General features: G+C 37.8%; 2 protein-coding genes across 4 annotated transcripts; one reads left to right on the top strand and one right to left on the bottom strand.

The window, feature by feature from the left end:
• Positions 1-9,648: 9,648 nt before the first annotated feature.
• Positions 9,649-10,455, top strand: GJB7 (gap junction protein beta 7). The gene has a single exon (XM_004422099.3). The coding sequence runs from the start codon at positions 9,649-9,651 to the stop codon at positions 10,453-10,455; it is 807 nt and encodes a 268-aa protein (XP_004422156.1).
• A 19,036-nt stretch (positions 10,456-29,491) lies between these two features.
• Positions 29,492-124,881, bottom strand: ZNF292 (zinc finger protein 292). Of its 3 annotated transcripts, XM_004422098.3 has the most exons (9): positions 124,493-124,881; positions 124,095-124,291; positions 75,403-75,557; positions 75,131-75,209; positions 72,738-72,873; positions 55,506-55,708; positions 49,221-49,357; positions 46,242-46,383; positions 29,492-38,503 (listed from the first exon to the last, which is right to left on the bottom strand). In XM_004422098.3, the coding sequence occupies exons 2-9, from the start codon at positions 124,260-124,262 to the stop codon at positions 31,349-31,351; spliced, it is 8,175 nt and encodes a 2,724-aa protein (XP_004422155.1). In that variant the 5' UTR covers positions 124,263-124,291; positions 124,493-124,881; the 3' UTR covers positions 29,492-31,348. The 3 variants fall into 3 exon arrangements, with proteins under 3 accessions (XP_004422155.1, XP_087299979.1, XP_087299980.1); XM_087443853.1 differs by lacking the exon at positions 124,493-124,881 and having other exon boundaries at positions 124,095-124,292; XM_087443854.1 differs by lacking the exons at positions 72,738-72,873; positions 75,403-75,557; positions 124,095-124,291; positions 124,493-124,881.
• Between the last annotated feature and the right edge of the window lie 19,298 nt (positions 124,882-144,179).

Genomic DNA, 144,179 nt, shown 5'->3' with positions numbered 1-144,179 from the left:
AAGGAGCTGGGTATGGAGACTGACGGCTTTTTCAAGCCTTGTCACTGGTGGTCTGCAAGCAATTGGAAATCCAGTGCTCCTCAAACACAAGTTTCAAAACAGCACTCTTTGGTAATTACAGAGCAGGCCTCTGGCTCCTGGCAGTGCTGGGGCTTCTTGCACAGTGTTTGTGCCCATTCAGAGCACGGAGCAGCACTTGCCGATGCTGAACCCCACAAGAAGTGGAGCCTCCTGTGTGAGGAGAAGTTGCTGGCATGGTAAAGGCTCATCCTGGAATAAGAGAAGGAAGGGTGGGTGGGGGTTCAGTCCCGAAGGTTCAGAAGCTCAGGTGTATAGCTCAGCCCGAGTTGAGTTGGCTCTAAAGGACTCATCCACATTAACCTAGCCCAGAGGAGCCTGATTCATAAAGCGCCTCTCCTGGGGCTGGAACTCTTGTATCGAATCTCAGGAGAACTTCCTTGCACAGCTAAAGGAATCTCGGCAAGAAAATTATTACTCAGAAGGTTGCCTGGTAAATTGGAGCAATGAGAATCGAATGATTGTAACAGACATTTAATCTAGGATGTAGAGAAGCCAGATGCATTAACTATCTTGCCCCCACTCCATGGTTAGTGTGACTCATTTTCTGAACCTAAAGACTTGCACACGTTCTCACTAGCTCTGACACAGCTTAGCATCTTTGCAGTAGGGGCTGTCCCAGAAAATCCAAGCTCCTTGGTTGCAGAAGGAGTGATGGAATGTTTTATATCTGCACATTACAGTGTTTTCCCTATGTCTAGAACTACGGAGGCCCTGAGAAGGTCTGTGTAGTTTCTGGTCACTTATCTTTCATGAGGAGCTCTACTCTTTTGTTGACCTTGCTGCCATGTCGTTATGCCAGTAACAGGACCACACGGTTGATTAGCTTCTACCTGTTTCTTCACTTGCTATCCACTTTGCTCAGGTACCCTCTGGTTGCTGTGATTGGAAAATAAGTTTCCAGTTCTCACCTTGATGTTCAAGGTCTTGCATAGTCTTACACCCTTATATCCACCAACATTCTAGTAATTTCTGGGTTATCCCAGGAATACAGGACAGATGATCTCTTTGGGATAGGTTTCTTCTACAAATGGCTAATCCTTCCCCTTGTTAGTTTTTACTCATTTCATACTCAATTGAGGCATTTGTCTCCAAATTCTGAGTTACTTAATTTAGCCTGACTGTACTCTCACTCCAGGATGTCATATTTTTATGGAGGCCTGTGATCGTATTCTTAATTTCTCTTGATCAGTTAGTAGAACCTTAGAATAGCCAGCTGGTGGAGGATTATTGGCTGAGTTTTGGGGGTCCTTCAAATTTTACTGGTTTGATGATAATGATGATATTTAAATTGGTATTTATTATGCACCAGGTGCTACCCTAAGAGCTTCAAATGAACTTCCTCATTTATATCTATTTACTCATGGCTTTACCAAGGTAAGTTCCTTCTAAGAGAGTAGAGTTTGACATGTACAGATCTATTTCTTCTAGGTATTCATTTGGCTGTGACTCCTGGATATGCAGGACACGGGGAATAGTTATTTTAAATCTTACATTTAGGGCCAGCCCAGTGGCGTAGCAGTTAAGTTCACGCGTTCCACTTTGGCGGCACAGGGTTGACTGGTTCAGATCTTGGGTGTGGACCTACTCACTGCTCATCAAGCCATGCTGAGGAGGCGTCCCACATAGAAGAGCTACAACTCTACAACTATGACACACAACTATGTACTGGGGCTTTGGGGAGAAAAAAGAAAAAGAGAAAGATTGGCAACAGACATTAGCACAGGGCCAATCTTCCTCAAAAAAAAAAAATCTTACATTTACACAATTCTCTGAAGTCCCCATTTTGAGGATTAGATAGGTATCTGCTGTGAAGAGGAGGATTAAAACAATTAGCCAGTCATTACTACTAGAGGATCCTAACTCCTCATCCCCATCATGCACGTGCACACATGCACCCACACACTGTCTGTCTCCATTTCCCAGAGACATTCCATCTGGTATTTTTAATAAAATTATGAAATATTTGAATCAACATTGATGCCAGTAATGAAAACTACCCTTGCTATAAGTTCAATATTTGAATTATTTGAGTAAATATAGAAAACATGGTCTTCAACTCCAAACAACATATAAGGTTCTTTGGGGAGAAACAATCTATAGGAGACTAGCTAAGGTGTTGTATCATCAAGTGCTAAAATATGTGCTAAGTCTTAGGGGTTACAGAATCTGAAGAGAGAAAAGTCAGAACTTGGAAGGCTATGAGGAGGAAGTAGGGCAGAGAGAAGGGTGGAGCGGCGTGAGCAAATGGGTGCAGATCGAAGGATGTGTGGGTTAAATGGGGAGACACAGGTAGGCAGGGTGGGGAGGATGAACCATCTGACCAAGGTGAGTGTTGGTGAATGTTGGTAGTAGACACAAGAGTGCAAGATTATGCAGGATCTTAAATGTGAAGGTAAGAATTGGGAACTTATTCCAAAAGTGTTCTGGAAGCAATAGTGCATTCCCGAGCAGACGAATAACATGATGAAAACAGCATTTTAATCGAGCGGCTGAATGCAGAATGGATTGCAGGAGGGATTCTGGGGACATCTCCCACTTGCTTTTCTTGCAGACATGAGGCAGGATTTTCTGGATTTCAGGTCCAGCCAGGAGTTAGAGCAAGTGGGGACCTCAGAAGAGGGATGCTGAGTTTAATGGAGAGTGGAGTGACACTTAATTCAGGTGGAGATAGAGAGACTAGGTATTAAGGGGAAGAATGGTTGAGATTTCCAAGAGTTTCTGGGGGAAGTTTCTAAGATCTAGAGAGGCAGTGGTCCATTTGTTACTGAATTTTGCACTCTTATTCAGGCACTGAGTGTGCAACAGTGGACAATCAACATACTTGCTCAGGTTGGCAGATAAAATATAGATCGCCCAGTTAAATTTGAATTTCAGATAAACATTGAATACTTTTTTAGTATAAGTAATCCCAAATATTCAATGGCACACTTGTACTCGAAAATTATTCATTCTTTATCTGAAATTCAAATTTAACTGGGTGTTCTACATTTTTATTTGCTCACTCTGGCAACCCTAGTCCCTTCTCTTATGGAATACATGGTCTATACAGATATTAATCATACAAGTAAGTATGTGATTATAAGTGGTATGAAGGAAAAGAGGCCAATATTATGACTAAGAATACCCAGGAAGACCTAGTTTAGATTGGTGGGTCGGGGAAATCCTTTCTGGTCCAGTGAAGACAAGAGCATCGCAGTAGGAGGAACAAAACATATGTGGGGCCTGAGGGAGGAGGTGGAAGAAGAAGAGGCAGCCTGGAAATGCAGTGCACCCGGAGATGCGTAAGATGAGGTTGGACAGACAGGCCAGCGCACCACTAAGCAAGGCTTTGCTGTCCAGGAAAGTATTTGGCCTTCATTTCTACCCTAACTGCAACGGGAAGCCACTTTAGGGTTTTAAGCAGAGAAATAAGACCACACAATCTTCATTTTAAACGTTATTCTGGTTAGGGAATGGAGAATGGATTGGACGAGGCAAACAATGAGACAAGGGAGACAGAGAAGAAGCTGTTAGGTGTACCAGGCAGACGCGAGTGGCTTGGGTTAGGACGGCGGCAGTGCAAATGAAAAGAGTGAAAAATTCGGGGATGTATTTCAAAGGTAGAAACTTTGGACTTGAATATAGATTGGATGTGGGGTTTGGGGCAGAGAGAAGGTGAAGAACAACTTCCAAGTTCCTGCTTCAACACTGAGGTAGCTAGTAGAGAACCCCGGGGGAGGAGCAGTGCTTTGAGGGGGGTGGAGAGTGGAGGGAGCAATGGCAAGAGTCCACTTGCGGATGTTTCAGTTTATGAGGCGATGTCCTAGCGGAGATGACAAGGAGGCAGCCAGAGCTCAGAGACGAGCGGTCTGGACTGGAGATACGTAATTTGGGGAGTCATTGTCCCCTTCACCTGAACCAGAGAGGCTTTCCCTGACCCCATCGACCTAAATTAGGTCTTACGTAGAGGCGAGAAAGATTGAGAAGGATTCACCACATGCTTTTCCTACATGGTAACCTTTCAGGTGTGTATTGATAGGCTTGATTTGTAAACATTAGTTCTATAAATAGCCTTCTTCAACTGTTACAACAACATACACACACGAAACAGTGATAGCTCCCTGATTTCTTAGTGTTTCTTTTTTATCAGGTTTATCTTTTTCAGATTTAATTTTGTACACTCTTGTTGTAAAAAATATGGGCAATACAGGAAATCATGAAAAAATAAAATCAATATAAGAACTTTTTCATTGATAAAAATTATAAATATTTTGTTATTCTTTCTTTTGTCCCTATTTCTGCTCCTCATGTAAACAGTTCTCCTTAAATGTTCAGGTTATTTGGACCTCTATTGTTCTCTTATATTCTAAATAGGCTTTCTTCCACCCACCTTTTTGGGTAACTGTTTTCATTGTGGTAAAATATATGTAACATGAAATTTGCCATTTTAATCTTTTTTTTCTGGTGAGGAGGACCAGCCCTGAGCTAACATCTGATGCCAATCCTCCCCTTTTTTCTTGAGGAAGATTGGCCCTGACCTAACATCCGTGCCCATCTTCCTCTACTTTATATGGGATGCCACCGCAGCATGGCTTAACAAGCGGTGCATTGGTGCACGCCCGGGATCCGAACCTGCAAACCCCGGGCCACCACAGCGGAGTGCACGCACTTAACCGCTTGTGCCACCAGGCCAGCCCCGCCATTTTAATCATTTTTAAGTGTACAATTCAGTGGCATTAATTATGTTATCAGTATTGAGCAACCAGCACCACTATCTGTTTCCAGAACTTTTTCAACCCCCAACAGAAGCTCTGTAACCATTAAGCAGTAACTCCCCATTCTCTCTTCCTTCCAGTCCCTAGTAACTTCTAATCTACTTTCTGTCTCTAGGAATTTGCCTGTTCTAGGCACGTCATATAAGTGGAATCACACAGTATTTGTCCTTTTGTGTGTTACTTATTTTACTTATCATAATGTCTTCGAGGTTCATCCTTGCTGTAGCGTATATCAGAACTTCATTTCTTTTTATGACTGACTAATATTCCATTGTAGGTATATACCACATTTTGCTTATGCATTCATCTGTTGATATAACTTGGGTTGTTTCCACCTGTTGGCTATTGAGAATAGCTGCAATGAGCACTGACATAACAAGTATCTCTTTGAGTCCCTGTTTTCAATTTTTTGGGGTATATACTTAGAGGTGATAATTCTATGTTTAGTTTTTTGAGGACCCACCAAATGTTATCCACAGCAGCGGCACCATCTTACATTCCTACCAGCTTTGTACCAGAGTTCCAATTCTCCACTTCCTTGCCAACACTTGTTAAATTTTTAAAATTATACTCATCCTAGTAAGAATGAAGTGGTATCTCCTTGTGATTTTGATTTGCATTTCCCTCTAATGACTAATGATGTTGAGCATCTTTTCATGTGTGGATTGGCCATCATCTTCTTTGGGGAAATGTCTATTCAAGTCTTTTGCCCATTTTTTAATTGTCTTTTGTTGTTAAATTTTAGGAACTCTTTATATATTCTGGATATTAAACCCTTACTAGATATGTGACTTACAAATTTTTTTTCTCATTTTTGTAGGTTGTCTTTTCACTTTCCTAATAATGTCCTTTGATGAAAAAAAGGTTTTAATTTTGACGAAGTCCAATTTATCTATTTTTTCTTTTGTTGCTTATGCTTTTGGTGTCATATCTAAGAATCCATTACCAAATCCAAGATCATGAAGATTTACCCTTACGTGTTCTTTCAAGAGTTTTATGGTTTTAGCTCTTATATTTATGTCATTGATCCATTTTGAGTTAATTTTTTAAAATGGTATGAAGCAGGGAGCCAACTTCATTCTTTTGCTTGTGGAAATTTGGTTTTCCCAGCACCTTCTTCTCACTTTTAATTTAGATCAAATGTTTGGGGGAAATTTGCAACTTTCCAAAATTATTCATGATATTGGAAATATTGAATATTTTACTTTATGAAAATATTTGATTAATTGGATTTTTCAAACTAAATCCCTACGTAGTTAACTTCTACTTCTTAAGAGAAAGGAGAAAGTCATAGCAGAAGTACATAGAAAATCTTTAAAAACTGGGAGTAATTCTTGGTGACTTAAGAAAAGGGATAAATTAAAGATCCTTATTAAAAATAAGGAAACAATCCAAATTATTGTTAAGAGATAAAAATGTTGAGCTAATGACTTCACTGCTTTCAAATGCTTAAAGGGCTTTTATATGGAGATTCCTAACTATTACCCGCCCTCACAGGAACACAGCTAGAAAAATATATATATTTAGCTTGCAATTGAAGAGCTTTCACTTTGACACCAAGAAAAGGTTTTTAATGGAAAAATAAGAAAATAATAATGATAATGCTTATTGAGCATCTACCACGTGTCAGCCTCTGATTTGAGCCCCACGAGGTAGGTACTGTTGTCATCATAGATGATCTTGAACCCAAGGAGTCCAACACTGTGCTGAGGCTTGTATCCACTGTGCTAAACCACCTTTGTTAAGAGTGAGCTAACATTTGAACACCCCTCCCTCCTATGCCTTTCCATCAGTACAGAGATTTATTAGTCCAATGAAATTCATAATCGTGACACATTTGGTGGCATCAGTCTTCTGATTCTATTCAAACATCAATCGCTTTCTTATTGCTTTTCTTTCAGCAAAACAGTCTGGATACACTCTTACCTACCTCTCTTCTCTAAAATGCCCAACAGGGTACTTTCAAACGTTTTGTAACATTATATAAAAATCCTCTTGAGTAATATAGACAAATGCCCAATGACACACATCATAGAGAAACATAATACCTTTTTTCTCCTTTTTAATCTTTGGGGCTTTGTTTTAATAATTCATGGAGTCACTAACCTTTCAGGTGGATTTGAGAATCCTTTTTATTTAATACAATTTTGTTGGTGTTCTGAAAACCAAGGACATTGAAGTATTTATTCCCTGCTGAATAGGGCATTGTGTACATGTATCTTTGTTTTCTCTGAAAACACCTCTTAACCTTCAGACATCTCCTCGGGGCTCTAGCACGTGGGCTTGCGACATATTGTTCCCTCTGTAAGAGAGAATGTGATGTGTTACAGCAGGTGTGCTGTTATAATAATATCCCAATTTTCTTAACCCACTGGTTCCCATCACACTGTCATTTCCATGACACTCTTTTGGCTGAGTCTATGGAGAAAGGAAGACATAATTATTTTTCTTTTGTAATAGGAAACAAGACCTGAAATGGCAAGGTCTTCACTCAAGAAATTGCAAAATATCTGAGTGGCAGACATGGAGCTCCAGCACACATCTTCTGATTATAGTAGAAAGTTAAGAGCGGTGGTTTTCAACTAGAGATTTTGCCTCATCTCCCCAGGGTACATTTGGAAATGTCTGGAGACATTTTTGGTTGTCACAAATCGGGGTGGGAGGTGATGTTACTGGCATCTAGCTGGTAGAGGCCAGGGATGCTGCTAAACATCCTACAATGCACAGGACAGCTGCTGCAACAAAGCATTATCCAGCCCACAACGTCCATGGTGCCACTGTTGAGAAACTCTGTCTTAGAGTAATGGAAATCAGACTTGAACCTGGCTCTGCATCTTACTTTAAGAGTTTAGGAAAGTGGCTTCATTTTTCAGAGATTGCTTTCTCATCTGAAAGAACAAAACAACCACCACCATAAACAAACAAACAAAAACCCACTTTCCAGGGTGACTGTAAGAGACCAACTCAAAAGCACTGAATGGAGGGTGCTGAGCATATGATGAGCCCAACAAACAAAAATGAGGGCCCAGCCCATGGAGTTCAATTATAACACAAGATGGAAGCAGAGAGTGCCAGAAAGACAATGTTATTGAAGTGAAAAAGAAGGTCCCCTAGCTTCTTATCAGCTTTTATGGGCAAAAGAGCAAAAGAGATAGAGAGAGGTGCAAGAGAATTAAGCAGCATTGAGGATATACTAGGAGGGAAGGGGCAGAGATAACGAAACTGTGAATAGAAAGCAGTGGGAGAACTGTAATATATGAGGGATATTTCAGCAGTGACTTGGAGATGAATTTGAGAGATATTTAGGAGGAATTAGAAGAACTTGGTGAGCAATTAAAAAAAAGGTCATGGGAGAGGAGTCCAGGATGAATATGAGGTTTCTGACTTGGGTGGTTGGGTGTTGGTGATGCCATTCAACAAGATAAGGAAATCAAAGGGCAGGGCAGATAATAAATTCAAGTGTAGACATATCAAGCTGGAGACGCCTGTGAGATATTTAGATGATAATCAGGAGGCAGTGAGATATGGAAGTCTGGGGAAGAGCCAAAGATTTGAGAGTCAAGAACCTGAAAGCAGTACCTGACTCCGTGGGAATGAATGACATTTTTCAGGGAGAGCATGTGGAGGGAGAAAAGAGCAGAGGACAGAGCTTTTAAGATCTGGACAAAGAAAACTAAGACGGCACAATGAAGAGGTCAGAACCACAGAAAGAGAAGGTAGAGTAGTGTGGATATCAAGGCTGAAAGGGTTTCAAGAACGCAAGTGCAGGCAACTGTATCAAATGTCACAGAAAAATTAAATGAGATTGAAGTGTCCAGATTTGGTAGTTGAGTGGTCTTGCTAACTTTAGCATGAAAAATTAAGTGCAATGGTGAGCAGAAAAACCAGACTCAGAAAGTTGAAGAGTAAATAATAGCTGAGGAAGCAGAAATAAGAGATTAAGGAAGATAGAGAGGTTGTCAGAAAGATAAGCTATGAAGATTTCCCCCACTAGAAATGAACAACACTTAAGCACATTTATATGCTAAGAAGAAAGGGACAGTGGAGGTTGAAGATACAGAGTATAGAACGGAAAATGGATAGATCAAGAATGGGATGTAGAGCTGGAATGATCACTTTGAAGCAAGAGGAGACCGATCTCTCCCTCCAAACTGGGTAAAGAAAGTAATTTGGGCATGGATGAGGGATGGGTGTCTGGAGGGATGAGAGATCATGAGTTTGAGGAAGTTCAAGTTCTCTCATATTGGAGAGCCTCTCTTTTCACTTCCAACTGTAGGCAAGCTCTGCTGCTGGTATGGGATATGGGACATATCAGGAGGTAGGGGCAGGGAATAACCTTTAAGGATTGGGGAGGGGCATTGACAAACTAGAGAAAATGAGTAGAGACTACAATTTAAGAAGCTGGCATGTGAAGGATATCTCATTGTACCAAGGTCACCTTGGGATTCATGTTTAATTCATTCTAGATCAGCAACAGAAGCAATTCATCCTTAGAGAGAAGCAGTAACTAGAAGGATTTGTTTGAAAATGGGGTAGTGTGTGTGGGATGACCAACTAAATTCCAAATTAAAGTGGGCATGGGATCAATTAGGTCTCTGGACCAGTTGTGTCATTTCCTTGTATGAAAGTGAGTGTATCCTATGGGATTCTTAGCCCTCCACATCCAGAGTTGTAATAATGCAAAAATTTGAGTTTATCTTCCATAATTCCATAATCAAGTAAGACAGTAGAAATGGTCAATGGACTAGAAATAAATGAATCATGAGGAAATTGTTTTCTTTTGCAGAATCTTGCCTTCTTTTGAGCCTAAGTCATGAGTTGGATGTTCCTCAGAGCCCTCTTAAGTGGAGTAAATAAATACTCCACTGGGATTGGGCGGATTTGGCTGGCTGTTGTGTTCATCTTCCGGTTGCTGGTCTACATGGTGGCAGCAGAGCATGTGTGGAAAGATGAGCAGAAAGAGTTTGAGTGCAACATTAGACAGCCTGGTTGTGAAAATGTGTGTTTTGACTACTTCTTCCCCATCTCCCAGATCAGACTTTTGGCCTTACAACTGATCATGGTCTCTACGCCTTCACTTCTGGTGGTTCTACATGTAGCCTATCGCGAGGGTAGAGAGAAAAGGCACAGAAAGAAACTCTATGTCAGCCCAGGTACAATGGATGGGGGCCTGTGGTACACTTACCTTATCAGCCTCATTGTTAAAACTGGTTTTGAAATTGGCTTCCTGGTTTTATTTTACAAGCTGTATGACGGCTTTAGTGTTCCCTATCTTATGAAGTGTGATTTGAAGCCTTGTCCCAACACTGTGGATTGCTTCATCTCCAAACCCACAGAGAAAACTATCTTCATCCTCTCCTTGGTCACGACCTCGTGCCTGTGCATTGTATTGAACGTCATTGAACTGAGCTTTTTGGTTCTCAAGTGTTTTATTAAGTGCTGTCTCCAAAAATACCCTAAAAGACTCAAGTGCTCGGTGTGTGAGTGCCACAACCTCAGATACATTGAATGTGGTGAGACAGGGGCCCCTCCCCTAGCCCAGAATCACCATTCAGACTCGGCCCTAAGCACATCCCAGCGAGGTGAAACAGAGCTACTTTGCAACACACAAGAGAGTTAAACAAAGAAAACCTACATCCCTCCTAAGCAAGACCTAGGCTGGGTTTAAACAAAGGGTGTCAGCCTTAATGTCACCTCGGAGGAATTTTTAAATTTTTCAATATGCGCTCGTTTGTGTCCACTAGACAGAGGTCTCATTGTTCTGTTGTAGGGTTTGTGTGGGTACATGGGTTGTGTTTAAATAGTTAATTGCAAATTAGTCTGAAGAAATCCAACTAACAGCATGAGACCTGTCAACTGGAAAATATAAAAAGTGACACTTCTGACAAAGGTAATGGCCTCTAAGCTGCCACTGGGGCACTGGCAATCTCTCCAAAGTGGCAGCCAAGGCTCCACTCACTCAGCCCTACTCTGGTGGTGGGGCGGGGGGGTGGGGGGGTGGGGAGCAGCTAATATTTGGTGAGGAGGCCCAGCCTGGGGAGAGGTGTCCCTGGGTGTCAGGAGACTAGGGGGAAGGGAAGAAAGCCCTCATTTAGTGGTCCCCAAGTTAAACACAAATATCACTGGGAGACATCCCACTTAAGCCTGAACTGGCAGACATCTGAAAAGGCTACTCTCAAGTCATGAGGGAAGGCAGGTCCCACAGAAAGCAGCACATTGATAGGGAGCTGGGGAGGACCCAGACAAAGAAAATGCCACTTGATAATTACTTAACATTTCTCTTTTACCATAGAACACTGAAATACTTTGTAAATTTCCACATTATTGGACCTTTTTATAATCAAGAATTCACAATCTATTATATAATGTGTCACAGTTTGCCTACAATTTACTGCTCTATCTCCCTCTAGGATAGATAATAAAATGTGTACTATGTTGTTACGTTGGTGCAAAGAATGTAAAAAAATAATAAAGATATGTTATTATCACCTGATTTGAAGACTATAGCTTTCTTTTACTTTCCTATTTAAAAAAATCACAGATATATTCTTTTTGGATTTAATACTCTAACACATTTGCGTTTCTCCAGAATAAAAACGAAATAGTTTTCTGGTGTTATTTGGCTGTCATTGATATCATTACTTGGCTGCACTGGGTAGATTATTCAGTGAAATAAAACTTGTCTGACAATTTTAGGACAGGATTTGCAACCCTGCTTGGTAAACATAGCTCAGAAATCATTCTTCTCTGCTGGGAATTTGTTAACAGAAAGTCAGTGCATAAAAATGTAGTTTTAACTAAAACCAATTATGCCACGTCTTCCATGGCCTGCCCTCTTGAGCATATAATGTCCCATTACAACTCATGCATAATGAAGATTATTTGCGTCATTATGCAGTCGACAGACCACGTCGCCCACAGTGGTCATAATCTGTCTTAAAGCAGAGAGGAAGGGGAGCTTTGTGGTTTTCCCCTTCCTTCAGTTTGTACCACAGACCACCACCGGACTCAGGAGCTTACATCCAGGTTCTTTACATCACACGACATCTAGCCTCACAAATGCAGCTGACTACTGAAGGACTTAAAGGAATAATTTTTTTTTTGGATAGTGATAGGTGGTTAAAGAAGTTTAAGGTTTTTGAGGCCTTGATCCTGGCATAGAATCTAGAAAACAGGGTTTAGTGCGTGGAACTGGAACGGAGACGAGGGAATTTTTCAGTCTGGGGACGTTTGCTGCCAAAAATGTTTTGTCAGCCTCTTCACCTCAGTTATGACAACAAGCTCTGCTCAAACGAAAAGGATCGCTTGGATATGTACATTCTTTGCTTTTCTCCTTCGTGTAGAGGGGATATTGGAAAGCAATGGGAGCAAGTGCTGTGAAAATCAAGTTGTTTAAATAGGAAGGTGAATGGTTTTTTTCCTCTTCTAATCTTAATTTACAAAATGAGTTTCCTATAAGAACACCCTGGAGGCTGTCTTGGTGTCAGTGAAGACCTAAAGCATTTGTCTGAGAGAAATTGGAAGTTAAATTTTGCCATCTTTATTCTGTTTCTCTTATCAGTAAACCAATATTTATTGACCAATGATCAACAGAAGCAAGACACTGTGCTATGCACCTGTGGAGATACAATTCCTGCCTCCAGAGAATGGCCACTTTCATTAAGGAGCATGGAGGTGAAGATGGGGCAGAGTATCTTACACCTGTCTCCTCCATTTACGTGGTCCCTTGCCTTGACCTCCCTACATACAACCTATTGGTGCTCAGAAAGCAGACAGTAACCTTAGAGATGAAGAAAGTGAGATCCAAAAAGGCAGTCACTTTTTTCAGAGACACACATCGAGTAAAAGTCGAGGTTACAATCAACCACAGGTCTTCCTTAAACCATTTGCTCATCACATCAGGCTTTTCAGAGCACTAGCCAGATGTCTTCCTAGTTTCATTCAAGCCATTCCTGACTTGCAGTTATCTGAAATTTCCCAAGCGCTTGTAGGAAAGAACGCCTAGGGTTGCGAGTGGCTACGGTTCCAGTCTTCCCAAGGAAACTACGCCAATTTCCTTTAGACAGACTGCAAAGATGAGAGGGGAGGGGAAAAAGGCAAAGATCTGAGGATGTCTGAATTCTTCAATCCTGCTGTCCCCGACACTGGCTCCACCCCTACCCTTTCTGCTGTTTAGTTACATGAAGGATAAATTCCCCATTTTTGCTTAAGCTGGTTTAAACAGGGTTTCTGTGTCTTGCAATAGAAAGAGTCCTAATAAAATCATGTTTTGCATAAATTTTTTTCCTGTGTAATAGAAAAAAGAGGTAGGACATTTCTCTTCCACTTAGCCTTTCCTTTCTAGGAATGGAGCATCTTAACTTTTACGTGTGTGCATACAGAATGTTTGTGTAAATCGAGGGAAAAATGTGGAAGGAAGTCAACATGGGTTACAATGAGAGGAAGAGGTGAACTTTTTCTTTATAAATTTTCTGTTTCATGTTACATTTGTTCTTAAAATTTTAATAAAGAAAATAAAGCAATTACAAAGCCCAAAGTGGCCCATCTCTCCTTTTTCTAGCTCACATCCCAACACATGCATGTAACGCTTTCCTTAAATATTGACGCCGATTTACTCCTAGTTTACATTTTGTTTCTATATTTAATACTGCACAGAGCACAAAAGAGGGGATTTCACAGCTTTGTAAAAAAATTGATGAGGAAAGAAAGCAGCAGTGGAGCAGCACCTGGAGGCAAAAAATGTTAGCATTCAACTGAACTTTTATGACAAAAGCCCAAGGGAGGTGTCCTGGGAGAGGCCTACCAGCAGCTGTTTCTTTAATAAAAATTGGGGAGTTCTGAGAATTTTCCACAGACCTATATTGTTTCCACTGTGTCACAGAGTTTAATAAACAATTCCCCTATTCTGAGAAGATGATTCTCTCTCAAAACACTAAAATGTACTCATATATTCTGTTTGAAAGCAAAGTGAAATGAGTTCCGGATGTTACCCACACAGGTCAACGTTCCCATCTATTTAAAGGTGAAGTATCAGATCCTTCCCCAACTATGAAGATGTACTTTTCTACTAAAAGGGAAAAGAAAAAATGTTGTTCAGAAAAAAGTAATATATGTAATTTGTTAATTTTTTATCTTAAATTTTTTTCAGACATTAATGCCTTCTGTCAGAGTAGAGACGGACAGACTGGCGGTGATATAGAATTGGGGATGAATCTACTTGTCTGTACAGAATAGGAAGTTGAAAAAATGGACTCAGATTCTGATCCTTTAGGAAAAGGTCACTGGTTAACTGTGTGCACTAGATTGAGGCCAGAGGAGACAAATATTGAGCAATACAATTTTCACATTCTTGCTATAAAAATGTCATTGGCTAAAATGATGATCATCAATCCCATTACTAAAAAGTATTAATCACTAGGTTAGCCAAGTGCTTTCATTTATAAAGCATTTATCTCAAAGGAGAGTAAGTGCAGTAACTTGAGATTTGACTTTCTGTGGAAGATTAGCAAATCTGATAAACCCATCTTCTCAGAGAAGATTGCTCCTAATTACATTGATGATGACATAAAAAACCACTGATTGTGGCTGAGGTCAAGGATCTTGTCTTATTCATCTCTTCATATCCTTGTATCCCCACAGCGTAGCTCCCCAGTACTTAGGAGCGCAATATTTCTTGGAAAAAAATCTTTGTGTTGTTCTTGCCTCTTCCATCTTTCATCTAGCAATATTTATTCCTGTTCACCTAAAAGAATTCTGATTTTGTTGGGTGTGGCAATGTGCCCAGCTACAAGAAGCAAATTTCCAAGTCTCCTTTGCATGTCGAGTTAACAGTGTGACTATCTTCCTGTCATATTTTTTGACGAGTGCTTTGGGGCGAATTAAAAAATGGGGCTGGCCTAGTTTGCATGCATCTTTTTGCTCTCCCCTCTTCTTGCCTGAGACATAATACCCAGAGCTGCAGTGAACATCTTTCTACCATGAAGTGATTTTGAGGATGGAAGCAAGATGTTATGGAAGAAAGAGCAGCAAGATAGCTCCCGGGACACTGATGCCATCATGGAATTGCCATATCAGCCTTGACCCGCCTATCTCCAAGCTTTTGTTTCTGTTGTTATGTGACACAACTTAACTCCTACCTGATTTAAGTCACTGCCTTGTTAAGCCTCTTTTACTAAGAGCGAAAAACAGTTCCTGGCTACATTCATGTTAGTGATTAGGATGAAGACACAGAAGGCATGCTCACATCTACTGAAGACAAAAGAAATGACCAGTATGTTGAATGTCAGAAATGAAACATGATTAAAAATCTCAGTCAAACTTCGTTCAGAACAAGTCAGGCGAAATGGAACAAGTAATCATTCTGCATTAAGATTTAAAATTTTAATATGATCTCAGGATTGATACCAGTTCACAATATAAAGTCCTTGGAGTTTTACCTGTCCATCACCTTACCATGAGCAAAGCATAGTGTGAGACTATCAGAAAAAAAGTTAATTTAATCCTGTGTGAGCAGAAGTTTGTGTCCAGACTATAGGGAATGATTTTCCCGAAGCTTGAAAGGCAAATAGCTTATTTCGTGTTCCAAGGTTTTAGAACCAGGACCAATGGGTGAAAATCAAAGAGATAAAGATTTTTACCTATTACAGAAATGCTCTATTAATTTGAATTGCCTCACAATGAAATGACTGCCTGACAAGGTAGCGAGATCCCTAACACTGAAAGAAATGATCAAGAATATTCCTGGATTGTATGGGAGGTACAGCTAGATGACCTCCAAATTTCCTTTTGACTCACCAAGAGCCTATGGTTCTCATACTTAGAATATATATATATGGTATTGGCAAAATGACACTTTGTATTGGCTCTATCACTTTATAAACGTGATACCATAGAAAGACCTGATAGAGAACCATCTTTAAAAAACAAATTTCATGTACAATATCAAGACACCTCATTACAATAAACAATTTAGGCAGTTTCACAGAACTGCTTATAGAAAGATTTATCTTCTTTAAAATCACGCCATTATAGTGACATGTAAGGTACTTAATACTTTGTATGATTCCATTCTTCTTTTCTCCATCTTGAAAAATTCTGATTTCATTTCAAGGCTTGGATCAAATATTTCTACCAGAGAGCACATTTTTGATGTAAAATGGGGATAAATAATACCCATCTCATAGAGTTGTTGAACAGATTAAATGAGATGATCCATGCAAAGCACTGGCACACAGAGGTTATTTTTTACAAGTTAGCTATTGTAATTGACAATAGATGGCTTTGTTATATCATTTATTCATATATTATTTGCATGTACATTTGTATTCCCCTCTAAATTACGAGCATCTTGAATGCAGGCAAGAGGCATGTTTTTCCTCATTGTACCTTCAGGGCTTAACCCACAGTAGTGGCTTGGCAACAATGAAAATATTTATGAAATATGTTCATAAGTGTTACATTTATGAATATGTTCATAAATAGGTTACAGCATATCTATGTTGTATAAACTTAAAAAATGATAGTATTCTGGAATCGGAAGAAATTTTAAAAATACTTACAAATGAGACTACAATTCAGAATGATAAAGTGACTTGACTAACGAGCAAAAATTCAGTTTTCTAAAACTCCAAATCTAGTCTTCCAGAAATTTCCTGTACAAAATTGTTTCAAAGATTTTTGGAATATCGGTAATCCATGTAAAGACCAACTATATTACACCATCATTATTATTTTTTTACCTTATTACACAACTAAATTCTGATTTTGTTGGAGGTGGCAATATGCCCAGCTAAAAAAAGCACATTTCCAAGTAGAGGTAGCAGTGAGACTTCCTTCTTGTCAAAACAAGATTTTTGACTAGTGCTTTGGGGAAAGCTAAAAATACGTATAATCCAGGCAAAGCGGCTCTAGCCTGTTTCCATTATAAACAGTGAGTGGTCTATTCATACTAAAATGGACCAACAGCTAATACATCATAGTCATCTCCCAATCTTTAAAACTGCACTTCATAACTATTCAACTTATTGTAAGTTTTCAAAAATACAAATAACTACCACATATTAGCCTATGTCCATGATATAATATAAAAAATAATGGAAAGGTAATTTCTCGTTCAATTTCCATACACACATTTCCAGTGTTAGCTTGCCATCTTGTGGCCTCTTGCTCCTGTCCAACTCAGTATCTGACCGCCACATATGGTAAGGCCTATGAAACTGATAAGCTTTATACACACACACACCCATCCACTTTTCAACTTATTTTATATGCAGCATGTAATTAATCAAACCTCCAATTTCACTCCCAGACCAACTTCATTTCAGCAAAGGCTGACCAACCTTAAGTCAGAGATACAGATGCTGGCAGCTACAAGTGAAGCAAACCACCTAATTAAGAAAATATGCTCTGAGAGACAAGTACTCAAAAAACTTCTGAATATTTGACTAGAACATGCATACATGTTCACTGAAAAGGAGCGTATGTAACTTTTTTGGTGAAGCCAATATGAACCCGGCCTCTGATAAAGACGGGGAAGCAAGTTAATAACAAGATTTAAATGTAGATTTTACCAAATCCAAATGATGAGTCTTTCCTGCCACTCTGACAGGATTATAAAATCCACAATGTCTGCTCTCTCTGCTGAAGGTATACATAATGTGTGTGTGTGTGTACACGCTCATATATACTATTGTGACTACAATAGAAATTTTCCTTCAAGCAGTATTCTAGGATTGTTAACCTGACTCAATAAGAAAACATGAGTCTCTTGGAATAGAGGTGGTGACACGAATAAAAATTCTGTGACAATTACCTCCGATGCCAGCTACTTCCTTCCTATGGTTGATTGAGTTGACATGTAAGGAGCACAGAGCAGTGTCCGACATACAACTGTTTATTAAATATTATCTATTGTTCTACAAGTTACAGCCAGACTTCAGTCTTGGGCTTCCGCAGAATCCCTTCCAGGACCCTTGAGCCCAGCACTTCGTAACCGCTGCTCCACTGAGTGCCCAGTTCAGCGTATCCAAGAACTGAAGGCTCTGCTGGAGCATGACTGCCCATCCCTTCAATGTTGTGCTTCTGAGGAAAGCTGCATACACAGATGTTATAACTTGGTGGGTGAAAAGGAAAAGAAAAAAAATGTAGCCAGGCCATATGAATGCTATCAGCTTATAGTCTTAAAATCAAAATTCAGATTTTCTCTCATTGTCAGGGATATCAACTTAGAGAAACCAATAATACACAGCTAAATGCTCCAAGACTGCACACAACCAACCACTACTTGGTGTTGGAAAGGCCCACATCTATATTATGTGAAACATTCTGGATGTTTCTGGTCTTTTCACTTCTGGCAGAGCAGCTGTTGCCTTTCATATTTCTGGCTCCTCTACTTTGGGGAGGTGGTGTGGGATCAAGATTTAGTTAGAAAAAATTAGAATTGCTTCAGTTTCTCATTTTATACTGGTAACATGTAGACTACATTTTTTAAAAAAAACTATTTTTAAAGTGTAAGACATCAATGTATGCCATGACATGTGACAGAACTTAAAATTTTGCCTTATTGACTGAAATAAGTATATTGCACTGCTTCCCATATTTGCATGAAAACTTCCCCTGTATAATCCTGACACTCCACCTTCATCCTTCTTGAAGCGGCACACCTTCAGCCAGCAGGACAGCAGACAAAGCATTCCGAACCGGGGTCAGACCTGTTTTGTAGTTTTTCTGTTACAAGTTATTAAATCTTCCCCATATGTCACTGCCTTCATCGATAAAACAGGGTTGCTAATTTTCCTATTCTTCTTATGGGGTAGGGGTTGTTGGAGAGTGACATTTTAAACTGCATAAATAGGGCTGGCCCTGTGGCTCAGCGGTTAAGTGCGCGCACTCCGCTGCTGGCGGCCCGGGTTCGGATCCTGGGCGTGCACCGACGCACCACTTCTCCGGCCATGCTGAGGCTGTGTCCCACATACAGCAACTAGAAGGATGTGCAGCTATGACATACAACTATCTACTGGGGCTTTGGGGGGGGGTGGAATAAATAAATAAACTTTTTAAACTGCATAAATAAGGTCTGAAGCACATCCAACTGCCTTCACGGGATTAGAAAATTTCCTTTGAGGGCATACATACTTGAGGGAAAATTTTGTAATGCTCCAGTTTTAAGTAGGCTTAGTAAATACATTAAAGATGGTTTTGAAATTTTCAAATAGGTAAATGTAATGAGTTTACCAGCTAATTGTTTTTAGGGTTGGAGGTAGCAAACAAGGATTACCAAAATGACTTTAGTTGTTTGAACACGTGGATTGTACTGACTGCAAAAGCGTATTGGAAATACATGAGATTGATTCTCTGTGTAACCCATCCCCCCAGAGCTTGACACATGGTACCATGGTTATGATCCTGATGCCCCTTTCCTCTTCTCTAACCTACCCTGGGGGACAGCGGTATTTAAAGGCTCTAAGGGTGGTAGCACTAAGCCCTGTGTAGGTGCAGCTTCATAGTGAACATTCTTTTGCCATGCCCATAGGTATTTTGGGGAACACAAGAACCAGGTAGTTAAGATGGCAGCAACCAAAACCTCTGACTACAAGTTTCAATTACAGGGCTCCCAATACACATTGCCTAGAGGGAGTGGAGAGCTGGTCAGAATCCATTCAACCTCTCCACAGTTGTTTCTCATTTCCTTCTCTCTCTCGGCTTCTTCAGTTTAAGAGTACAACCAACTGCAGTGAAGATCTCTAGTCGTGAACCCTTTCTTCTTCTGTGGTTCCTACCTTCAACACAGCCACATCCTGCAAGGCTCCAGAAGTTCAATTTTTTTTCCCTTTGGAATCAATATTAATTAAACCGTCAACAAAAAATACGAAATAAATGTAGGCCTTAAAAAAAACAGCATCTAAATGATCATCTCCTAATACTGTTTCCTAATCACCTGGGGAGAATTCTCTTCAGCTACTAGGACAACTTTTACAGCATCATTCCAGCTGAGGACACTGAGCAAGTGTCAGCTCATTTGGCTGCCTATGTTCTCCAAATCACGGCTGTGCAAGCTCTGGAGTCAGTTTGCCTGGTTTCAACTCTCAGCGCTGCCACATATTAGCTGTGTAACCCTTAGGTAAGACACCTAGTTTTTCCTCATCTTACTTAATTTCTTCATCTTAAAATGAGGATAAGAGCACCTAACTCTTAGAGTTGGTGTAAGAATAATTGGAAATATACAGAAAGTTCTTAGCAGTGCCTAGCACACAGTATCAGCCAATAAATATGAACTGTTACTATCATTAGCAGACTTACTACATGGAACCTAGGCCTGGGAAAACTAGATACAGCAGATTCCAGTTAGACTGGAGCCTTGGTCTTGAAGAAAGTACTCAGAGCTTATCTTTCGTCCTGCACACTAAAGATGCCCATCTACTACCTACACTTTTATTCTTACTATTCTAAGTCCTCTACCCAACTGACTCTACTTAAGCCTTCCAATCCAATCCTGTTCATTTGGCTCCTTAAAAAGGGTTCCCTCTAGAACTGTTGTTCTTTACTTCTTCACAAAGTTACATTCTGCGACTTTATCTTAACTGACCTGAATCTAAGACTTCTGGGCCAAGAGGATACTCTGAAGAAGCTACTTTCCCAAACTCCTTACATGTACCACATAGCCTAGAAGCACTCTCCCTGCCAAACCTCTTAATTTAGGACTTCAGCATTCGACTCATTCTTAAACCAGGTCCTACTAGGGGCATCTTCTGTGTATAGTCCATCCAATAAATTAGACTAAAATTTCTTTAAATTTCTCAACTTCAACAACCTTCATCTACCTTCTAACTCAGTAACCTACTTCTATGGCCATTTCCAGACACCATAAGCTGTAGTACTCCTAAAATCTTCAAGTTCAATGCCGTAGTCTTTCAGACCTAAATCTCGGCTGTATTTCCACTATAACCTCTCTTTGACGCCATGTAGACCTCCAGTCCTTTGACCACTCCCTTTTCTTCTTGGCTTTGTTTTCTGCCCTAACCAGGCTCAATTCGCTGATGCATTACTCCTGCCAGGACTATGCAACCTCTTCCCTCTTCCTCCTCCATTCAAGCTGAGGAATACTACTGGAAATATTACATAATTATGCATACAGTGCCACTAGATTATGCTCTCCTAACTCAGCTGGGCCTTGAATGCTCACCAGTAACCCTTTTATACTTCCTACTTAGCTCCTTCTCCCATTCTTCATCTCAAGCCTTCACCATTTATACCTTGATCTACTTTTCCAAGCCTTGCTCCTGGGCAGGAATGTTCCGTTTCCTTTCTTCATGGCAAGGAACATTCAATATTACTACTCAACAGACTTAGTCTAAGAGATGTCCTTTCTATTTTGTAATGCTATTACTTCCACCTGTGTTCTTGGGACCAGGTTCCATCTATTACTCTACTTCAATCGTTAATGGGTACCTCCCCAGAATCCACAAATATCCAAAATTCATCTTAAAAGCCTTCAAATAAGGTCAGGTATTGACCAATTTCCTTTTCTTTAGAGCAAGATACTTAATTCATTGCCATCACTTCCTTAGTTAGCTCATTCGCCATTCAATTGAAAATAAACATTATTTAGTATCCACTACAACGTCTCTAAAGATCAATGACCACCAACGGTTAATTCTAGTAGCCTCTTTATTCTTACTCTTAATTGATCTCCCACTGGCATTTGGCATGACCATCTACCCCGTAACATTGTCTTTCCTCTGGCTTCCATAACACTCCATACCTTTACCTCCTTTCCTGGTTCTTACAACCCTTCCTTCCCAAGTCATCTTTGCTGGTTTCTTCTCTTCTGCTCACTAAGTGTTGCCGTTCCTCAAAGTTCTCTCCTTGGTGATCTACCTTTCCCTACATGCTTACTTCTTCTTTCAATTCCAGCAAATTGTATTAAGTGCTTACTATATCTCAGATTCTGGGTTGAATGCTCAGGAGACAGAAAACGACAGGATACTTGTCCTCAAGGGACTGTTCAGAACTACAGTTTCAGAGCCCTATAAAGAATTGATCACTATACCTCTCTGCCTTGATGACCTACAAGAACCTCAAGCTCAACATTAAACTCTTCTCCAACCCTTTTCCTTCTATATTATCTTGGTAAACAGCATCACCATTCACAATTACCCAAGCCAGAAACTAAAGAATTTTACAATACATGCTATTTCTCACATCTTAACCCCTCTCTACCAAATCCTTCTCATTGGCACTTGAATATGTTCTATTTGGCTATAATTTTAAAATCTAGACTCCATGACATCCTCCAGCTACCATTCTATCTTCTCTCCATTACAACCAAACTTTCCCCAAATAGGTGTTTAACCTTGCTCTCTACACTCCTCACAGGCTTCCATTCAAACTAATTAATTGCAAAGGTCATAGGTTACTTTCTTAACACTAAATCCAAAGGATACCTTACAATCTTCATCTCAGCACAATATGACAGAATGGTACACACCTCCCTGAAACACTTCCATCCTATTAGTCTCATCATTTTTCCTATTTCTCTTTTAATCTACTTTTAAATACTGAGTTCCTTAGAGTTAAGCCCTGGACTTTTCTATATACTCTTTCCCTAGACAACATCCATTCACAAAACTGCTCCAGTCTCACCTATATGAATAAATAGTTGAAGAATAAATAGCATTTCTTCAACCATTTATTCAAACCAAAAGCCTGGAAATTTTCTCAACCTCTACCCTATTCCTCCTTTCCTATAATCCATAATGATCAAGTCCTATCAAATATTCTAGCTCTCTCTAGTCTGTCCACTTTTCTCCCTTAGCCATCACCACTTTACCAACAGTATCCTATCTAACAGTCTCCTTAACTGGTCATCTTGAATTCCCCCACTGGAATGCTCTCATCAGAGTGAAATTTTGGGGGGGGGGGAAGATCAGCCCTTAGCTAACATCCATGCCAATCCTCCTCTTTTTGCTGAGCAAGACCCGCCCTGAGCTAACATCTATTGCCAGTCCTCCTCCTTTTTCTCCCCAAAGCCCCAGTAGGTAGGTGTATGTCATAGTTGCACACCCTTCTAGCTGCCGTATGTGGGACGCCGCCTCAGTATGGCTGGAGGAGCGGTGCGTCAGTGCGGGCCCGGGGTCCGAACCCAGGCCGCCAGTAGTGGAGCGCGTGCACTTAACCACTAAGCCATGGGGCTGGCCCCAGAGTGAACTTTTAAAACTACAAATCTAAGAATCTCATTCTTTTGCTTAAAACTCAAATATGAACCCATTTTTTACGATAAAGTCTAATACAATTAGGTCTAAGACACTGTGTCATCTGGCCCTCCTTGCTTACCTTTCCTTGTTCACTTGAAACTCTCTCTTTACTGGTTTTTTTACCATTCCCTCACAAAGCTATTCCTATCAGAGCTTTTTACACGTTTTCTCCTTAGCCTGGAGTTTTTTCTACCTTCCCTCCCCTACTATCTCCTTCTTTAGGGAAGTCTTGATTAACTGCTTTCCCTCATCATAGACTATATAGTATCATATTCTCAGACTATATAGTATCATATTCTCACCCTATTATATATTCTTATAATACCCTTAGCACTAGTAATTATACTAATTGTGTAGACTCCGAGCTCCATGAGACTCAAAATCATGTTCTCTTCATCTCCCATTTAAACATGCAATAAATTTTTACTACTGCTAAGTATCTACTATATTCAAGGTACTGGACTAGGCACTTGGCACAGAGTGGTAGGTGATCTAACCAGAAAGGATTCTGGCCTTATGCAGCCTATAGTTCAGGAGTGTGGGTGGTGGGGTTTAAAGCAGAAAAAAAAAAAAAAAAAAAGCAATTATAATTTGTGATGAATACTATCAAAGAAAATGAGTGCTATGACGGAGTAATCAGTCAGGGGCTAGTAGCCTGAGACCTGAAGAATGTGTAAGTCGGAACACAGTAAAAAACAGATTATAAGCAGCAACAGCTAGTGCAAGGACCTTGAGATGTGAACGAGTTCAGTTCGGCTGATTTGAGGAACTCAAGAAAACCGATGTGGCTAGAACACAATGGACAAAGAATAACAAGATGTGCTTAGAAAAATAGGCAGGAATCACGAAAACAAACCAACACCCATATTTTATTCAAAAGGCAGAGTGAAGATAACGAGTATTGAGTCCCCGTGCTCCTCCCTGCCCAGCCCCAAAAAAGAGTTAAAAAATCAACGTAGCTGCTTGGTGGGGAATATTCTGGAAGCAAGCTGGTAAGGAGATGTTACAGTGGTCTAGGTGAGAAATTATAGTTATTTAGATGAGACATGAGAAGTGGAAGAGTTCCTTTCTACTTAGGAGGTAGAAATGACTATTATTGTGACCAAATATGGGAAAGGGCATGAATTGGTTACTATGATGAGTTAAAGAACCTAGCTTGAGGGGCCAGCCCTGTGGCCTATTGGTTAAGTTTGGTGTACTTTGCTTCAGCAGCCCGGGTTCCGTTCCTGGGCGTGGACCCACATCACTCGTCAGCCATGCTGTGGCGGTGACCCACATACAAAATAGAAGACTGGCACAGATGTTAGCTCAGGGCGAATCTTCCTCAAGCAAAAAGAGGAAGATTGGCAACAGATGTTAGCTCATGGCAAATCTTCCTCAGCAAAAAAAAAAAAAAAAGAACCTAGCTTCAGAAACCTAGGTAGTGATTTCCCTTATCCAGATAAGGACTACTGAGAGGAAATACGTTGAAGGTAGGGCAGGGAAGGAAATAATGATTTGGACATGATACACTTAACTATGAGGTAGGCAGTTTAATATACAAGCCTGGCATTATGAAAAGTTTGGTCTTAGAGGTATAAACTTGGGTGTGACAGGTACACCGATAATCCTAAACTCCATAGAATGAACTAAATAATCCAGAGAGAGTGTAGAGATATGCCCACTGAGCCAAAGGTCATGTACTAGGAGAAGAACTACAGTTGGAATCAGTGATGGAGCAGCCAAAAAGGGTAAGGAGAACACCAAGAGAAAATGTTGTCAAGAAAACTAAGAGAGAGTATTTCAAAGAGGAAGTCATCAACCCTATTGAATGCTCCTGAGGCAGTGAATGAGGACAGAAAAAGAACCAACAAACATGGCAGCATGGAAGAGACTGCTGAGACAAGAGTAATTTCAGGAGAGTTGTAGGGACTTTAGAAAAGTGGTAGCAAATGAGAAATGAAGAGATAGAGTGTTTATGAGTAGGCAACTCAGATCTTAGTTGTGACAGGGACCAAATAAAAAAGGTTATAGTTGGATGGAATCAAGTGAGCACCCTCTCTCTCTTTCAAGAATAGTAGCTACTGTTGGGAAGGATACGGTAAAAGAAAAGTTGATGAAACAAGAGACTAGTTAATTAGAAGTTTTTGAGAAGGTGAAGGGGGACACAATCAAGTGTTCGAGAAGGGATTAGTTTTTGATAAGTAGAAGAGTGCAGCTATAGACGGGTTTGTATATTTGGTGGTGACAAGTTGAGAGAGTTCCCGTCATATTTTTGTATTTTCTCAGCAAAATGTGATTAAATGATAATCAGATGAGGGGAGTAAGAAAACTGAGAAAAAAGTACATAAATCATTTAAGTTTGTGGAAGCAAGATGTTATAAAACTGCGGGAAAATTGCCAGTTTTGAGATTATAAACCTGTCTGTTGTAACAATTTTCTCCCATTCAACTGCTCAAGAGCAGACAGAAAATTTTGAGATTTTTCCAGATCATGACACACACAGCTGGTCTGAGGATATCTGCAAAGGAGTATGTCTAACAGTGGGATCTAGTCTCTAAGCCAGATCTAGTCTCTAAGTCCTCTAAGTTGAGGACAGGAGTGAGCTGATGAATAGCGAGCAAGTGGTTGGATTAACTAATTAGTTGTGATAAGGTAGAAGTATTTTTTAATGGAGATCTTGGTCAGGTGAGCTGGAAGAAGTTTTCTGTTGGGAAAAGGAAATCTGAATTCAACCCTTAGAAGTAACGGAGATTTTGATTATAGCAAGGTATACAGCTCCCATTTATGGGGAGCAGATCACTGAAACGAGAGGCACTTCTAATAAACAAGGTCATTGGGAAATAAAATAGATAGCATTTTGTTCATTGAGTGGTAGTGTTGGGAGGCACACAAAAAAAGTAACAAACATAAAAATTAAAAACATTGTTACAGAAAATAGATGTGTGAAACTTTATTATAGAGTGATCAGGGTGTCTCTCTAATGAGGTGACATTCAAGCTGAGAACTGATGGATAAAGAGTCAGCCACACGAATAGAGGAATAAGCATTCCACACAGAGAAGACAATATTTGTAAAGGTCTTGAGGTGGGGGAAAAGCTTAGTATATGTTCAAGGAGATGGAAACATCAGGAAAATGCAAGTAGGATAAGAGTATCTGGAGAGGTTGACCGGGGCCTTAAGTAAGGAGACTGAATTTTAATCCAAGTGCACTTAGTTGGCATTCAGATAAATATTATTTGAATGCAGGATGATATTCAAAACATTAACAAACAGCATGGTACTGGTACAAAAACAGACACACAGATCAATGGAACAGAATTGAAAGCCCAGAAATAAAACCACACATATACACAAAGCTAATTTTCGACAAAGGTGCTAAGAACATACAATGGAGAAAGGAAAGTCTCTTCAATAAACGGTGCTGGGAAAACTGGACATGCAAAAGACATGCAAAAAACTGGTCCACATGCAAAAGAATGAAAGTGGACCATCTGCTATCGCCATTCACAAAAGTTAACTCTAAATGGATCAAAGACCTGAAGGTGAGACCTGAAACTATAAAACTCATGGAACAAAATATAGGCAACACACTATTTGACATTGGTTATAAAGGAATCTTTTCGGATGACATGCCTACCCAGACTAAGGAAACTAAAAGAAAAATAAACAAGTGGGATTTTATCAGATTAAAGAGCTTCTGTAAGACAAACAAAACCAGAATCAAGATGAACAGACAACGTCCACCACCTGGGAAAGAATACTTGCAAAACATACATCTGACAAGGGGTTGATCTCCATAATATATAAAGAACTCACAAAACTGAACAACAAAAAAACCACCCAATCAAAAAATGGGCAGAGGAAATGAACAGACACTTCTCCAAAGAAGATATACAGATGGCCAATAGGCACATGAAAAGATGTTCAACATCACTAATCATCAGGGAAATGCAAATCAAAACAAGATACCACCTCACGCCCGTTAGAATGGCTATAATCACCAAGACAAAAAACAAGTGTTGGAGAGGATGTGGAGAAACAGGAACCCTCATACACAGCTGGTGGGAATGTAAACTGGTGCAGCCTCTATGGAAAATGGTATGGAGATTCCTCAAAGACTTAAAAATAGAGATGCCCTATGACCCAGCCATCCCATTACTGGGAATCTATCCAACGAACCTGAAATCAACAATCCAAAGAGGCTTATGCACCCCTATGTTCATTGCAGCATTATTCACCATAGCCAAGAAGTGGAAGCAACCTAAGTGTCCCTCGACTGACGACTGGATTAAGAAAATGTGGTATATATATACAATGGAATACTACTCAGCCATAAAAAAAAGACAAAATCGTCCCATTTGCAACAACATGGATGGGCGTGGAATGTATTATGTTAAGTGAAATAAGCCAGAAAGAGAAAGACAAACACTGTATGATCTCACTCATATGTGGAATATAAACCAACACATGGACAGAGAAAACTGGACTGTGGTTACCAGGGGCAGTGGGGGTGCAGGGTGGGCACAAGGGGTGAAGGGAGTCACATATATGGTGATGGACAAACAAAAAATGCACAACCCAAAATTTCACAATGTTAAAAACCATTAAAACATCAAAAAAAAAAAATTAACAAACAATACAGTTAATCAGTTGGAATGGATAAATTGACCAATCAGAGTAATAACCATTTGTAAACAGCTGAAGCAGTCACACTGGTGCACACCCGATTATTAGCCCTGGCTGAAAAAATGCCATTTTAGATCAGTGTTTCCCAAAGTGTGTTCCTTAGAACAGTAATTCAGTGGGATATACCTAAGTATTAACATTAAAAAGGAAAAATGTTTTCATGGTCATTTAAGTCTGGGAATTTTACTTTAACAGTTAACATGTTTTCTGTACAGTAGAACGTATCAGTCTTTAATATGCTAATATGCACTGGATTCCTTAAGAGGGAACTATAACATTCAGCTTAGAAAACTTCTCTGATTACAGACCTCACCTTCCAACCCACTAGTATCTCACAATAAACATTTTGAACAAGGCTGCCTTACTGCTCTACTTTTTAACACTTCTCATATCCATTAGTCTCTTTCTCAACTCCATTAACATTGTCTTTCTTCTGGCTCCCATCATTTTTTGCCTGGACTATTTCAAGTTTCTCTGCTTTCAATTTCGAACTTATCCAATCTATCCTCTATATAGTATCAATTATCTTTCTAAAACTGGTACCTGATCAAATTGTTAAACTTAAATGCATTCAGTAACCATTTAAAAAAAAAACAACACGAAACCAAAAACCAAGATAAAGACTAAATATGGCATACAAGAACCTTCATGAGCTGGCCGATTTGCTTCTTCAGCTTCTCCAACTCTAATCTTTCCAACGGACCATATGAATACTGCAAATGCACTATGCCGCTTCATACCTCCATGCCTAGAATTCCCTTTTCCCCTCTGACCATCCGACGACTACTCATTCATCTTTCAAGACTCATCTCTTCTACAAAGACTTTCATAACCACCTAGCTCCTTTTCCCTGAAAAAGAGCATTTCCTCTTTGATGTCTCTAGCTGTAGTATTTATATACTTTTATCTTAACAGCTATAGCAACTGTGTTTGCTTAACTGATGACCAAAATTTGCCTGGTTAAAATTTTATCTCTGTCTCACCTTTTAAAATAATAATTGAACTATGCTGAATTTAACATTGCTGCAAATATGCCAAACTGTTAACTTTCACTTAACACAATGATGTATTTTGAATAACATGTTCTGATCGGTAAGATTCAAATTCTTTGGGTTTAGAATAGGAAAAAAAATCCCATTTTTAAGGATGAAACCTGCAGCAAATTTAGGCTATAGGAAGAAAATATCTCAAGACAATAGATGGAGCAAAAGTATAGTATACCATGAAAAATACTTTATGATTCTTTTTTAATACTTAGGCATTACATTCTATATCAAATTTTACCAACATGCTGTTCTCTAAATTCATATTTATTTTATACCATAATTTGATTTTTCTGTTCCATGCTAAAAAGCCCACTCTTCCATAATTACTTTTAGCATACAGTACCTGGAATATAAAAAATTTAACTCAATGTTGGCAAACTCTTTCCTTTGACATGTAGGAGATCAATTACAGAAATATCTGGTGGTCACTCTTGTCAAGCCAATGAGCAAGAGAAAAGCCCCAATACATCAGCATTTTCACTTATCACTGGCTCATCACTACATTCATCAGAATTAAACCTACTTGCTACTGCACTATATATATAGGGCAGTTTTGCCAAATGCCTACCTTTAAGAGATAGGTCAACTTCTAAGAACACTGTACGGAAACATTCAGTTGTTAACAAAATTTAATATTAAAATTATTCAAAGTTACGTTATTGTTAATTTAGGGGAAAAAAACATGTATTAATCACCCATAAGAACAACTTTTATTTTAATAAATAACAGTGGGCTTACCAAAGGGTAGGGATTTTAATGTGTCAAGTTTTATGTATAATGGTAATAAACCTTAAGGAGGTGAAACCAACTATTCAATAACCCATTAGGTCCTAAAAATAAAACTATAATACTTTAATAATAAAATTAAAAAAAATATTTGCCAAAAGAAAATAATTCACTCCTTGACCATGCTTATTTATTCAGAGTACCAGCAATTTCAGTTAATGTTAAGTGCTTCACTTCTCCTGCAAATCTGATGTTGCACAGGGAATATACATATTTTCATATCATCACAATATCATCAATATCTCAAACTAGTAATATTGTGAATGCAACTGGTTTATAACAAACACAAAGTCATAAATCAATGCTACTATTTATGGCAAACAGAAACAAAAGTAAATTTGAAAGGACGTTTTCTTTTGTCTCCAGTACTAATTTTACTTGGACTTCAAATGAAGGTCACAAACTCTGCTGAAATAAATTCTCTCTCTGGCCTTCAATCCACAGTATAAATATGGTGAATAGAGCTAAACTATAAGAGCTAACTATATACCAAATAACCAAAATAATCAATTATAACAACTAATACTGCTCTGCAAGACCAATCTAATGAAAAAAGTATCATTAGATGTGGTGGGAAAATACAGACAAATCTGTACAATCTAACATCCATAAACGGTAAAATCAAAACATCCAACTTCCTTATAGAAAGTGTTTCATCTATGTAATTATAAATGTTAAGGACTCTTGCATTTTATAAACACAAGATGGGTTCACTTTGATGATACCAATTTTAAGATTTATAAAAATGTTTAAAAAAATCTTTCCACAAAAGTTTATACAGTTTAAAGCTATACACCAATCTACAAATCTCAGAAAATGGAAAAAAAAAAAACCTTTATAAGATCACATGTATAAAACAAGAAATGAAATGTGATTTTATTTAAGGCAATACTGGGCTACTTCACAAATCACCACCTCAAATATTTACACTGCTCCACACTACTAGTTTCTATCACATTCACAAAGGATTTTTTTTTAAATACCAAATATTTAAAATCTTTGATGTAGTAAATTCTTAATTCACATTTCCATTATATTTCATGGAATCATATTAACTATATCTAATTAGAAGCACTGAAAAAAAAAAAAAAACTATAGGAATACCATCCAAAAATTCTGGATGGTAAATTTACAAAGCAGAGCAAAGTGTTGATATAATGTGCCTACTTTGTGAAAAGTAATTTTGAGATATCCTGTAAATAAATGTTTTATGTAAAAATCAATGAACTATGGTAGAGTTTCTAGTTTTAGTTCAAAAATTCTTAATTTAAAACAATAAAGCAACAATTTTAAAAACTTCATCAGTTAAAAATTAAAATTCCAAATATAAATGTGTCATTTAATAGTTTAGACTTACATACTGCTGGTGGCAGCAAATGATTTACAATAATAAATATATACAAAAAAGGTATCTACAAACAAAGAGTACTGTTATACATGAGCAGTGACCTGGTGAAACATACCAATTACACAGATAATTCAGTTTAGTTCATGGGAAGGGCAACTGGTTGATAGAAATTTGAGGTTTAGCTCAACTATTTACAATAACTGAAGTACTGATTCTGTTCCTCAAGTCCCATAGGGATAAAAAAAAGTTTTACATGACACATGTCATGTTTTTTTTTTTTCCTTTTTTTTTTTTTGGCCAGGTTAATTCATGTCAACAACAACAAAAAATGAAAAAGTTTCACAATTCTAGCATGCTTGATGGCTTCCCATGTAAAATAAAACTGTAAATAATGTATTTATAGTACATTAGTTATCAGTACTGCCCTCTCCCTGTGGCTTTACCCATACTGATTTCTTTCATAATAGACACATCTGAATCATCTGAATGTACTTCAAGTTTTTTCAGACTGACGGTAGGTTTCATTTCCTGAAGCTGCTTTAAGACAAGCTCGGTGCAATCTTTAAGAGTCTTGTCTAAAACAATTTTTACATTATCACTGCACTGAAGCTGTGATGGATTGGCAAACTGTACAAAAGTTTCACTTTCTTTACAAGAACATACATGATTTCCACTAGTCACAGCAGTCTTGTCAATATTTTTTCTTGAATTTGAATGGGATCCTTTTTTATTTCCACTGTTTGGATGGTCTTTGTCAGTATTTTTCTTCTGCTTCACTGCAGACTCCTCAAGAAACTTCAGAAATGATACTTCAAATCCCATTGGTTTAAATGAGCTCCAGTCAAAAGATGCAGGATGCTCCTCAGTGGTTTGAATTGCAACAGCAGTTTCTTCCTCTTTATGCACACTACTTAACTCAACCGCCGATGCTGGTTCAGCTTTTTCAACTTTCCTCTTTTTATTTTGAGAGACATTTTTTTCTTTATTAACTCTCTTCAAGTTACTTGCTTTTTGTTTTTCTGACTGGCAGGGGTTATTTTCCTTAAAATCATTACTTACATTTGAAGACATGTGAGCTTGAGCATCCGCACTTGTGTTGTTGTCTTCATTTATTAGTTTTGTAATAAACAATTCTGTCAGCTCATCCATTTCGTCTTTTTCATTTTTTTCAACCTCTTTCTGTGGAACTGTAGTTGTTCTTGAGTTATCATTGCTCTCTGATACACATGTGTCAGAGTCTTTCACATCATTCTTATCAACTTCTTGCTCAGAAGTTTCCTTTACCTGCGAGTTGCAACACCTTTTGAAGACAATAAGAAGATTGCGGTGTTGTGATGTAAATGCCTTAGATAATTTATGGCATTTATAATGTCTAATTATATTGCTTTCACTTGTAACAACTGATGTACATCCCTTTATCATACATGGATACTGGGTCACAAATCTGCTTGTACACTCAGACAAAGCATCATTTCTAGCCTTTATAGAATATACGTGCTTTCCACGTTTCAGAGAATAAGGCTTATTTTCTTCTATCTGCACAATCTTTGCATTCTTGTTTTCTAAATTATTTTTTTTCTTTCGTTTGGTCTTAGGCATTTTGACTCCTTCCTTTCCAGATCTGTGTTTTGTCCCCCGATGTTTAGACTTTGTCTTTTCTTGGTTTGCCTTGCTTGATATATTTTCCTGGCCAGGTGTTAATCTTCTTGGCCGAATCAAATGAGCTTTATGTTTGTCATTATGCTTATTAAAAATGTGTCGGAGGAGATTAGACCGAGTTGCATATATACGGTCACAGCCTTCACAGTCACACTTGTATATGCCATCTTCTTCAGTTTTACTTCCCCTTATCCCAATTCCATGGTCTGCCTCAAGATGAACAACATAGTTCAAATATGTGGTAAATGAAGATTTACATTCTAACTGGTCACATGGAAATTTCCCAACATCCACAGAAGCAGTCATACTTTCAATTTCCTCAGGAGTCATTTCATGAAGTTTCATGTAGTGTTGTATTAGGCCAGTAATTGCTTGGAAAATTCGAGAACAGTCACTCACTTGACATCGAAATTCTTTCACAGTTTGTTTAGTTTCAATTTCTTCACTTTCTTTACCAGCTTCGCTTTCCTCTTCAACCTCTGCAGAAAATGCAGGTAGATCTGATTTGTGTACAGCCTGGTAATGCAGAATTAAGTTCTGTTGTATTGTAAAGGCAGCAAAACAACCCTGGTGAACACATCGATAAGGTCTGTAGGGACTATATCTTGTTGGAAACTCAAGGGATTGAGAAACTGGCTTCTTGCGTTTTTTCTCCTCCTTTTCTCTTTTATGTCTCCTAACTTTCCGTCCTTTGGTTTGCATGTTTGTGAGAGAAAATGTATTACATTGTTCAGAAGTAATTGTAATCACTTGCGAAGAATTTTCGTTTTTTTCAGGACTTTTTTTTTCTATAAGTTGCTTTTCTGGGATCACTGCTACATTACTGAGGGCATTTTCCTTCACTGCTCCCAATTCTAAAGCAGGCTGGAATTCTCTTTTATTTTCCTCTGTCGTAGCTAGCTGTCTTTTTACTTGTGTAATTCGTGGGGCTGACAAATGTTCACTCTGAGATTTTCTTCCATAAGGCCTTTTTATTTTTAACTTTACCATTTCTTCTGTTGTAAAATGATGTACCAACTGACAGTGTGCCCGGAGATTAGAATTTCTTGTAAATGTTTTTGTACATGTAGGTACTACACATTTAAATGGAGCAAATTTCAATTGATTTTTCTTAATTTCAAGAATCATCTCTGGAGTGTATTGATGTATTTTACCATAGTGCTTAAACAGTGCATCCTTTGTCATAGCACTGTAATTACAGCCTTGGTTTTGACACACAAAAGGTTTATTAACTTTGTCACTAAACTGAATGTTGTTTATAATTTCAGAAACTGGCTGAACAACTGTGACATTTGGAATTGATTTAATAGCAGTGGGAGTCAGTGTCACTGATGTATTTATTAGTACACACTGGGATGCTGGAGTAGACAGGTCATTTTCTAATTTTAATTTCTGTAAGCCTTCTAAAATTTCCTGTATTTGATCCTCCTTATGCAATACTTCAGACTGAGGAAGGTTACTTTTCGTCGGCATGACACCAATGAAGGAGGAAAACTGAGAAGACTCAGGTAATTTGTTATTTTCTACAGTGTTTACTGCAGGAAGCTGAATGTTATAACTTATTTGAGCATTCTGTGATGTTTCACCAACACCCTGAGATGCACTTTTTACCTCAAGTATCTGAGAATTCATAGCAGTTTTAATAATTTCAAGAGTCTTTTCAAAGTTTTGTATAACATTGTCTTCAGAAATCTGCAAATCAGAATTTACTGAGGTTGTGCATGAATTCAAAGCCATCATTTGAGAATCACCATTTTCAGTTTTTAATGTTAAAGGAGCTAACACTGTATGGGACTCAAGATTGGTTTTGAAGTTTTCTTTCACATCAGTCATAAGTAACTGATTGTCAACATTATTTAATTTTTGTGTTAGATTTTCCACCAAACCCTGAGGTTCACAATTTGAAATTACGTTTGAATGAAGGTTAGTAGTTGGTATCTCAATACTCTTTGCTATAAGTCCCACTGCTGTTAAGTCACTTGTTCCCAAGTTTTGGGAAGCATTAGGTGCAATCAGTGGAGGAGCAACTTTCTTTCTTCTCTTAGAAGCACTGTTTCCCTTTTTATTTAAATGACTGGGCCTTGTGTTCTGAGGACCACTTATAACTGAAACACGTGAACTAGTACTGGTAAAATTTTGTGATGGTCCACCAGAATCAGAGAATGAACTAGAACACAAACCATTTTCAACAGTCTTCAGTAGTAGGTCATTTGTTGGAAAAACAGGCAAACTGCTGCATTCCTCAATGGAGGAAGTTTTGGGGTTTGGTGTCCGATTCTGGCTTGTCAGCAGGGGGTTTGGGTGGCATACAGCCTGCAACAGGGTTGGCACAGTTGGATTTGGCATCACTGTTGCATTTACTTGTGCTGTTTCTGAGACACAACCTGTTGGAACATGAGAAAGCATTTCAGCACCCTCAAATGTACTGGGAATACCAGCAGTTTCCAAAGCCTGTTTAATAATTTCACTTCCTTCTTGACTAGCACTCGTATTAAAGTTAGTCACACCAGTCCGAGGAAACGTATTTGGTAAAAATGTTGAAGAGCGATTTTCAGCAGCAAGAAGTTGCAGGAATGATGGATCTTTAAAACACGCTTCTGGATTGAAGGTAGACTGCTGAGGTTGCTGCAAATTTACCGCATTTGTGGAGAGAATCATGCTGGCAAGAAGAGAAGGCTGTCCATTATTCTGCAGAAGTTCTTGAGCAATTTCTGCTCCATCCAGTGGTTTACAATAAGATCGCTTAGACAAGTGTCCACCCAGAGATCTGGGATTAGTAAAAGCCCTGTAACACCTGCTGCAGATAAATTTCCCATCTCTGATAATTGCAGGCCATTTGGCCCTTTTGTTGTGCTTGGGTTTTCTTTCCTTCCCATTTGGGCCCCGCCCACGGTCTTTTTTAACTTTTTCAGATGCAGACTGTTGGGCACTGGTGCTACTGAAGTCATTTGCAACATTCAGTTGTGAAGGAAAAACTGCACTTTCACCATTACTTCCCTTTAGAAAAGAATTAGTGTTTCCTTCAATCTGTGAGGAAAAATGATTTGTATTATTTTCCATTGGAGAAAAAACAGAATTAGTCCCACTATCTGCTGGTGAAGGGAAGAGAGACATTGAACTACTTTCTGCAGGTAAAGGAAGGAAAGGATCTGAGCCACCGTCAATATTCAAAGGCAAAACTGTTTTGGTTAGATCTTCCATTTGTGCTGGCAAGGCAGTATTAGATAAATTTTCCATTTGGGAACACAACATACCACTACCTTGTTCATTTTTATCCTGAGAAGGTATATTTGGATTTATGACACTTTGCACAGAGGGCAACAGTGGAGTGGACACACTTGCGAAATGAGCTGGAAAAAGGGAAGGTGAGACATGCTGCAACTGATTTGAACAAGTGGGATTCCCATTGGCTTTGGTCTGTGGTGTAAAAAATGCACTATTAGAGCTGCCCACCTGTGATGGCAAAAAATAAACAAACTTTCCATTATTTGGTGTATTTAAGTTGTTAGATTTCTGACCTTTTTTATTTTTGCGCTGCATTTTAAACGCAGCATACTGGTCAGGGTGTGCTGTCTTCATGTGTTTCCCAATACTCTGTGAAGAATTATAGGTTCGAGTACATCCCTCAACCTGGCAACTGAATTTCTGAACTGGTGCTTTTGGAGGCACTGATGGAGTTCCTAAAGAACTAGTTAGGCTGGGCTGTGGGGGAACAAATGTGATACTTTCTAATGTCTTAAGAGGAAAGCTATAAAGATTGGACGATGTTTTAACATTACCTCCACATTCGAACTTGGAAGTTGATAAACTGTTTTGAAATCCTGCCTGATTTTGCACAGAAAAGGTCATCAGATTGTTCACTTGTCTTTCTAAGTTTTGTGGGGTAAGGTCACCTATTTTGAGGGTTTCAGAATTTACTAAAGAATTCTGAGTAATCTGCACTTCATTAAAGCAATCCTGTTCTTTTCTCTCTTGGAAACCTGGATGACACAAATCATTACAAGTAACCTCAACTGGTGTATGTAAGTTTGTGGCCAGTGATTCACCATTGCCTTCTACAGTTGAGCTTTCTTGCTTTCCAAAGTTACTCTCAATCCCCTGATTGAGGGACACCTTAATGGACACAGCTACTTCACTGGCCTGGAGCAGAGGAGTAGTAGCAGGATTTTCCAAACCATTTGACAGTGGTCCATCAGCTTGCCTGAGCTCGGACGCAGAAACTGGGTCTTGTTTGGTCACAGCTGGTTCTGCCTTGCTTTTATCCCAAGCATCATTTGCATCTGCTGGTAAGGTGTTTTCAATGTTATTTTCTGAAGGAAGCACAGATCTCTCTTTCTCAGTATTCTCTTCTGCATTCTGATTCTCTGCGCAAGGCTGAACAGAAGCTCCAGATGAATTAAGTTGGTCTTCGGGAAGCAGCACTTTTTCAGGAGTACTGTGATCATCTAGATGCTTTTCTAGCTCACTCTGAGAACGATAAACTTTACCACAACCTGTGAACTTACAAGTATAGGTATTATAATGCTGTGCTTCATGATCATATAGTAAATAAGCTTCTGAAAAAATTCTGCCACATTTAGGAAACATACACTTTGCTCTAAAGACTTGATGCTCCTTTCGGTGGGTTAAGAGCTCTGCGTAACTATTAAAACCAGCCTTACATTTCATCTGTATACAGATATATGGTTTACTGCCACAGTGCATTTGTAAGTGATCATTGAGATGAGTCACACTTACAAAATGCCGTCTACAGTACTGGCAAATAACTTTTTTGCTTTGCATTTCAAGAAAGCGCTTGGCATCTTCATTATCCTTATGCCCCTTTACATGAGCAATTAAATTTTTAAAGTACTTAAAGCCCTTTTTACAAAAAGTTACAGGGCAATTAAATTCATTAACAGGTACTGGTTTCTGGACTGGGATCACTTCTGGTTCATAAGATTTATCTTTGTCATCATTCTCATCATCTGAACCATCATTGTCATTAAATACTATGAAGTCTGTTGAATAGAGACTATTCTTTTTTATAGGCCGCTGTTCCTGCTTGGCCACAGCATTAATCTTCTGATTCTCATTGGTAGTTGTGACCTTAGGAGGCCTTCCCAATCTTCTTAATGGTTTCATAGCTGCTAGTCTCTCTTTACTAGATTGTTTAACATGCAATGTGACATGAGGGACAAAAGTTTCTTTAGAATTAAAGTTCTTTGCACAAATGGGGCAACTGTAAATCCCATCTTTGTAATGTTTCTGAGCATGTCGTACTATTCTATGACCAAGGAATTCTTTGTCACACAGCACACAATATTGCATGTAGGCTTGCCAATTTCTAAACCTAGCAGATATAAATCCCCTCTCTCTCAATTGTTTTATCTCTCTCTTCTTCTGCTTTTCATCACCAATGTCTTTAAGAAGGCCAGAATTAGCACCAACTCCACCAGAAAGTCCATTCATAGAAGTTTCTTTAATCTCTTCCTGGTAGTCTACTACTTTTTCGTAAACTTCACTGTCATTTAGTTCATCTATTGAAGACACTATGGATGCTTCTTCCCCCATTAATGCAAGACATTGTCGTTTTAAGGTTTTCCAATCCCAGAATTCTGGATCAAAGGGCCACTGAGTTTTCAATACAAGCAAGAGCTCACAACGTAGAGAATTTGGTATTGGAAGATTCTCTTCATCGTATTTCTGGTCTGGCTGGTTATACAACATTTCCACAGCATAATATGCATCTACTGTAGGCTCAATAAGAAATTCACTCAGTTGACAAGCACGTTTAACTTCCAGATCATCAGGCAACAAGCACGAAATGGTCTTGCAAATAGATACTTTCACTTCAGTATTTTCTGTAGATTCCAAGCGAAGAGCTTTTACACACAGTTCTATACAGGTGGCAAGACCAGCCCCTTCAGTCTGTGAAAAAGCAAATAGGAAATGTTAACTCACACTAATCAACACAGATTTGTGAATTTAGAAATTTTAAATTTGAGGTTTGCTTCTCTCAAATTTTGCAACAGCCAACATACAAAAAGATGCACCTTCGAAAGCACTGCAGCTTAGCCTGGTGTGTGTGTGTGTAAAATGAACTGTATAGAACAGCAGAAAAAACATAAGCATGGGGAGCTAAGACAAGACCTGGGTAGAAAATCATCTAATAGCTAGGCAAACTTGGAAGTTATTTAACTTCTCTGGCTTTTCCTATCCCATTTATAAAACAGAGATCAAAACAGCATTTAAACTTCATAAAATTGCTGTGAGTATTAATGGATATTATATACCTAAAGTACCTGGCATAATTTAGTATAATGCTTGGCACACAGCAAGTGATCAATAAATGTCATTAACTTTATCATAAATCTCACTTCCTTTCTCAAAAATCTCACTTTCTAAGTTTATATTTGCAATCCTTCAGAAACAAATCCTCTTAACCCAATTACAAAACTGAGAATGTCTCCATATTTCCTAACTTATTAGTAATGAAAGGAGATTTTCACTTCTAACAGAATAAAGTTATTTGATCCTTAATAGTGGGGATTCTAGTTCTATCATAAAATTGAATGCCAAATCACGTACCTCATGGCTGAACCAGCTTAAGAATTAGGAGTAGAAGGAGACACAATAAACTTATTTTCCTTTCAAATAAGCATCTTAAACTATTATTATAAGATGGCAGTAATGTAAGTTAAGAGTCATTTGAAAGATACATGTAGTGAAGAGGTAAAAATCAGTTTTAAAAGGCTAAAAGGGAACATAAATATTTGAGAAACAAGCCAGCCACAAGATGTGGCTACATTCATGGGTATGGAATACGTGTGATATAAGATCAAACGGCAACAAAGAAAAGAAGTCAAAAAAGCCGATAGAGTTTATATTTTCAGAGGTTAAGAAGGAAATAAAATATTTTAATAAAATATTTTACACTAAAACAGAAGCTTAGATTTGTGGGCCAAAAGGAGAGTGAGGGAAGGAGGCTGGGATACTGAACTGGTCCTGATTTTAGGAAAAGCAAGGGCACAAAGACCAAGAAGAACAGATATGAGACCTATTCTTAAAAAGCGATAGTGACAGGGCCGGCCCCGTGGCTTAGCGGTTAAGTGCGCGCGCTCCGCTACTGGCGGCCCGGGTTCGGATCCCGGGCGCACACCCATGCACCGCTTCTCCAGCCACGCTGAGGCCGCGTCCCACATACAGCAACTAGAAGGATGTGCAACTACGACATACAACTATCTACTGGGGCTTTGGCGGAAAAAAAAAGGAGGAGGATTGGCAATAGATGTTAGCTCAGAGCCAGTCTCCCTCAGCAAAAAGAGGAGGATTAGCATGGATGTTAGCTCAGGGCTGATGTTCCTCACACACACACAAAAAAAAGCGACAGTGAAGAAAGGTCAACTGGGAAAGAGCAGGGACTACATGGTTATCTCCAGCTCTCACATAAACTTATATAGTTATTTTATACAATTTTGAGATAGATCTGAACCAGAAAACTTCTACAATAAAACATTTACATCTCTGTTACATGACTTAGGAGCTACCAATAATAGGGGACAATTAGGCCACTCTGTTATAACATGAAAGAAAAAGACATGTGGTCAGTGAAGCTGCATATCAGAGAGAGGAGGGTTTGAAGAAAGAAGTCTTGGAGGAATCAAAGGTCAAGTCTACCATAAAGACGATCTGAAGTGATAATACAGTCATATGTCAGAAGGACTGGTAAATATGTAGAGGGAAAGAATTCTGGAAGAGGCTGTACTTATTTAGAAAATTCAGGAAATGAGGGAGAAAGAATGTCTTTAAGAAAGGACTCAGAGAACATAGGATTTGCGGATGAAGCTTATCTGCCTTGAGGAAGGTAACTGTAACTATTTTCTGTCATATGAACATTGAGCCCTTTCTCCAGAAACGACAAAAGCTGATTAAAAAATTCTACTTATTGCTTAGAAAATGCAACTAAAACTATTTCAGAGAGGAACTCAACTGACATCCCTATTCTAATACAGTCTGCTATTGGATTCAAGGGTTCGTTTCAACTCATTAAGGGCAAATAGCTTTGAACAGATTTGCTTTAAAAACATCTTAATGTTGTAAATAAATTTAAAAGCTCAACAAATAACACCAATAAAACAACAAACTATATCAAAACTTTTTTCTTCTGAATTTTCATCTTTGTCTCTGTGTATGTGATTGAAAATTAAGTTTACAGGCAATATTCAAAGCATGAACTGGTTATATAACAAGTGTGTTTTTATTTTTTTTTATCTATTTTTTTTAAAGCGTTTTTTTTTTTTTTAATTTTATTTTATTTACTTTTTCCCCAATAAGCCCCAGTAGATAGTTGTATGTCATAGCTGCACATCCTTCTAGTTGCTGTATGTGGGACGCGGCCTCAGCATGGCCGGAGAAGCGGTGCGTCGGTGCGTGCCCGGGATCCGAACCCAGGCCGCCAGCAGCGGAGCACGCGCACTTAACCTCCAAGCCACGGGGCCGGCCCCAACAAGTGTGTTTTTAAAGCTGAGCTTGAATTCACCATTTCCCATAAAAACAATGTGATTAAATGAGTGATAAGCCTGTCTAAATCTACCTAATTAATAACATAAGTTAATAAAAAGTACTGATAGTACCAGTTTGAATTTATGAGTCACAGGAGCAGAAAGCTAAGTGATATCAATTCAGAGGTGGATTAGACTCAGCCCGGTTTCTAGCACTGGTGCAGCACCAGGCAAGCTTCTGAAAAATGCAAAGTTTTATCTTTGGTACTCGCTTTTCTGTTCCTTTCCTCTGGCTGCCCAGTATCCTTGACCCAAAACTAACCAAGGCTTATACACTGATACTAGTTTCCCATGTACAGCCCATTCAGTCCTTCCCCCTTCACCCATAGCATCATGTCTTACCCTGCTTTAAAATTCTTAAATGGTTACCTATGTATTTCAGAATTAAATATAAACTTCTTATCGTGCAGTACAAAAGGGCCTTCACAATCTGACCTATGTTTCATCTGGTCTAGCCTCATTTTTTCTTTCCACCTACCCAAATAGCCTATATTCCAGGCAAACTGAGCTAACCGTATTTTCTCAAATATGCCATTTCTCTCATTTGTCTTGATACCACTTGTGATATTGTAATATAATAAGAAATACATATTTTGGTCTTCGACCACTCAAATATGCCATTTCCCTCATTTGTCTTGATACCACTTGTGATATTGTAATATAATAAGAAATACATATTTTGGTCTTCAACCACGGTTCCTAGCAGATAGCTCCTAAAACCTTTGTAATTTTCTAAGTGATAAGAGCTACAGGGGCATCTTTTGTTCCCAGCTCCTAAAATAGCTCCAGCCTTAAAGGTGAAATAGATGTTTTTTGTTATTCATAATAAGGCCCTTTCAACCACACCGGAAGTTTATGTTAATGAGGTGATTTTTGGAAAGTCCCTAGATAACCAAAGCAAAAGGGCTGTTGCCAGGGGAACCAACCTGTGATTAGAGGTTGAAACTTTCAGCCCTCCACCCCCACCTCCAAGGAGGAGAGGTTGGAGGTTGCTGGTGGTTGAATCAATCATCAACTGCCAATGATTTAATCAATCATGCCTACATAATGAAGCCTCCATAAAAACTCCAAAAGAACTGGGTTTAGGGAGCTTCTGAGTTGGTAAATACATGGAGATTGGGAGCTTGCCCCTTCCCCCTACCTTGCCCTATGCATCTCTTCCACCTGGCTCTTCCTGAGTTTATCTTTTTATTATAAACTGGTAATCTGGTAGGTAAACTGTCTTCCTGAGTTCTGTGAGCCACTCTAACAAGTTAATTGAATCTGAAAAGGGGGTCATGGGAACCTCTGATTTATAGCCAATTGGTCAGAAGCACAGGTGACAACCTGGACTTGCAACTTGTATCTGAAATGGGGGGACAGGGCAGTCTTGTGGGACTGAGCCCTTAACCTGTGAGATCTGATGTTATCTCCAGGTATAGAAGTATCAGAATTGAGTTAAATTGTAGGACACCCAGCCGGTGTCTGGAGAATCAGAGAACTGCTTGGTGTTGAAAAAAAGCTCCACACTCTTGGTGACCACAAGTATTCAGTGAGTAGTGAATAGAGGAGAAAACAGATTTTTCTTTATACCACTTGACATGCTTTTTCTGTTACTAGAACACTTGCCCCTCCTGCTTTGTCTAGCCATCACTATTTGAAAGTCGAACAGACAAGTGGGTTAGTTGGCCCATTTCTTTTATTCATTCAGCACCTACTTTATACCACGCACTGTGCTATGCAACGTGTGAGTCTTATTCTACTATAATAGAAAGACCCATATTACACTGCAACTGTCTGTGTGTCTCCATCAACAGACTATGAAATCCTTAAAGGCAGGGCTATATTTTTCAACTCTTTTAACATCAGGGGTCTAGGAAAAAGCATGAATAAAAAGATGGACCAAGGGGCCAGCCTGGTGGCATAGTGGTTAAGTTTGCAGGCTCTGCTTCAGTAGCGGCCCGGGGTTTGCAGGTTTGGATCCCAGGCGCAGAGCTACGCACTGCTTATCAAGCCATGCTGTGGCAGGCATCCCACATATAAAGTAGAGGAAGATGGGCGTGGATGTTAGCCCAGGGCCAACCTTCCTCAGCAAAAAGAGGAGGATTGGCTACTGATGTTAGCTCAGGGCTAGTCTTCCTCACACACACACACACACAAAAAAAGAAGGATCAAGCTTCTGCTCCATTTCCTTTGCAGATCTCAATTAGAGTTTAAGAAGGACACTATTTTAAGTTAATATGTGAGAAGCTGGCCAATCGTCTTCAACAACTCCTGGAGTTTAGAAAAAAAGAGGGCCACTAGTTAACCCAAATCACTTAACCTTGAGGCTAAATTTCATCATGTGAAAAATGAGGAGTTACACTACAACCTAGTCACTACAGTATAACTTTAAGGTCTCTTTCAGTCCTAAAACAACAATAATCTATGATTCTAGTATTAAGGTAAAACCTCTGCTTGATTAGATTTCAGAAAGAAAAAAACAAAGGGAAAATATTTTATGCAATGAGAAACAAGATTTCGGGGGCAGAGCAATTACGATGCTGCACATTATCCTTGTCAATAAGTCTGCTCCCCTGGCCAACTTCCCCAAGCTTTTAACTGCTTTTTTATGTGCTTTACTTCTGAACTCAAAGTCTCTCTAGAAAGCCACTACTCAACAGAACTGTCTTCGACAATGGAAATGTTCTTTATCTGTGCTGTTCAATATGGTAGTCACTAGCTAGACGGGGCTACTGAGCACCTAAAATGTGGCTATTGTGACGGAAGAATGGAATTTTACATTTTACTTAATTTAAATTAAACAGCCATAAGTGGCTAATGGCTACCATAACAGACAGTGTAGCTCTTGCCCAAGTGTTTCCCCCTCTCTAACAACGGTCTCCTTATGCATGGGGGTGAGGTTGAGGGAGGAGAGTCACTTTTTCAAACCTTCTCGATTCATCTGATTAAGAAATGAAATCCAAAGTAATTAAGCTTACCAGGTGGTCAACAGCAAGTCAAGATTTATACCTAGTTTGTCAGGCTTCTAGTTCCAAGTCCCTTCTACTTTGTCATGCTGCTCTTTAACTCAAATATAAATCAGTGGCACAACCTCTGTTTTAAAAATGCATAGTAATTTTCCAAGAAACTTATCACTGTTCTAAGTTTTTTTTTTTAAATTGCAGCACAACAATATATAAAATGAAAAATCAGAATGAGTTAACAGGGTTGACAGAGAAAAACTAGCAAGTGGCAGGATTCATTCCTGTTCTTTACTCTTGAAAATGAAATTATTTCAGGAGAGAAAAATGAAGATGCATACAAGATTTATTGACTACAGATTTTAAAAGGTACCTTTTTTTCCCAGTAACTTTATTGAGATCATAATGATTTATAACATTGTGTAATTCTGGGTATACATTATTATTATCAATTTCTGAATAGACTTCATCGTGCTCACCCCCAGTAGTCTAATTATTGTCCGTCACCATACATGTGTGTCCAAAAGGTACTTTTAAAGGGGGATAGGACAGTGTCTTTTGGTCTCTGCTTTCAAACAAGTAACACATTATTTTAAAAATACTTCTTGTCATGCTGCATCCCAGTTTTCAAGGATTCCTAAAAACTGTTTGGCATCCCATTCTATGCAATGGTAGCACCTTTGGAAAGTGTCTTCCGTGTACATTGAAAATGGAAATCAACTGCATTCCTACAAGGAATGTAGAAAATAAACTACTGTAAGAAAATAAATTAATATTGTAAAACCTGGATTCTGATTTAGTTACTAAATAAATGGAAACACATATGCAACTTCTGCTCGTTACTTCTCTTCTCTCTTTAGTTGTGTTTAATCCATTTGTAAAGTATTTTTATTTCAATGACTATTTTTTTTTATTACTCAAAGTTCTTTTGACTTTTTCAAATCTGCTTGGTCATTTTGATAGTATCTTTCTCACGCTTTAATTCCTTATTCTGTCTTTAAATATATGTAATTTACAGTTTTTATCCTTGCATGTTTAATCCTATTGTTATTTCTCTCTGCTAAAATTCTCTCATGGCAGACTGTTTCATGTTTTATAAATCTTGATCAAGAACTCATCTAAGTAGGGCTTTGTCTGAGAATCCTGTATTGAGAGTACATCCCTCCAAAGCAGTTCTGCATTTGCTTCTGCCAGGTATCCCAGGTATTACAAGCCCAGGAGTCCATCCTTACCTTCTTAAACATTACTTACTTGGCATGGGGATTCCTGGACTGTACAGGTATAGTAAATTTGGACCCCGAATCTGTGTGAGGGCAGACCTATGGTTACAACTTAGAGGAAACATTTTCTCCTCTGACCCACAGCCCAGTTGGACATGCACAAGGTTCCCTATCATCCATTTGTGTTAGAGAGTAATATTTTCCTAGTCTAATTTTCAATAACATTATAGAACTTCAAAGATTGGAGGAGGGGGGAAGGGGACACAGAGCTCAGTTCTAACTCCCCAATTTGAGAGTGCCCGAGATCTTATCTCCTATTCCCATATAGCTATCTACTGTCCCTGTGTGCATATTAAAACTTAAACCCCTTAGTTACTGTAACTAGTAACATATCCCAATCCGCACCAGGCTAGGAGAGGCCCAGCATCAGCTCAAGCTTTCTGCTCCCGTTTGTAGATTCGTCTTCATTTTGAGCCTAGAGACTTCCCTAATATTCTTGCAATCTCAGCTGCTATACATTAAAAAAGATGTCAGTTTTATTTTATCAAGTATTTCTGGGTGTTTTGTAGAAGCAGCCTTTTTAGATAATGTAATCTGCCAGACTGATAGCAAAGGAAGCTATCTCTATATTTCTCTTTACACTCTCTAAATTTCTATAGAGCCAAATTATCAAAATAGTATAACACCTAGGAGTAAAAATTGTAGAATAATAAAAGTATTATACATTAGTTTTTTTTCAGGCTAAGAGCAAGCCCCTGGATCTCATTTGCATTTTTAGGTTTTTCTATATCAAATGTCCCAAACTATTAAGAAAATCAATTTTCAAAATACGAAATGAAATAAAAATCACTTGTAAAAGGTGCCAAAATAATACAGTTAAAGTCTTTTATTAAAGACAATTTATATATTTTAAATTACTAAAAGATATCTTGATTATTCTTACCTCTGAATTAATAACTTTAATCAGGAAGAAAATGTGATATACCGTCTTGGTTAACAAAGAAAGTTGACGACATCTTTCTAGGTACACTTGTATAGATGGTTCTACTCTTTGCTGTAATTTACTCCAAAAGAGAGTGAGTTCCCTAAAAGAAAAAAAGTATAAAAAATAAGTTGGAGCAGTAATGTAATAATCACGGACTATGTCAGTTCATTACATTTGAAATTAAAACTGCTTTTAGATTCCAATTCCACATGTGGAATTAAGTTTAAAAGCAAGAAGATAGATCTCAGTTTTCTAGAGACTAAATAAAATCAGAATATAATTTATCGATTAATATTTTTCAATCTCAGACAGGGAAGCTTCATCTTTTACTAAGAAAGCACCTGACATTTAAACAAGTTGTACAAATGGTAACTTTGAGCCACATCTAAACTTTAATAAGAAAGTGCAAAATGTGTGTGTATATATAAAATGCACAGTGGCATAATGGTTTTTAAAAAGCATTTAATTTTTATCTTCTAACTTAAATTTAAAATTAACCAATTTAATTGGTCAATTAAAATTAAAGTTTATTATTATTAGATAAATATTAAGAATCATGATGACAGAACTGAGAAGTAACTAATCTTAATCTGTGCCACAGCAGCGAAACAATAAAAGAAAATTTTGAAAAATGAACTTTGACATTTATTTCAAACGTAATTACAATGTATTTTTCATAGAAAACAATCCTACTGAAGTGATGAATTTTCCTCCCTTTTACCTATTGTCCTATTTCTCATCTGTCCTCTATGGTTAACTTCCACATCATCTTCTTGCTTCAACTTTCACCAAGTATTCTCCTCAATACAGGCCTTTCTTATTAGTATTTCCTCAGTTTCCACTCTTAGGAACTCTGCCCTTTTCACCACCCGCCTGAATAACTTGCTTATTTACTGGATTTTAACCTATATATTGAAGACTTCAAAATCTGTCTCCCCAGTCTTGACCACTTTCACCTCTGTAGTTTGTGTGTGTGTGTGCGTGTGTGTGTGTCTGTGTGTGTGTCTGTGTGTGTGTGTGAAGAGGACTAGCCCTGAGCTAACGTCCGATGCCAATCCTCCCCCTCCCCCCTTTTTTTTTCCTTGAGGAAGATTGGCCCTGAGCTAACATCCGTGCCCATCTTCCTCTACTTTATATGGGACGCTGCCATAGCACAGCTTAACAAGCGGTGCGTTGGTGCTCGCCCAGGAGCCGAACCTGCAAACCCCAGGGTGTCGAAGCAGAGAGCACGCACTTAACCACTTGCGCCACTGGGGCAGCCCCTCTAGTTCTTTATAAGACTTCTCCACCTTGATTTCTGAAACCTGAACCTTAACATATGAAAAAAGATGATTAACATTCTTTCCTGTTCACCATCTTTCTAATTTAATGCATCATTATCACCATCCCTATCAGCCTCTGCTTTTTACTATCCTACTGTTATCGTCAACATTTTTTTCACCACATCCGACATCCATAAGGAAGCCTTCCTAACTTCCCAGCTGGATGGACTAATCACTGGCTTTCTAATTGAGTTTCCTGTCTCAACTCAACTTCCTGTACTGCTACTTCCTCCCCACAACTCTGCCCTCACCCTTCAGCCTCAATCCATTCTCAACTGCTTTTCTTAAACAGTGTTTCTTAAACATAAACTTCTATTTTGCCCTAATTCTACTTAGGGGCTTATAATAGACCCCTTTTCCTTTCCATATAAAGTTCAGACCTGAACATCTTTTTAAAACAAATGTAACATTAATTTCTTAGTCATCACTGATAGTTACGTTACACAGAAAATCTGGGCTGGCCCTGTGCCCTAGTAGTTAAGTTCAGCATGCTCTGCTTTGGCAGCCCGGGGTCAGCTCCCAGGTTGTGGACATACAGCACTCGGCGCCACCCTGCTGTGGTGGCAACCCACATACAAAATAGGGAAGACTGGCACAGATGTTAGCTTAGAGCCAAATCTTCCTCAGCAAAAAAAAAACAAGGAAGAAAGAAAGAAAGAAAATATACTTGTCCTCAGTAAATACATGTTATTTATTCTCCCTTCAGAATCTTTCTACCTGCCTTTTGTGTCAATCCTCTCTGTACTACATGTACAATTTTTCCTTCATAACAAAGCTGGACTGCTCAGAAAACCTTTATAATTATGAATTTTACTCTTCTTTGATTACACAAGCATTTACTTAGCTTGCCTGTTCTATATTCATTTGTATGCCATGTGTCACTTGGTAAATATTCTTAAATGTCGGCATGTTGTAACCTAAATTTTCTTCTGTGTTTCCATAATACCAATACAACACTGAAGACTAATAATGCTGCTGACTGACCAGATAAATTGCCAGTTTTAGCTAACACTAATTTAAGACAGCTGCTCTTAAGTCTTTTCAGTTAACTAATGTCAACATCTCTATTAGTTGTATCTTCCCGAAGGATTATATATAACAGGCTTTGCCCACTTGGAAATGTACCACATAAAGAAATGTGCATTGAAGAAGTTAGTAAAGTAGAATATTTCATAGATGGAAAATGAACTATATTGCCATACGTAAATGACTAGCAGCTAGTTATATGGGTAAAAGTGTATGATATGCAGAGGAAAAAAATACATTCAATCATAGGTTGCTTACATATCTGAAAAAATTTTTATTGTAGCATTAGACAAAATAAACCTTTCTTTCATCTTTCAGAGTTTAAAAATTTCCTGATCATTACTGATCATTATACGATCATTACTGGTATACTAAGGAGTTGTGTGGTCCTTAATACAAAAAGTTTTTAAAGTTATAATATACAACTTGATAATCAGTTTGACAGCATGTAATATCTGAAAATAAGCTTTTTGTCTTGATAAGACTTAAATAGATTTAAAAAAATATGTCCTTAAGCTATCTGAATTCTCACAACCTATCTTGCATTCTTATTTAAAAAACTTTTCTTCACAAAAGAAAATCAACTCACCAAGCACAGTACATATCTCCTTGCTGGAGCTGACGTGATAAAAATGCTGTACATAAGACAAGAGCATTCTTTTCATCACCCTCAGATTCTAAGTTACAGATCATTTCTAGTGCATCTTTGCAATCAACTTCTGAAATCTACAGAAAAAGGATATAAAAAAATGCCATAAAATTGTTTTATATTAGGATATAGTTATATATTTTAAAATTTTCATTACACACACATCACTTTCATCAGTAAAACCCCATTAACTCATACACTGTCAATTAATAATTTGTCATTACTGGGCTGCATTTTAAAGAAATAACCTTTCTTCAAGCCAGAGAACCAACTATATTCAAGAACTTTACAAGCATTCATTTATAAGTAAATAACTAATGCTAATTATAAGCACCCTCCACCCGTTAAATCAGGTCTATAATACTGGAAAAGAAAAGCTGCAGTACTCATATTTTTCCCCCTTTTATCCAGTAATTTAAAAAGCATTAGAGGGCCGGCCCTGTGGCTTGGTGGTTAAGTGCGCATGCTGCGATGCTGGCGGCCCGGGTTCGGATCCTGGGTGCGCATTGAGGCACCACTTCTCTGTCCATCCTGGGGCCGAGTCCCACATACAGCAACTAGAAGGGTGTGCAGCTATGACATACAACTATGTACTGGGGCTTTGGGGGCAAAAAATAAAATAAATAAAATCTTTAAAAAGCATTAGAATCAGCAGAAAGATGCAGAGAAGTCTCTGGACATACACTAATAAAATGTCTATTAATCCGAGGGAAAAAAGTGTAATATGAAACATTTTATGTAGCTATACCACTTTTAAATTAAGCTCACCTCAGTTTTCTATAGATCTCCATTATTTTTCTTTTCATGTAAATTCAATCCATCTCAAAGCTTATCAACAGTCATGCATGCCTGAAGTATAACCTAGATGAAGGCTACTTGCTTCATTTAATTATGCACTTACATCTACAGCTTATTTTTTTTAAAAATTAAAATTTACCACCTCATTACAATGATTTACTACATAAGCAAATAGAATTTACCTATGAGCTCTACAAGCATTTCCTGTAAGACAAGGACGTGACAAATCACATACAATCACAAATCACTGGTGTTCCACAGAATAGAAAGATTAATTCCAACATGGTACAACTGACAAATGGCAAAAAGACGACTTGAAGACCAATACAAACCATTAACACCCATGTACCACAGAGGAAACCATGCCCTCCTTGTTTATCTTCTCTCTCTCCTTACCAATTTTTGAGTTTAGGAAAAGCGTGCGTGTGTGTGTAAAATGTAATGTGTTTAGGATTGAACAAGTGGAGAGGAGGGTAATCTTGAGGTCGATCTTTGATAATGAGGATAAAGGTTGCATGGGGATAGATTCAGAGGTTCCATTTTATACATTAAATTGGGCTAGAAAACACTAAGACCCAATTCTGAATCTGTGTTTAATAACAATGATTTCTTAAAGGAAGCAGGAAGTTAGTGGCAGAGTTATGACTGAAACCTGAGTCTTGGAACTCCCTGGTGCAGTGTTCTTTCCACTACTCCTCTGTCTACTTCTTTCTTACAGATCTGTATCTATAAGTAACCCCATTTAAACAAATAAACAAAAAAAAGGGCTGAACAATTTATTTTATACAATAAATATTTTCAAATATCTATGTTAAATGCATTGTCATACATTATATATATTATTATTTCATCGTAACTATTCTACTAGGTAGGTGTTAGCATTAACATTTTCCACATAATGAATATGGGGTTCAAAGAAATTATGTAATTTGCCCAAGTTACAACAGTTAGTTAAGTGGTAGAGCTACAAATAAATATTATGTCTGACTGTCACCAAAGACCTATATTCTTTCCATTTCATCACATAATCTTTTATGAAAAGTTGTATTAACTTTAAACAATTATCCTGACACACTCATGCAGACAAATGTTAGGAAGTCAATCCATGAGTTTTGTTTACTTTTTCATAAGATGTTAATAATAACAATAATAGCAGCTACTATTTATTTATTAGTGCCAGCTTCTTCAGAAATAGCACTGCTAATCAGCACAATAGCTTGCTGGTAGATACTATTGCTTCTTTTTAGAGATGAGGCTCAAAGAGGTTAAGTAACTTGCTCAAAGTCACATGCTTAATTAGTGGCAGAGTCAAGATTCCAACCCAGGTCTAGCTTCAAAGTCTGTGCTCTTTCCAGAATTCCACATGCACAAGCATATTGTGGCCCTCTATTTCTAAATACTGATTTTTACATGTTCATGTTTAACAAAAACTCTTATATCTTAAAAGTCTGATTTATTTTGAATCTGATCTTTTTGTTGTCGTTGTTCTTCTAAAACCTAAGCCACTCTTGTTGAATGCTCAAATGATGCAAAATGTGTACATTATGTATAAGGAAAGAAATTTACTTTCCCAACGATATTACCTACATTAGCTTATACTTAATAATTAAAAAAAATATTTGTGTGTATGTAAAATAGCCCCTATATATTTATTCACATATATAAATATACCAACTGAAACATTTGCCATATTCAATAATACAGAACACTTCATATTTTATAGGTATACTACTAAGGAAACAATTTTTACTGTGCACTTGATAGCCTTCATTTCCCTGATTTGCCACTAGATGGCCCTCTCGAAAAAATATGACACTAAAGAGAATGGCAGGGAAAATGAAACTAAACTAATGAATGGCTGAACTGAAACTGTGAAAGTGAAATACAGGTCAAATATAGCCATTAATGAACAAGGACAATTTTTAAAATCCAAGGCAGCATAAGAGGTAGGATTACCAATATGTTACCTATATAGGGACTATATATATTATAGGTATCTATTCTCTATTGCTTTGAAAAATGAGCAAAAATTTAAAAACCAGAAAATTCAAAAATCTGAATAAAATATTTAAAGCCAATTAGAATTATCTGTTTGTTAAAGTCATACTATGCTAAATCCCTTTGTAAAGCAGAGAAATCATTTCAAAAATGTGCATAATGATTTTTATGTTTTAATATGGCTCTTCATGCCAGGTATTCAAAAAATATAAAATACTTCATCAATATTTTATGTACATTTACCAAGTGTACTTTTAAAATGTATTGACTCTAGGGGCTGGCCCGGAGGCGCAAGCGGTTAAGTGTGCGCACTCTGCTCCGGAGGCCCGGGGTTCGTTGGTTTGGATCCCGGGCGCGCACCGACGCACTGCTTGGCAAACCACGCTGTGGTGGCGTCCCATATAAAGCGGAGGAAGACGGGCATGGATGTTGGCCCAGGGCCAGTCTTCCTCGGCAAAAAAAGAGGATTGGCAGATGTTAGCACAGCGCCGATCTCCTCACAAAAAAAAAAAAAAAAAGTATGGACTCTAGTCACATTTCAAGAACAGTCTTGCTTATCAAAATAAAATTGCTTTCCAACAAGAAGAGAACTTAAATAGTAAAACTGTCATACTAAGAAAACGTAAAAACAAATAATGAGCTACTATTTTTAACTCCCAGGCTAACAAAGATTTAAAAGATGAATAATCTCTAGTGTTAGGAAAGAAGAAATTTCATATGCTGCTTACAGGAGTACAGATTAGCAGAATCTTTTTTGGATGGTAGTATTGTCCTATCTATTAATTTAAAATGTGTAGATTGCTTGATCCGGAAATTCCACTTCTAAAAATTTATCCTACCATTACACCCCCAACAAGAATGAAAGGATGTATGTACAAGGCAACAATTTAAATGTCTCCAGTCTGGCTAAAGATATTATAAATCCATACTAACGAATTATGCAACCATGAGAAAGAATGAGGTTGATCTATATGGAATGATATGCAAAGATATCTAAAAGAAGAGGGGGAAAAGTGACTAGCAGCCAGGGTGTGTGTATGTATGTTTTAAGTATATAAAAGTAACTATATACGCATAGAAAAATGTCAGAAAGGTTATACATCAAATTTCAAACTGAATCATTACTTAGGGGAGTATTAAATGGGGAAATGACGGTTAGAGAGAGACAAGATAGAAGATTTTACTTTTTAAACTTCTATGTTTATTTTAATGACAATACCAACAGAAATACTGGATATAAAATAAATATTGCTAACTTCATTTTTATACATATACCAAGAATCCAGGCCAAAGCTCATTCCTTCCAGACAGGCCAGATAAACACTCATCTCTCTCAGCCCCATTCCTCTGCCATCTACCAGGGCTAGCTGCTATTTCTATCAAATTGAAAGGGTCCTGGGAAATAGTCAATCCTTTGCCTACTGGCTCACTTGGACAAGGATTTCCTCAAAAGGACCATAGATTCAGACCACAGTTGACTCTTTCCAATATCTATTCTCACCATACTCTAAGGAATGGGTAAAAAACTCAAATGGTTATAAGAGATAGACAGGTAAAGTAAATGAATGAAGTGGGTCATGTGAGAGAGAGAAAGCATATCTCTTCTGAAGGGGGCAACGTCTTGGGCAATTGTTCTAAAGCGACTACCTCCTCTTGGGTCAGAAATAATACGAAAACTTACTTCACATGGAACAATGAAGAACAAGTTTCTAGATGTTTGTAATAGAAACATAAAAGAGTACTCAAACAATCTCTAAGCAAAAAGAGACTTTTAACAAGGAATGTGTAGACTTATATGTATCCTGTCCTGTTCTGCACTGTGATCCAGTTTTGTTTCTGGGGCAGGGTACAGAGATTCTAGTGAAATTTGCTTAAGAATATAGAACCCTTAATCCTACTGCTTAACATGAGAAGGAAAAAAAATCATTTCACTGGACATCAGAGATACCCATGGTCCTCACAGAGAATTTTCCTGAGGATCTCCCAGAACAGGCTGGGCTGCTGCTACTCAACTCTGGATAATTAAACCAAAAGGGAATTTAGATTCAGTATTGTATAGATTCAGTATTGTAAGATCTTTTCCTTATTCAAGAGAGCTAGAAATACAGATTTTCCTGGAGATTACAAATTCATAGACTTCAACTTCGAATAGGACTTCAAAGCTAACCCAACAACCCTATGTTTAATTTCCTACTAGAAGCTACGCTTCTTTAGGGCAGGGCCTATGTATGCCTTCCTCACCTTGAACTCCCCTACTTCCCAGAAGTGCTTAGACTGCACATAGCATTCACTTAATAAACACTTGCTGAAGGAAGGAAGATCAACTTAAGGGCAGGGACTGAACTGATAATGAATGCCCTAGTGGAGTTAAAAAATATCTAAGATGTAGCAGCACAACAGCTAATTTACTTAAGGATTTAAAAAAAACATGTTATACACATTTCAAAGGCTATCTCAAGAAACTTTATACATCTGCAAATTGTCTATATAGTTAATCTAAACTAATAAGAAAATTTCAATCTTCTACTTTGTTCTGATGTACAGTGTTTAAAAAGCCAATTACCTGAGATAAAAGAGAAATAGTAAAGAGAAAAAATCCACAGATCAGCCAAGGTCCAAACTAACGATATAAAATTTCCTAGTCTAGAGTCCTTGGCTCTACTCTATCCAGCCTAGAGACTGCAGGACATCACTGTTCCCAGTATCTTCATTATCCTCACCACACACAACAGGCTTATTTCTAATCTTGGTCCAAGCCTACCATCTTCCTCTTCACTTCCTATTCTCAAGAAAAATCACACAATCACTATTATAATTACAACTTCTAACCTCATGTGGGCATTCAGCTTTCTGTCTGAGGCTATCCTTCTTCTGAACTCTCAAAGAAAACGAAGTTTTAAATTAAATATGCAAATAAAAAATTTATCTTACTATACATAGAGAGATAAAGATCTAGATATCTAGATCTATCTATGACTTCCCCCTAGGAATATTTTCTGTGTTATATATATAAAAAGAGAAAGTACTCCTAGAGAGAAATCATATAAATTCTATAAAGTTACTTAAATTAGCCAGTTAAAACGATCTGCAAGTATCCTGAAGTCAGGTAAAGCTGAAGTGAAGACCCAAATGCCAACAAATATGAACATCCTACTAAACTATGAAGCCACGGCCATCTTTCCCATAATTTAGCCAAAGCAGTTAAAAGATCCAAATTATTTAAAATAGAAGCTAGGTGAAATCAGTTCACATATAATTCTGAAAGCTGCTTAGAATCACTACTCAAGAGCATACCAAAAATTTAAGATTGACAGCAGTGGTCCCTCACTATCTAAGAGAAAGGGAAGTGAAAGACATTCTAATTTAATTAAAAATTAATTTCTTCACTTTAAAATATAATTACTAACAACAAAAAAAAACCATACTCACCTCTTCGATTAACTTTTCATTCGGTGATGATGTACAAAGACAGACAAGGTATGTTTGCTTAAAACTACCTTTTGTACCAATCTCTGGATGGTCAGAACACAGCTTTGCTAGAGCAGTTGCTTGACTTAACTGATTTGTTTTGATTAGATGTTTAATTCTCATATCCAACAAGATGGGACCCTCAAAAGCTAAAAATTCATTCACTTTAAAAAACAAGACATAAAAGATTATTAACATTTGGTAACAATTCATTTGCAATACAAATACTTATAAAGAATATTTTCTTAAAAGCACAGGAACTTTTTTATTTTTGCAATTTTCTATTACTGTCAGGCTATCACAAAATACTTGACCTTATAAGCAGAAGATTATATTACTGTTTAAAGATGCAATAAATATTTTTGCCCCTGAGAGTACCATTTAGAATGAGGTTAATTAACTTCTTGATGATAAAAATAACTTTGCATTAATTCTCATAGTAAGTGTTATTAAAATTACAATAAATTCTTTTTCCCACAGCATTTATTCTTGAATACCAGGGGTTAGCATCCCTAGAAATTTGTAATGTTAGGGCATTACACACTCATATGGGCAACGATGAAAGGATGTTTGGATATTCTAGAAGATGAGATGCAACTAATATTGTGTTCGATACTGATGATGTATTTTTCATTCCACAAAGGTGAAGTCTATCTTGCTAAACAGGTGTTTTAGAACCAGTTAAAATACCACAGAAAAATAAATAAGGGGATGGGGGGAGTCTGCTGAAACTTCTGTGGGTTTGTGTTATTTTTAAAACATCAATTGATAAACCTCAACATTTGCTTAAGACTTACTTATGCATAATAAATTTCTATTCTGTTCAAACCTTTGAATTTCCTAGTGTTTGGTCTGATCAACTACAAATAAGAATTTAATTTCTATTTTTTTTATTTGTGGAGAAGAATTTAAATTTCAACAAGTACAAATTTAAACATTTCCCTAAGTTTTCTTTACCAGGATGAAAATCATGTTTAAAAACTTACTTGGGGATGGCTAGCCTGAAACCTTTGGAAAGCTTTTGGTAATAAAATTTTTAATGACCTACAAATAAAACACACAATTTCTCTACTTGTGAACAGACTGGAAGACATGTCTAGTAAGTAATTTGTGGGTTAGAAGATGGAGAATGAGAGATGCTCTTCCCTTCTTTAAATATCCTTTGCTATCTGCTAGTACCTTTATTTTTTAGCTCTAACTGTACTCTACTCCACTATGAAAAGATTATTTTATAAGACAGTATGATCATGGCTCCTCAGTATTAAAACCATGAGCATATAAGAAATTTTACATAGAATCTTAAATTTCATCTTTTCCTTAAAGTCTAGACCTGCCACTCTTATTCTTTACATGAAACTGAACCAAAAAGTATAAAGACTGAACACAGATAAATAAAACTAAACATATAACTTTCTGGTGCCTCTGATCATATGTCTTACATATACAGGGCATTACTTTTCTTTTTTTAATATCACATGATCCCATTAGGATAATTATATTACAAATATCTTTTCACTGTTCAGTTCACTGCCAAAACAAAATCTGTGGAGATTTTAAATGAAAACTTTAAGAAAAATCAAGTTAAGATAAAGTTATTCAGGCTATAAATAAGTCATGAACTTTAAAAAACAGCTTTAGTTTCCTAATACAGTAATTCTCTCAAAAGGAAACTCTAGCGATACAAAGTCTGGGAATTATTTCAAATACACCCACAAAAACTCATAATCAACAAACTCTGAAGATCATGGCAAGGAAATTATTTAAAGGTGGCAAGTATTTAATAAAACTGATCAGAATCTTAATAGGAGAATCTCAAATAGTCCCTTAAATCTCAAACAGCGGCATTCAAATTAGAACGACACATCGTTAAAAATAATTTCTGTGCTAACTCAATGTAGAGGAGAATATATGTTAAATTATAAACTTCAAAATCATAGTTGTGTGGTTTTTTTTTTAAAGGATGAGAAACCATTGCCACACTTAGGGCAAAACTGATTTCAAAGAAATATAGAATATTAGAGCAGAAAGGACGTTATAGATCATTTTGTCCAGCTCCATCATGTGGCAGATGAGTAAACTGAGGCTCACAGAAGGCAAGTGACGTCCTAGGGTCGAAAAGCCATTTAATGACAGAACGAGGACCAGAATAATGGGGTCTTCTGACTTTCAGCTTTATACAGTGGTGGGACGATAAAAAAAAAAAATTCTTATATGATGAGTGTGTCTACTTCTAATTAGAATAGCACTTTAGAGCAGTAAAGAGCTGTGAAGCAGCATTAGCTTTTAAAAGAAAATAATGAACGTATTCTGAAGCTCCTGATTCAAATAGATCAAGACTAGCTGGGACGGCCCCATGACTTAGCGGTTAAGTGCGCATGCTCCGCTGCTGGCGGTCCGGGTTCGGATCCCGGGCGTGCACCGACGCACCGCTTCTCCGGCCATGCTGAGGCCGCATCCCACATACAGCAACTAGAAGGATGTACAACTATGACATACAACTATCTACTGTATAGTTGCTGGGGGGGGGGGGGAAGGAGGAAGATTGGCAATAGATGTTAGCTCAGAGCTGGTCTTCCCCAGCAAAAAGAGGAGGATTAGCATGGATATTAGCTCAGGGCTGATCTTCCTCACAAAAAAAACCAAAACAAACAAACACACAAATAAAAACACTAGCTTACACTGTAATACTCAATTTAGAACCTAATGAAAGCTCACTGCCCTCCCTCCTTCCCCCTCCCCTTTCATTTCTCTTTCCCTGCTTTCTTTTTTCCAATTCCTCTGTATCTTTCTCTACTTCTCTCCAATCCAGGAAATGTTTTTCCTAATAGAGTTACAATATCACATCAAAGACTATCTATGTTAGTGCTTGCCAGACTTATGAAAAAGGTTTTATGATCTTTACCCTTGAGCAGCTAGTCACATCAACTTGCACTTTCTACCCTGCTTTTCCCACTCTCATCCCAGAAAAGTTAAAATATCCTGAATTTTACTTGTGTGTAGCCTTTTAATCTATTTTCCCTGTATTTATAGACTTGAACAGAAAAGCAAGTTTTACTACATTCGAGCCTATCAAGAGAGCTAGATGACATAAAATGGCAATGTAAATAAATGATATTCAGCCAGCACAATTAAGAAAGCAATAATGGCCTTCTTCTCATAAAATGCCACTTACATAATATTAAAAAAGAAAATATTAGTTCCTACATTCAAGATAATTAACTTTAAATGTTACAATATATAAGCTGAATTTTTGTGATAAATCATTACATAAATATTAATTGAGTATGTACTACAAGCCAAAACTTAAGCTAGGTCCTAGATTCCCCCCAAAGTGCAGCCAATTTATTTAGTGGGTGCATATTTCTATGCCCAGATTTGCACACCATTTCCTTTGCAACATCTCAGACGAGCCGTTTTACAAGCATCTCAAACTCTGCATACAAAAATTTCTGTACTACAAAATAATCAACAACTACAGCAAAGTCGCAGGGTACAAAATCAATCTACAAAAATCAGTTGCATTTCTGTATGCTAATAACGAACTAACACAAAGAGAGCTCAAGAAGATAATACCATTTACAATTGCATCAAAAAGAATAAAATATCTAGGAATAAATCTTACCAAGGAGGTGAAAGACCTATACAATGAAAACTACAAGATATTGTTGAAAGAAATCGATGATGACATAAAGAAATGGAAAGACATCCCACGCACATGGATTGGAAGAATAAACATAGTTCAAATGTCTATATTACCTAAAGCAATCTACAGATTCAATGCAATCCCAATCAGAATCCCAATGACATTCTTCACGGAAATAGAAAAAAGAATACTAAAATTCATATGGGGCAACAAAAGACCCCGAATAGCTAAAACAATCCTAAGAAAAAAGAACAAAGCTGGAGGCATCACAATCCCTGACTTCAAAACATACTACAAAGCAGTAGTAATCAAAACAGCCTGGGGCCGGCCCCGTGGCTTAGTGGTTAAGTGCTCGGGTTCGGCTCCCAGGCGCACACCAACGCACCGCTTCTCTGGCCATGCTGAGGCTGCGTCCCACATACAGCAACTAGAAAGATGTGCAGCTATGACATACAACTATCTACTGGGGCTTTGGGGAAAAAAAGGAGGAGGATTGGCAATAGATGTTAGCTCAGAGCCGGTCTTCCTCAGCAAAAAGAGGAGGATTAGCATGGATGTTAGCTCAGGGCTGATCTTACTCACAAAAAAAAAAAAAAACAGCCTGGTACTGGTACAAAAACAGACACACAGATCAATGGAACAGAACTGAAAGCCCAGAAATAAAACCACACATACATGGACAGCTAATTTTCGACAAAGAAGCTAAGAACATACAATGGAGAAAGGAAAGTCTCTTCAATAAATGGTGGTGGGAAAACTGGACAGCCACATGCAAAAGAATGAAAGTGGACGATCTGCTATCGCCATTCACAAAAATTAACTCAAAATGGATCAGAGACCTGAAACTATAAAACTCATAGAAGAATATACAGGCAACACACTATTTGACATTGGTCATAAAGGAATATTTTCGGATGACATGCCTACCCAGATTAGGGAAACTAAAGAAAAAATAAGCAAGTGCGACTTTTTCAGATTAAAGAGCTTCTACAAGACAAATGAAACCAAAATCAAGATGAACAGACAACCCACCAGCTGGAAGAGAATATTTGCAAAACATATATTTGACAAGGGATTAATCTCCATAATATATAAAGAACTCACACAACTGAACAACAAAAAAACAAACAACCCGATCAAAAAATGGGCAGAGGAAATGAACAGACACTTCTCCAAAGAAGATATACAGATGGCCAATAGGCACATGAAAAGATGTTCAACATCACTAATCATCAGGGAAATGCAACTCAAAGCAACACTAAGATATCACCTCACGCATGTTAGAATGGCTATAATCACCAAGACAAAAAACAACAAATATTGGAAAGGATGTGGAAAAACAGGAACCCTCATACACAGCTGGTGGGAATGCAAACTGGTGCAGCCTCTGTGGAAAACGGTATGAACATTCCTCAAAGAATTAAAAACAGAAATGCCCTATGATCCAGCTATCTCATTACTGGGAATCTATCCAACAAACCTGAAATCAACAATCCAAAGAGGCTTATGCACCCCTATGTTCACTGAAGCATTATTCACTATAGCCAAGAAGTGGAAGCAACCTAAATGTCCCTCGACTGATGATCAGATCAAGAAAATGTGGTATATATATACACAATGGAATACTACTCGGCCATAAAAAAAGACAAAATCGTCCCATTTGCAACAACATGGATGGGCCTGGAGGGTATTATGTTAAGCAAAATAAGCCAGAAAGAGAAAGACAAACACTGTATGATCTCACTCATGTGTGGAATATAAACCAACACATGGACAGAGAAAACTGTATTGTGGTTACTGGGGGCAATGGGGGTAGGGGGTGGGCACAAGGGGTGAAGGGAGACATATATATGGTGATGGACAAACAAAAATGTACAACCCAAAATTTCACAATGTTAGAAACTACTAAAACATCAATAAATAAAACCACTTTCTTTGAATAAAAAAAAAAAATTTCTATACTACAGTATGTGTTATCTCAATCCACTTAGTTGTGCTCAAGCCAGAAACCTAAGAGTTAGCCTTAAAAATGCTCTCTCCTGCCTCCTTCTCATACATATATCCAATCCACCATCTAATTCTGTCACTTCTAACTCCTAAATACTCAATCCCATTAAATTTCTCCCTCTCTACTCTTACCATTTGCCCTCTCCTCCCAGTTCAAATCACTAATCTACCGGACCACTTTGTAGCACTCTGCTAGTCTTCTGTATCCACTCTTACTCTCTCCATCACATCTCCATTAGGACCCAGAGTGCTTTTTTTTTTTTTTTTAAAGCAGATGCTTGATTGTCTTCTCCCAGTTTAAAACCCTCCAGTAGTTTCCCTTTGCCTTCAAAGGGTAAATTCCAAAATTCTCATCATGGCCTACATCAATCTGCATCACCCATTCCTTTCTAAAAAATACAACTTGCATTTTCTCTTAAAAACAATTCAGTATTTGGACAAGAAAAAGAAATAAAAGGCATCCAAATGGGAAAGGAAGAAGTAAAATCACCTGATTGCAGATGAAATGATGTTATACGTAGAAAACCCTAAAGATTCCACACAAAAAAAACCTATTAAAATAATAAATTTAGGGCCAGCCCCGTGGCTTAGCAGTTAAGTGCGTGCGCTCCGCTGCTGGCGGCCCGGGTTTGATCCCGGGCGCGCACCGATGCACCGCTTCTCCGGCCATGCTGAGGCCGCATCCCACATACAGCAACTAGAAGGATGTGCAGCTATGACCTACAACTATCTGCTGGTGCTTTGGGGGGAAATAAATAAATAAAATTAAAAATAATAATAATAATAATAAATTTAGCAAAGTTGCAGGATACAAAAATCAAAACACAAAAATAAGTTGCATTTCTATACACAATGAACAATCTGAAAAGGAAATTAACAACTCCATTTACAATAGCAACAAAAAGAATAAAATACTTATGAATAAACCTTACCAAGAAGGTGAAGACTTGTACGTTGAAACCTACAAAACATTGCTGAAAGAAATTAAAGAAGACAACTAAAGTAAATGGAAAGATCCTTGTGTTTGTGGATTGGAAGACTTAATATTATTAAGATGTCCAACTATCCAACACAATCTACAGATTCAATGCAATCCCTATCAAAATCGCACTGGCATTTTTTGCAGAGATAGAAAAATTTATCCTAAAATACATAGGCAATATCAAGGGACCCCAAATAGCCAAATAATTTTGAAAAGAACCAAATTAGAGGTCTCACACTTCCTCACTTCAAAATATATTGCAAAGTTACAGTAATCAAAATAGTGTGGTTCTGGCATAAAGACAGACATACAAGCAATGCAACAGAATAGAAAGCCCAGAAATAAACCCTCACATACATGGTCAAAAGATCTTCAACAAGGGTGCCAAGACCACTCAATGGGAAAAGGACAGTTTTTTCAACAAATGGTGCTCAAAAACTAGATACCCACATGCAAAAGAATGAAGTTGGACCCTTATACTTACACCATATAAAAAAATTAACTTGAAATAGATTAAAGACCTAAACATAAGACCCAAAACTATAGAACTCCTAGAAGAAAACAAAGGGGAAAAGTTTCAAGACATTGGACCTGGCAATGATTTATTGGATATTACACAAAGGTACAGGCAACAAAAACAAAAATAGACAAAAGGGACTACCATCAGACTTGACTTTTGTGCATCAAAGGACAGAAGCAACAGAGTGAAACGGCTACCTAAATAGAATGGGACAAAATATTTGCAAATCACATATCCAATAAGGGGTTAATATCCAGAATATATAAAGAACTCCTACAACTCAACAACGAAAAATCAAATATTCCTATTAAAAAGTGGGCAAAAGACTTGAATAGACATTTCTCCAAAGACGATATACAAATGACCAACAAGCATAGGAAAGGTACTGAATATCAGTGTTCATCAGAGAAATGCAAATCAAAACCACAATGAAATAGCACCTCACACCCGTCAGAATGGCTACTATTCAAAAAACAGAAAATAAGTGTTGTCCACATAAGGATGTGGAGAAATTGGAAACTCTGTGTACTGTTGATATGGGACTGTAAAATGGTGCAACCTCTATAGAAAACAATCTGGAAGTTCCTCGAAAAATTAAAAATAGAATTATCATATGATCCAGCTATTCCACTTCTGGGTATGTATGAAAAAGAATTGAAAGGAGTGTCTTGAAGAGATATTTGCACTTTCATGTTCACAGTAGCACTACAGTTATGTGACATTCAACGACAGGGATATGTTCTGAGAACTGCATCATTAGGCTATTTCGTCATTGTGTGAACATCATAGAACATACACAAACATAGATGGTATAGCCTACTATACACCTAGGCTATATGGTAGTAATCTTACGAGACCACCATCATATATGCAATCTGTCACATCCACTGTTGACCAAATTGCCGTTATGTGGCACACAACTATGCTCACAATAGCCAAGAGTGGGAAGCAATCCAAATGTCCATCAACTGATGAATGGACAAACAAAATGAGGTATATACATACAATGGAATACTATTCCCCTTTTAAAGGGAAGGAAATCCTGTCACATGCTACAACATGATCCTTGAGGACATTATGCCAAGTGAAATAAGCCAGTCACAAAAAAGGTAAATATGGTATGATTCCACTTATATGAGGTATCTAAAGTAGTCAAAGTCATAGAAACAAAAAGTAGAATGCTGGTTAACCAAGGGCTAGAGTGGAGGGTAGAGGAAAAGGAGAGTGCTATTTAATTGTTGTAGAGTTTCAGTTTTGCAAGATGAAAAAGTTCTGGAGATAATTAACACTACTAATCTGTACACTTAAAAATGATTAAATGCTATGTGCTTTTTACCACAATAAAAAAAAACGCATTAAAAATCAACTCAGCTTTGTTAGCCAAAAAAATCCAAATTCACAAGTTTAATAAAAATACAACACTTCAACCTCTAGATCAGTGGTTCTTAACCCCAGCTGTAAGATTATCTTGAACTTCGACAAAGTACTAATGCCTAGCGCTCACACCCAGAAACTCTAATTTAATTGGTCTGAGGTAGACCTCCAGCAATGGTATGTCTAAAAACTCTACAGGTGATTTAAGCACAGCCAGGATTGAGAACCACTGCTCTAGGTAACTGTATTTCAGTGTCCAAATTTCCAATTAGGGATAGTCAATCTTCACCCCGCCTCTCACCCTTTCTGAAGGGAAAGTTACACTTACAAGAAATAGAATTTTCACTTAAAGATGTCAGAATTTCTTAAATCATGGTGCTTGCTTTTTCATTAAGTCTGAAATTTTATGGTCATAACTGATTTTTGACATGATTGATATAAAACAGATAAGAAAAAATTCCATGTCATAGATGAACCTAGTTAGTATGCGACACTAAAATTTTTGTGTGAAATAAGATTAGTATTACATTTAATTAAACTGACATATCTATGTAACATTATTATAAAATACACTTATTAAAACAGAAACAATGTATTTTTCTAGGATGTTTCAAGGAGCCACTGGATGTGTGTTTTAAAAACATTTGTAGTAAAAATGAAAATTTGGGGGTCTATTTAATTACATAATAGTAGAGTATAATTAATGTGAACAAAATACAAACTAAATACAAAATGTCATCAGCCTGAAATGGGAGCGTGAACACTTTAAAACCTTACTGCAGTTAAGTTCTATAGTTACATTCTATCCAGAGTCACTGATCCTCAAGGATCTAGGGGTTATACACAAGAAAAAGGTCATCTAATTTGGTAAAGATTTTTAAAAATAAAAACTAAAATGCTCCATTTACTTATTTTTTTATACTGAGACAAGGTCAGTTAAAAGCAAAGGAGAGAGAAGGAAAACAAAGGAAATAAATAAAAGATAATGAAAGAGAAACAAGTTAGGAAAACTAAATTACTATATAGTCTATAAGGTGCTCTTTTTAGAGACTTTCTATAAGAAATGTCCTAATACAAAAAAACTGTCAATAGATTTAAGTCTAGGTCTCAGAGTCAACCCTTTTGGCATTCTCTATACACAGAGGTAAAAATATATATACACACATGAAAAATATACCAAAAGTGTCAGAGTGAAAGAACTGGAGATTTACTATCTGAAAGCAAATGCAGTAGCTGCATTTAATCAGATCTGGCCTCACCCTATTTACCTGGACAGTATTAGTTATCCCTTGCTCTTTCTTCCCATCTCCTCTCCCTTTAAAATATTATTACATCTTACATATACTAATATCTGGTAAACCAGGCAGCATTTTTCCCATGTTCACTTTAAAATGCAAAGTTTATTACTGAAATAAAGGCTTATTTTCTCATAAAACTGAAAGATTTATAAGTACTACGGAAAAGCTTAAGCTTTAGAAATTTCCTTTGAAAACCAAAGGGTTGTGGGGAAAAAAAAAGAGAGATCTTCAGGGCTTAAGATTCAAGAAAGGACTGGCAAGTTGATAAAAATGCAAATATGCAATTGTAAATTACCCCAATATAGAATTAGAAGGGGAATGGCCAAAGGAATTCAGTGTGACTGTAATAGGGAGCTCTCTCAAAGTTTCGATTTTAAAATGACACATATAAAAGAAGGAAAAGCAGGCTCTGGACCAAGGATGCAGTGAGTGTCTGAGATCTGGTACTAACCTATGGAAAATGTTATTAAAGCTAAAACCCAAGATGACCTCTAGCTCACGAAAAATGTTGAGAACAATCAAACTGGTGGAAAATTCTCAACTTCTCTTCTTGAGAAAGGCCTGATGTTTGGGTTTGATTATGTATTATTTATGACGACAGAGAAAAGGAGAATTTCTCTATTCTTATGGTGGTTCTGATAATAAGCTTTAGATTGAAAGGGGTAGAACAACAATGGAGGAAACAGAAATGGGAAAACGTAATTTTCAAAAAGGGGCTGAAGGTAAATTTTGCAAAACTGTAGACTAGAGGAATAGATATAACCCTGAGTAAGAGACTCAAAATTAATTATATTAAAAACATGGTTTGTGACTGTTCAGAAAAAGAAGTGTGACTATTAAGAGCCAAGACAGATTCACTAAACGTAAATTAGGTTACACTTTTCACAAAAGTTATCTCAAAATGTATCATAGACCCAAATATAAAATGCAAAACTGTAAAACTTCTAGGAGAAAATAGGAGAAAAATCTGTATGACCTTGGGTTTGGAAATGAGTTTTTAGATAAAACACCAACAGCACGATCCATGAAAGAAAAAACTGGTAAGTTGGACTTCATTAAAATTTAAAATTTCTGCTCTGTGAAAGACACTGTTAAGAAAAAGGACAAGTCATAGAGTGAAAGAACATACTTGCAAAACTCCTGATAAAGGACTTGTACCCAAAACATACAAAGAACTGTTAAAGCTCAACAATAAGAAAACAAACAACTCAGTTAAAAAATAGGCAAAAAATCTAAACAGATGCCTCCCCAACAAAGAGATACAGAAGGCAAATATGTATATGAAAAGATGTTCAATATCATTTGTCTTTACAGAAATCCAAATTAAAACAACAATGTGATAGCACTACACACCTTTTAGAATGGCTAAAATTCCAAAAATAACAATACCAACTGCTAGTGAGGGTCTAGAGCAACAGAAATTCTCACTCATTACTGATGAGAATGCAGAATGGTACAGCCACTTTAGAAGACAGTTTGGCAGTTTCTTACAAAGCAAAACACAGTTTTACCATTATGATCTAGCAATTGTACTCCTAGGTATTTACCCAACTGATGTGAAAACTTATGTCCACACAAAAACTTGAATGCAAATGCTTATAGCAGCTTTATTCTTAAACACCAAAAATTGGTAGTAAACAAGATGTTCTCTAATAGATGAATGGATAAACAAACTGTGGTACAGTCATAAAATGGAATACTATTCAGCAATACAAAGTAATGAGCTATTGGGCCACACAAAGGCACAGATGAATGCTAAATGCATATTGCTAAGGGAAAGAAGCTAGACTGAAAAGGCTGTAATTATATGACAATATCAAAAAGGCAAAACTATAGAGATGGTAAAAAGATCAGTAGTTGTCAGGTGCTCAGGAGAAGGCTGAATAGATGAAGCACAGTTGATTTCTTTAGGGCAGTGAAACTATTCTGTATAATACTGTAATGGATACATGACACTATGCATTTGTCGAAATCCATAGAACTTCACAGCACAAAGAGGGAATCTTAAGGTGTGCAAATTAAAAAAAATTATTTAGGAGTTTGGGGGTACACAGGATGGAATGCAAAATATGGTAAAAGAATCTAACTATATTACAAATGTTATGAAAGAACTTCACTGAAAGAGGTGGGGGAATAGGTGATCATCTAACTAACTTTGGATGAGTGGAGTCTCTAAGAATAATGGCAAGAGAAACTCTATATAGCACTGTACTTGCTAAAGTTGCTTTCTACAGGGGTACAGGTTATCAATTCTGAAATCACTACACATGTATATTAGGACTGATTAATTAAGTATATGGATAGCCAATGGTGGGAGAAGCCAGTCTGAAAAGGCTACATTCCGTATGATTCCAATTATATGACATTCTGTTCAAACAAGAGGTTCCAGATAAACAACAGGAAGAGGCTATAACGACCCATGTAGTATGGATTAGAGTTGGAGACATCAGTATGAACTCTCATATTTAGTGTAACATAGATACAGCTGGTTACATACAGAAATATTTATAGATATGTGTATATACACAGATAGTATACCTACATATATTTTTCTGCTTGTCCACTGAGATGTCCTAGAAGCAATGACACCCCAGCAGCAACAAGCAAACCTAGTTACCACATCTTGGTTTCTAATACTATTTGCCAATAAAAGGAGCTAGGGCTCCTTGGAGAAACAGCTGATTCTAGAACTGGGGCAGGAAATATGCAAGATAAGCCTGGAGCATCTTATAGTGCCAGAAAGCAAGAAAGTACTCAAACAAAAAATATAACCCACAATGATGTGAGTATACCAAAGCAATACAGAAGTTAACTCAGAGAGTTCCCAGCTGCCAAAGTCAGAATAATTTGAGCAACAAAATAAATAAGGAGTATTGGATTATGACCACAGTATAAAATAAATATCTAATGAGTCCACACTGATATAAATAAATGACTAAATAAATAAAGGGGGAAGAAAAGACAGATCTGTGTAGAATTCCAAGTAATCTATGTAGACACTGCCTCCTCAAGGAAAGGAAGCTTAATTCTCCACCTCTTAAATGTGAGCTGCATGTAGTAACTTTCCTCCAAAGACCGGAGCGCGGAAAGAGGGAAAAACGAGTAATTTTATAGTGGAGACACCTGACAAACACACTACCTCAGCCAGGTGATCAAGGTCAACATCAACAGTGAGAAGTCATGTTGATAGTACGTACCCTTGACATGATGCGATGACAGTGGCAATTTACCTCTGTGATCTTCCTCCCCTAAACCCATAAGCCCAGTTCTAATCATGAGAGCAACATCAGCCAAATCCCAGTTGAGGGACATTCGACAAAATACCTGACCAGTATTCCTCAAAACTGTCAAGGTCATCAAAAACAAGGAAAGTCTGAAAAACTGTCACAGCCAAGAGGAGCCTAAGGAGACATGATGACTAAACGTAATGTGGTGTCCTGGCTGTGATCCGGGAACAGAAAAGGGACATCAGGTAAAAACTAAGGAAATCTGAATAAAGTATGGACTTTAGTTAATAACAAAGTATGGGGCCGGCCCCGTGGCTTAGCGGTTAAGAGTGCGCGCTCTGCTACTGGCGGCCCGGGTTCGGATCCTGGGCGCGCACGGACACACCACTTGTCCAGCCATGCTGAGGCCGCGTCCCACATACAGCAACTAGAAGGATGTGCAACTATGACATACAACTATCTACTGGGGCTTTGGGGGGAAAAAAAACGAGGAAGATGTTAGCTCAGAGCTGGTCTTCCTCAGCAAAAAGAGGAGGATTAGCATGGATGTTAGCTCAGGGCCGATCTTCCTCACAAAAAAAATAACAAAGCATCAACATTGGTTTATTAATTGTGACAAATATATCATACTAATGTAAGATATTAATAGAGAAAACTGGTTATAGGAAATATGGGGAGTCTTCACAATTTTCCTACAAATCTGAAACTACTCTAAAATAAAAAGTTCATTTAAAAAATAATAAATTAGGTCAGACTAACTTCAATATTAAACAATCATACTTAATAGAACTCTAGCCAAATATCTGTTATGGTCTTTCATCAAATCCTTACAGACAAAAAGGAGAACCATGGACCAGACATAAGGAAAAACAGACGTATTTGATGAAACAACCATAATCAAAGGGTATTGATTAAGGGACTGAAGGCAAGCAGGAAGACTTCTATTGGTATACCAGGGGCTAGGTTTCCGGACATGAGCTCTTTACGGTAATTATCAAGGACCTGGATGCCAACAGAGTGTATGCTAATAAGGTCTGCTAATGAGAGGAAACTGGGAGATTATCAACAAGTTGCAGAGACAGAATGGATCGAACACAGTGAAATTAAAGAGAAAAAAAAATTTAATACCTTGTGTGCCAAAAGACAAAGTATAAAAATGTAGATAATTTAAGAGTATCATTTATTTAAAATTTTTTGTGCAATTTTAGTTACCTCATTGAGTTCTCAGAATGATATGGCTACCCAAAAAAGTAATGTCATCTTAAGTAACACTAACTTAAGTATAAATTGTTGGGATGAAGAGGATCAGAGTACCAATGACCTCAAAGCTGGCCAGATCATATTTAGCGTACACATTAAGTTCTAAGAATTACACATTCAAGAGAACAACAACAAACAAAACGCACTCAAAAATCAGGAATTGTGATTGTAGATTTAAAACCATGCCACCCTAGGAAGGCTTTTAGTCTACGGAAGAAAAGATGACAGGGTGTGGACATGATGGCGATCTTTAAATATGACAATCGCGATGATGTGAAACAGGGATTTATACCTTGTTTGGTATGGCTTTAGGGGTAGCACTAGATCCAAAAGGCGTAAACTCAAATAATGCAGTTTTCACAGTTCTCACAATGAAGATTTTCTAATAGGAGACTAAGAACGGACTGAACTACATAGTTACCATTCTCTACAAGTGTTCAAGCAAAGGCTGATATATCTATCAACAATGTTTTAGAAGGGAGTTAAAATTGAGTAAAAAATAAATGAGCATTCAGTGCCTTTCCAATCCTGAGATTATGACTACAGAAACTGGCATAAGCAATATATAAGCCTGAAGTTCCTGTGATACTCAAAGGCTGTCTACTTGAATTATGTTCGTTTAGTTAACCTTATTCTAGGATGCTAAAACCTTAAAGTGAAACCAGCATTTTCAATATTCAGTCCTGCCCACCCTCAATGCCCCAAAATCAAAAGAGCATTTTTTGGTTTAGCTGGGTTTTAGTAAGTCTAAAATTAGTCAATTAAAAAAAAAAAAAGAAAACAATTCAGGATTAAGTGGATTATCTACTGTTCAAATACTACATCAAACCTTCAAAGGCTTCACTACAAACAAATTAATGAGCACAGGAGCCTATCAGGTGTACTCATTATTCCCTGAGCTCTAGCTCTTCTCTTCAAACATGCATAGGCTAAATTCAGTTAAACCAAGGGGCTGGATATATAATACAAAAAGCTAAAAGTTATCCATCCTTTTAAATCACCAAATTTGAAAATGTAAATAAATTAGTATGTATGTGTAAAATATTAATTCCTTCAACTTTTCAAAGGAAATAAACATGAACTTCTAATTTATGTTATTATCCATAAAATAACTCCCATCAAAGAAGCATTCTAAATCACAGAGGATAAAGTAAAAATTATGGCTGCAAAATCTCTCATCATATAACATCTCTCTGGTTGATTCATAAGTTGTATTAAAGTCTGGCTACCTACAATCCATCTGCTATTGTTGAAACTCCTCTTGGCTGAATAGTCCAAATTATTCCAGTGGCTATGTCAGGTGAAGACCAAGAAATAAAGCAGCACAGAGACGGGCGGAGACATTTGTTAACAGAAACAATGTTAGGCACATTTAAACAAGTAAGGAAATTGAGTATATTTTCTTTTAAAAAAAATTTTAAATCTCTGCTAAGGTAAAGGTCCCATTTTCCTGCTTTAGTAGAATGTGTGAGTTTGGCAAAAACACTCTTCAGAGACTGACAACAGAAAAAAGGAGTTCATTCTTTATTTAAGCTAGGTGCGATTTTATTTTATTAGGCTAGGTAAAATAGGGCATAATATAAAAAGGAGAGAGACTGAGGATCTGACTTCAACTCCTGGCTCTGCCTCATATCACTGGCAATACGATATAGAAAAGACAACTAATTTTTCTGAGCCTCATTTTCTCATCTGTAAAATAGGCACAATAAAGATCTTACTTTTTTCCACAGGATCATTGTGAGGTTAAATGAAACCATATAAAAGAACATTTCAAACTGTTAGGAACTATACAATGAAATTCGATATTATCATTAATATATTTAATATCTACTCTCCATTTTCTCTAAGGTGTTCAGAGCACTGTAGCTAATCTGTCGATATCCATGAAGGAAGGGAGTACTAAAAGTAAACTTCTTGTGAAAACTAAGAAACAGATAACATTGCTAGAACTATCAGTAAAGCAGGGAGAAATGGGAAGAGGGGGGTCAGGGAGGAACAAGCAGCTTGAAAAGAAGTTTGGAGATTGGCTGGGAAGCCTTTTGGTAAATATCAAAGTACCAGCGAGTTCACAAGCAATGGGCTTAACACTCCCTTCTCAGAGCCTTCAAATTTGCTATCACATAGCAAAATATCTACAGTTTGCTATCAATCAACAGGAAAAGCAGCAATAAACAATGGAAGAAGCTTATTTACTTCTTTAGTTAAATACCTTGGGAAAGGTTAGGGTGAAATCTGGGCACCTTCCTAAATAATCACAAGAAAAATACCAAAGACAACTGTGCTCTTCTTCGTAGTATATACAATTTTTCAACTCTGAACAGTAACTATTATACATATTAGTGATTTAGCCATCTACTTTTCCAATAGGATATCTGCCAGTTTGAGGTAAACTGGGATCTTTATTGCCCGAGCTTATCCAATAACAACAAAGCAGGATAAAATAAAATTGAGCAATAAGCTGTTTGAGAAAGAGTACTAATCTTAGAGACAAAAGACTTGAGAATTCTAGCATTAATTTCTTATTCTGCTTTGAGGAAAATCATTTAACTACCCTATTTCTGCTTCTCCATCTGTCAAATAAGTTAGTTATCAAATTTAAGCTAGATTGCCACCAGTCAGGATCTTGCAGAGGGAATTCCTCTGTTGAACAGATGCTGGGAAAATATTTTAGTTTCTCTGTTACTCTAAGATTGTATAATCCTATAAATACATCTTCCCCCAAATAAAATAACAGTGAAGGGCCTCAAGAACCTCAAATAAAATTTAATTAAATGGTCCTTCTTTGGGATATCTTGAGATGAATTATATCAAAACAATTTTAAGTACTTATTTTTTCTAGTCTACTGATTCCTTTTTTTTCTCTCTCTCTCTAGAAAATTTACCTTTATCCTTATCCAATGGTTCCTGGGAAAGAATAGTGCACAGTACCGGGTTTTTCCACACCCCAGTCTCTTGAGCTAGAGTAGCTAAAAAATGCAATTCACAGCTGCCATTCTCCATCAGCTTTTCATGAGCTACCTATAAATATTAAATAAACATCCAAAGAATTACAACAGATTTTCAAAAGCAAGCTTATCAGGCTTTAAATATAATACTAAACTTTTGAAAAATATCTTAAAAATTTCACATCACATTACAAAGTGCTGAATTCCTTTACTTCTGATTTTTAAAGACAAATCTCAAGGATAAGAATTATATCAATATAAATTTTAAACAAATACAACGGATTTCTAGAAATAAATCCATATTATTTTTTTCCTCAAAATCTAAACCAAGAGCAGAGTTATTTCTCAAGGAAGCTATCAGAATATCCATACCATAAAAGACCTTACACATTTTATATCCTCTGTGTTAGTAAAAAAATTTTCCCCAAAACTTCTATCATTAATAAATGCATCAAGGCCTACGTGACAACTTACACATATCCCAATAAAAGGGACTTATGAAAAGAAAACAACTAAATGTGTGATTTTTCATTTATTCATTACATAGCCTTGGTAATATCCTATTAAAGCTGACATTGAATCTTGCTTACTAGTTGTTTCCAAGTGTTCATGCAATCGGCATATTCTTCAGGTCATGAAAGACCAATAGTTTTTATTCAATTCAGAAAATGTTTATTGAGAATTTCTATGGGGAAAGTACTAGGAAAGAGAGCAACTAGTCCCTGCATTTATGGAGCTTATCCTCTAGCGAGGTAAAGAAATGTTTAAACAGTTAAAACACAAGTAAAATGAGACAAATGCTGTTAAGCAGATATAAAATAACCCTGAGAAAGCCTTGAAATGAGAGCACAGTATCATGGAAATTCTTAAAGCTGCACACTATGTTTACACAAAACTCTATTCCTCAAAACCATAAAAATCTTCCCATTGCAACAAGTTCAAGCGCTTTAAGAAATTTTCTTTGAGCAAAAAGCTACCATAGAGGGATATAAAGAGTTGTCTCCTTCTCAGTAACCATAAGAAAACGTACCAACTAGTGCTATTGTTTCAAAAAGTAAGGTTTAAAAGTTTATCTTATGTTGACAAAACAAGTAGTATGAAGAATTCAGTATTATATTTGTATATAAACAACTTATTTAATTAATTCTGTGGTAGAATGTATCTGAATGCCAAACAATAAAAAGTTCTGAAATAATTATTTGCCTAAAAATAAACACTTGCTAGGGAAAAAAAAAATCTAAGATACAAGTTACTAATATGCTGAAGTAGAAATTGCATGATCAAAAAGTTAGTTGCAATGTGACAAACAGGACAAGACACCTTCATTTCAACAAACAGTTATTAAGTATCTATTATATGTAAGACATTACATGGAAACCTATGGTATTAAGATGTGAATCCTACCTTCAAGAATTTTTCACTTGATGTAGATTTTAATGTTTAATACTAAAATAGGAATGTTGATTTCTCTGCCTAACTACAGTTTATTCCACATGCTTCTAAAATTTGAGACTAATCCTCTTTAATATATCTCTTACAGAAAAACATAAGGCCAAAAGATATTTTAAGAACTCTGGCTAGAGAAATAGAGAGACGACTATACTTTTTGAAACTAGCTAGCAGGAACATTCCTTTTAACTAAACAATTAGTCAAAATTTACTAGAAGCTATAATATATCCAGCACAATCTAGTGCTTGAAACAAAATTTAACATTCTTGAAGATACTCCAAAACAACTAAGGGCTAAATTGTATAGTACTTATATAAGTAGACAAAAAGATAAAGCACGTGTTTTCAGATATAGGAGAAAAAGCATGGGCTTTGGAATACAGAACCTTGGTTCAAATAACTACTCTGTGATATTAGCTGTATAAGTTTGGGCAGATAAATATTTTAGAGTATGAGCCTCAGTTTCCTCACCTTTAAAATGGGAAAAATATACCTACCCCCACAAAGTTTTCATAAGGATTAAATGAGATACGTTAAACTCTTACCAGCATATGGCAGATTTTCAGCAATTAATTAATTAATTAATTTCTAAATACAAATGCAGGCATTTTCTTTTGTGTTCCCTTACTGCTCTGGCAAAGCCCTAATTATTTGCTCTTAAAGAACTGTGAAACATTCAACCAATCTATCTAAATGTATATTCTCATTTAGTAAACATTTATTGAGCATCTACCATACGCAAGACACTTGTGTTGATAAGAGCAGCAATTAATGTTTGTTATTACTTATATATTTTAAAGTTTAACTGAATAATTTCTTAAGAATAAAGAAAACTGACATAAGATATACCTATATTAAATCCAATAGGTAAATATTCTCACCTGCACCAGTGCCTGAAATTGTTCCCACTGTTTATCTGATAACTCAACAGGCAGACACAGTAAAAGTTCAACACAGCTTCTAAAAAACAAAAAGTTGGTAAAGATACAAATAATTATTAAAATTCAAAGTAAAATGAAATGAATAATTCTAATATCATCAGTAGACACCTCATAACTAATCTATTTAAAATTAAACTATCATAAGACCTTAGATATAAAGTTAAAACTAAAAAGCTAAATCTAATTTTTTATTTACTCAAAGGTCTACTCACAATGCCAAACGTTCCAGAACCAATGCTACATTTTCACATTCAGAGGTAAGATATGGTCGGGCTTTAACATAACTTTGGATAGCCACTGTGTATACCTCCAGTAAAGGTAAAGGATCTTCTGAAGTTTTCCATTTCTCTGCATATTCAAGGAGTGTCTGTTTTGGAAGGAATAATAAAAAGTATTCAATGTAAATCAAAATACATATTGACCAATCAACTGTTTTTCTTTGCTCCCTGAGAAATTTTGAAAAGTAACATTTTTTATTTATAAAAACAAAAAGCAGTTTATGCTGATTAAAATACTAAAAGCAATGGCTTCATAGTTTTATTTCCAGCAGCTCTCTGCAGGAGAAAAGATTAGTGTTAATTCATCCAACAACAGCATCATTTCGTGAAGGCTGGTTTTAAATAATGCAAGCATTATCTCCTGTCTTTCCTAGTCAAAATACCACCTTTTGCCCCCAAATTTCTAAGATTTAAAAGTTATTTTAAAAAGAAGACACCTGGGCAAGTAATACTTGACCAGGCATACAGTGAAGAATTTAAAAGAACATTTATATTTTCTATTTTTCATATAAGGAGCAAAAAATTCAATACCTAACAATAAATGAATCGCAGATGCTCAGAAAAGACATGTAATTTTTCAGTTAACAAAAAAATAATAGTACATAACATATAACTGTTTTTATGACAAGCTTTACCATTTAAAAAACAATCTTGGGCCGGCCCCATGGCTTAGTGGTTAAGTGTGCGCGCTCCGCTACTGGCGGCCCGGGTTCATACCCCGGGGCGCACACTGATGCACCGCTTCTCCGGGGATGATGAGGCCACGTCCCACATACAGCAACTAGAAGGATGTGCAACTATGACATACAACTATCTACTGGGGCTTTGGGGGGAAAAAAAAAGGAGGAGGATTGGCAATAGATGTTAGCTCAGAGCCAGTTTTCCTCAGCAAAAAGAGGAGGATTAGCATGGATCTTAGGTCAGGGCTGATCTTCCTCATGAAATAAAATAAAATATAAAATTAAAATAAAATAAAATAAAATAATAATAAAATAAAAATAATCTAGGGGCTGGCCCAGTGGTGCAAGCGGTTAAGTGCGCGCGCTCTGCTGCAGCGGCCCGGGATTCGCTGGTTTGGATCCCGGGCGCGCACCAATGCACCACTTGGCAAGCCATGCTGTGGCGGCGTCCCATATAAAGTAGAGGAAGATGGGCATGGATGTTAGCCCAGGGCCAGTCTTCCTCAGCAAAAAAAGAAGAGGACTGGCATCAGATGTTAGCTCAGAGCAGATCTTCCTCAAAAAAATAAATAAATAAATAAATAATCTAAAGACCTTCAACATACATAAAATCAATATTAAAGATATTAAAGAATGATTATAAGGTCAAGTAATTTTAAAATAAAGTGCTTATTTTTTAAATTAAAAAAAACACTTCACCCTTAATGAAGTAAATATTTTAAATTCACCTCATCAAAATTACTAAAAGGAAAAAAAATGCTGTTTATCCTATAGAATGAAGATATGGAAGAAACTGGCAACAGTTAAATAGACACTCACATGGTAAGACTCCACAACTATTAAAATAGTGAGTTACTAAAAACTTATCTAAAAGGTTCTACAATTAAGCTAAATGAAGTAGGACTCTAATTAAATGTCTTTAAAATATAGAAGACTGCCACAATTGGTCTTCTTCACCCTTCAAAATTTAAGACTCATCTCATCACATGGAAATTCAGGTGTCATTTCCTAGGAGAGAGGGTATCTTGATGGAAAATTCCATGAGGGCTTGTATGCTCTGGCATACAGAAGCAGCTTTAAAAAAAGGTGTAGACAGGTAGGTAGGTAGGTAGGTATGACGAAAGGAAGGAAGGAAGGAAGGAAGAAATTACACTCTACTCTCAAATACTCAAAAGAAGACACTGCCTTGTCCTCTCCACTAAGCTCCCTCTAGCAGAAGTAGTAAGTGATCAGAAAGAACAAGGAAGAAAGGAAGAACAGAAAAGGTAATCTGGTAAATTAAAGAGCAACATAACCTACTTTCTGAGTAGTCATATATTCACAGACCCTGACCCTCTCCAAGTTGACAGAGTGCAGGTAGTCTGGAGACCCAGTACTTGCAACTGGCATCTGAAGTGAGGGACTGAGCCCTTTAACCTGAGGAGTCTGATGATAACTCCAGGTAGTGTCAGAATTGAACTGAATTGTAGGATCCCTATTTGATGTTGGAGAGTTGGAGAAGTGGTACTGGAAAAGACACCATGTATTTGGTGTCAGCAGTAAAAAAAATCTCTCAACAGGACTTACAAAGATCTAAACAAAAACTACCAATTAAATGGAAAAATCTGCATTCTGGGATTCTTTTGTGATTATCCTTCTATTTCTAGGAATAAAACGGAGTGTGATATTCTGTGTCCAAAAATGTTACACTGCCAAGTTGGCGTGGTTGGTTTTAACGTTTTCCTCAGGCATTTTATGGTGATGTGACAGAGAGAAGATGACCTCACTCACATCTTCAAGGATTTCAGAATTAACGCCAACTATGCATACTTGTTACTTTAGCTACATATGTCTTTTCACACAAAGTTATTAAATAATATTTTCCCTTTCCTGAAAAAAACAAGTTTAGACATCTAGGGAATTTCATGCCTGGCAAATGTTCTCAATCTAATATGGATTAGATTGAACACTTAGGTTTCCCCTATTAGTCCTCTTGCAGTAATGAATCAACTGCCATAATAGTTTTAACTTTTGCTGGAAGAGAAAAGAAACTATATCATACATATTTCTCAACAGCTTTGAAATTATAAGCTTCCTCCTTTTCTTGTCTCCCAACCCTCAAAAAAAAAACCTAAAAAAGTCATATATATCTACATATATGTAAATATATCTACATTTTGCCCAAGCCCTACATTTCTTGATACGTTTAGTTCTGCAAAAGGTACTCATATATTACTTCTTTCCTTTATGTAATTGAGTTCCTTTGTCCTCAGATGAAAGAAGTTTTTAAACTTACATCAAATGTGTAACCAAAGATGAATTCTTTGGGGTGTAATAGGGTCTGAATTGATGAGAAAAATAATTGACAAATCACAGAATGTTGGAACCAGAAAGCATCTTAAAAATTATCTCCTTTCACCTCATTTTATAGATGAGGAAAGAGGGAGAGGAAGCAGATTCTGGTGAAAAGGAGACCATTTCTGTGGCTATTTAATAGTCTAGGAATAATGCAACTAGGGAGGGGGTAGAAGAAAAGATGACAGCAGATTATGAGAGAAAGTATGAAAAAAATATGACATGCTCATACTAATTACATATAGGAGAATAAGTTAAGTTGGCTTAGAAAATAAATATCTATCTGTATAAATCTATGAAAGTTGATATTCATAGCCTACTAATAGTAGAAGTTCCCTTGTTTCTCAAGACACTAAGATCAGTAGAATCACTGTGAAACTGGAAGCATCCCCAACATGACTAGTTAATAAATTATGCTTTCTTCCATTAAAAAAAGTTACTTATTTCTATCTACTGCCTTAATCTATATAAGGGCTTTCAGGCAGGAATCCCAGAATGATCAGACTCATATTCTTTTCACAGAATCAGAAGAGACCTTAAAGATCATTTAATTCTGTTTCACAGAGTAGTAACTAAAGGGTCCAGTGACCTGCACAACATTAATACAATGGGTAATTAGCAAAGCCAGGCAGCCTCACTCTGTGAAACATTCTATCCACTACAAACAAATGCTGCTTGTGGTAATGTAACAGAACTATAAAACCGTGGAGTTACTTTATAATTACTAAGTGTTTTTTACCTATATTATTTTAATTATTCCTCATAATTCTGTGAGGATAAGTACTATTTATCCAATTTGCCAGCCACAGTAGAATTAAATGACTTCTTTCTCGGTTAGGCTTATTTTAGCTGAAAGAAAATCCAACTCAAAGCAGCATAAACAATAAGAAAAGTTTCTCACGTAAGAGGAAATGAAGAGGAAGGGCAGGTTCCAGGATTGGTTAGTTTAGTAGTTCAACAATCTCCTCAAGGACTCTCACCTATGTCTTCACTCTGCTATCCTCAGGTGGTACCCCCATATCCAATCCCTAGGTCTCAAGAGAGTGAAACAGGTTTCTTATCCAGACTCAGCAATAGCCAGAAGAAAAGATGAGACCATCTCCTCATGTGCATGTCTTTTAGGAACAAGGAAACCTTTCCCAGAAACCCCAAATCCAATTCCCATCAGATCTCTCCTCAGGTCTCAATGGTCACAATTGCATGACACACCTATGTCAACAATCACAAAGCCACAATGGGACCCCATGGTTGACTTTTAAACAAGTCAGAACTCACTCTCCAAAGCTGGAGATAAGGCCTGATTCTCTGAGGCACAAAGCCATGTGGAGGAAGGAAAATATATAAATAAACTTGGGATTCTATTAGGGAAGTGGGGGAGGGGCCAAAGTCTCACACTTCAGTTGTCTCACCAATGGTTTTTATTCCCACATGTCCTCAAGAATGAGTAAGTGAATGTGCATGTGTATATATATATATAGGTATGTGCGTGTATTTATATTTATATACACATACACATATAAACAAAGATAATGGTCACTGTGATCTGGTTTGGAGAGAGGTGTTGGGAGATGGTATAGGGGAATAAGAGATAGGGAAAGAAATGTTAAAAGTCTTCCTATGAGGCACCAGATTGCTTCCATTAATGAGTAAACTATAAACTAAGTATGGTAAGAAATTTTTAAAACTGTTATATGAAGAATGACTGAAGGAACTAAGGATGCTTAATCTGGATAATGAATAACATTTACTGAATATTTACTATATGCTAGGTTTTGTTCTGAGAGCTTTACATGTTATTACCCATTAGCAATTAGGTAAATTATAGTAAGATGCTTATACTAAAAATGGACAAAGTGAGGCATAAAAAGGTTAAAGTAACAAGCCCCAAGATCAAGGGAGAGGAGATTCAAACCCTATTAGTCTGACTTCAGAGTCTGAGTTCTTTACTAGGCTCTACATTACTGGAGAAATGAAAATCTGATTCACAGCTACATTCATAAATCTGAAGACTTGTCATGAAGACTTGTCATGTAAGAGAAGAGTTGGTCTTATTCTGTGTGGTCTCACAGAACAAACCAGGATCACTAGGCTCAAGTCTGAAGGAGATACATTTCAGAACCATCAAACAGAATTATCAAAAACAGAACAGGCTGGCCTCCTGGGACCGGAGGACCTATCACTGAAGTTATTCAAGCAGGAGTAAGATGACTCTGAGTTCAGGATGCTGCAGAGGAGTCATATTTGTAGAAGAGTCACATTCCAAAATATCACAAGAGACTACTGGTGGCTCAAGGAGGTTTTGATTGGTGTGCATATTGTTTAAAAATTATTTTAACTAGTTTCTAATATTTAAAAATCATAAGTTTTACATAAAACTCGGCTTTCTGGCTCTTCTGGTTTAAAAACTTGTGAAAATTTGGCAATCTTGGGCCCATATTTCAGCATGGCAACAACTGGCTGGAGCTGAGTAATAAGCCAAGCTCCTCCACTAAGACCAGGCATGGGCTCCCTGGTTGATAGAAGCCTCATTTAGCTGCCTCCCTCCTTAAGGATCTACTGGACCCTTACAAGGTATTAGTAGTCACAGCCTCTATTCTACAGTGTGTATTAGAGAGGAGGCCTGGGATAAGAGAAAGAAATACAAGCAAAAGAAAGGTTAAAGGATCATGCTATAACAGCGTCTCTAACTCAGTGTTTCTCAAGCTCTTTTTCATTATTACCCCCTCCTAAGGCGCCTTTTGACTTTTTTCCCTAACCGTCCCCCTACCCCAAAAAATTTTTGTGAATATCACAGATACACTGTATACCTGTTTATGGGCCACAAACTATTGTAATATCTAAGATTTTTTTGCTCCCTAAGAACCAATTTTCACTCCCTTGGGAACAAAAATGCATACTTTAACATTTTGGCTCTAAGTTGATTTCTCATCATCTAAACCAGCAGAGACTAGAACATATATACTCTAGGGAGAAAAACAGTATAGATTAACTTCCAGTGCTTCCTTTAGTTTCTCTAAGGATTATTAGGAGAGAAAACAAAAGAGGAATAAAACCACAGTGGTGTTAAATTTAATGAACCTGAGGATTAAATTACATTACTGGCCTATGTAAAGATAAGACTAGTGGAGTGCTGGATGTGTTTATATTGTTATACTCATGTTCCAGTTCTAATTTACATCTAGGATTCTCCAGAGTAGAAGTTTCAAAAGTTTTGATCTCATGACTCTTTACTCTTTTAAAATTATTTGAGGATTCCAAAGAGTTTTTGTTTAAGTGGGTCATAACTATTGATATTCACCATTTTAGAAATAAAAACTGAGATCTTTAAATTATATATTTATGAATGGATTTAAAATAACAATCAATCCATCATGTTACTATAAGTAAGGTATTTTTAATGAAAAAAAATGGTTTCCAAAAAAAATTAAGAGTGGCATTGTTTTACATTTTTCAAATCTCTTCAACATTTAACTTAACAGAAAAGAGCAGGATTCTCATATCTATTTCTGCATTTAATCTGTTGCAACATCACACATCATGCAACCTCTGGAAAACTCCACTGTACACGAGTGAAAGAAGGCAAATTTATCTTATAGTTTTGAATTTTTGGACCCCCTGAGCATTTGGTGAATGAATAGTCCTCTTTCAAATTTCAAAGTTATTAAAATTTATTTTAAGGTTTTGTGTAAAAATGCTGGATTGGAAACATACATTTTGCACCTTGCTCTCTCCAAACCTCACTAACGCAACAGTAATTTTTTCAAAGTGGCATAAACCCATAAGGGCTAAGAAAATAATGGAGGAAAGAGAAACAAAATTTTAAACACTGGAAAGCATATGGAAGATTGGCCTTCTAAGAAAAGTGATTCCTAAGTAGGCTTTACATAAAGATGCTAACTCTGCAGAATCACCAAAGGGCTCAAGAATTGGGAGCACTAGGTACCTCTGAAAACGGGGTGACGGTGAGGCTAAGAATGGTTGAAAGCCAGTTTAAGCAGTTAAGCCTCACTCATTTCCTCATCCCTATCTACAACTAGGTGATCCAAGCTAGGCACTACTCCTCTCTAACCCCAGCAGAAGTTTATTCTGTAGAGAAGTTTAAAAAAAAAGGTATCTGTCCCTAGTTGAGGGGAGGTATCTTATTTTTAACGGAGCATCAAGTCAACTTTACATATTGATTATAGAGACAGCTCCCTTCTCAAATCCCAAACCACTGCCAGAACCTATAGAGTCCTTAGCTGAGTCCTTCTCTGGGAACTCAAGAGAAAAGACCAAAAGATCCTGACATGAAGCCTTCCCCAGGAAAAGAAACCAGTTAGGTCACCTTACAATGAAGATCACAATAAACCCCACTCATAGCTCTCAATCAGTTTTTCAGCAGTATTCCTTTAAATATGGACAGCCAAGGACCACCAGACATTTGAGGAAAGTACCTAATAGGTGAGAGGTCAAAACAAACAGTAACAAAAAGAAAAGAAAAAGAAAGAAACTTGGAGTGAGCAGAGACTATGCAGGCAGAAGAAAAAAATTCCAAGAAACTATCAATGATATCCTCAGAATTGTGAAAAATGTACTAGACATATGAATAAAAACACCATATCATAAAGGAATATTTATAGAAACAAAGATTTACATTAAAATATAATAGCAGAGGGGTCGGCCTGGTGCCATAGCGGTTCGGGTCGTGTGTTTTGCTTCTGTGGCCCGGGGACACCAGTTCAGATCCTGGGCGCAGACATGCTCACCGCTCATCAAGCCATGCTGAGGTGGCATCCTACATAGAACAGCCACAACTCTACAACCATGATACACAACTATATACTGGGGCTTTGGGGAGAAAAAAGAGGAAGACTGGCCACAGATGTTAGTGTAGGGCCAATCTTCCTTAAAAAAACAGCAGAAATGAAAACCTCAATTAAAGAGTTGGAAGATAAACTGAGGAAATTTCCCCAAAAAATAAAGTAAAAGGGATAAAAAAGAAAAGATACAAAAATTTGGAGAACAGTGCTAGAGGTCCCATAATCAACAACAGGAATTCTGATAAGTCAAAACAGAGAAATGGAGAGGAAGAAATCAAAGAACTAATTCAAGCTGATTTCCTAGAACCTAAGGACACGAATTGTAAGAATGGAAAGACCCACTGAGTGCCCAGCACAATTACTGGGGGTAGACCTATATCAAAGTATTTTTCTGCAAAATCAGAGCTCAAGGACAAAGAGAGGATCAAAATAAGTTGGGAGCGGGGGGGTGGGGGTGGAGGTGGAGTACAGCAGATTTCTCAACAGCAACACTTGAGACAAAAGAAAATGAAGCACTGCATTAAAAACTGAGGGGAGGGGCCGGCCCCGTGGCTTAGCGGTTAGGTGCACGCGCTCCACTGCTGGCGGCCCGGGTTCGGATCCCGGGCGCGCATCGATGCACCGCTTCTCCAGCCATGCTGAGGCCGCGTCCCACATACAGCAACTAGAAGGATGTGCAACTATAACATGTAACTATCTACTGGGCCTTTAGGGAGAAAAAAAAAGGAGGAGGATTGGCAATAGATGTCAGCTCAGAGCCGGTCTTCCTCAGCAAAAAAAAAAGAGGAGGATTAGCATGGATGTTAGCTCAGGGCGGATCTTCCTCACAAAAAAAAAAAAAAAAAAACTGAGGGGAAATTATTTCACATCCAACTATCATAAGTATTAAGACAGAAAAGCCATTTTCAGACATGCAAGTTCTCAAAAATTTCACCTTCTAGGCACATTTTTTTTAGGATGCTCCGGAAAGGAGAATTCCACCAAAATGAGAGAATAAACCAGGAAAGGAGTAAGAACAATATCTAGGAAAAAGGGAATCTAACATGAGAGAGATGATGAAGAAAGATCCCAAGAAGACAGCTGTGTAATGGGCCTAAAGAATAACTTCAGCATATCAGGTGACTCTAGAAGAAATTTCTTCAAGATGAACTTGATAGACTACTTAATGTACCTGAATAAGCTGAGAGGAGATTTATAAAACTGAGGGAGAGTTTGGACTGAATTAGTGGTATTTACATAGAAAATTCAGCTAATGAAATAAGATAATTTAAATCTACAGAAAACTTCACTCAAAAATTAGAGAATGCACATTCTTTACAAACATAATTAAAACATTTACAAAAACTGACCACAAACTAGGCCACATAGACAGTCACAAGAAATAACAAAGAATATTACACATTCCACATTCTTTTAACACACTGCAATAAAGTCAGAAACTATTAACAAAAGAATACCCCTACAAAGAAAACTATAAATTTGAAATTTTTTAAATGTACTTCTGAAGGAAAGTACCTCAATATAATAAAGGCCATATATGACAAACCCGCAGCTGACATCATACTCAACAGGGAAAAACTGAAAGCCATTCCTCTGAGAAAAGGAACAAGACAAGAGTGCACACTCTCGCTACTCTTATTCAACACAGTACTGTAGGTTTTGGCCAGAGTAATTAGGCAAGAAAAAGAAATAAAAGGTATCCAAACTGGCAAGGAAAAAGTGAAACTCTTGCTGTTTGTAGGTGACATGATTTTATATATAGAAAACCCTAAAGAATCCATCAGAAAACTATTAGAAATAATCAACAACTACAGCAAAGTTGCAGGGTACAAAATCAACTTATAAATGTACTTCTAAATTATGTGTGGAAATAATAGAAATCAGAGAATACTTAGACCTAAACTATAGCAAAAACACAACACATCAAAATTTGCAGGATGCAGCTAAAGCAATATAAGAGGAAAATTTATAGATGCAAATGTTTTATACCGTAAGTTCTGCTATAGCTTTTTTTTAAAAAAGCTACAAATTTGTTTCAACACAGTATGAGCAAAACATGAATCTGCTTACATGTGATTCTTTTGGTAAGAAACATTAGGTGAAAGCAGATAACTGCACCCAGCTGAACTGACAGCTGTGTAGAAATACACAAAATGCATACAACTCAAACATGTACCAGCTACCTCAGTTCACCAAATGTGTGATGAACCACACCCACCCATACATGGTGTTACAACTTTCTGTCCAATTTCAGAGAACTCTCCTTCCACCATCTCACAATAACTCACAAGCTGCATCCCTTCAGACAGCCACTTTCACAAGCAAACTTCAGGTCTTTTTCAAGGTATAGTACATTTATTTTAGTACTTATGTATGTCTTAACCACTAAAGGGGCATAAAATTGTACTACTGTTTTTATAAGGTTGTGTGTGTGTGTGTGTGTGTGTGTCTGTGTATGAGAGAGAGAGATTGATGAAGTTTTTGAGTGCTGTGCCTCTAACCCCATTTTCCCCATAAGCCCTGTGATTTTTGTTGTGCAATTTTGAAAAGCAAAGTGACTGCTATATGTTGTGACAAAGCAAAACCGGCTGCATTAGAAAAGAGAAAATGAGAAAGAGTCATAGAGGATATTATTGGGACAAAGAGAGAAATTTTAATGTATTTTATAATTAGATAATACTATTGTATTAATGCTAAATTTCCTGAGTATGATGATTGTGTCTTTGGCCTTAAGAGATAAATGCAAGGGGGGCAATGTCATGATGTCTGCCAACTCTTAAAGAATTCAGAAAAAAGAAAAAAATTAAAGCACAAGACAGCAAATACAGCAAAATCTAAACAACTGGTGAAACTTGTGAAAGGTATATGGATATTCATTGTACGATTCTTCTAACTTTTCTATAATAAAAAGTTTGGAAAAGAAAAATATTGGAGACAGCAAGTGCAGTAGATTGAATTCTTCGCTCCTCCTTGTATCCAGGCCCTTTTTCACGTGACTCTGGAGTACTTCTCGTGATGGTAGAGAATATTTTCCTACTCTATGCAAGTTGTTTTGACCAAAAGAATGGGGTAGAAGTGAAGGTAGGCCAGCCAAAAGTTTAAGGATCTTGCTCCCTCTTATGCTTCTGCTATCAAAATGTTATGTCCAGATTAGCCTGCTGTTCCTAGGAGGATGAGAAGCAGATGTTATCTCTTGCTCTAGTTGAGGCCAACCTGTATCAGCCAACATTTAGCCAACTCAAACCTGTGCATGACTCCAGCCAAGACCAGCAGGTGCCTAGCCAGTCGCCCCCTGACCTCAGATGAGTAAGAAATACTTGCTTACTGTTATATGCTGCTAAGATTTTTGTGGTTAATAAGCAGAATTTTGTGGGAACAACTGAGTTAAGTAGCCAACTTAAGTTAGACAAAGAACAAAATAAACTCAAAGAAAATACAAAAATTTAAAAATAGTAAAAATAGCAGAAATAAATGAAATAGAACATAAAGACACAACAGAGAAGATCAACAAAACCGAACACTGGTTGTCTGAAAAGACTTAAAAAAAAAAAAATCCTTTGGCAAAATTGATCAAGAAAAAAAAAGCAGGCACAAATAAATAGAATTAGGAATGAGAAAGGAACCACAACTACAGAGGCTACACAGATTTTTTTTTTTAAATCATAAGAATACATTGAATAACCTTATTCCCTATTTGAAATAGTTGTAAAAATCTTTTTTTTTTACTATTTACTTGTTTTTAATGAAATAGCTTAAAAACCTGAAAGTACTGGGAAGAGTTTTTAAAAACTTATTAAAACTACCTCAAGAATAGGAAAAAAAATAACAAAACAGTGCTTTACCCACTAAAAAAACTGAATCCAATTAAAAAAAAAATTCACCAGATGGTTTTTAGATGAGAATACAGCAAACAATCCTTTAAAAAACAGATGATCTTTTTATTATAAACTTTTGGAAGAAAAGAAGGGAAAAAAGAAAAGGAGCGAAAGTTCCCCAATTCACTGCTTGAGGTTACTGTAAACTTGAAAACTGGGTATTTATGGTATGAGAAAGGAAAATCATAGGCCAATCTTCACTTATAAACAGATTTAAAAATCCTAAATGTTACCAAACCAAATCCTGTAATAAACTTATAAATATTTAAAAAATATTTTGAAACAATCACAAAGTTACAGAAAAATTGGAAATATAGTACAGAGAAAATTTCTTCTTGAACCATTTAGGAGTTAGTTGCCAACCTGATGCCCCATTGCCTCCAAATATTTTAGTGCATATTACCTACAAACAAGCACCTCCTACATAACCAGATTATGACCACGAGAATCAGGAAATAAATATTGATACATTACTACCACATAATCCTCAGACACCATTCAAGGGTGCCAATTATCCCACTGATGTCCTTTATAGAAAAGGATGCAGTTCAGAACCATGTGTTGCATTTCATTGTCATGTCCCTTCACTCTCTTTAAGTCTTAGTTAAAACTTGAAGACTCATTTAGGACCCTGGCACTATTAAAGTTTATAGATCAATTATTTTGTAGACTGTCCCTCAATTTGGGCCTGAACTTGATGGAGGGCATTCAGAAAATCCCATAGCAAACCTCAGACTTAAGGGTGAAATGTTAAAAGCATTTCCCTTTAAAGTCAGAAACAAAACAAAAATGCCTGCTATCACTGTTTCTATTCAACACTGTAGGGTTAATCAATGCAATTAGAAAAAGAAATGAAAATAATAAAGCTGGAAAGGAAATATAAAAATGTCATTATTGCAGACAATGCATACATAAGTCCAAGAGAATTCCTATAGTTACAGGATATCAAACCAATACAAAACATCAATTCTATTCACAAGCAAACAAATAGAAAATATAATTATTAAAGATACCATTGACAATAACTAAACCTATGAGGTGCCTAAGAATAAACCTAACAAAATATTTATAAGATCTTTCCAGAAAAAATTATGAAACTTCATCTAACGACATAAAAGAAGGTCTGCATAAATGGAAATGCCACATTCATGGATGTTGGTAGACAAAATTTAAAGATGTTAATATGACCCAAATTTAATCTATAAAGTCACAGCAATGCCAACGAAATTCCCCAAATATTTTTCACGTAACTTGACAAGTTGATTCTAAAATTCACACAAAAGGCCAATATCAATTTTGCAGAGCCAAGTGGAAGTATCTGCCCTAATCAGATAGCAAGGCTTATCCTAAAGAGAGAGAAATTAAGAGAATGTGATACTGGTACAGGCATGGATGACAGAAGAGAATTAGAGAGAGCTTTAAAATAGAGGTGAGTATACATGGGACCTTGGTGTATAATAGATGTGCCATTAGAAATCACTGAGGAAAGTACAGACTATTCCATAAATAATGCTGAAACAACCAGCTATATGGGGGAAAAAATTACAACTATTCCTGGCATACAACAAAATTATATCCTATATGAACTAAATATCTAAATGTAACAAGCAATACTTTAAGAAGAAAACATAGGAGGAGAATATCTCAAGATCTTGAGACTATCTCAAGTGGCAATGAAGGATCTCTTAAACAAGACACAAAACAAAGAACTTTAAAGGAAGACAATGACAACTGAAGCTACATTAGAATTTAAAACTTTTGTTCACCTAAACCCCACATAAAATCAAATGAAAAGCTACAAACTGGGAAGAAATATCTGCAACCCATATTCCCAAAGAATATATATTAACATATTCATAATATGAAAATAACTCTTACAAATCAGTTAAAAAAAAAAGCCCACAAACAGTCCAATAGAAATAGGCCAAAGACAGAAACAAGCAAGTAAATGGCAAATCTGGCATAGAAATAAAATTCCGTGATCAACTAGAATCCCAGGTTGACTTTGGGGTAAAAGAGTCCTCTGACTAGAATCAGTGAAGGTGGTTATTCCCAACTACCAAGCTTGTCCGAAGTCTGACTTCAAAGGACTGACGTTCATCTGCATCACTTCCAACACCCAAGTCGGCCTCAGCATTTCAGGTTTGACCTTCTCCATCACCATATTTTCTTCTGGGGGGTGCTGCTTTTATATCATCTTTCTCCTAAGCAGTGAGAATTCAGGAGAGTATCTTACTTGTGATAAAATCCAAGATTATTTCATAATCTCATTTCCACATTGTTCTGGTCCACATACTTGTTTCCCCAAACCTTAGTCTATTGTCCTTGACAAATGGCCCACTGTTTCAGCAGCACTTTAGCATTTTCAAAGAAAATCAATTATGAATTTGATATAATTCACACTCCCATACACTCATTCCAGGGTGTGAGGTAATCATTCAGAAACTGGGTTTCTGATAGCTTTAAATCCTAACTAATCTCCAAAATGGATACATAAACCCTCACTCTCCAGGATTTCTCAGACTCGAAGGCCTACCTTACTTTGTAGCATCTTGGTGGCATGAATATGATGACCCCAAAATTTCCTATTCCCTACTCTGAGTGTGGCCCGGTAACTTCTCTAGTTCTTGTAGAGTATATCCTTTGTTATAAGCAAAGCTTACAGAAGCAACCAGATCAGTTTCTTAGCATAGAGGGTCTCAATCTTGGACTAATATGAATATGTTTGACACTAACCTGTTTGTAATGCCCACAAGTGACTCTAATTTCCCAAGAAACCTGATGTAATGGAAGAAGAGATTTAAAAAAAATAATGTCTAACATATAACCCAGAGAAGGAACGTTTTTAGACTGCATCCACTGAATTAATTATTCTAACACTAGATAACTTTCTCCATACAGGACACTCTAAAAATGACAATTCTGACTTCAACTTAGTCTCCACAATATTTCTAACTTTGTATGTATATTCCAAGAACCATGACAGCATATGTCTGGTTGACCTGTACCTTTATATTGTGACTCAATATATGCTTGACTAAGCATATATAGTGAAGATAAACACATGGCTCAAGTCTAGTGGCATGATTTTATTCCAATGTACAGTTAAATACTACAAGGGAGGTCCAAAATCCTAGAGAGGAAACCTTCTAAACAAAATGTAACCCTAACATCTCCAAGGACCTACAAGCCCCGTATATGTACATAATCATATTCAAAGAAACAGAGTCAGGCTGCCATAAATAATAACAGCATTAGTTTCAATCTCAACATGCTGGGGTTCTGCCAGAAAGGGTACCACAGACTACTGTGTATGTCCATCATGGACATATGAAATGAAAGAAAATATTTACAAACCATATATCTGATAAGGGGTTAATATCTGAAATATGTAAGGAACTCACACAACTCAGTAGCAAAAAAAAAATCTGATTAAAAAATGGGCAAAGGGAGTGACGTCAGCATCATGGTGCAGTGAATCCTTTACTTAGTCTCTCCCCACTAAGACACACCGAGAAGGACATTCATAAACCAACACAGGATGTTCACACAACACAAAAGACATCTGAGAGATCCACACAGCAATACATCTGAAGGTGGAGGTGCTGGACCCCCTGGGAGGCAGTGGAAGGTGGTAAGGGGATCTCCTCTCCCTCCAGGAACAGCAGCAATCTATGGTGCGAAACCGCACACAGCAGCCGGCATGCAACTCTGGGGTGGGGAGGCGGGTAGCCCTCCACGGGAATGTCTTCACTCTTGGAGTTGCCCCCCAGCCTGGGGGAACACTCCACACCAAGGAGACTAAACAATCACGGGGACATCTTCACCAAGCCAAGCAGCCCAGCAGAGCAGACAGCAAATGCAAAGTAGGACCACCCAGGATTGTGCATGTGAAAGAAAGCACCCATCCTCCCCCAGCCTGAAGCGCCAGTTCGGCCAGGGCCAGAGCAGGGGACCCATGCGAGAGTGCCTGCATGTCTACGTATATAAAGCAGCGGCAGCCAACAGACAAACGCAGACTGGCCCTGTCAGCACAGCTTCCAAGGATGATGGTGGGCTCAGAATACACAGCTCCGGCCCACCTCCCCAGTGGGGGCATGTGGAATCTGCGACCAGATACCACTATGTGATGTCACAAGTCCACCCCAGCAAATAGAATGAAGAGGTATATTAACACTCCAGACCAGTAGGAAAATGACAAAAATTCAGAAATCAATCCTGAAGTCACAGAAATTTGCAATCTAAATGACAGAATTCAAAATAGCTATCAAAAAAACTCAACAAGTTACAAAGAAAACTAGAAAGTTCAATGAAATCAGGAATATAATTAATTAACAGAGGGAATTATTCACAAAATAGATTGAAAGTATAAAAAAATCAATTGAAATGCTAGCAATGAAAAACGCAATAAATGAGATAAAGAAAAATCTGGAGTCCTTAAATAACAGAGCTAATATTATGGAGGACAGACTTAGTAATTTAGAGGACAGAAATACAGAAATGCTTCAGATGGAGGAGGAGTGAGAACTAAGACTAATAAGAAATGAAGAAATTCTCCAAGAAATATCTGACTCAATTAGGAAATGCAACATAAAGATTATAGGTATTCCAGAGGAAGAAGAGAAGGAGAAAGGAGTAGAGACCTTGTTCAAAGAAATAATAGCTGAGAACTTCCTGAACCTGGGGAAGGAGCTGGAATTACAAGTAAATGAACCTAACAGAACTCATAATTACATCAATGTAAAAAGACTTCCAAGGCATATATTGGCGAAACTGGCAAAAGTCAAGTACAAAGAAAAAATATTAAGAGCAGCAAGGCAGAAGAAAATAACCTACAAAGGAACACCTACCAGGCTTTCAGCAGATTTCTCAGCAGAAACCTTACAGGCTAGGACAGAGTGGAATGACATATTCAAAATTCTGAAAGACAAAAATTTTCATCCAAGAATACTCTACCCAGTGAAAATATCCTTCAGATATGATGGAGAAACAAAAACTTTCCCAGATTAACAAAAGCTGAGGGAGTTCACCACCACAAGACCCTCCCCTACAAGAAATGATCAAGAAGGCCCTCATGCCTGAAAAAAAGAAAGGGTTTATAAAGCCATGAGCAAAGAGATAAATAGACAAAATCAGAAAACTGCAGCTCTCTATCAGAACAGGCTAGCAAACAATTATAACATTAAAGATAAAGGGAAGGAAAACATCAAAAATAACTACAATCACTTCATTTTAATCACAAACTCACAACACAAAATGGAATAAGTTGTGACAACAATAACTTAGAAGGGGAAGAAGCAAGGGATGGAAACTGCTTAGACTAAGGAAGTAAGAGGCTATCAGAAAATGACCTTATCATCTACAAAATCTTTTATACAAACCTCATAGTAACCACTAAACAAAAAATCAGAGCAGAGACACAAATCATAGAGAAAACTGACAAAACCATCACACAGAAGCATTAAACTGAATTGGCAGTCAGAAATACACAGGACAAGGGCCGGCCCCATGGCTTGGGGGTTAGGTGCGCGCGCTCCGCTGCTGGCAGCCCGGGTTCGGATCCTGGGCGTGCACCGACGCACCGCTTCTCCGGCCATGCTGAGGCCGCGTCCCACATACAGCAACTAGAAGGCTGTGCAACTACGACATACAACTATCTACTGGTGCTTTGGGGGAAAAAACTAAATAAATAAATAAATAAATACATAAAAATTTTTTTAAAAATTTAGAAATACACAGGACGAGAAACAAGGGAAATACAGAACAACCGGAAAACAAGTCATGAAATGGCAGCATTAAGCCCTCATATATCACTAATCACTCTAAATGTAAATGGATTGAATTCTCCAATCAAAAGACACAGAGCAGCAGGATGGGTTAAAAAACAAGATCCAACAATATGCTGCCTCCAGGAAACACATCTCAGCTCTAAAAACAAATACAGGCTCAGAGTGAAGGGATAGAAGACGACACTCCAAGCAAATGGCAAACAAAAGAAAGCAGGTGTTGCCATACTTATATCAGACAAAGTAGAGGTCAAGATAAAAAAGGCAATGAGAGGCAAAGAGGGGCAATATATAATGATAAAAGGGACACTGCACCAAGAGGACATAATACTTATAAACAGATATTCATCTAACACAGGAGCCCCAAGGTACACAAAGCAACTATTAACAGACCTAAAAGGAGAAATTAACAGCAACACAATAACAGTAGCGGATCTCAACACCCCATTTACACCGATGGGTAGATCATCCAGACAGAAAGTCAACAAGGAAATAGTGGAATTAAACGAAAAACTAGACCAAATGGACTTAACAGATATACATAGAACACTCCATCCAAAAACAGCAGAATACATATTCTTCTCAAGCGCACATGAAACATTCTCAAGGATAGACCATATGTTGAGAAACAAAGCAAGCCTCAATAAATTTAAGAAGACTGAAATCATATCAAGCATCTTTTCCGACCATAATGCTATGAAACTAGAAATCAACTACAAGAAAATAGCTGGGAAAGTGACAAAGATGTAGAGACTAAATAACATGCTACTGAACAACCAATGGATCACTGAAGAAACTAAAGGAGAAATAAAAAAATATTTGAAAACAAATGAAAATGAAAATACACGATACCAACTCATACGGGATGCAGCAAAAGCACCTGAGAGGGAAATTCATAGCAATACAGGCCCACTTGAACAAACAAGAAAAAGCCCAAATAAGCAATCTTAAACTACACCTAACACAACTAGAAAAAGAACAAACAAAGCCCTAAGTCAGCAGAAGGAAGGAAATAATAAAAATTAGAGCAAAAATAAATGAAACTGAAACAAAAAAAAACACAGTAGAAAGGATCAATGAAACTAGGAGATGGTTCTTTGAGAAGATAAACAAAATTGACAAATTCTTAGCCAGACTCACTAAGAAAAAAAGAGAGAAGGTTCAAATAAGTAAAATCAGAAATGAAAGAGGAGAAATTACAACGGATACCACAGAAATACAAAGGATTATAAGAGAGTACTATGAAAAGCTATATGCCAACCAATTGGACAATCTAGAAGAAATGGATAAATTCTTAGACTCATACAACCTCACAATTGAATCAAGAAGAAATAGAGAATCTGAATAGACCAATCACAAGTAAAGAGATTGAAACAATAATCAAAAACCTTCCAAAAAATAAAAGTCCAGGACCAGATGGCTTCTCTGGAGAATTCTACCAAACACTCAAAGAAGATTTAATACCCATCCTTCTCAAACTATTCCAAAAAATTGAAGCTGATGGAACAGTTCCTAAGACATTCTACATGCAGGGATGCAGGGATGGTTCAACATCTGCAAATCAATCAATGTGATACACCACATTAACAAAATGAGGAATAAAAATCACAATCATCTCAATAGATACAGAGAAAGCATTTGACAAGATCCAATATCCATTTATGATAAAAACTCTCAATAAAATGAGTATAGAAGGAAAGTACTTCAACATAATAAAGGCCATATATGACAAACCCACAGCCAACATCATACTTAATGGTGAAAAACTGAAAGCCATCCCTCTGAGAATAGGAACAAGACAAGGGTACCCACTCTTGCCACTCCTATTCAACATAGTACTGGAGGTTTGTTTTGGCCAGACCAATTAGGCAAGAAAAAGAAATAAAAAGGTATCCAAATTGGAAAGGAAGAAGTAAAATTCTTGCTGTTTGCGGATGACATGATTCTATATATAGAAAAACCTAAAGAATCCACCAGAAAACTATCAGAAATAATCAACAACTACAGCAAAGTTGCAGGGTACAAAATCAACTTATAAAAATGAGCTGCATTTCTATACACTAATAATGACCTAGGAGAAAGAAAAGTCAAGAATACAATCCCATTTACAATGGCAACAAAAAAGAATAATGTATCTAGAAATGAATTTAACCAAGGAGGTGAAAGACCTTTACGCTGAAGACATCACTGAAAGAAATTGAAGACGACACAAAGAAATGGAAAGACAGTCCATGAAATGGAAAGACAGTCCATGCTCATGGATTAGAAGAAGAAACCTAGCTAAAATGTCCATATTACCTAAAGCAATCTACAGACTCAATGCGATCCCAATCAGAACCCCAATGACACTCTTCATGGAAATAGAACAAAGAATCCTAAAATTTATATGGAACAATGAAAGACCCCCAATAGCCAAAGCAATCCTGAGAAAAAAAGAACAAAGCTGGAGGCATGACAATGCCTGACTTCAAAATATACTACAAAGCTGTAGTAATCAAAACAGCATGGTACTGGCACAAAAACAGACACACAGATCAATTGGAACAGAACTGAAAGCCCAGAAATAAAATCACACATATATGAACAGCTAATTTTCGACAAAGGAGCCAAGAAGATACAATGGAGAGAGGAAAGTCTCTTCAATAAATAGTGTTGGGAAAACTAGACAGCCACATGCAAAACAATGAAAGTAGACCATTATCTTGCATCATATACAAAAATTAACTCAAAATGGATTAAAGACTTGAATGTTAAGACCTGAAACCATAAAACTCCCAGAAGGAAATATAGGCAGTACACTCTTTGATACTGGTGTTATCTTTTTGAATACCAGGTATACTCGGGCAAGGGAAACAAAAGAAAAAATAAACAAATGGGACTTCATCAGACTAAAAAGCTTCTACAAGGCAAAGGAAACCAGGAACAAAACGAAAAGACAACTCACCAATTGGGAGAAAATATTTGTAAATCATATATCCGACAAGGAGTTCATATCCAAAATATATAAAGAACTCACACAACTCAACACAAAAAACAAACAACCCAGTCAAAAAATGGGCAGAGGATCTGAACAGACATTTTTCCAAAGAAGGTATACAGATGGCCAACAAGCACATGAAAAGATGTTCAACATTACTAATCATTACGGAAATGCAAATCAAAACTACATGATACCACCTTACACCTGGTTAGAATGGCTATAATTACCAAGACAAAAAACAACAGGGGCCAGCCCGGTGGTGCAAGCAGTTAAGTGCGTGCACTCCGCTGCGGCGGCCCAGGGTTTGCCGGTTCGGATCCCGGGCGTGCACCGACGCACTGCTTGGCAGGCCATGCTGTGGCAGCATCCCATATAAAGTGGAGGAAGATGGGCACGGATGTTAGCCCAGGGCCAGTCTTCCTCAGCAAAAAAAGAGAAGGACTGGCAGATGTTAGCAGAGGGCTGATCTCCTCACAGAAAAAAAAAAAACAAAAAAACACAAATGTTGGAAAGGATGTGGAGCAAAGGGAAACCTCATACACTGCTGGTAGGAATGCAAACTGATGCAGCCACTATGGAAAACAGTATGGAGATTTCTCAAAACATTAAAAATAGAAATACCATACGACCCAGCTATCCCACTACCGGCCAGTTAACCATAGAACTTGAAATCAACAATACAAAGAGACTTATGCATCCCTATGTTCATTGCAGCATTATTCACAATAGCCAAGATGTGGAAGTAACCCAAGTGCCCAACAACTGATGAATGGATAAAGAAGATGTCATAGATGTATACAATAGAATACTACTCAGCCATTAAAAAAAGACAAAATCGGGGCCGGCCCGGTGGCGCAAGCGGTTGAGTGCGCGCGCTCCGCTGTGGCGGCCCGGGGTTCGCTGGTTCGGATCCCGGGAGCGCACCGACGCACTGCTTGGCAAGCCGTGCTGTGGCGGCGTCCCATATAAAGTGGAGGAAGATGGGCACAGATGTTAGCCCAGGGCCGTCTTCCTCAGCAAAAAAAGAGGAGGATTGGCGGATGTTAGCACAGGGCTGATCTCCTCACAAAAAAAAAAAAAAAAAAGACAAAATCATCCCATTTGTAAGAACATGGATGGACCCTGAGGGTATTATGTTAAGCAAAATAAGCCAGACAGAGAAAGACAAACACTGCATGATTTCACTCATATGTGGAAGATAAATACACACATGGATAAAGAGAACAGATCAGTGGTTACCAGAGGGGAAGTGAGTCAGGGGGTGGGCATAAAGGGGTACATATATATGTGACTGACAAATAATAATGTACAACTGAAATTTCACAATGTTATAAACTATTATGACCTCAACAAAATAAAATAAATGAGCAAAGGACCTGGATAGACATTTTCCAAAGAAGACATACAAATGGTCAACATGTAGGTGAAAAGGTGCTCAACATCACTAATCAATAGGGAAATGCAAATTAAAAAAATGAAGTATCACCTCAACCTCTTAGAATGGCTTTCATCAAAAAGACAAGAGACAGGTGGTGGCAAGTGTATGCAGAAAAGAGAACCCAGGTACACTGTTGGTGGGAATGTAAATTGATTACAACCACTACGGAAAACAATATGGAGGTTCCTCGAAAAATTAAAGATGGAACTACCATACGATCCAGCAATCCCACTTGTGGGTATATATCCAAAGAAAATGATTAGTATCTTGGAGAGATATCTGCACTCCCATGTTCACTGCAGCATTATCCACAATAGTCAAGATATGGAAGCAGTCTAACTGTCCAATGACAAATGAATGGATAAAGAAAATGTGGTTTATATACACAATAGCATGTTATTCAGCCTTGAAAAAGAAAATCCAGCTATGTGCTACAACATGGATGAACCTGGAGGATATTATGCTAAATGAAATAAACCAGACAAATACTGTATGATCTCACTCATATGTGGAATCTTAAGGAAAAAAACAAAAGGTCATACTCACAGAAACAGAATATAGAATGGTGGTTGCAAGGAACTGAGGTAGGGGAAAAACAGACGCTGGCCAAAGAGTATAAACTTTCAGTATAAGATGAATAGGTTCTGGGGATCTAACGTACAACATGGTGACTAGATAATACTGTATGGTATATTTCACATTTGCTAATAAGAGAGTAAATCTTAAATATTCTCACCACACACAAAATGGTTAACTATGTGAGGTGATGGATGTGTTAACTTGAATGTAATCATTTCATAATGTATATGTATATCAGCATCTTGTACACCTTAAACATATACAATTTTATTTGCCAATTATACCTCAATAAAGCTGGAAAAAAAAACATTTCTCATAAAAAAAGATAAGAAAATAAAAAGATAAGTATAGGCTGGGAGAGATATGCAAATGATATATCTGATAAAGGACTTGTATCCAGAACACATAAAGAACTATTACAACTTTATAATAAAAACACAATGACTCATCGCCCCCCACCAAAAATGGGCAAAAGTTTTAAATGGACAGTTCACCAAAGATGATAAATAGTTAAAAAAGCACACGAAAAGATGCTCAATATCATTAGTCATTAGGGAAATGCAAATTAAACCACAAGATACTACTACACATCCACTAGAATAACCATAATTAAAAAGACAGACAATACCAAGTTTTGGTTAGGATACAGAGAAACTGGAACCCATATGCATTGCTAGGAGGAATGTAAAATGGTACACACAACCACTCTACAAAAATAATCTGGCAGTTTCATTAAAAGTTAAACATAAATTCACTATTCAAACCAGCAATTCAACTCCTAGCAATGCACCCAAAACGAATATGAATATGCTGACAAAAAGAAATGGATGTGAATGTTCATAGCAACACTAACTGTGAAGGAGCCAAATGTCCATCAAATGATGTGGATGGATAAATAAAATGTAACATATGCATATGGCTGAATATTATTCAACAATAAAAAAGAATGAAATACTTCATAGCTTTTATCCTGTTTAACGAGAATATTCACATATTTTGCTGTGTTCACGGGATGCAACCCAAACCCCTCCTAAGGTACTGTGTAATACACAGTACATGCACCATATTAGTTTTCTGAAAGCTATAAAATTCTGAATTCTGAATCACATCTAGTCTCAATGGTTTCAGATAAAGACTGTAGAATTCACAGAAAACTAATAACTTTCCCAAGCTCATCTAACACATTTAAGTATTTTATATCTTACAATAACCAATATTAAGTATCATCCATTTCCCAACTACAAATTAGTTCTTTTAATTTTTTAAAATGACTGAACATGAAGTGCATAGTTAATATGTAATATGTAATAGTGACCTGGTTGTTTTAGGATTCAAATTTTAAGCAAATTAATGCCATTTAAGACATAGATCCCTGGCTGTCTGAATTTTCTCTCTGATTTAACTCAACAAATTTACAGAATCAATTTGAAACTAATGAAAAAGAAAATACCAATCAATACATATTAAACATTGTTAAAACATTAATGGTTCAAAATCATCATTACTTTTTTCAGAAAACATTAACTACAATTCAGAGCTTACCTGCTATAAAGGTTTTAAAAATACTCCTAAAATAGAAATTATCTGAAAACCATTTTAACTGTAGCACCCTCATAACCCAAAATCAGAGATGGAAAACCAAACCTTCTGAAAAGCTTCTCCATCACAAAGCATATATTTATGAACAAGAAATTCTTGAACCTCCCCACTTGTCAGAAATATAATGATTAAAAGCAACAAGGTGACACCATTTCACCAGGCAAAATGGAAAAACTTATAAAACTTTAAAAACTACCAGTGTTGTAGAATGTTTATCGATAGTTTTTTGGAAGTCAATTTGGCAATACAAACATTTTACATGGTCATACCAATGAACCAAAAATTCTGGTTCCACAAAAGAATCCTAACTAAATACTGTCACATACACGCAAAGATACTGATATAAAGGTATTTTGACACTTTCTGTAATCCAAAATATTGGGAACAACCTAAATGTGTAATAGAATATAATAATAAACAACCTAAACTAATAGAATATTGTTTAATAAATTATGGTATGTCCATACCATGAAACGTTTTATTTAAAAAGAATGAAGTAGGGTCGGCCCGGTGGCGCAAGCGGTTAAGTGCACGCGCTCCGCTGCGGCGGCCCAGGGTTTGCCGGTTCGGATCCCGGGCGCGCACCAACCCACTGCTTGGCAAGCCATGCTGTGCGGCGTCCCATATAAAGTGGAGGAAGATGGGCATGGATGTTAGCCCAGGGCCAGTCTTCCTCAGCAAAAAGAGGAGGATTGGCAGATGTTAGCTCAGGGCCGATCTTCCTCACAAAAAAAAAAAAGAGAGAGTGTGAAGTAGTTTTGAATTCATTGACATGGAATGATGCCCAGGATATACTATCAGGTGAAAAAAAAAGTACAGCACAGAACAATATGTGTTATATGATCCCACTATTTAGTATGAACATATAAATATAAATGAATTATATTTATGTGACTGCATAGGAAAATGTCTAGAAACATACTCCACGTTGTAATAGCTACCTCTGGAGTGAAGAGTGGAACAGGATGGGAAGGATAACAATTCTTTGTATTGCTTGGATTTTTAAATAACAAAAATGTTGTTTTTATAACTTAAAAAAGGAAATGATAAAGAAAAAATAGAAAGAGACTATTAATACTATGTACTGGAGAGTTAAGAAAAACTGATCACATACAAGTGTTATATCTAAACTGTTAGAACTGACTTTCAAAGGATGCTAATGACTAAATCACATTTCTATGGATATATTAACACCAGTGACCCCACTCCAACCAATGACGTCACTGGCTCCTAGTAAATCAAATCCCACAGGCAGATTATACATTAGAATCCAATTTCTGGAAATGAGTTTCTATATCACCAAAAAACATTCAAGTTGATCAAAAGTACAACAAACATATGCTTCAAAAATGTTTATTAGCTATTTAAATATTCCTTTGAAGGAATTTTTCTTCAATCTTCTTAAAAACATATATCCATTGGCCTAAGAACTCTATTTTCTGGTAAATTTCCCCATAGCAAGCACAGGCATTCTTCACTGCTTCAAGAACTTCAAAATCTTCTAGGATCTTCTATCTTGACAACATTCACTTTCAAGACACTGTTTGCCAACGTCTCTGAAAGTACTTGAACAAAGAATGCTGAGAGTAGGGCATAACCATAACAGTTGAATTTTATTAGTTATTATGGGGATTTAGGGTTAGCAAGTGTGTAAAAAAATGGAAGGATTATCTGTATATAAAACTTAATCTCAATTTTAAAATTTTTCTTCTACATCAAAACATTGTGTTAAACCACACACACACACACAGACAAACACACAGATTTGGGGGGAGTATGCCAAAGGAACACAGGAGTCAACTGAAAGAGCTCCAAATGGCCCAAACTGGAACGCTTTGCACAACAAAATATAGTAGTATTGGATTATAACCCAAAGTATAAAATAAATATCTACCAGTCCATGCTGATGTAAATGACCAAACAAATAAATAAACGCAGGAGAAGATACAAATGTCTCATGTAGAAGAATTCCAAATAATTTATCTAGACTCCACCTTCAAGGAGGTAGAACATAACTTTCCACCTCTTAAGTGGGGGCTGTACATAGAGACTTCCTTCCAAAGAGTACAGTATGGAAAGGGTGGAAAAAAAAATAACTTTACAGTGGAGAAACTTGACAAACACTTACACTAAGCCAGATGATCAAGGTTAACATCAACAGTGTTAGGTCATGTTGATAATATGTCTCTTTACTATGACTGTGATGACAATGGCACTTTACCTGTATGATCTTCCTGCCAACCATAACCCCAATCTAATCAAGAGAAAAACATTAGACAAATTCCAGTTGAGGGATATTCTACACAATACCTGACCAGTATTCCTCAAAACTTAAGGAGTAATTAAGGTCATCAAAAACAAGAAAAGCCTGAGAAATCATCACAGCTCAGAGGAGCCTGAGGAGATATGACAACTCAATGTAATGTGTTACCCTGGATGGGATCCTGGAACAGAAAAGCACATCAAGACAAAAACTAAGGAACTCTGAATAAAACATGGACTTTAATTAATGATAATGTATCAATATTGATTTATTAACTGTGGAAATGCAAGATGTGACTACCACGGCTGTGGGGTATATGGGAATCCACTGTACTGTCTTCACAATGTTTCTGTAAACCTAAAACCATTCTAATAAAAAATTTACTTAAAAAAAGATTTGTGTTTTTTTAAATCTTTCATTATTATGTTCATTTTCAAATTTGATATTCGGCTATTTTCACTTGAAAGACAACAGTGAACTGAACTTTCTAAAATAATCAAAAGATAATACAGCTGGCCATGTATTAATCTAAAGTTAAGATTTTTTTTTAGATAATGCAAAAAATTAAGCAACAATATTGACATTCTAAAAACTAATTTTAACATAAATATACTTTTAAAACTTTAAGTAATCACCTAAGTTTCAAGTTAACACAGCTGCAAGCTTGTGTTATATGATTTGCTCCCCTCTATCCTTCCACTGAAATACTCACAAAATCACCCTGGACATATACATATTTAAACAGTTCTGGAAACTTAGAATACTGGTTAAAAATCTGTCAGGCCTTAGGATAAATTAAACAAAGCATGGAGTCCTACAGCAGAAATACAAGACCAGAAAGATGGTAAGAGAGTTCTACCTATCTGCCAATGAGAAAATTTATTTTAGAGACCTCTCTATTCTAAAGAAGGTGCCAAAGCAATCCCTTCCCTGACCATATTGGCCATTTGTACATCCCTCTTTCCAGATGCACTCAGGAGACTCTAATCTCCAGGGATGCAAATAAAGGAGAGAAGCACACAGACTGTGACGGAATCATAAAGAACCAAAACTCACTCTGGGGGAGGAGTTGTTTTTCACGTACAGTTTCTGGCAAACTACAAACTGCTCAAAATATCCAGAAACAGGCCGGCCCCGTGGCTTAGCGGTTAAGTGCACGCGCTCTGCTGCTGGCGGTCCGGGTTCGGATCCCGGGCGCGCACCAACGCACTGCTTCTCCGGCCATACGGAGGCCGCGTCCCACATACAGCAACTAGAAGGAAGTGCAGCTATGACATACAGCTATCTAGTGGGGTTTTGGGGGAAAATAAATAAATAAATAAAATTATTAAAAAATATATATATCCAGAAATAAATTCCCCAGACATGTTTTGTTTGGCTCACAGAGTTTTGGTTTTTTTGCCCCCCAGACATTTTGAATTAGTTGCCAATATTTCAACACTGGGACCTTACACATAAGAATCTGGATTTCTAGTTCTCGAAAAATCAGAAGATCTATCAACACTGGGCCAGAATTCCCACATAGCAGTAGTAAGCAGGTAGGTAGCAGCTGGTCAAGTGGGGTGGGAACTTTCTGCTTCCTCATTGCTCTTTCCCTATCCAAGTCACTCTGTTACTTTACATTCCCGGGGTTTACAGGCATTTAATGCTGTCACTGCTGGCATAGGCAAACAGTTAAGTAGTGAAAGCAGTTTTTAATCCAGGAGCACCAAACTACATTAAGTCACCAGTAAATAGCAAAACATTTGTCCACAGAATAGGTTCACCTAACAGCCCTTCAGCTAAAGACATGGCTATGGATATGAATATTTCCAGTACTAAGCAGCCCAACCTTGGAATCCAGGAATTTAGTCAAGTGAGTTATTGAACAAGATGATTAAAAAAAAAAAAAAGTTGACTGATATTTATCATGATTGATCTGGACCCATAATTAACAGTACTTTTTATGTATTTAGTTCAGAGAGGACTGACAACTTATATATTTACTTAAGTAATTTTTTCCCTAAAAATCTGCATTATTATTTCTATTAGGGTTAGAAATTCTACAATGTCGCTTAAGTGACAAAAAGAGTAATTTATTCACTCACGTAATAACTGGCAAAGACTAGAATGATGATGGCACAACTGGAATCCTGAATTTAGAAAACCACACACAGCGAAGGCTCCAGTCTTAGCCTACTCATCCTCCCCATGAACCCTTGCTGCTAATGTACTGGGAGTAGTTAGGAAGAAGTTTTGAATTCAAGTTTTCAGAGAAACTATGAGTTCAGGAGTATAGGAACAACTCTCAAAATACCCATATCCTCCCATTTTTATTATCTACTTGAAATCTTATCTACCTAAGACAAAAATCCACACATTATCATAAATTAGTCTAGATATTCCTTAAAGCTAGTTGAATTCTCCTATACTGATAAAATAGGAGGTTTGTGTGAGGATGCAAAGTGGGGCTCACAGAAATGTGAGAACGGTGGCTCACAGGAGCAGGGGAAGGGAAGAGGGAATGAAAATGAAGTGTGATAAGGAATGCCAACACACACACACACACACACACACACACACACACACACCCCTATTACTTTTAAATTGGACAGTAAGCTTGCCTAATACTCAAAAAAATGGTAGGAAACCCTTCTTTCCTGCATGGTATCCTGTTCCTAGAATACAAAATAACATTAAAGCATATGCTGTGAATAAAAAAAGACCTTTGTGATTAGCCTGGAATTCTATCTCCACAGAAAAGTATGCTTGAAGTTCTAAAAGAATACAAATAGTACACAAACACCTCCAAATTCTTACTGTTACATAGTATCACTGTGTTAATTAAATTGCCACACCGCCAACTGAAGAGGCCTAAAACAAAAAAAACCAGTAACTTCTTAGCAAGATATAAAATATACAATATACTTGAATTTCATGTTATATTCTCTTGCAGGGGTCAGCCTCCAAGAAAAAATGTATTTGATAGCAATATATATAATAAATTATTTTCCTCCCTATTATTTTTACTGTGGAAAAGAATTTTGTTTTCCTCTAAGATGATGAGATTCATCTCCTCGTAATTATAATCTTTCTCTAGTATATCACACCCTTACTGAATCTCACGTGTCAAAGACTTGAATAAAGTACCATTCTTTCCATTGCAGGGGAAAAAATTCCTATTTGTAACTTTATTGAAAAGCTTTTTTTTCCTTTTCAAACACATTCACTGTATACATAGTAATTATGACCTAAGTCTAAAAAAAAAATGGCTCCTCTACAGAAAACATCATTTGCTTTAAAAAATTTACTTAAAATACTAACTGAATAAATATTCCATCGGGAAAATCATCATCTACAGAGCCAGGACCATCAGTTTTATCTTCAACAATATCTCTACCCAAAGTTGTCACAAATAATGAAGTTAAAGCAGTAAGATCAGGGGGTAAGAAACCCTTCAAACAAGATTCTGGTGTCCTAATATTTTACTGATTTTTTTAAGATAATATAATTTACTTACTACAATATACAGATTCATCACTGTGTATCAGTGTAAAGGCTATTGGATATAGCAAATTCTGCTACAGAATCAATAATCTGATCACTAATTTACTTGTATTCTTTCCTCCTTCAATTTCTAGAAACATTATCATCATCCATTTTAAACATATATCACAGCTTCAAAGAAAAAGCTAGAACTAGGGTGCACAAAAAGTAGAAGTCAGAAATCTAGTAACTGCTGACTTGAGAAAAATTCCTGGAAATGAAGGTAGTATTAATAGAACACTGCAGAGATGTGGTAAATGTTATTAAAGATAAGAGAGGAATCTTAAAATTAGCAAAGCTAACTATTTTAAATATTCACAAGAAAACTCAAATACGAAAAGGATAAACAATCAAATTTAGATATCCACAAATAAACCACTTAACAAGGTAGCACTACTAATAAATTAGCCACATTAGTACTTCTACTTTGTCTCTTTGCCTCACCAGCCCCACATCCTCTGGGAGTGTGGGTGTGCTTTTCTTTTAACCCAACCTCCTACTTGGGGAAACTGTTAGAAGATAATTCACATGATTGTCATTTGCTAATTTATTCAAAAAGAAATGACCAGTTGGAAATTTTTGAGCTACCAAATATGCTAATAACAATAGGATTGAAAAGTTCTCACTTGATGTTTCCTGATTGTTTAAACTATGACAGATATTTAACTATGAAAACACAGACAATTATTCCACTCCCTCACCTCAACAATTTTGGGGACAAATGACTTTTAAGGACCACTCCTGCATAGTTATAATCTCACTGGAATAAATAACTGAATTCACAAGCATGGTTTTTATTTTTTTAACACTGAAGCTAGTTTCCATGGACTAGCAGATAACCCAAATATGCCATGTGTACAAAGGAAAAAGTATTGGTTATAATCTACAGTTTGTAATTTATCTCGTTTTAGCCCACAGCATCAGATGCGATCCAACCAAGAAATGGGGATCACACAGTAATTTAAACAGGGAAAGTTTTACATAAAGAATTATTAGGGCCGGCCCCATGGCTTAGCGGTTAAGTGCGCGCACCCCGCTGCTGGCGGCCCGGGTTCGGATCCTGGGCGCGCACCAACGCACTGCTTGTCCTGCCATGCTGAGGCCGTGTCCCAAACACAGCAACTAGAAGGATGTGCAACTGTGACATACAACTATCTACTGGGGCTTTGGGGAGAAAAAGGGAAAGAAAAAAAAAAAACTATTAATTTTATAACAGGTGAGTTAACTTAAACATGTAAAGATAACTCTAAAGAATACCCAAGGGCTGAGAGAGTATCCAAGGAAGAAACAAACTTGGAAGAAGGCCCTTCCCCAAAGCTAGTGTTTGGACCTTGCTGGAGAAGGTATGGTTGCAGCCTACTGGATGGCAAAGAAGGCCTCCAGGTTCGGTTGCCTGGGCCTAAGAGGCTCACGCACTTGTGTGCGTGAGCACACAAAGTGAGGTGAGACACTGAGAACCTGACTGCCAACAACACCTGCATATGGAGGGCCATAGGAAAGAACACTCTGTAAGCAGATGTGCAGGGGGTATTGGGGTATTAGCTGCTGGCTCTCCAGCAAGGACACACGAGGTCTGGAGTGTGCAATGCCCAGGTCAGAGAACTGTGCTGAGGTGGTCACCAAGTTGGGCTGGGGCTGTGAGCTCACCAAGAGTCTGTCCACTCTGGGCACTCACCTGGGACAGAGGACCACTGGCTGTCCCACATCCATGCCACTAGCAGCCATGCAGTAGGAGCAAGAAACAAAAACAGCAGCCCCTTCCTTGTGCAATGTCCCTTCAGCATCCTCTACTGACAAAGTTTAACATCATGCAAGCGAGACATGCTTAAAGGGTCAAGGCTCCAATATTGCAGAGCAAGTAATAAAGAGTGGATTCTGAGCTGAGAGGGAATCTGGTAACTGGCAAACTCAATACTCAGAGATCTTCATAAAGGGTAAAGCATGACAGACACAATAAACTGGAAATACACATTACATTACATTAGACTAAAATACAGTATGAAAAAAAAATCTGGGTGACTACCGTCACTTCTCCAGTACACTCTAAAAATGGGGAAAATAAGTCAGGCAGCTATTTAATAATGTATCTCAGAAACCTCAGCTACTCACAGCACTATAAACTAGTGGTTTCCAACAATGAAGCACAGAAGGGGGAAAATTCTTTTTCTATTAAATTTATCTAAAACATAAACTTTATTATTTAATAAACAGACTTGAATAACTATACAAGTTGAAATGGTACATATGTGTATGTATATATGTGCACATATATAATGATTTATAATTGGACATTGCTATATTGGGGTTTCACACTCAAATGTTTACTGGTAGGATACCCCACTAAAAGCAGCTTAAAGACCACTGCTGTAACAATGACCCTACTTTTTCCCACAGATTTTAGGTACTTCTTTGCACCATATAAAGAGGCCAAACACATCACAAATGCAGATTTGTTTTTTCTTAATCCAATAAAATAAACAATTGATCTTAGTTATATTTGGAGATTAGACATCAATTTCTTCAACAAGTTGCTCTCTTTGTAGTTCATAAATATGTACTGAAGACTCATTCATTACTCAAATTTATTATTAAACTAATAAAATTCCCACTACTACTAAACAAAGAACCCTAATTAATACATTCTTAAATAAGGCTATTACTCAAACTCCACTAAAATAGTGAAATGCTTACATTTATTGTTCTGCTTTCTTGAAGCTTAGTTTCAAATGATTAAAGTTTACTATTGTAAATTCCCTTTGTACCCTAAAACAAATTTCAACAAGCAACATCTACATATTCCTCCCAAAAAGAAAAAAAAAGTTTAGTTTTTTTCAGTTTTGCTTTTCCTGGTTTTTTTTGTTTAAATTAAATCCTAGTTACTTGACTTGGGCAAGTTATTTTACCTCTCCGTGCCTCAGCAGTCTCATATATAAATAGGGATAGTAACTCTACCTATTTCAGAGGGTTGCTGAGGACTAAACGAGTTCCTCTCTCTCAATATCTTCCCCCTCACACACACACATATACACATAGACTCAATAGTTCCTGGCACATAGTCAGCATTTAATAAATATAAGCTATTAAGAGGACTACTACTTATCATACACACGTTTGCTTTATAAGCACTATACATATTTGATCAAACTGAATCCTTGCCCTAAACATAAATACCCAATGTCAGAACTGAGGTGAAACAAGAGTAGTCAGAAGAAACCTAATTTCAGTATGTGAATGGCCTCTTAAGAGCACAAAATTCACTCCCCCCTTCAACAATTAAAACCACCTATTTAAGGAAAAAGGAGGAGACAGCATTCAACAAGATTTAATTCCAGTCAGCCCTCCATATCCAGGGGTCTCGCATCTACAGATTCAACCAACCACGGATCAAAATTCTGTGGATACGAAGGAATTGAACTGAATCCACGGATTCAAACCCACAGATACAGAGAGCCAACTGTATTCACTGTATTACGCCATTTTATATAAGGAACTTGAGATCCTTGGACTTTGGTATGGGGGCGGCGCCCAGGAACCAATCCACTGGGGATACTGAGGGATGGCTGTACTTACGATTCAGTAATATAAGGCACGGCCCCTGTTTTAAGGAGCTCCAATTTAGGGGGAGCTCCTGTCTCCTCCTCACGGAGGAGGAGACAAACAGAATCATAAAAAGGATGGGGACTATGTCATTAAATCCTTTCAGGAGTATAGGAGTGCCCCACGAAAAATGTAATAATACCTAACAATCTTATCAGAGATTGAGGGAAAGAAATGTGGAGAAATGGGGTTGATAAAAGAAGGAAACATCAAAGGAGAAAGCTAAAGCCAAAGCACAGAGGTGAGGGAGGATATGTAAACTGTAGCATAAGAACAGACTATAAAGTCCTAAGGCTACAAAGAAATAAGAAAGATGAGTGCGAACAGGCCAGGCTGGCACGCTGGGAGTAAGTCAGGTCATGAAAGTGCTTGAATGTAAGGCTAGTGAGCTTGAATTTTATTTTTCACGGAATAGCCTTTTATGTGGTGCTTACTAATGTGATGGGTGCTGTGCTGATGCCTCATTTAATCCCCGCAACCCTATGAAGTAGGTACTACTATCCTCATTTAATAGGTTAAGAAACTGAGCCATAGCTAGAGTAAAATGGTAGAGCTGGGATTTCAACTCACAGTGTCCAACCTAGACTCTGAACTCTTCAACATTGTGCTGCCCTTTAAAGTCTTTAAGGAAAGAATACAACATCCATGCTTTGAAAAGATAACTGATAATCTTCGTAACAATACAGAAGAAGATTGGAGGAAAAGACAATGGAGGACAGAAAAGTACCTTCATGAAAAAAAATCGGTGTTGAATTTTCTTGTTGCAAGAAACTAAATGGCCACTAATAACATATCAGATCTAACCAGATAAGGATACAAGAAACAGTGCAGGAATAAGAACTTGGTGGCTGGGCTGTGGAGGTAAAAGAAGCAGGAGCTAAAAATGACTCAGTTTTGAAAACCTAAGTTTGAGGGGAGTTGGCAATGTCACCAATACCAGCAGGCTTTGTTCTTGGTGGAGGGTGGGGGAATGGAGAGGAGAGTGGATGAGTTCAACTTCAGATATGTTTAATTAGAAGTACCTATTGAACATCCATAAGGAAGAGTTCTTCAAGTGGTTGGAAATAGGAGCCAAGAGCTAAGAACAGTAGTAGGTCTAAAAGAATAGACACCTAGAAATCCTATCCAGAGTGTGACAGGGGATGCTGCTGGAGTGGATGACTGCTGAAGATTAGTATGTAAAGCACGGATTATCAACCACAGCATCATGAGCCACTTTCTGATGAGAGAGTCCCATCTCAGACGTGACAATGAGGTGGGGAAAATGGTTGAGGGTCACTAATGAAGAGTGAAAGGAAGAAAAGAATATTGAGGAAATACCACCAAAAAAAAACGTGAAATTTTGGATCTAGTCCTCTTAAATATATTAATACTAGCTAATAATTAACTGTGCACTTCCAGCAGGTGAAAGGAAGAGTCAGTGAGGGATGACTAAGGAGCAGTCACAAAGGTAGGAGAATCAGGAGAGTAGCATAAATAAATTGAAGGGAGCTAAACTTAAAATGGGCTCAGAAACATTTAAAAATACCAAGAGGGGCTGAGCAGGCAGCCACTTCAGCCTGTAGCCATGAATGAGTCCAATACTGCCAGATCTTCTGATTTTCCAAGAGAAGCCAAATATCCTCATTTCAACATGAAAGCTTATAATTTTTAAAATGCTGACAATTAAGTTTTCTTAAACACAACGTGCAGGCACATGAAGTCGTATGAGCTGCTGGATTGCTACTCGGGTCTACAGTTAATAAAGTATTACAGATATGCCAAGCAAGTGACCTTTAAAAGAACATTTTCTTTAGTGTGGTCAGGGGCAGAATCCAAACTGCCGTGGAAGGTAAGAAATAAAGGCAATAAATATGGTACCTTTCCAAGAAATCTGGTAATAAAGATTAGAAAGCAAGAGTTAAAGAAAACCTTTTTCAGGACAAGCGAAGTCTCATGCTTGGAGAAAAGAGGTTACAGAAAAGGGAGAAATCTGAAGACAGATGACCAACAAAGCAAAAAGATGAGAGAGAGACACATATCTATATACTAAAGCACAGGAATGATGGAAGAAAAATGATGAAGACACAGGAAAGCGGAAAAGTTCTCTGAGGGGGTGGGGATCAAGTGCACAAATGAAAAAAATCTACTTTCTGGAGAACAGCCACTTCTTTGGAAACCCAAGGAAGAAAATGAAAGACCCAGAGAAAACATGAGATGACATAGTTTTACGGGAATATATAAGATGGCCTAGGTCTTCTCAATAAATGTTCAGAAAGAATTAAACATTAGCACTGAGTATATTTGAGGAACTGTTTGTGCATAAGTTTCACTATTATTTTTTATTGTTCCTCTGATAAGGTACAACTTCTCTATTCATACCACATACATGTCAGTGCCATGCTTCCAGAGAAATAAATTTATTTTTAAACTTAAGCATCAAAAAATGAGTTTACTTAATGTCCCTTACAATGAAAGACAAGAATAAGCAGCACAATTAAAAGTCTTTAAAAATTAAATAAAATATATGAAAATCTTCAGTGATGGCTTTATTATGTCTCTAAGACAAGAACATTCATTATTTTCAGGAGAGTACAGAGAAGGAAGCAGTAGAACAAGGAAAAAAGAGAGAAAAACACCTATTTAAGAAGAAAATGTCAGAAGAGAACTGTGCTTGAGCTTCCCTTCAACCTCTGACAATGGTGCTGTTATTTTCTAGATTAGACTTGTCCAACTGTTCTGCAGAGGTAACTTTACTGTTGTGTACATCGAGACATCAAGTAAGACTTTGGGGGGAAAAGGGAGTTCCCCTAATTTTTTTTTTAAGTTTGAAAACTACTATCTAGATAGATGACAAGAAACTCAAGAGTATTTTACTAAACACTAAGATTAATGTTCTTTTATGAAGGAAAATTTCAGATTTAGTCTTCTTTAATGTATTAATAGCTAACATTTATTGTGTACTTCCAGCATAATATGCAAAGTGCTCAGCAAACATTATGCCTTAATCACAACAGCTTTAAGGCAGATATTACTACTACCTCCAGTCTACAGATGAGGACACAGACACAAAACCAAGCCCAAAGTCCCGCAGGAAGTAATGGAGTTGGAATTCAAATCATAGTTCAGAATCTATACTTTTAGTTACTACATAATACTAACTTCTTTCGTCCCCAGGCTCTCAAACCCCAGGTTTAAAATTTCGACAAAGGGAAGGTTTCAGTTGTAAAACCAATAATCTTCTCCTGGCACATTCACAAACATCAAGTCATCTGCCCCCTCAAGACAAAAAGATCTTTTATAAATTATTATAAAATCTAATCCTGCCTTCTCTAAAATGTACACTTCAAACAAGCTGGTAAATCAGTAATCTAATGTTATTTTTCAAAGTGATAATGACTTGAAAATGATAGCATTATTAATGTTTTAAAATTATGCTATGTCATTATATACATAGAACATCAAAGATGCTTCCAAAGTAGTTTCTAAGTGTAAATGAAAATATTACTTTATATCGCAACAATCATTTAAAATAGCTATGCCTACTGGCGGCCTGGGTTTGGATCCCAGGCACGCACTGATGCACTGCTTCTCCGGCCATGCTGAGGCCGAGTCCCACATACAGCAACTAGAAGCATGTGCAACTATGACATACAACTATCTACTGGGGCTTTGCGGGGAGGGGGGAAGGAGGAGGATTGGCAATAGATGTTAGCTCAGGGCCGGTCTTCCTCAGCAAAAAGAGGAGGATTGGCATGGATGTTAACTCAGGGCTGATCTTGCTCACAAAAAAAAATAATAAATAAAATAGCTATGCCTTTGATCAATTCTTCTTATAACAACAACAAAGGTCTGGATCATCTCCATTTCAAGGATAAAGAAACAAAGAAAAGTTGTAAGTAGCATGCCAAGGGTCACAATAAACAACTTTGTGAAAATTAAAACCAGTGTCCTTAGAATCCCAAGAATTTTTTTTTTTTTATAATTTATTTAGTTTTCCCCCCAAAGCCCCAGTAGATAGTTGTATGTCATAGCTGCACATCCTTCTAGTTGTTGTAAGTGGGACGCGGCCTCAGCATGGCCGGAGAAGCGGTGCGACGTGCGCGCCCGGGATCCGAACCCGGGCTGTGAGCAGCAGAGCAGGCGCACTTAACTGCTAAGCCACGGGGCCGGCCCCAAGAATCCCAAGAATTTAATTCACAGAATCTAATGGCCTGTCAAGCAAAGTATACACGAAAGACAGAATCTAGAGTGTAGGTTTTGTCATCAAGTAAAACAGGATCTTTAAAAGATGATTCTCAAGGGGGGGAAAAATCAAACACCACAAATGTTTTCATTCAGTCCTCAAAGGCCTTTTGGTGTTAAAAATAATTTCTCTTCAGACAGCATTTGAAACATCAGATCGTCTTTTCAGAAATATTTTATAAATAGGTCACAATATTAAATATACTTAAGTCTGACTCATTTCTTGCCAACATATTCAGTTTTACACACTAGGGTTAATTCTTAATTACTAAAGTAGTAGTAGTTATGACACAAGCATTCAGAAATGTGTTCTATAAAATACCTTCATGATGATGATGATCTTCATGATCAATTTGACGATATAAATTTTATTCACAATGTTTATGTTATGTGCAATATCCCATTTTAGGCAATTTTCCTAATAGAAATTTAAAACAAACTTATACAAATATGGATTGGATAAGTCATGGTAAGTCACCAGATTCAAAGTACTTAAGTATCAATTTTTAATAGGTATTTTATTAAAACTTTATAAATACGTATTTCTTTTGAAATAATATAATCTTGTGAAAGTTTTCTTCAAAAAATTACTTCTAATTTTGCATTTCTAAGAATATAAATTGACAAAAATGTAAATGCTTCTGAGTTAAACTTGAAACATCATTATACGTTTATGTTGACTGAGATTTATCATATTTGCAAAAAGTAGGGAAAGATCAAGAATATGTACAGGTTTATATACAAAATGTAAGCTATTTTGAGTAAATAAAAATTCTAAATGCCTGTTTTTGATGAAATGGCTCATCTAAAATAAACAGCAAAATCATCCCTATTTACTGGAAATAATTTTCTCTCAAAATCACAAATATCTGCTTCAATTAACTTCGGTAAATCAACTACACGATCTAATTTAAATATTTCATATGAGAGCTTTCTAACATCCCTATAAAACTGATTGGAATGGGGATCAAGTTAATTATTAATTACTACTTTTAAATTTAGATTACCTCTTTCTAAATATAAAACCTGTATCTAGGAGTTACGAAGTTAATACATAACATCACCAACGTCAGGCATCAATAGGGATGTCAAATGTCCCATACGAATATATTATCCAGATATCTGAAATTTATTTTTTAAAGAACTGCTTCATTTTAGCCATTTAACCAAATATCTCAGTCTTCCTAAACAAATGCCTAATAAAATTTAACATTTTCTGATACTTCAGTGTCATAATGAACAAGTATTATATTGTAATGATGAGGTCCTAGGAGGCAATTTGGATAAACTGAGACATTTAAACAGACTAAATGGTTTTTAATCCTATGATCTCACAGGTCTTCAGATTAAATAATTCATTGTTATAAAGCATCTAACAGAGCCTGTTCTGAATATTAATTCTCTTCCTCTTCAATCTGCTTGGTCTAGCCTCTAACTCCAAGCTTCACCCTCACCCCAGCCTTATTTTTTCAGACCATGAAAACATGAGCTACATATCTTGACCAGATTTTAGGGGAGCTCATGTCTGAACTCAAAATCATTTGGCTTCCCACTATATAACAGTGCTCCTCTAAGCAAAGTGACAAAGGCAGTAAAATGAACAGGTATACTTGTAAGGAATGAAGAGACCAATTTAGATGCAGCAGAAAGTTCCCGATGAACAGTGAAAGGATGAAAAAAAGTAAATAGTGCAGGGAAAGCACTGGGCCCAAGATTAAATTTGGATTTTATCCTATTCACCAGTATTTCTCAAATTGGGTGCCATGGGCATAATGCTGAGTTGCTAGCATTTACTGTTAAAAATTTTAAACTGTATTTTAATTCTGATGCTCCTCCTAAATAAAATTTAAGAATATTCTGAAATCAACTAGACTAGAAGGCCACCTTATAACTTAGGACTGCCTGTCTTTGTGCTTACTACCAAACTGAGCCCAGTGAGCTCTTAAAAGTAGGGTTTTTCCAACTGTTGGTTATGACCTACTGGTGGACCATAAAAGCTGCTCCTGAAAAAATCAAAAGCAGCTTTTAAAAATAAAAATAATAAGGGGCCAGCCAGGTGGCATAATGGTTAAGTGCGCACGCTCCACTTTGGCAGCTCAGGGTTTGCAGGTTCGCATCCCGGTTGCACACCGATGCACCGCCTGTCAAGCCATGCTGTGGCGGCATCCCATATAAAGTAGAGGAAGATGGACATGGATGTTAGCCCAGGGCCAATCTTCCTCAGAAAAAAGAGCAGGATTGGCATTGGATGTTAGCTCAGGGCTAATCTTCCTCACAGAAAAATGAATAAAATAAAATAAATAAATAAAAATAACAAATGAAAATAGAATGCATCACACATAGTAAGGATAAGTACTGTTTTGTGATCATTTTGTTTCGGCATGACAACTAAGCAGTGAAGCAAAAAAGTTACATTTTACTATGACCTGAGGTCAAAAACTTGTAACTCTAAGATCTGTAGACTCACTGTCTTGGATTTCTACAAACTCAAATTTGATAAACATTGTTACAAGCACTGACCCTTCACTGAGGCAGAAGGATAAAAGCTGGATGTTGGGGAATTTCACAAATTGAAAGCAAGCTTAAAAGCAAGTTTATCAGTTAACGAAAAAAAGGCTCAAGATTAGACAAGAACTAGGATACTATTATTAGACTGTATAAGGTAGAGACAACACAAAACATCAAATTCACACCAGGTTTAACATTAACGTAAAGAACCATAGTAAACAGAGGTCATTCCACAAATTTTCCAAAGTTACAGTGATGGAGTGGGATGCCCTTCTTCCATTTAGAGACTGAGATTAGATCGCAGGAATGGAGGGGCCAGCCCAGTGGCGTAGCAGTTAAGTGCGCGTGCTCCGCTGCTGGCAGCCCTGGTTCAGATCCCGGGTGCGCACCGATGCACTGCTTGTCAGGCCATGCTGTGGTGGCGTCCCATATAAAGCAGAGGAAGATGGGCACGGATGTTAGCTCAGAGCTGATCTTCCTCACAAAAGAAAAAAACAAACAAATAAGGAAACGCCTTTTGCCAAGCTAAGAGAAAAGGGACAGTCAGATGTGCTTTGATTACAGAATATGGGTGACAAGAAAGAAAGGAGAGGCAGGCCTACAGAGAGGAAAAATTTCAACTTGACCTATAAAAGTGTCTGGAATTGCAGTGGAGAATAAAGGGAAATGGAACATGTGGTAGAATGTTACAGAAATGGTCCCTAAAGAATCACATGTCAGGCCAGCCCCGTGGCTTAGCAGTTAGGTGCGCGCGCTCCACTACTGGTGGCCCAGGTTCGGATCCCGGGAAGGCACCGACGCACTGCTTCTCCGGCCATGCTGAGGCCGCGTCCCACATACAGCAAGTAAAAGGATGTGCAACTATGACATGCAACTATCTACTGGGGCTTGGGGGGGGGGGGCGGAAGGAGGAGGACTGGCAATAGATGTTAGCTCAGAGCCGGTCTTCCTCAGCAAAAAGAGAAGGATTAGCATGGATGTTAGCTCAGGGCTGATCTTCCTCACAAAAAAAAAAAAAAAAAAAAAAAGAATCACATCTCCCTGTACCCAGGAAAAGGCTAGGTTTGACCACTTGCTGTAGCCAACGGGACCCTGGCGAACATGACATAAGCAGAGGCTTGAAAAGCAGTTATGCAACAGAACTTGCTTTCCTGCTGCCATGTAAAAAAATCCAGGCTACCTTACTAGAGGATAATGGAGCAGAGATGAGCCAACCTAAGTGAGCCCCTCAATCAACCCACCTGACAACCACAAGACATGAGTGAGACTATCTGGGACCATTCAGCCCGAGACGACCTACTAGAACCACCCAATAGACCCAGAGACTTGAGAATAGTAATAAAAATGGCCTTTCTTTTAAAGCCACAAAGTTTTGGGGTAGTTTCGTTATAGCAATAACTGATATAGGATACTTCAAGAAAAACCAAAGGCTGTAACATTCTGAACTTAATTTTATTTCAATACCCCAAACTTCGAAGGGTGAGTCTTCAGGCAATGTAAGCACATATTATCTACACTTACAAGATTAATTAAAATTCCTTGGTTTGGATCCTAAACCCTTAGTCTGGTTCTCATCTACTTTTTCTATTCTATTTTTCATCCCAACCCATATTTTTCTCCAAGATGCCAGTGTGAACAGTTGTTCCATTTCTCTGAGCATTTATTCCCACCCTTTCCACTTCTCTTTGGTTACCCAAATTCATTCAAGACTCAATGTAAATAGTGCTTTCCTTTCTTGCTCAATTGTTAGCTAAATTAAGTAATTTCAAAATGCTCTAGTTCTCTTAATTTACACTCCCTTTATTGTATTTATCACTACATACTTTACTATCTAACACTGTTGCTTACTATTAATATAAGCATCAGATTTTGTAAACTCTTTGAAGGCGGAGATTCACTCCATAAATCTCCACAGCTCCCCTAGTGCTCGCAAACAAGAAGAATTGAAATGTCTGATTAAAATAAATTAAGAGATATACGTAATTAAATTTTAACAAATCATCTGGGCTAAATATATGTACTTAGAGATCATTATATTTTTATAATGTAAAGGGCAAAAAAGGTAACATTTTTCTTCTGAGATGCATTGTGGACTCCCAATGCCAAAAAAGAAACAGTGAATCAAGAGGATCTCCTGGAAAGCAATACATAATTAAAAGTTACATGGAGCATGTGACGAACACATTAATAAAAAGCAAACTTTCCATTTTATAAATGAGGCTATTCACATATTCATTAGTTAATTTTATGAACTGATTTTTGTGTGGCAGTTGGGAAAAATAAGGTAATTTCTCAACTTTGACAGAATCTCAAGGAAAATAAGTACAACATCAGTTTCATATAGTGAACAACATATATTTTCAAAAATCCTTGGTTCTGCATGTTAGTTATATAAGATATTATGAAGGGCAATTGCAGAATACATCTTCTCTTCCCCCATTTTAATTTAGGACCAAAAAGTGTCAAGAAGGAGGCAAGCAAAATTTGGTAAAGTTTTTCTCTGCTAAAATTGGTCTAAGCATATCCTGGAATGTGGAATTTAATATCTCCAGCATGCAATCATACTAATTACGAACATTTAAAAAATTATTTCCCTTGAGCATTACCTAAACTTTTAAAGTTTAAATGACTTATTACTCCCTCAATACCTAAAGTAATTATCACTAATTAACAAGCAAGCCATCTTTTCTTCTGATTTGAAGTGTCCTACAAATTAAGATATCCTCTAATAATCAAAAAAGGGGTCCAGTTTTTTAAGGAAAATGTTTAAGCATTTTCAAAATTCTTGCCACTATAATTAAAGCTAAGCAAAACATACAGATTAACAAATCAACTTGTATTAAACAGATGAAACAAAAATATACAAAGAAATACTTTAAGTACATAACAAATAGTAGCTCTCCTAACAGTTTTAATTTGATTTTTGTTTCTTATACCAATAAGGCACTAACAATAGTTAATAAAAGTACTAAGGTCTAGCTCAAATCCTACCTCTTCAGTAAAGCCTTGTCTGATACCCCAGCCTGAAGTGCTTACTACCTACTTTGAACTCTTTATTGAAATTACTATACATAAAATTAACTTACTCCTCTAAATAGCCACCAATAATTAACTGACTAATTAGACACAGCCATAGACTGGAATTATTATACAGTTTAAAACAGAAAGCCATATAGATTTACACCAGCAGCTACAGAATAATCTCAAAGATTCATTTTTTGGTGAAAAACGCAAAATGCAGTGTATAGTACGTCCTCATCTTTTATTGTTTTTAAAAAAGAGCAAACAGTATTTCTGGAAAAATGCATAAAAAACTACTAGGGGACTGTCTTTGTGGGTGGTGACTGGAGGTCAGGGGTGGGAAAGAGATCAATTTTTCATTATACGCCTTTTCTCAGTGTTTGAATTTTTAAAAAACCATTTCAATGTACTGTATTTTCAATTTAAAAAATAGAGAATAAAAAATAAATCAAATTTGTTAGTTAATGACAGTGTCTTTTGACATCTCTTCAATTGTCATCTTGAAGTGATATTTAAAGCTTACCTTATATCCAACTAGAGTCTCCTATATTTTATATCCCCTAACATCTAAACCTAATCCTTGCATTAAATGATTTCTTAAAAGTACAGAATTTCAATTATATCAAAAGGTCAAATCTCTGCTTTAATCAGGACAATTAACTATGTTGAATTTGCCACCCCCTTTAACCTAGTAAAAGTGAATTGTTTTAGTAATTGTTTAAGTAATTGCTTGTAATTTCTGCTAATGAAGTAGAAATTTTTTTGACCTCTCAAGCTCAGTGTGAATTTACATATGGTTGAAGAGCATTTACCTGGACCTGTTCCAGATTAACTACACTTCTTAAAATGATAACTATTATCTTTTTTTTTTTTTTTAAAGATTTTATTTATTCAGTTTTTTCCCCCCAAAGCCCCAGTAGATAGTTGTATGTCATAGGTTCACATCCTTCTAGTTGCTGTACGTGGGACTCGGCCTCACGTTGGACGGAGAAGTGGTGCCTCGGGGCGCTCCCGGGATCCGAACCCGGGCCGCCAGCATCAGAGCGCGCGCACTTAACCGCTAAGCCACGGAGCCGGCCCGATAACTATTATCTTAACATGAAAAGAACACAATAACTAAAAAAATCTTAATATATTCTTTTTCATTCTGTTCAGTGCTTCTCAAAAGGGCACTGTGGGTCTTTAGGCAGAGGCAAAAATAACAATGAGGGTAAGACTGTCCTGATCACCTCAGAAAATTTAGCATCGATGGCCCATGGACACGAAATGCCAGTATCACATCCCCAGTCATTGCAATGACAAAACAACAGACCCCAGATATTTCAAAATGCCCTCAAAGAGAGAACTGCAGGGGGAGAAAGTACTATGCCCAGGTAAGAAGTATTGCTTACATGAACTAAAGGAGGAAGTGTATGTGTCTATGTATGATATACATACACATTTCCAAAACTACAGTTCCACCTTTTATAAACAATTACCAACCACCAGAAGATAAACGGCCACTAACAATCACAACTCAGCCAGTCATCCAGCTCAGTATATAATGCTGTCAACAAACATCATGCCCCAACAAATCATTCTTCACCTATTACAATGGCTTAACTTTTTGTTTTTCTTTTTGTTTTTTTGTGAGGAAGATCAGCCCTGAGCTAACATCCATGCTAATCCTCCTCTTTTTGCTGAGGAAGACCGGCTCTGAGCTAACATCTATTGCCAATCCTCCTCCTTTTCTTCCCCAAAGCCTCAGTAGATAGTTGCACGTCATAGTTGCACATCCTTCTAGTTGCTGTATGTGGGACGCGGCCTCAGCATGGTCGGAGAAGCGGTGCGTCGGCGCGCCTGGGATCCAAACCCGGGCCGCCAATAGCGGAGCGCTCGCACTTAACCGCTAAGCCACGGGGCCGGCCCAGCTTAACTTTTCAAATGAATAATTATTCTAAAATCCTCTTAGAACAATTCTTCTGTTGAAATACTTCTGTTTAAACTCCCCAAAAAAACCCTGCCATTGTACTGCACTCGTTTCAGAAATAAAAGATATAAATCACAGTTTACTACTATTATCTGTCTACCTTCCTCCAGAGACTGTAGGCTCCTTGAAGCCAGAGACCATGATCACAGTCACACGGCCCATAGTGTAGGTATTCAATAACAATGCTGAATGAGTGAGTGAATACTGGTCCAGTCTAATACAATAAATAGTCAAACAAGTTCCAACTATATTTAATTTCTTATATATGATAATGATCTTGCAACAAATAAATGCAAGAAATTATTTCTGGTAATCCTATATTCTTATTCTAAGTAGATTTTAAGAAAACTAGCAATTCAACTACATTACCCAGATTAAAGCTGGCTTGTAAAGATATAAGGAAATTAAGATTTTTGACAGGCACTCCCATCCCATATATGCATCCTCTACCACCATTCCCCTCCTCCTACTTAAGCTTTAAGTAAATGTTCACATAAATACCTTAAAGTGGGGCATGCTTCCAAGAAGCAAAACAATAAGAAAAATTTACTTAATGTGTCTCATTTCTATTTTACTTCTCAGAACTCAAGAAATGCGTTACTATCCTACCTCATTCAAAAAGAAAGAAAATCTATAAATTAGGAAGTGTAAGCAACTTCTATTTTTGTAGGTTTCACTATATTCTCCAGAGACTCACCTTTTGCTGAGGTAAAAATTCAGAATACAAACATTCATTTTTAAAAATAAATGCAACAATGAAGATTACAAAAGCACTAAGCATCAACAATACTAACTCGGAAGCCCACTAACTCTGACAAATATTTACTATCTTTGCCTTCTTGAAGCATATGAATATCTCAGTTTTACAGGAAAAGCTTAGATGGAAAAAGTTAAATATCTCAAGGTTAGAAACCAAGACAATTTCTAGCACCTAGTATTTCTAGCACTGTTTTCAGATTGCTCCAATAAATTCTATAATTGTTAACCACTGCTTCGCTCCACACGTATCAGAATGTTAAGTAATAATGGCTAGGATACAATTTTAAAGAAATAATTATGTTTCAAGTTACCTCCCATTTGACAAGATCACTAAAACAAATGGGTTACTTTTTAAAAACACACAGAAAATGTTCTAGAGGGGATCAAACATCAGAGACACTGGGGGACGGCCCAGTGGCGTAGTGGTTAAGTTCGCCAGCTTTGGAGGCCCGGGGTTCGCAGGCCGGGATCCATTGACCTAGGCACTGCTTATTGAGCCATGCTGTGACAGGCATCCCATATATAAAGTAGAGGAGGATGGGCACGGATGTTAGCTCAGGGCCAATCTTCCTCAGGAGGAAAAAAAAAATCAGAGACACTGTACCTATTCAAATAATGGAGATCACTTTTAAATGTATTTAAATTATTGTGGGATTTCAGTGCATGAAATATTTCATTATTTTTGAAATCCACAACCCAGCATTTATTATTGCTTCATGTAACACTGGTTACTAAAAACAATTTACGTGTTGTAAGACTAACCACTTAAAACTAATACAGGAAACTTTTATACTGAGAAATAAAGAATGCTGTTTCATCCACTAAACAATATTTATGATGTTGTACACCCTCAAAAAAGCCCAACTTGCATGAGACTCCATTTTCCCAGAATTATTAATCCTGCTTATAAATATTGCTGGCCAAGAGTATTTACAGTCATTAGCACGAAACCCATCAATGGACACTGTTATCTGAAAAACGTCTTTCAGCAAAGCTAGACTTGAATACTTTTCACTGATTAAAAGGCTGACTTTACCTATAAATGTAAGACTTGCTTTTATGGTATCTTACTGAAGTTTTTTTATATCTAAAATAAATCTTTATATCTAAAAGACCAATTAAGAATGAGTAAGTACTGCCAGAGTAGTGAAATTGGCAAATTTCAACAATTCCTTAAAACTAGGATTCAAAGGAATGACAGAATCTCTAATTTTGCCATAGATACTCAGAGCTGTTACCTTAAGTGGGGATCCTGCACGTTGCATATACTCCTAGACAAGTCACCACTTGATCTCACAAAGTTTTTTTTTTAAGATAATGAACGACCACCAAATAATTAGCGACAATAATGTGCATACAGCAATGGAGAATTTTTTGTATGGTATAAAGGAAAGATTTCAGAACTTGGAGGCTAAAATTAAGTTAAAATGTAATCTACTCTGAAATGCTAAAATGGTCCACCATTGTTCGACCTTAAATTCAATCTTTCCAAAACAACTTCTCTATAATGATACAAGGTAACTCTAAATGTGACCTGTATAAATTGTGTCTTTTTCCTCCTCAAGAAGACAGTCTAACCAAAATCTTCAGCATAACCAGCAGCAGCACCTTGAAATTTCAAACATAACTGGAGAGTTTGTAATCAAGTCCAAATGTAGACCCAAACTCTCCGACTTCTATCAAGCAAACAGTGCTATTAATATTCCAAACCCTGGTTAGAAGGCAATTACTGGAAAGCAATGTCCTTGTGCAAGAGAAGGAAGGAAAGGTCTGAAACTGACCTGAGTACAGGTCCACAAGAAGCTCAGTCCTCTCCGTTTCACCAGGAGGCGAAATAGGGAAGGCTCCAAGTAACACGGGGATGGGGAGATGGGGAAGGAAAGGCAAAAGAAATCGCACTTCTCGAAGGGGGAAAGCAAGATAGAAGTGGACTGGAAAAGCCGGCCCACGGAGCCATTCGAGCCTAGGATACATATACAAGAGCAACTCGTCTCCACCGACGAGAGCAACCTTTACCATCGAAGTGGTGCACCAACCAAGCAAAGGCAGGGAGGGACAACCTCCGCGCCCCCCACTCCCGAACGTCTCGCCCAGCTAAAAGGGGTCGGCGGGGACTGCTCCTCGGAACATCAACAAAGGCCCCTTCAGTTCTAAGGCGAAACTCGAACAACAAAGGCCCGGAGACAGGGAGGATGGGGCCGGGGGCGGGACGGATGAACGCAGGGGGAAGCAAAGGAATCAAACCAGTGGGGGCGGAGGCCCGTCGGAGTGGGAAACAGGCGCAGAGGCGGGGGGCGCGGTAATCCCCAGTGCACAATAAGAGGAGGAGGAAGAAGAGGACCTGGCCTCCATTCCTCCTCACCCGCTCCCTGCGGCGGAGAGGGCTCCAGTCCTCGCCGTCTGCATCTCCTCTGCCTCGGGGACCGCGCAGTCCCCACTTCGGGGAAGGAAAGGGGAGGGGGATTTTCCGCCCTGACCACAACTCCCTTCCCCCAGCCGGGAGCCGCCGACAACAACCGCCACAACGGCATCCACACAAAGGCGCCTTCCTCGTCCTCCCCGCTCCCGCCCGGGCGGCGGCGCCGACTACGCCAAGGCCGCGACGACCACCGCTCGGCCGCCAGGCGCTCGCTCGCCCTCTTCCCCCTCTGGCGGGGGGAAAGGGGGAGGGGACCCCCGGGCGCCCTCACCTGGCACAGCTGCTGACAGTAGTCCGTGGCCGCTTCCACGGCCGGCACCCGGCTCTCCCGCAGCTGCCGCTCCAGCTCCTGGAGCCGCTCGCCCAGGCGCTGCAGCTCCGCGACGCAGCCGCCTCCGCCGCAACTCAACCTCTCCTGCTCGGCCTCTTCGTCCGCCATCTTCACACCCCGCTCCGTCGCGTACGCACCTGGGTCACGTGATAACACAATGCCACGTTCGGCGGGGTCACGTGCCGGGCGCGCTCGCACGCCGCCGAGCACGTACAAAGGGCCCGGCGGGGAGGATGGGGGGGCGGGGAGAGTGGCGCGAGGGAGCCGGAGGGAGGTGAAGGGAAGGGGAAAGGAGGAGGGCGGGGTCCGGGCGGTGCGGAAAACCGCGGTTTACTTACCCCGCGCGGGAAGTGGGCAGCGGCGGCCGAAAGGGGCGGGTCGGTGGAGGCCTGTTCTCGGTCACGTGGGCGCCGCAAAGGGGGGAAACGCCTGGGGAGGGGCTGCCCTCTCGAGCGTCCTGATCCCGGCGTGACTTTCCCCCGTCCCCGAAGTCGTCTTACGGACATATGCCCCGGCTCCCCAAGAGGAAGGATGAGGGAGAGCTCTGGGTGGGCTGGGGCAATGGCTGCTTTTGCGGTTGGCCTGCAGGCAGGCCAGAGGCAGGGGAAGACGGAGAAGGTAAAACCCACCCATGGACCACGAGCGTGAGAGCCAAAGCGGGACTATGAACTGTCAAAATTGCTTCTGACTTCTCACCAGGCGAGGGAGGAGGAAACTAGTGCCTGGGGTACCAGATCTCGTCCCACTCGGCTCTCCTCTTCAGCCCCAAGACCGCCTCTCCCCTGGAAACACAATCTCTAGGGGGTGGAGGCGACAAAGAAAAATAACAATTGGATCAAAGAATGAGGTTCAAATCCTCACTCTGGAGAACGGGGCAAACTCATGAAAAGCATAGCTTAAAAGATTTCAGACTGAAATTGTGGACGTCGTAACCAGATAACTTTTAAACCACGAAAACATTTCCAGAATAAGTGATAGCCAACTAATCTGTTTCACCGCAGTTTAAGACTCTTGGTCCTACACACTACAGAAATCACCATCACTGAAAACACACTATATATGAAAGCTCTTAAAAAGAAAGTAGGTCAAGAAAAAAAAAAAATCAGCATTAAGGACTCCATTAAAAATCACAACGGAGGAGGGGAAATGGATGCTAAAATAAAAAGACAGCGTTATCAAGAATTTATTATAAATTCAGCACCATTTTTCCTAGTGCTGCAATAGAGATGGCATTCTGAACCATATTTTATTTACAACCTGGAAGGAATGAATATTTGGCACTTGAACAAAACAGAAGAGGTACTACAAAAATTCAAGTGCTTAACCCTGAAGTTCAGAGTAAATGAATATTTTGTTACCAGTAGAAAATTAGACAAGAAACCTGCTTACAACTGAAGGGTCTACAGAAATTCAGAAACAATGATATTGATGAGGTACCTAGTCTTTTTACTATCATATTCCAAGTGAAGTATATTTTTCTAGTACATTTAAAATAAAAAGAATTCCTATTGTGTGCAGCTTCCTCTTCAAGAGATTTCTAGCATTAATAGAAAGTGTTCTAGATAGTATATTGTCCAGAATGAATGTTTTGTAATGCATCAGTGGTGGTGATGTTTTTTAAGTGCCATTTTATAAGGTGAGTGGGCACAACTGAACCCCTTATGAAAAACAGTATCAGCTAAAATATTAGTGCAACATATGTGTACTGATATTACATATTAACAAGACAGCTTCTTTAAATATTTACTCATGGAAGGGGGGTACATTCAAAGGCGAAGGAGCAAGGATATAAAAGGATCACTGAGAGCTGAAAAAGCAACAATTAAGGCAGCTAATGGATTTTCATATTTGCAGCTCATGTTCCCAAGTAAAGTATTTTAGATATCCAAACCAGGTTTCTCCAATTTATGTTATTTTAGGATGCCACTGAAAATATAAAGAGTGAGAAATACAAGATAAGCCAAAAGTACCCGTAAATCCAAGGACAGATACTGTATCGAAGGTTAGCAAGGCACATTTTTTACTTCAAGTATAATAGCTTACACCACATCACATCTAATTAAAAGAAAGGAAAACATATCCAAAGAGAAACATATTCAAATATTGATTTAAAAAAAAATAGCCTGAGAATGTAGGTCATTCCCACCTACTGGCCATGATAGCCCTAAAACCAAGGAGACTTGAATAGCAAACTGATTCTGAGCACTATTACTGTCTTGCAAATGTCCCTCTGCATGGACAACTAAGTCCTTCACTTTCATTAGGTATCTTTGAGCCCTACCTCCCTCTTCATTCATTCCTCTGTTTTAGATCCTACAGAAATGAGTGGGGTTATTATTTCATAATCATTTATTGAGTACTTATGGGCAGGCACTGCTTGGTTTGGGCAAATCAAAGATGAATAAAAACTATCCCTGCCTTGAGGGAGCTTCCAGTTTTGTGCAAGAGTGACCTGCAGTGGCAATACATACAATATGACAAGTGTCCTATTATGAAAATGCATGTAGATTCGACTCAGAACACCACAGTAGTCTGACTAAGGTGCTGAATAGAATGTCCACCGGATCTCTACAATAGCGCAGGTTTTTAATTCAATGAGAAGCATTGGAAATACTATCCCCTTGACAGATCGACCTTGTCTTGGAGATCTCAGAAATCTCATTCTTGTCCACAGAAAAGGTGTATCAACAAGTACATATGACTTATGTACTAAGTCCATTTTTTTTTTTTAAATACCAAACAGTCAGTTCGTGGGAATCATGACACACATACACACGCGCACACATACACCTACTTACTGAGACGTTCCTGGGGGGATTCGGAGGCCCGGTCCATTGAGAAAACAAGAATAAGCCCCAGGCCCAAGAGACTGCGTCTCTGGGGAACTCAGTGTCTGCGCCGCGAGTGCCTGTGCCCATTTTGGACACAGCGCGACTGCTATGAACATGATATAATCATATGGACCTTCAGTCCCAAGAGACTCTGGGAGACTGAAATAGACCTCTAACCCACCCCTGCGATCAATAAAGCTGGGGAGACCCTAGGGGAGGAGACAGACGTGTCTGCATCCGTGCCGCGCGTGCCTGTCTGCTTCACGAGTTCCCCGGGATGCCCCGGCTCGCATTACGCTGGTGCACATTTTGTCCCTAGAATTCTTGAAACAGCAAGGCCTAGGGGCAGGAAGGGAGCCGGGTTGTGCCCGCTAGCAGAGCCAGGGGCCCGCGCCAGGGAGGCAGCGAGAGTGGCGTTTGCAGGCGACAAAATCATTTAGGGCTGAGGCCGAGCATGTCCTTCCGACCCCGGGCCCCGGCCCCAGCACGCGGGGAGACGGCGCGAGGCCGGGAGGTGGAGGAGAGCGCGCGCCGCCCTCGAGCGGCTGTTTCTCCCTTCTCGGGCTCTCTCCCTAGGCCCTGGCCACCAAGAAGGTCCGTAGGGCTGGAAGCGGGCGGAGGCTGGCTCCGCTCTGCTCTGCTAACCGTGTCTGCAGATCCCCACTTGGCCGACGCCCCACTGGGCTCCCCCGGCCGCAGCCCGGCGCTCGCTCGCCCGGCAGCCGCGCGGGTGCTCGCGTCCTCGGTCCCGGGGCCGCCGCCGCGCGCACGCTAGCGAACCCAGGCCCAGCAGCCGCAGCCCCGGCATTTGCCGCCGTGGCTTTTCCACCCAGCGCTGCGGATCAAGCCCCCAGAGCGACTGTGGCTCCTGGCCCGGGAGCAGCGGACGCCCCGGGCCTCCAGGCAGAGAGATGCTGGAGCCTCTCCAGGGCGCAGCGGGGCGCCGGGCCTCCTGTAACCGACCGGGCAAGGATGCTCGAGTCTGTCCTGCGGAGGCCGCGACGCGGGCACTGCTGCCTGTTCTCGCAGGCTCAACCTGCTCTCTTCCAAAGGGCTGGGCGGCCGGCCCCAGACAGGCCGCCTCCTGAATCTCGGAGATGAGGGCTGGAGTCTGTCTGGGGTCCAGCTCAGTAGAAAGTCTTCGAGTCTGGGAAACACTGCTGTGCCCACAGACGCAAAGAGGGAGCATGGGTTGAAGCTCTATGGAATCGGTTAAAAATACACCACAATTTTCTAAGGAAGACATTTTCCTTGAGAAGAACAGCTAAGGGAGTCAAAAAAAAAAAAATGTTGAAAACGTGAGGCAGGTGCCGTGCCACATATTGAAATGATGCCAAAGGCACTGGAAACGTTGGATCCACAATTAAAAGGATTAATTTTAGTCCTTGAGTTCTTCCCAGAAAGAAGATAGCATATATATTTAAACGAACAAGTAATTCAATGAGGAGGGATATATTATATAATATATATAGATATATTATATAATATATAATAATATTGCTTATTTGGATATTTTTTTCTTGCCATATAAGAAAAAGGCAAGTGTGAATGAAAAAGAGTAATAACATTTTAAGGAAAATGCTTTTAACAGAGCCTCAATTATTCAAACATAAATTAGCCAAGGTGAAAATAATCATGAAATAAAGCAAAATAAAATCTTGGAAGCATAATTGGTATATCTATCTCTACAGAGAATCCTTGAGTTGGTTCACAGCATCTCTCCAAAGAAGCAAAGAAAGAAATATAGAAAATACCTTTCTTTTCTTATATTTCTAAGTTTTAATTGCTGTATCTCATTTACCTCATTGGAAGTCCATCAGAGAATATCACTTTTGTGGCATCTGGATTTTTAAAAATAAGACTGTCAAAGTGTGGCAAACTTGGAAATGCATAGATCTCTCTTCCCGTTTTAGGACATCAACTTCTTAGGAGTTTTGCTGAATTCCATTATACTTATAGTGTATTCTTCAATATAATAATGAGAACAATAATAATTACATTAATATCTATTTGAGTATTTAGTGTTCTCTTCATAAACTGGACCAGGATCAATGCCATCAAGCACTTATCCTCTATCACACCTTTACAGAAATGTTCTCATACTCACTGTTCCTCTTCCCACATCCTCACCCTCCTGAGTTCCTCTCTACCCAGGGCTCTTCTGTGAAGTCTTCCTTTGTCAGCTTGGGAGGAGTGAAGGCTGGGTACAAGATCTGTTGCCAGAGTAGATTTGACTGGTTTGTTCTAGTTTCCCTAAGCCCCACTTCCCATACAGAAATAACCACTCTTTAAAACTCCTGTAGCTTGGATTCACTACTTACTCTGTTTTGATTTGGAATCTGTCGTCTTGCCTTTTGTTACAGTTAGTCTATAGATGAGCCTCGCTCATGAGCCTGTAAGCCCTTTGAGGGGAGAGACTGAGTCTTCTTTTTTTTTATAATTTTATTTATTTATTTATTTTTTCCCCCAAAGCCCCAGTAGATAGTTGCGTGTCATAGCTGCACATCCTTCTAGTTGCTGTATGTGGGACGCGGCCTCAGCATGGCAGGAGAAGTGGTGTGTCGGTGTGCGCCCAGGATCCGAACTCGGGCTGCCAGCAGCGGAGCGCACACACCCAACCGCTAAGCCATGGGGCCGGCCCAAGAGACTGAGTCTTCTATCCAGCCTCCTTTCTCTAATACCCTTTGGTACATTGCAAGGTAATACGTGTAATAAGTAGTCAATAAATGCCCATTACACTAAATTCAATTCAGTTTATGTTTGGCAATCATAGATATGGACTTATACTTATGCTCATTATTATCTAAAATATCCTAGACTCTATAGGGAGATCACACTGTCTCCAAACTTTAGGAGCTTATTTACAGCTGTCTTTCAAATATTTTGGGAATCTATGTTTTATCAATAAAATTATCTATAATCAAAAGTTATAACAAGTAAAATCAAAAGAAGACAAGATATATGCTCAGTTATTACACTGTAACAGATGAACTGCAAAAATGTGTGCTCTAGCTTTCTCACAAACTTAATCTGTGCTTTAGGACTAATTTAATTTTGTCTTTGTTCTTACAATTTGTTACATATTGATTTTTTGTTGTCTTCTTGAGAGATTTTAAATTTTCCATCCAATTGTTTACTTAACATGACTGAATCTTTTCTCAATTTCTTCACCTTGAGTTTACCCACTAACATCTAGTGCATTGCTTAGTATGGGCCCTTACTACCTTCCTAGAAATCTAAGGAGAAAATAACTATAAGGAGATTATCTCTGAGTCCAGATAGGACTTGTTCTTCAGGATCTGAATTATCTTAGAGTAGAGCCTCTCAAACTTTAGTGTGTGTAAAGATCTCTTGGACAATTCGACTTAAATGCAGATTCTCAGGCCACACCTCTAGAAAGTCTGATTCTGTAGCCTGGGGTTGGGCCCTGGAAACCTGCATTTCTAACCATCACTTCAGGATCCTTCAGATCATACTGTTTTAGACCTGTAGTTGTCTAATCCTGCCTTCCCTCCAACTCATGGCCCTTGCATCAATTTTGTAAAAAATGGCTAAACATCCTTCTTGCTCCACCCACCAGTGGGCACAAACTACTTTTTAAAAAGTTATAGCCAACTCTTCATAATTTGTTCTAATCATCTTAATTATTTGAAGTCTTTGTTTTGTGAATCATTTGGATTCTAAGCCCCTGGTTCAATGCTAGGCAACATAGTAGGTGTGTTCTCAATAAATGTGCATTTTTCAACCCCTTCCTCATGGATTCTCTAGTGAGGCTGCTTGTTGAAGACAAGAACTTGATTACTTCTTTACAGCTCTATCAGAAGAGTTGTGAAAGGATAAGATGAAGAGAGTTCAAAACTTTCCCTGTATTTATCTGCTCTGATAAAATGCATTTTTCTTTTTATATGAGTAAGGGTTTGTGGAGAGAGAAGAAAGATAATTTAAAATTTGATTTGTAAATTCCAAATATCCATAAGTCCAATAGTTCCTATAATTGGTAATTAGGTGCCATTAATTTTAAAATTATAAACATAATTCGTGTTTGGGTAAAAATTTCAGGCAGTAAAGAAAGGCATAAAATAAAAAATAAAAGTCTTCCTCCATTCCTGACCTCTAGTTGCACCCTGTCAGTAGACTCAGTAATACCATGTTAATCCTGAAGAATTTTCTTCTGCATATATAAGCATTTGTATGTATGTCACCACTCCACTTTCTTAAACAAATTGATTCATACCGCTCTTTTGGACAGTTTTCCATTTTGCTTTTTCCCTTAGTAATTCATTTAAAAATCTTTCTATATCAGCATTATTTTTAATGGCCATATGGTATTCCACGGTATAAATGAAGGTAATTAAATTAAGTATTTCACTGACAAGCAATTAGTTTATTTCCTTTTTTTTTTTTTTTTTGCTATAAAAATGCTGCAATGACCTTCCTTGTGCATATATCTGATTATTTAAGCAAGCAAATAACCATGGGATAAACTGCCCCACAAGGCATTGTTGGATTAAGAGCAATGTGTGATTTAGTTTAGTCAGATGTTGCCCAATTGCCCTCCCAAAATGTTGGACCAACTTAGAGTCCCATCAACAGTGTAGAAAAGAGCCTGTTTTCCAGAAATCCTGAGTCGAACTGTGTTTTGTCAAACTTTTAAAGCAATTTCATAGTTTAAAAATAATCTCATTTTGATGAGCATTTCTTAAATTTTGGATCAAATTAAGCAGCACCTTTTGACTTGTTTATTGCTCCTATTAATTTATGAAGAATATAATCAATTAAAATCAAACTATTTTAAGCAATTTTTAACTCTGTATAACTCTAATTCATGGAACTCTAAGAAGTTCCATGAATATACTGTGCTTAAAATTGTTTATTAATTTAGATGTTAAAATATACTCTTAAAGGGATAACTTATACTCTTAAGTCAATAGAGGAATAGTAAGACGGAGCTAATTTTTCTTCGTTATTTAATATTTCTGCCAATAGAATGGCTTTCTGGTATATTATTCCCCTTTTGAGTTAGTGACAATAGGTAACTGGCTTGATTTCTAGTAAGAGATACTTATTTTATGCATGAAATATGCAGTGAAACAAGGAGGTAACTTCCTTTACCTTTGCCCAGGATGCCCGAGTCTTGCTGTCATTTCCATTCCACTGTAGGGTTTCCTTCTTTGGTGCTCTGCCCTATTTCAAGTGTAGAAAGTAACAGAACACTTACAAACACTCAACTGTCTGCAGCTTTGGTGCATCATTTAGAAAGCAAGAATCATTTCGCACCCAGCACTGACTGGCACAACACAGCCAGGGTGTAAAGCTGAAAGGAGGAACCATGAGAAATTTATGTTTTCTCTTTGCTTGGGTTTCCTGTCAAACGCATAAAACCAGAACTTAAAAACGAACCAAACGTGATTCAAACGAACTTTCAAGATTAAAGTAAAAACATTATTTTTTAACTTCCAAATGATCAGTATGTACTGCTCCTCACAGAATTATTAGAGACTGCTCTGTGCATATTTATTTGAGGTTATAAGGCTATAACCACGAAAACTAGTTTTATGATAAACTCAATCTTTTAGAGTATTTTGCATCTTTCATATACTTGAGCTATTTAATATGAGAAGCCAAAGACTATTTTTAAGAAGGTGACTGATCACCATTACTTTTCTGTATAAGTGTTTTGCACTAACAATTTTCACAGTTACTCCGAATGCTTTCCCTTCAAAGCAAAAGTGAAGCATCCCATTCTGTTAAAGATGACTGCAGGGTAACACAGGTGCCGTGCAGTGTGTAGCGCCGGATGCCCAGAAAATCTACGATGGAGATCTTCATGATCTGAAGCCCACGCTCCTCACTTCCACCTCTGATCTTATAAAACCATTTTCCGTACAATTATTTTAGAAAATAACTTCCTTGTGACAGCTTTACCACTGTTAAGTTTCTATTTTTTGGGCATATGTTCTAAGATCCTTAATACCTGAACTTGTGTCTTAGTTGCTCAAGATATTGAGTGATTATTTTCCTTGTTTTTGCCTCCAGTGATCTAATGTGGTTTGATTATATTGGGTCTTTGATCTCACTAGAAACTCTTTCAGGCCACTCAATGTTTTTCTAAGTTCCTCTCATCAACCTTCTCATTGCATCTTCTACTTTGGCAATCTCATCCATTTTCATGGCTTTAATTTTTATTTTTATGAACATGACTCCCAAATCAATATCTCCAATCTGAACTCTTCCCTGAGCTTCAGCATCACACAGCTGTAGGACAGCTCCACCTAGATGTTTTGTCGGCATCTTAATCCCAAAATGAGCTAATGAAGTTCTCCTCTCATCCTTACTCTCACCCGGGCTAAGCTTTCTCTTGCTTTCCTGTTTCTGTTCAGGGCATTACTGTCCTTCCAAGTTTTAGTTTCCAGACCTTGAGTTCAGCTTTGACTTTTTGCTTTCCTTTTCCTTTACATGCCATCAGCTGTTCAGACTTGCCGAAGAAATCTTTGTATCACTTCTCCATTCCCAATGTCACCCCCCAGTGGCTGTCATAAATTTCTCCTAGGGAGAGGTTTCCTGATTTGTCTCTTTACCTTCTGCCTATTCTTCTCTTTTTTTTGTCTGTGTGTAAGGGAGATCAGCCCTGAGTTAACATCCTTGCTAATCCTCCTCTTTTTGCTGAGGAAGACTGGCCCTGAGCTAACATCTATTGCCAATCCTCCTCCTTTTTTTCCCCAAAGCCCCAGTAGATAGTTGTATGTCATAGCTGCACATCCTTCTAGTTGCTGTATGTGGGACTCCGCCTCAGCATGGCTGGAGAAGCGGTGCGTCGGTGCATGCCCTGGATCCGAACCGGGGCCGCCAGTAGTGGAGCGCGGGCACTTAACCGCTAAGCAACCGGGCTGGCACTCTTCCTCTATTTTGTGCTAAGGATTTCCAGCTAGAGCTGTCCTTCTAAAGTACAACTCTGATTTTAAGGCAACACAATCTGGAAGAGTTGAATTCCAAATCTGGAGTGAGCTTAGTGTGGGGGGTTGGTTAAACCATTTTTTCTCTCATTCCCTATTTCCTTATTTGGATTGTGGATAATAATAATTCCCACAACCTATTGTTGCGATTGAATGAAGATATGCACATAAAATGTTCATCCCTGGCACTTAATTAGCACTGAATAAATCTTAACAGTTATTATTATCATGTCACTTTGCTATTCAAAACTGTCAGTGGTGTCATAATGTCTACCAAATTGTGCCGCTCTAACCTACCTTTCCAGCTCTAAATCCCACTTACTGACCTTCAGAAACTCATTTTTCAGTCATGCATGCTGAACTGTTCTCAATACACATATCATTTATCTAAGATGTTTCTTACTTTCTGGTTTGTCTTTCAGCTATTTACTTAATTTCCCTGTCTTAGTCAACGTTCTGTTAGTTACAAATGACCTACACTCTTCACAGTAACTTAAATTAAAAGGAGGGAAATTATTAACTCACAGGTGTGGGCTAGCCAGGGACTAGAAAGCTCTCAGGAACCACAAAAGGCACTCTGTCAGTTACTCTCTTTTTGGGGCCACATGGGCTCCACTTCTTTCTGCACATCAGCTTCATTTTCTGCCCCTGCACATTGGCTTTCTCTGTTTCTCCTTGTACCCAGAAGCAACACACCTTTCAGATTATGCCTCGTTATTTCCACTTACTTAGTTTCGCACACAGATCAAATGACACTGCATCCCAATTCCAACCTTCCGAGAAAGAGAATCAGGTCAGTGTTCATTCCAATCCAATCAGTTACAGCAGCCAGGCAGGTCTTCTCAGACACACCCAGCTACCAGGGCCCACCCTATGTGTGCTGGGCGGTTCTCAGAGAAAGTCCATGGAGGGTAAGATGCTCCAAAGATATTTAACGTATCAGAAAATAAGATCATTAAAGCATGAATAGTGTTTTATCGTCTTTATATTTTCTCATCGTTCTTGCAACTGTGCATTGCATAGACCTCTTCAATAAATATAGAAAGATCTGAAAATTTCTTTTGTGAGGTTGCTAAAAACAATACTGATATTAAAAGTGAAGTGAAAAATTTATAATTTACTTAGTCTGCAGGGAATGATAAAGGCTTTGTTGGAAGTTACAAGACCTCACAATGCAATGGAAAATTTTGCCAAAAAGTAAAGGAAATACTTGAACATGTCTAAACAAGGGAACTTTGAAGAAATGCAGGAAGTCATCTCAATTCATCTTTGTTAAAACTCCATTTTGTGTAAAGCTTTGTGTACTTTGGAGCGCATTGGGAGAAAGACACTGATAGACTACAAAGTATCCATACGAGGTCAATGAGGGTGATACGAATAGAGAGTATGCATTACTGTAGTTTCTTAGGGCTACTGTAACAAAGCTGCACAAACTGTATGGCTTAAAACAACAGAAATTTATCATCTCACAGTTCTGAAGGCTAAAAGTCCAAAATCAAGTTGCTGGCAGGTTTTGTCTATGTATCTATGTGTCACATGGCATTTTCCTCCTCTTTTAAGGACACCAGTCATATTGGATTATGGGCCACCCTAATGACGTCATCTTTACTCAATTACATCTGCAAAGACCCTATTTCCAAATAAGGTCACATTCACAGGTACCAGGGGTTAGGACTTCGACATATCTTTTTGGGGAAAACAATCCAACCCATAACAGAGTATGACCTACAAACATCTTTCGAATTTGAAATATATTCTAGTCTAAAAATGAGTCTGTGAGGATATGATTAATTATAATAAATATTGGAGCACTGCGATAGGCAGAATAATGTCACCTACAGACATCTCTGTCCTAATCCCCCGAAACTGTGACTATGTCAGGTTACATGGTAAGGGAGAATTAGGGTTGCACATGGAATTAGTTGCTAATCTATCTTTAAGATAAAGTGATTACTCTCAGAGTGGGCCCAATATAAACACAAGTGTCCTCTAAATGTGGAAGATTGAGGCAGAAGAGGAGGTCAGAATGATTTGATGTAAGAAAGACTTGATCGTCCTTGCTGGCTTTGAAGATAAAAGGGGGCTACCAGGCGTGTAACGTAGCAGCATCTAGAAACTGGAGAAGGCAAGAAAATGGATTTTCTCCTAGAGTCTCCAAAAGGAATGCAGCTCTGCCAAAACCTTGATTACAGCACAGTAAGACCCATTCAGGACTTCTGAACTCCAGAACTGTAAGATAATGAATTTGTATTCTTTTAAGCCACTAAGTTTGTGATAATTTATTACAGCAGTCATAGGCAACTAATACAAGTGCTAATGTCGTGAAAGGAAGGAAGACAGTCTTTAAACTGGTTAATTTTAGTTTAACTAGGAAAACAACTTGAAACTTTAAAATGGACACATTAAGGTAGATGTTAGAATAAAATAACAGTAATTTGGCTCAGATAATAATTTATCAAAATCAATTGCTGCTGGAGGTGGTTAAAGGATGCTACATCAAATAGATGAGAGATCTTTGACCCACATTTGTTCACTGGCATATACTCAGAGGCCAAGCAAGCCTTTCACTCATATTATTTGTGCTTTGTTTCCCTTTACTAAAATAAAACTTACTACAATGGTATGTTTGCCCATTAGAGTGTGTTGAATTCCATCAACATAGCTGGATTATAATTTCAATTTCCCTAGGAGTATCAAAAAGTTCACCCTAACCATCTCCCTCTGGGCAAGATTGCCTTCCTGCGTAATCTGATTTCCATAGTTACATAGAATGAGAACCTGGCCTCTTGAAAACAAGGTATTGATCTGGTAAGAATCTACCTTATTCTTATTCATAAAAGCTGTTTTCAGTTGCAGGCATTTAAGGTTCTGAAAAATCACCTTATTCTAAAGGAATACTAACTAAAATTTGGATTTATGATTGTTGCCCCAGTTTTGCTTCTAACATTTTATAGATTATCATATATTCAAGTTGTATCATATTCTGCAAAAATAACATTATCGAGAAAGTTAATAAAATAACATCGAGAAGTCAAGAAGTCGCTGGCCCTGACTAGAGGCCCTGACTTTTCATAAGCCACAAATTTTAAATGGGTCTTATCCATTTTTAGTTTGTTGGTCCTTTTCAACAAAATATCTCTGACTTTAATTTGTAAATTATAAGGCAGAAGAAGGGGGGAAGATAGCTTTCTGAGAGCTTTTATGGAGAGGTCGGAATGACCACAGAAGGATTCGTGAGCCCAGAGTGTTTATGGTTAGTCTTACAGAATTCCCAATTTCTTGCAGAGATTTATTTCTAACTCTTAATTTTATTCTGACCAAAGTGTTTACTCTCTTTCTTTCTTTTCCTTTACTCTACTATCAAAACATCCCCTAAAAAGTTTCCTTTATAACCTTATACATGCATATACATGCAAATTGCCATTTTAAACAATACTGAGTTCAATTTAGTGAGGATAATGTATAAAAATAATTGTTGCAAGTTTCTTTAAATCGAAGGAGAGTGCTTCTAGCACTGTTGATGCTGTGCCATGTTGATATAAGTAAGAGTTATTCTTTGGTAAACATTCAACCATGAAATTCCTCCTGGCAGGTGGAGAAACCTGCAGGTGGGTTCCAGAACCCAAAGATTGGACTATGATGGGCTACGGTAAGGGATAGGTACCCATATTAAGGAGGATTATATAAGAAAACTGATGTATGAAAAGTCTGAGGTCCCAGCAGAGAAGCTCGTTTCTGTCATCTCTGTATTTTCTATACCTAGAGCTGTCTCATTTTCATTTTCAGGATGTCTAATTGCTAGCTAGATTCTTTTGATATGTGGGCCCATCTATACCCATATTTTCTACTTTCCTTAATTTTAACTATATGTTTTCCTTTCTATGAATATTAATTAGTGTCATACTCTAACTTAAGTGCTACAATCACTTTAATAATTTAACCTTTAAGTTTTTGACGTGTCTCATTTTAGTTTCTTGATTTGGGAGCAGGTAGTACAATCAGATAACCAAAGGCAGCTTCGTGTTTCATGCAGCTTTTCCTAAAGATAATCGTTTGGTTTTGCCTTCCTGGAAAGCAAACGCTCCACCTCCAATCCCTTTTTTAAGTGCAGATTTTCTATGTAAAAATTACGCAAATTCAAAGTAATCTCAAAATATCCTGCTGTATTATCAGAGGCAGAGTGAGTGTGGAAGAAAAGGGTTCCAAATTTTCACATTTCATCTATGTCAGTAGATAATTTTTTGCAAATTATATTTCTTTAAATCTTTTGTCAATTAGTATTGAGAATCACAGTATTTTCTCAGCAAAACAAACCAGAGCCTCTGAAAGAGATTTCACAAAATACAATAGCAAGGACAAATTCAAACTCAATTTTAGTAAGTGCTGTGTTAGGTCCTTGGAGTGTTTGATTGATGATAAACCTATGTGTATTACTTCTTAAATGTCTATTGATTTTAGCCTTATGGTAAAAATCATTGCGAAGTGGAAAAACAATAGCTGAGAAATGACAAAATGAAAAGCAATATAATATTTATTTTTAAAAAGATTAATGGGAATGCAATGAATGTAATAAATTCCTCTTGTAACATAGTTGAATAGCAGTAATAAGGACATGGAAAATATTTGGAGAAGAATGTAATAGCAACTTCTTAATAAAAAGCCTTATAGGGCCAGCCCCATGGCTTAGCAGTTAAGTGCACGTGCTCCGCTACTGGTGGCCCGAGTTTGGATCCTGGGCGCGCACTGACGCACAGCTTTTCCGGCCATGCTGAGACCGTGTCCCACATACAGCAACTAGAAGGATGTGCAACTATGACATACAACTATCTACTGGGGCTTTGGGGAAGCAAAAAAAAAAAAAAGGAGGAGGATTGGCAATAGATGTTAGCTCAGAGCCGGTCTTCCTCAGCAAAAAGAGGAGGATTAGCATGGATGTTAGCTCAGGGCTGATCTCCCTCACCAAAAAAAAAAAAATAAAAAAATAAAAAGCCTTATAACGTATATCTTCAGCAGCTAAATTTACTTTCCCATAGCTCTTCGTATATAGATAATTTTTACTCATACAAACCTTTGCATTATTTACAATTAATTCACAGTATTATGGTGATAGAGAATTTAGAAAAAAAGATATATTAACTTCCTCCTCTGAACCTCCCCTGAGATCAATGACTTGTGAATACATTCTTTTTCAGGGATGCACAGTCTCCGTTTTTTAACACCAAGATGACAGTTCCTTGCACAGCTATTCTCTTACTTGATTAGGGGTAAAATGTCACCTTTGCTGAAGCAAGCCACTGCTTTTCACAGCAATCAAATATCAAAATTTCACTTTACAGATATAAATTGTAAATGGATTTTCATAGGAAAAAAGTTGTTGATAGGGTAAGTTGTCACTTGAGCGAAGAATTGGGGAACGCTGAAGGAATCTAGGACAAATTTAATTTTATGATTCATTTAAAAATATTTTTATAAATTTATTATTAAATTGTGTTTCTCAAAAGTGTTAGTTTAATAAGTCCTTCAATAATTGTTACACTACTTTTGACATTGAACCAAATTGCCATAATCTGCAACTGGATGATGTTTCAGAGTACTACTGGATGTGGTCCCCTCCATTTTCTTTTATTCCTCTAACCCTTCCCCAGTATCATTGGTGGCTGTTAAGTCACTGTTGCCCCAAGGACAATAGAAGCAGACAACCAAGGCAGCAACTTCCTGTTTTTGTTTGTTTGCTTGCATTTTAAGTTCAAATCTCCAGGACCAAGTATCAAGCAGAAAGGTTGGAAAAAAAGCTTGATAAGTGAGTTCCACTTGGCCCTACCTCCCTTTGTTTCTACCTGACAGCAAGTTAAAAACAATAACAAAAAATCTCATCCTGCACTAGGAGGGGAAGAGAATGTTGGAAATAAAACAGTAGTTAGATGTTAGCAAGTGGTCCCTTGAAAGGAAGTCTGTACCTCTCCAAACAGAACTCTGGGTTGGGAGAGGGATCACGTTGATAAACTCTCCAGATAAACTTGGGCCTCCAAGAGTGGGTGTGTCTGGTGTGCTGCTTTCTGCCAGGTGGCCCTATGGATCAGATGAGATGCTCTGGGTCGTATAATCAATAAAGAAGCTTCCAGGAAGAAGTCCAATTACACACAACTTGCTCTCTCTCTTGCTCCCTCTCTCTTTTTAAAACTGTACATAACAGATACATAATAGGCTAGAGCTATTTATAAAGAATATCATGAATCAATCAAATATTATTGAATGTTATGTGTGACCCCCTTAGAGAACTCTTGAGGAAGTTATTGAACAGCCCATACAATACATGCCAGAGAAAGGAAAAATTCAGAGTGGAATGAAATAAGATTCAAGGAGGAGACAGGTCTTGGGTGGGCAGTGGAGACATACTAGTTATTAGTGAAAATAAAACAAACCAAAAACACAAAAACCAGGCAAGGAAGGAATAGGTCTTCAAAAGGATAATCTTTTATTTCTGGAATTCCCTCCAGGCTAAACCCAATCACTGAAGCGTGGAAATGTACAGAAACTGAAAAGAATTAAGAGCTAAATGACAACAACTCCTTTTCCCTATAACTGGTTCAATCCAGTAATGAGCAAAGAAGTGATCTTTGTGAAGGCTCAGTTTGGCATGCGGATATATGAGGTGACTTCACTTCCTCAGGCAAAAGGACTGGGGGAGAATTACTTCTAACTTTTGCTTGTCTGGCTAGTTTTCAGGTGGAATTGTCAAAAAATACCAAAAAATTATTATGAAATGTAAATTTCCCTAATAAAATCAACAAACTGGAAAGTGCATTGTTGCTTATGTTAAGGACCAACCAACCACTGCAGTTTGGGAGAATTTCTTTGAAGCCATGTTGTGAAACCGTGTGCGTGTGTGTGTGTGTGTGTGGTACTGCACAAAGGGCGTGATCTGCTTGCCGTGAGACAAAAGCCAATCGTCAAGAGGCAAGATGGTGGCACAGAAAGGGCAGTTTATTACAGCTTGCTAGCAAGGGGGAAGATGCCCGACTACCGTCTCAAAGAACGATGTTAAGGGGGCACAAAATCTTACAGCAGTTATATAAGCCAGTGGGTTACAGGGGAGAGGGTTAGGAACGTTGACCTTCTGGTGTTACAGACTGGAAGTGCCACACCAGATCTTTCAGTTTTCACTGATGATGGCTAGCAACATAGACTCTCTGTTCGGGGGTCATCACACTCCTAAGGAACTCAAAAGAACAAAGTCATCATCTTATTGCAGCTGGGAGGTACGTGCACAAGCAGGGGTCGTAAAATCTACAGAGCAGTTAGAGTTCCTGGAGGGTGCATATCCAGCTGGGTTAGTTAGTCAGAGGTCATTCAAAGTTACAATAGGGTTTCTTTTCTACAATGGCTTCCCTCAAGTCAACCTTGTGTTGAGCCGGTATCATATGCGTGTGTGTGTGTAGTTCACGATAATGCCCTTGCACCTGTATCTCTTTTCCTATATTACTCCCTCTAGGTGCTTTTCCCACAAAGCTTAGTCTCTGCATATCTATTTCATTGCTTATTCGGAAAAGGTATTATGAAGCTGCTATGGACTGAAGTGTGTCCCCCCAAATAATATATTGAAGCCCTAACCTCCAATGGCATGGTATTTAGAGATGGGGCTCTTGGGAGGTAATCAGATTTAGATGAGATCATCAGAGTGGGGCCCTCATGATGGGTTTAGTGCCCCTTTAAAAAGAGATGCCAGAACTTGCCCTCTCTTTCTCTTCGCCATGTGTGATGCCATGAGAGGACACAGCGAGAAGGTGGCTGTCTGCAAGCCAGGAAGAGGATCTTCACCAGAAACTGACCATTCTGGCACCCTGATCTCAGCCTCCAGAACTGTGAGAAAATAAATTTCTCTTGTTTAAGCCCCACAGGCTATGGTATTTTGTTATGGCAGCCTGAGCAAACTAAGACAAAGCATTGGACTTGCCAGCATGAGGATGTTTTCTGAATGTCAAGTGGTTATTGACTTTTAGTCCACAGGAATGCATTATGGTGAACATAAACCACTGCTTCTTACCACTTACATATCATCCTGTCAGTGCTGGAGCTGAGTCTAGTCGTAAAATGCAGCAGCAAGGAGACACCAATTGTTACTTACTTCAGAGACATCACTTGGAGACCAGAACTATGCACGAATGACAGAGAAGCCCTGCAAGTTATCTCAGGGATTAGGAAGTCTCACATCTTCCTCTGTTAGGGCCATGCTTTTACAATTTGTGCAGACCACAAACCATCTCTGAGAGTCTTGCGGAAAAATAATCCTGTACCCCTAGTTATTGTCATATACGCAGACCTCAAGATATTTTGCTTGATGTGTATGTCTAGTTTTAACAAGTATAAACCTAAAAAAGGGAGTAGATGATCTGAACCATCTACCACAGCAAATGCCCAACTCTGTAGCAATGCCTCCTTGAAAGTGTGGTGTAGAGAACCCTTCAGGATGATCAGACTGAATGATTACACTAATTCCAGATTGGTCAACAGCTTGAATTGCACGTGAGCGCGTGTGCAGGAGAAAAACTGCTTGAGTTGTTTAAGCCATTCATAAACCAGGAAAACAAATTATCAGTCTCACTTTTTGGGGAAAGTCACATTATCCCATAAGTTATTGTGTTGCATATACAGAATCAGGGGCTGTCTGCCTAAAAGTAATGGCTAGATACTATATTTAAAGACTTGTGGGGCCGGCCCAGTGGCATAGCCATTAAGTGCACGCGCTCCGCTGCTGGTGGCTGGGGTTTGGGTCCTGGGCGCGCACTGATGCACTGCTTGTCAGGCCATGCTGTGGCGGCGTCCCACATAAAGTGGAGGAAGATGGGCATGGATGTTAGCCCAGAGCCAGTCTTCCTCAGCAAAAAAAGAGGAGGATTAGCTCAGGGCTGATCTTCCTCACAAAAAAAAAAAAAAAAAAGACTTGTAAGGCTAGCAATCCTTCCCTAAATTCCCATTATATGAAATTCTAGTATACTTAATTTTATTTCTGTACACATTTTGGTAAGCATGAAAATTTTATTTCCAAAATAGGTGAGTTATTATTTCGGGGGCAATTAAAGAAAGAGAGAGAACTGGAAATAGAAAAGAGGAGAATGACAAAAGTATTGATGACAGATTAGAAGGACAGGATTTTAGAAATCTTGAGTTGGAGAAACAAAGATGAGAAACAAAATCCAAATGTTGGAACCAGCCTGCCACATCTGTGAGGACAAAGGACACTGAGATGTCTCTAAAGGAGCAGTGGTATCGAGGACCCCTTGAAGGCCTCCGGTGGGATTCTGGGGGCAACAGTACAAGTCTCGGGTGATGAAAGCAGAAAGCAGGCACACAAAAAGGATAACTTTTAGGATGTGTATTATCTCCAGAAAAGCCAAACGAGTTTACCAGCATTTCTTCGAGACTGTAAGTGAAGGAGATTCTAAAAAGTTTCTAGTCAGCAGGAAATGGTAAATGGAAATTGATTGTATGGTGCCCATTATTACTCATGTAAAATGTCCTAGACCAAGCCTCAACCCTAGTCCTTACCTAATGGGTCAAATGTGTGGTGAAAGGAAGACTGTATTCGATAGACGTTTTTATGTCTGTTCAGGTTCATAATCCTGTATCTGCAACCCTTGGGGACAGACGTGTTTCAGAATTCAAAAAAATTTTTTTTAAAGTTGTTAATTTTAGAAAAATTATATTTATACATACACACACACATTTGTTTTGCTGAGAAATATTGGAGTGCTTGATTATGAGTTACTTTCACAAACTCTACCAGAGGCCATATATATGTATACGTATATACGTATATGTATGTATTATATTCTCTCTCTCTCTATATATATATGTATATACTTAATTTTATAAATATATTTTATGTATAGCCTCTGGTAGAGTTTGGGAAAGTAACTCATAATCAAGCACACCAATATTTCTCAGCAAAACATGTATATTTGTACAAAGTAGAAAAAAGATTATGAATGATCTCCTCATTTCGGGTCAAGATTTGCCGCCAAATGAGTCCAAGTTGGGTCAGATTTTACTGGTGAGTTATGAAAAAATTTCAATTTTAAAAGATTTTTAGATTTCAGATACAGGGCTATGGAATTACAAACATATATTACTTTTTTTTTAAGCCCAATCTCAGTTTTGGCTAAGAGTTGTGCCAAGTTATCCTTTTTCCATGATAACTGAGGTCATAGAATCTGGGTTGTACCAAATATAGGGTGCAGATG

Source organism: Ceratotherium simum, chromosome 19 (genome assembly GCF_057802395.1).
Source record: "Ceratotherium simum simum isolate JZ-2026a chromosome 19, ASM5780239v1, whole genome shotgun sequence".
Lineage (NCBI taxonomy): Eukaryota > Metazoa > Chordata > Mammalia > Perissodactyla > Rhinocerotidae > Ceratotherium > Ceratotherium simum.
The sequence above is the reverse complement of the archived record's forward strand: the minus strand, read 5'-3'. Positions and strand labels throughout refer to the sequence as shown.

Excerpts from the sequence above, each read along its gene's own strand:
- ZNF292 (XM_004422098.3), bottom strand. The coding sequence starts at position 124,262 with ATGGCGGACGAAGAGGCCGAGCAGGAGAGGTTGAGTTGCGGCGGAGGC. Across the intron at positions 75,558-124,094 it reads ACTGTCAGCAGCTGTGCCAG|ACACTCCTTGAATATGCAGA; the intron begins GTGAGGGCGCCC and ends CTTCCAAAACAG. Across the intron at positions 72,874-75,130 it reads AATTTCAGGCACTGGTGCAG|GTAGCTCATGAAAAGCTGAT; the intron begins GTGAGAATATTT and ends TAATATTTATAG.
- GJB7 (XM_004422099.3), top strand. The coding sequence starts at position 9,649 with ATGAGTTGGATGTTCCTCAGAGCCCTCTTAAGTGGAGTAAATAAATAC.